This window comes from Puma concolor, chromosome E2 (genome assembly GCF_028749965.1).
Source record: "Puma concolor isolate L17-30 chromosome E2, mPumCon1.1.hap2, whole genome shotgun sequence".
NCBI classification, from domain to species: domain Eukaryota; kingdom Metazoa; phylum Chordata; class Mammalia; order Carnivora; family Felidae; genus Puma; species Puma concolor.
The window spans coordinates 59,027,445-59,136,081 of NC_141681.1; the positions used below are offsets into that span (position 1 = coordinate 59,027,445).

General features: G+C 55.7%; 9 protein-coding genes and 1 long non-coding RNA gene across 27 annotated transcripts; 5 read left to right on the forward strand and 5 right to left on the reverse strand.

Annotated features, from left to right (window-relative positions):
* Nucleotides 1-1,052: 1,052 nt before the first annotated feature.
* Nucleotides 1,053-9,278, reverse strand: OSCAR (osteoclast associated Ig-like receptor). 5 transcript variants are annotated; one of them, XM_086690657.1, is made up of 5 exons: nt 8,403-9,278; nt 7,670-7,702; nt 3,669-4,077; nt 2,452-2,733; nt 1,053-1,630 (listed from the first exon to the last, which is right to left on the reverse strand). In XM_086690657.1, the coding sequence occupies exons 2-5, from the start codon at nt 7,688-7,690 to the stop codon at nt 1,494-1,496; spliced, it is 849 nt and encodes a 282-aa protein (XP_086546783.1). In that variant the 5' UTR covers nt 7,691-7,702; nt 8,403-9,278; the 3' UTR covers nt 1,053-1,493. The 5 variants fall into 5 exon arrangements, with proteins under 5 accessions (XP_086546783.1, XP_086546787.1, XP_086546785.1 ...); XM_086690661.1 differs by having other exon boundaries at nt 3,669-3,968; nt 8,403-9,254; XM_086690659.1 differs by having other exon boundaries at nt 8,289-8,413.
* A 121-nt stretch (nt 9,279-9,399) lies between these two features.
* NDUFA3 (NADH:ubiquinone oxidoreductase subunit A3) lies at nt 9,400-11,764 on the forward strand. Of its 2 annotated transcripts, none has more exons than XM_025914692.2 (4): nt 9,400-9,517; nt 9,713-9,814; nt 11,099-11,176; nt 11,613-11,764. In XM_025914692.2, the coding sequence occupies exons 1-4, from the start codon at nt 9,415-9,417 to the stop codon at nt 11,702-11,704; spliced, it is 375 nt and encodes a 124-aa protein (XP_025770477.2). In that variant the 5' UTR covers nt 9,400-9,414; the 3' UTR covers nt 11,705-11,764. The 2 variants fall into 2 exon arrangements, with proteins under 2 accessions (XP_025770477.2, XP_025770478.1); XM_025914693.2 differs by having other exon boundaries at nt 9,435-9,517; nt 9,740-9,814.
* Nucleotides 11,765-11,814: 50 nt separating this feature from the next.
* TFPT (TCF3 fusion partner) lies at nt 11,815-19,134 on the reverse strand. Of its 2 annotated transcripts, none has more exons than XM_025914679.2 (6): nt 18,719-19,134; nt 18,054-18,312; nt 15,619-15,689; nt 12,720-12,789; nt 12,422-12,640; nt 11,815-11,976 (listed from the first exon to the last, which is right to left on the reverse strand). In XM_025914679.2, exons 1-6 carry the CDS (start codon nt 18,739-18,741, stop codon nt 11,857-11,859), a joined length of 762 nt encoding a protein of 253 aa, XP_025770464.1. In that variant the 5' UTR covers nt 18,742-19,134; the 3' UTR covers nt 11,815-11,856. The 2 variants fall into 2 exon arrangements, with proteins under 2 accessions (XP_025770464.1, XP_025770465.1); XM_025914680.2 differs by lacking the exon at nt 18,719-19,134 and adding an exon at nt 18,431-18,641.
* A 7-nt stretch (nt 19,135-19,141) lies between these two features.
* PRPF31 (pre-mRNA processing factor 31) lies at nt 19,142-34,494 on the forward strand. Its single transcript, XM_086690654.1, has 14 exons — nt 19,142-19,288; nt 20,478-20,662; nt 20,765-20,825; nt 23,338-23,421; nt 24,017-24,114; nt 25,022-25,128; nt 26,846-27,015; nt 28,854-29,011; nt 30,291-30,380; nt 31,717-31,844; nt 31,925-31,997; nt 32,461-32,589; nt 32,685-32,783; nt 34,103-34,494. The coding sequence occupies exons 2-14, from the start codon at nt 20,486-20,488 to the stop codon at nt 34,226-34,228; spliced, it is 1,500 nt and encodes a 499-aa protein (XP_086546780.1). The 5' UTR covers nt 19,142-19,288; nt 20,478-20,485; the 3' UTR covers nt 34,229-34,494.
* Nucleotides 34,495-37,871: 3,377 nt separating this feature from the next.
* CNOT3 (CCR4-NOT transcription complex subunit 3) lies at nt 37,872-52,334 on the forward strand. 8 transcript variants are annotated; one of them, XM_086690646.1, is made up of 18 exons: nt 37,872-38,134; nt 42,094-42,171; nt 42,285-42,352; nt 42,585-42,659; nt 42,783-42,872; nt 42,994-43,122; nt 43,222-43,317; nt 44,285-44,507; nt 44,602-44,735; nt 45,042-45,098; nt 46,187-46,553; nt 46,634-46,757; nt 47,417-47,615; nt 49,122-49,221; nt 49,326-49,524; nt 49,812-49,944; nt 50,521-50,646; nt 51,938-52,334. In XM_086690646.1, the coding sequence occupies exons 2-18, from the start codon at nt 42,147-42,149 to the stop codon at nt 52,085-52,087; spliced, it is 2,295 nt and encodes a 764-aa protein (XP_086546772.1). In that variant the 5' UTR covers nt 37,872-38,134; nt 42,094-42,146; the 3' UTR covers nt 52,088-52,334. The 8 variants fall into 8 exon arrangements, 5 of the variants coding, with proteins under 5 accessions (XP_086546772.1, XP_086546767.1, XP_086546769.1 ...); XR_015245052.1 differs by having other exon boundaries at nt 37,873-38,134; nt 49,812-50,027; nt 51,989-52,334; XR_015245054.1 differs by having other exon boundaries at nt 37,873-38,134; nt 44,288-44,507; nt 49,812-50,027; nt 51,989-52,334.
* Nucleotides 52,292-56,471, reverse strand: LENG1 (leukocyte receptor cluster member 1). 2 transcript variants are annotated; one of them, XM_086690663.1, is made up of 5 exons: nt 56,333-56,471; nt 55,078-55,256; nt 54,077-54,256; nt 53,167-53,426; nt 52,292-52,581 (listed from the first exon to the last, which is right to left on the reverse strand). In XM_086690663.1, exons 2-5 carry the CDS (start codon nt 55,207-55,209, stop codon nt 52,311-52,313), a joined length of 843 nt encoding a protein of 280 aa, XP_086546789.1. In that variant the 5' UTR covers nt 55,210-55,256; nt 56,333-56,471; the 3' UTR covers nt 52,292-52,310. The 2 variants fall into 2 exon arrangements, with proteins under 2 accessions (XP_086546789.1, XP_086546790.1); XM_086690664.1 differs by lacking the exon at nt 56,333-56,471 and adding an exon at nt 55,970-55,988.
* On the reverse strand, nt 55,569-66,741 carry TMC4 (transmembrane channel like 4). 2 transcript variants are annotated; one of them, XM_086690647.1, is made up of 15 exons: nt 66,516-66,741; nt 65,647-65,860; nt 64,203-64,348; nt 63,413-63,645; nt 63,189-63,310; nt 59,231-59,378; nt 58,565-58,732; nt 58,185-58,348; nt 57,791-57,917; nt 57,437-57,534; nt 57,010-57,193; nt 56,591-56,721; nt 56,333-56,488; nt 55,970-56,048; nt 55,569-55,873 (listed from the first exon to the last, which is right to left on the reverse strand). In XM_086690647.1, the coding sequence occupies exons 1-15, from the start codon at nt 66,592-66,594 to the stop codon at nt 55,805-55,807; spliced, it is 2,118 nt and encodes a 705-aa protein (XP_086546773.1). In that variant the 5' UTR covers nt 66,595-66,741; the 3' UTR covers nt 55,569-55,804. The 2 variants fall into 2 exon arrangements, with proteins under 2 accessions (XP_086546773.1, XP_086546774.1); XM_086690648.1 differs by lacking the exons at nt 55,569-55,873; nt 55,970-56,048; nt 56,591-56,721 and having other exon boundaries at nt 56,365-56,488.
* LOC147573839 (uncharacterized) lies at nt 57,367-60,445 on the forward strand. Its single transcript, XR_015245056.1, has 2 exons — nt 57,367-58,518; nt 59,106-60,445. It is a non-coding gene; the product is annotated as an uncharacterized LOC147573839 (long non-coding RNA).
* Nucleotides 66,742-66,841: 100 nt separating the features above from the next.
* Nucleotides 66,842-79,380, reverse strand: MBOAT7 (membrane bound acylglycerophosphatidylinositol O-acyltransferase MBOAT7). Its single transcript, XM_086690655.1, has 8 exons — nt 79,040-79,380; nt 78,228-78,306; nt 77,996-78,125; nt 77,311-77,437; nt 75,285-75,444; nt 72,906-73,266; nt 71,059-71,235; nt 66,842-67,851 (listed from the first exon to the last, which is right to left on the reverse strand). Exons 2-8 carry the CDS (start codon nt 78,301-78,303, stop codon nt 67,464-67,466), a joined length of 1,419 nt encoding a protein of 472 aa, XP_086546781.1. The 5' UTR covers nt 78,304-78,306; nt 79,040-79,380; the 3' UTR covers nt 66,842-67,463.
* A 406-nt stretch (nt 79,381-79,786) lies between these two features.
* TSEN34 (tRNA splicing endonuclease subunit 34) lies at nt 79,787-85,826 on the forward strand. Of its 3 annotated transcripts, none has more exons than XM_025914661.2 (5): nt 79,787-79,941; nt 80,672-80,918; nt 81,169-81,430; nt 81,581-81,838; nt 85,330-85,826. In XM_025914661.2, exons 2-5 carry the CDS (start codon nt 80,676-80,678, stop codon nt 85,515-85,517), a joined length of 951 nt encoding a protein of 316 aa, XP_025770446.1. In that variant the 5' UTR covers nt 79,787-79,941; nt 80,672-80,675; the 3' UTR covers nt 85,518-85,826. The 3 variants fall into 3 exon arrangements, with proteins under 3 accessions (XP_025770446.1, XP_025770447.1, XP_086546782.1); XM_025914662.2 differs by having other exon boundaries at nt 79,846-80,001; XM_086690656.1 differs by lacking the exon at nt 79,787-79,941 and adding an exon at nt 80,253-80,398.
* Nucleotides 85,827-108,637: the final 22,811 nt, after the last annotated feature.

The following is a 108,637-nucleotide window of genomic DNA, read 5'->3' on the forward strand; positions in this document are numbered from 1 at the left end:
GTGTGAGCTGGGCAGGGGCAGAGAGAGAGGGAGACACAGAATCCGAAGCAGGCTCCGGGCTCTGAGCTGTCAGCACAGAGCCTGATGCAGGGCTCGAACCAGCGAACCCTGATATCATGACTTGAGCCGAAGTCGGAGGCTTAACCGACTGAGCCACCCTGGCGCCCCCCAAAATCTTTAAAAAAGAATTAAATGCATCGGTTGGTTGATAGATACTGAATAAGTATAGTAAATAGGTGACTGGATTAATAAGCTGATTAACTGATTAATAAAGGGAGGAATGGGTGTAAGAATGAATGAATGATGGGTAAGGGCAAAAGAAAGGATAGAAAATCCAATGAGAGCAAGTGCAAAGGGGACGGAGGGATGGAAGGAAAGAAGGGTGAGAATCAACGAGCAGGTGGATGGATGACGCGAAATGAGTGAGAGGGTGGTTGAAAAGCAAAGGAACCAGAAATGAGTGGAAGCACAAAGTCAGGGGGAGCCTCCCTGCTGCGCCACTGACTTCCCGTATGACGAGGGGGGAGCTTCAGGCCACCCCTCTATTCCACCATCTTCCATTCCATTTTACAGGAGAAACTTGAATGTAGTCAGGCCTTCCAGAGAGGTAAGAGGGGAGAGCAAGCAGGCTGCGTGAGGAACGGTTTATGTTATTTTGACAACCTCGAAGGCAGCCAAGAGCCAGCGGGGAAACAGGCCAGGTGCAATGTGTTAATGTCCATGTGTGTTAATGTCCACGTCAAAGGTCTGTGCACACCGCCTTTGCTGTTGCCTTGGCAGTGGATGCCTCTTAATCCTGATGACGGCTCAAGAAACCAGTCTGCAGTGCATGCAAATGAAGCTGTAATTAGAGAAGTTCCACTTGATCTGACCTTGGCCCACCTTTGGGGAAGGTCTGAGCAGGGGTTTGAAAGAGGTTTGCTTGGCGACCGGGAATGATGTCACGAAGGAAGTGGCAGCGAATTGCTTACAAGGTGAGCTGGAGCTGGCACCATGGAAAAAAAGACTGTGACTTCATTCCAGCCCTGAGCCTTGAGTAGAAACCACACTCATCCAATAGCTAACATTTATTGAGCGTTTGCTATGGGCCAGTCGCTTTTAAGGGCTTTGTGCGTATTGCCCACTTAATCCTACAATAATCCTAGGAAATGAGTATTATCAGTGAGCCCATTTTACAGTCCAGGCAACTGAGACTTGGCAAAGGTCATCTTCCTAGTATCCCAGCGAGGAGGCAGCAGCACTGGGAATCGAACCCAGGCCTTGTGACTGGGAAGCCTTAACCACGGATAGAGCCTTCCACGGATCTAGGAGATACTGGCCCAGAAGGGAGGGAGAACACACAGTATGAAGCAGATTATTATTCAGCAGCTGGGCTCAGCCCAACTGTGGGGCTCTTGCAAGGGCCGGTCCAACCCCGGGAATCCCTGCTTCTTCTCGCCACCTCTGGAAACTCTTCTCACGCTTCAGGGCGTCTATATCCAGTCCTCCAGGACTCAGGGCCGAACGCTACATGGGATGCGACTCCGGCTGCGCCAGTCCAAAAAGACCAGCGTGCCCAGGGAGAGGAGCACCAGGCCAGCTAGCCCCAGGCGGACGAGGTTGCCCTGTGTGTAGTCCAAGGAGCCTGAGCCTGCAGGGCAGCGAGGAAGAGGGGTCTTCAGCTTCCGAACCCAGTTTCGGCCTGCCCTGCCCTCCTGGTCTCTAACCTCCAGGGTGAGACTGCAGACACAATTCCCAGTCTCAAAGTTGAGGTGGGTCAGTGCGAGCAGGGGTCCTGAACCCTTGGGTTTGGGGAGGAGGGGATAGGGCCTGAACCCCCAGGTTGGGGAGCAGGGAGGAGCCAGGGCCCTAGACCCCCAGGTGGGGAGCAGGGAGGGGCTGGAGGCCCAGACTCCCAGGATGGGGAGCAGGGAGGGGCTAGGGGCCTGGACCCTTGGGCTGGAGAGCAGGGAGGAACCCGGGGTCGGGACCCCCAGGATGGGGAGCAGGGAGGAACCAGGGGCCCAACCGCGGGGTCCGATGAGAAGGGGCTGGGGGCGCAGACCCCCGGGTGAGTAGCAGGAGGGGCTGGGGGCCCAGACTCCCAGGATGCGCGGAGCAGGGAGGGGCTGGGGGGCGGGACCCTTGGGTTGAAGAGCAGGGAGGAGCTGGGAGACCTGACCCCCAGGATGGGGAGCAGGGAGGAACCAGGGGCCCAACCGCGGGGTCAGATGAGAAGGGGCTGAGGGCCCGGACCCCCAGGTGGTAGCAGGAGGGGCTGGGGACCTGGACCCCCAGGATGGGGAGCAGGGAGGGGCTAGGAGCCCGAACCCCCGGGCCCGATGAGAAGGGGCTGGGGACCCGGACCCCCAGGATGGGGAGCAGGGAGGGGCTAGGGGCCCGGACCCCCGGGTCCCATGAGAAGGGGCTGGGGGTCCGGGAGCAGGGGCTGGGGCCGCGCGCAGCCCTCACCGTCGGCGCTGATGACCAGCGGCTCGCTGCGCTGCGAGAGCACGTACGGGGAGGACGGCGTGTGGTAGTAGCAGCTGTAGGTGCCCGGCGCGCGGGCGCCGCGCAGCGGGAAGTCGGCCCAGGGCTGCGCCGAGCGGCGGTACTGCACCGGCGCCGCCTCGCCCACGCGGTACAGCGCGAAGCTCATGCCCCCCAGGCGGCCCGCGCAGCGCAGGCTCACGTTGGCCCCGGGCGCCACCACCGGGCCGGGCAGCGCCACCAGCGACGGGCGCGGCAGCTCGTCTGCGAGGGGCACGGACGGGGGCGAGCGCTGGTGCGGCCCCGCGCCCCCCCCCCCCCCTTCCCCGGCTTTCGCCCCTCTTCGTCCTCCCCCTCCTCCTGCCGCCTCGGCCTCCCTCCCTCCGGTCCCTCCTGGGCTCCCTCTTCTTCTCCCTGGTCCCTTCCCCCTTCCCTCTCCGCCCTCGGCCTCTTCCTCCCTCCGTCCCTCCTCCTCCCCTCCTCACCCACCCTCCCCCTCCCCTCCCTCAGTCTGTCCGTCCCTCTCAATCTCTGCCTGTGTCTCCCTCAGTTTCTCTGCCTCCTGGTGATCTCTGTGCCCTTTGCGTCCTTGTCCCTGTGTTCCCCCTGTGTCTTCGTCCCCAAGTATGCCTTTCTGTGTTTACCGCATTTCCATCTCCCTGGATGTCCCCTTTTCTCTCTCCGCTTGTTGCCTCACCAAAATTCTCTGTGTTTTTCTCTCCTCCCCGTCCCGTGTGTTTTACTGTCCTGAATCTCAGAGGCAGTGTCTCCCCAATATTTTCTCCTTGTGGTTCGGGGTTTCTCCCAAGGTTTCCTAACCTCAGCACTAGTGACATTTTGGATAAATCTGGATAATTCTTTGTTTTACGGGAGGAGGGTGCGGGCTGTCCCGTGCTTTGCAGCATCTCTGGTCTCGCTCTACCCACTGGATGACAGTAGCACACCTTTCCCCAGTCACGGCGACCAAAAATGTCTCGGGATATTGCCAAAGATCACCTGGGGGGCACAGTCCTCCCTGTTAAGAATCACCCCTGCTTCTCTGGTTCTCTTTCTCTCCCCATGTAGCTCTTTTCCTCTGTGTCATTGTACAAGCCTGTCTTTATGTCTCTTTCAGTTCTCTCTCCCTGTATGTCCGTCCTCCTTTTCCCTCCCTCATCCTGCCCCAGTGTCCCTTCTTTTTCCCCGCCCCAGGACCTCACCTGTCACAAGCAGTTCCAGCGTATCACTCGGGTGGGACCAGACACCCAGACCCCAGCCTAGCCTCCGGTAGCAGCAGTGGTAACTGCCCCCCTGGGCTGGGGTCACCTCCTCCAGGAAGAACTCTGCCAGCTCCATGGACACGCCCCGGTACAGCACAGGGATGATCCTTCCAGACTTGAAGAGTGCAAACCTCCAGGCAGGTTGAGGTGCCCGGCAACTCAAGGTCACGTTGACCCCAGGGGTTACAATTGCGGCAGGCTGAGCCCCTAGCCACGGCTTGGGGTATGAGGCTGGGGGGACTGAATAAACAGGGCTGCCTGGGTCCCTGGGCTTCCTGAGAGCCCGAGGAGATGGGGTGGGAAGAGAATCACCTGGGGCAATCACTGCTTCTTTCTCATCCTCGGTTTCCTGCTTGTAAAATAGGACGCACTGACTCCAATCAAGGATTGTCAACACTAGCTACAAGTCAGAGCATCAGGGCAACTCCTAAGCTTTACTCCATGGTTTGTTTGAATGTTTGTTCATTTCTCAGAGAAAGAGACAGAGAGAGACAGAATCAGAAACAGGCTCTAGGCTCCAAGCTGTCAGCACAGAGCCTGATGCGGGGCTCGAACTCATGATCTGTGATGAGATCATGACCTGAGCTGAAGTCAGATGCTTCATTGACTGAGCCACCCAGGCGCCCCCAGAGATCCTATTTCTTGCCCTGCACTATGCCAAGCTCTGAGCCAAGGGTTTTTAATTTTTTTTTAATGTTTATTTATTTTTGAGACAGAGAGAGACAGAGCACGAACAGGGGAGGGTCAGAGAGAGAGGGAGACACAGAATCCGAAGCAGGCTCCAGGCTCCGAGCTGTCAGCACAGAGCCCGATGCGGGGCTCGAACCCACGGACCGCGAGATCGTGACCTGAGCCGAAGTCGGACACTTAACCGACTGAGCCACCCAGGCGCCCCAAGGGTTTTTAAATTAATTTTTAAAATACTCGCTCCAGGCTCTGAGCTGTCAGCAGAGAGCCTGATGCAGGGCTTGAACTCATGAACCATGAGATCATGACCTGAGCCAAAGTCAGATGCTTAACTGACTGAGCCACCCAGGCGCCCCTTACTCCATGGTTTTTAAACATAATGTCAAGGGATTGGGTCCCAGAAATCTGCAATTTTAAATTGCTCTTGACTATTTTTAACATAGTCAACATATTTCAATAGTTGCCAGAACTCGCTATCTATTTGGGTAGAAAAAAAAAAAAAGTTGTATCTGTACCTGAGACCATTCCCCAAAACCAGCTCCAGGTTAATTAAAGACCTGCATTGTTTTATTTTGTTTTGTTTTGTTTTACTGTTAAAGTATGAGAAGAAAATACAGGAAAATATATTTGTCCTGGGGGCAGAGACAGCTATCTTAAAACATAAAACAAGAAACTCAGGAGAGACAAGGTTAATTAATTTGATGACTTCAAATTTTTAAAGTTGTGTATGAGAATAGAAGAAATAAGCTAGAAGACAAGCAGCAGCCCTGACAGAAATGACTTATTCATTAATCACAGAGATTAAGAGTATGGAAAGAGGGGGATCTGGGTAGCTCCGTTGACTGAGTGTCTGACTTCAGCTCAGGTCATGATCTTGCAGTTGGTGAGTTCAAGTCCCACATCAAGCTCACTGCTATCAGTGAAGAGCCCGCTTCAGGTCCTTCGTGCCTTTCTCTCTGTCCCTCTCCCACTTGCATTCCCATCCTCTCTCTCTCTCAAAAATAAATAAACATTTTTTGGGGCGCCTGGGTGGCGCACTCGGTTAAGCGTCCGACTTCAGCCAGGTCACGATCTCGTGGTCCGGGAGTTCGAGCCCCGCGCCGGGCTCTGGGCTGATGGCTCGGAGCCTGGAGCCTGTTTCCGATTCTGTGTCTCCCTCTCTCTCTGCCCCTCCCCCGTTCATGCTCTGTCTCTCTCTGTCCCAAAAATAAATAAATGTTGAAAAAATAAATAAATAAACATTTTTTTAAAAAGGAGTAGAGAAAGAAATCCCAAACCCAGCCAAGTTGAAAATTGGACAAATTATATGAATAAGGCAGTACACAGAAGAGGAAGTCCAATCGATTAAAACACATGGCGGGGGGAGGGGAAGTTGCTTAATGTTAGTAGTAGTTATTAAAAAAAAACTAACAGTTAAGATTTTTTTTTTTTTTTTTTTTTTTTTTGCATATCAGCTTGTCAAAAATTTAAACAATGGTTTATATCCTGTTTGGGTGAAGACAGAGTCAAACGAGTAGTTAGGTCCACTTAAGTGCACCTTTCGAGAAGGCAATTTGTCCATTTCTATCAAAATACACAGAGGAAATGACAAACAACCCAATAATTCCTGTTCTGCCCTACACAAATGTAGCTATCTGGGCATAAAAAGCTCACACTGGAGCACTCGCTGAATTATTGATTGGGGTAGGGCCGGAGGAGGATACTGGAAATAACCTAAATATACATCAATAGGACCAATAAAATAGAATCCTACCATACATCAGCAAATGTTAAACGGTATTTTTTTTTAAAAAAGCAGAGTTAGTTATAATAATATGGAAACATCTGCAACACAGATTGTAAAGTGAAAAATGTGAGAGGCAGAACATTGTAGGTCATGAAATATCAATTTTGCCTCAGCAAGAAAACAAAGAAATATATAAATACATACATGTGTCTGAATGCATGGGGATTTTTTTAGATAAGGATTCAGAGCTTATTTAAGGAAGATGGGGAAGTGAAAGAGGGAGTTTCTAAGTCCTTTGGTAATAATTTTTAAATCATGAATATATGTTAGATTTATCATTAAAAAATAATAATTTAAAATAAATTGATAGCTAAGGTATCAGTTGTTTTCCAGGTGATTCTTGTTTGAAGTTGTCATGTAGTGGGGGAGGTTTCAGAGAAAGAAGAGACCTCACCAATCAGAAAACTTGAAAAGAGGGGTGCCTAGGTGGCTCAGCCATCTGAACATCCAACTTCGGCTCAGGTCATGATCTCACGGTTTGTGGGTTTGAGCCCCGCATTGGGCTTCAAGCTGACAGTGTGGAGCTGCTTGGGATATTCTCTCTCTCTCTCTCTCTCTCTCTCCCTCTCTCTCCCTCTCCCTCTCTCGCTGTGCCCTTCTCCTGACTCGTGCTTTCTCTCTCTCTCAAAATAAATAAGTAAAAAAAGGTAAGAAAGAAAGAAAGAGAAAGGAAAAGAAAAGGAATGAAAAAGAAAAGAAAAGACAAAACCTGTAAAGAAACCCAAGGCTATCTCAGGGTGGAGAATCTTACTCTCGTGGATGTAGGGTTCCAAATGGGGCAATACTCGGCATTGCCAGAGATCCTATTTCTTTTTTTATTTTTTTTATTTTTTAAAATCTTTACATATTTTTGAGAGAGAGAGAGAGACAGAGTGCGAGCAGGGGAGGAACAGAGAGAGAGGGAGACACAGAATCTGACGCAGGCTCCAGGCTCTGAGCTGTCAGCACAGAGCCCGATGCAGGGCTCGAACTCACGAACCGTGAGATCATGACCTGAGCCGAAGTCAGATGCTTCACCGACTGAGCCACCCAGGGGCCCCTTATTTTATTTTTAAAGTAATCTTTACACCCAACATGGAGCTCAAACTCATGACCCCGACATCAAGAGCCCCATGCTCTTCCTGCTGAGCCAGACAGGCGACCCGTACACGTGGGTGATTTTATTACATCCACAGGAAAGCCCATTTCACAGAGAAGGAAACAGCAAGCGGTAATTTGTTCAAAGTTGTCAATGAATAATATGGTGAAGCTTACATCTCTTTAGCTGACTCACCTATCCTGGTCACTAAAGGGAGTGAGGTTAGAAGGAAAGAAAGGAAGGAGAGGGGAGACAAGATGAAAGAAGGGAAGGGAGGGAGGGAGGAAAATGCGGAAATCTGGGGTGAAGCTGGGCACCAAGAGGAAATCTGAGTAGTTGGAAATGGGCTGTCAGCAGCATACAGGTGAACAGATGGAGGGTGTTACTCACCAGTTGGCGTGATGTCTGCATCACTCAGAGGCCCTGCGGAAGGTGGAGGGGCTAAGTCTTTTCAAAGCCCTAGGCTGCTGCCATCCTATCTCATTGTGAACCCAGGAACCTAAGTCCCCAGGCCCTCCTTCCTCTGGGAAACAGGATCTTACCTCTCTCGGTAGCCATAACTGTGGACTTCAGTCCTCACCTACTTCAGAAGCCCGAAGTCTGGCCCCAGCCCCCTCTTGCCTCTACACCCAGTGTTCAGGCCCTTGGACTCCCTTCCCCTTTTCCAGGAGACAGTAATCTGAGCCCACAGGGTCTCCTCCCTGGGGGTCAGGAGTCTGGGCCCCCAGCTCCCTTCTCCCCAGAGACCCAAGTGGTCTGGCTTCATCCCCTCCCACATCAGAATCTAGGATTCTACACTTGCTATCCCCAGGAGTTCAGGTACCCTAGCATCCTCCTGCCTCCACACCCAGCGAATCCTGTCCCCACTCCCTCCTCTTCCCTTCCAGGAACAGGAATTCAGGGTCCATGTGTCCTCCTGCTTTAGGACCCAAGGATCTGGGCCCCCTGCCCTGTCCCCTTATTCTGGCCTAGAATTCGGGACCCTCAGCTAGTGCTGCCTATCCTGTACCTGCCCTCAGGGAGACTCAGTAGCCCTCTTCCTTGCCCCACACCTGCTCCACACAGCCTATCTCCCTGCACCCCAGCCAGCCTGGGACCCAGGGAGAAGGGGGGAGCAGCTCACAGAGGGCCAGCAGCAGCAGGATCAGCACCAGGATCATGGTGGGCAGATCTCGGCTGGAGCAGAAGTAGGAGCCAGGGCTCAGCCGTGCCCTCTAACGTCTCAGGAAATGCAATATCAGAAAGTCAGAGCTCTGTTTAAGGAAGAGAGGAGGGAAGTGGGGGCCTCTGGGTGACAGAGTCACAGCCCCATGGTGCTGTGGAAAAAGCTGGGAGAATGGGCAGTTCACTAATTAAAAAAAAAAAAAAAAAAAAAAGACAACTAGCACTTATTACGTGCCAGACCCTGTGCTGCACTATTCTGGGGGCACAGAGAGGAGTCAGACCCTATTACTGCCCTAGAGCAGCTCCCAGGCTGATGTAAAGAGAGAGGCCGACCGTGTGAGTTGAAAGAAAGAAAGAAAGAAAGAAAGAAAGAAAGAAAGAAAGAAAGAAAGAAAGAAAGAAAGAAAGAAAGAAAGAAAGAAAGAAAGAAGGAAAGGAAGGAAAGGAAAGGAAAGGAAAGGAAAGGAAAGGAAAGGAAAGGAAAGGAAAGGAAAGGAAAGGAAAGGAAAGGAAAAAGAAAAAGGTGAGCGACTATGGAGGACACATATGGCGCTGAGAGAATCCACAGAAGGCCCTCAACCCTTCTGGGATGAGAGTTAAAGCTTCCAGGACGAACTGATGTTGAGCTGCGACCCCAAATGATGGTTCAGTCATTTGTCCTCTCCCAGCCTCCGCTTCTCCATCTATAAAATGGGCTTTCCTGAGCAAACTCTAAACTGAGGACTATTGCATTCCGCCTTAGATGGGTCGCAGCTGGAGGACTGGGAGTACAGCTCCGGAGTGACTCCTAGGCGAAAGAGACAGGTTTGCACTTACATCTGCAGCGGCGCCCCCTTTCTTGCCACCGCTTTGGACAGCTGTTCTGCGGCAGTGCGCACGCGCGGGCTCAGACTGCGGAGACGCGCGCGGGGACCACAAGTTCCGGAGTCCTCCGCGTCCTCGCCGCGGCCCAGGACAGCTGCTCTTTGCCAATGCGCACGCGCAGATTCAGCGAAGCCTCCGGCGCAGGGACCACAACTCCCAGAGTGCTCCGCGCTCTTGCCGCCGCCGCCGACGCGACCAAGATGGCCGGGAGTAAGTGCTGGCGCTGCAGGCGCGCGGGGCCGGGTGGTTCGGGGAGCCCCGAGCAGTGTCGGGGGTAGGGCAGGGCCGAGTCCCGGTAGAGGCGGAGGGGTCGGGGTTAGCGGGGGACGCGGAGATCACGAGAGGGCTCCTTCAGGGTGGGGGTGGCGCGAGAGGGTTAGAGGTCATCAGGGGCATCCCCTGCAGGGGTGACCCTCCTCGCCCCCGCTCCAGGACTCATCGCCTTCCTCAAGGATGTCTGGGCCAAGGAGCCGGTGCTGGTCGCGTCCTTCACCATCGCGGGCCTCGGTGCGTGAGCGTGCATCGCCCCCACCTGGCGTCCCAGCTTTACCCCCATTCCCCGCCCTCGCCAAAGGTCCCATCGCTCCCCACCTGCGTCCATCCTGGAGCTCCGAGGCCCCGTCGCCGCCCTCAACGTTCTGTTGCTCTGCTCGTGTGTCAGCGCCCCCACGCCGACCCCTTGCCTACCCCCCTCGCCAATATTATGACCCCTTCCCACCCGTACACACCTACCCAAGAGGCCGTGATCCCTCTAAGGGACAGGTTCTCAGCCCTGGGTGTCCATTAAAAGCACCGGAGCGGTAAAAATGTCCGAATCGTACCCACTTTCCACACTCGCTATCAACCAGATTCAGTGTGGAGTTGAGTGGAGTGGAGGTGGAGCAGGGGAATCTGTATCCTTTGCAAATCCTCAGTGCTGCCTTGATTGATAACCTCCGTTCTAGAACAAGGCTACTCATACTTCAACGTGTACTGGGGGTCACTCGCAGGCTGTCATTGCATAGGTCTGGGATGCAGCGTTTATATCAGGGTCCCAGGCCTTGTCAGCACGGCTTATCTGTGGGCCACACACTGGGTAAGGTTCTAGAGCCCCTGTCCCATACGGCCGCCACCGGCCACACTAGCCACTGAGCACCTGAGAAGAAGCACTTTTACGCTCGTGGAAAGTACACACCAGATTGCAAGGAACAGGACGAGTATATAAAATATCTCAAGCTTTTTGCATGTTGACTATATGCTGAGTTGTTTGGGATGTACCAGGTTAAAAAATTTTTTAATTCATTTGTATCCTTTATTTTTAATGTGAGTGTTAGAAGGTGGGAAATTAAAGATGTGGCCCTTACATTTGTTTTGGACAGTGCTGGCCTAGAACATTGTTTTATACTCCATCTGGGACTCCTGGCTCCCACCCTAGGTGAACTGCAATTTCTCAGAGACTAATCCTTTCTCAATGACAACCCCCCTTTCCCTGATTTTGTTACAGTTCATGATTTCTTTGGAACATTCCCAAAATGCTCCCCTCCTCTACCACCCCTGCTGCTTCATGACCACCTCTATGGTCCTGCACTCATTCGGTGACCACCCCTATTTCTTCCCTCCACCCCCTCTCCTGATGATAAATGGGGATCCCAGAGTGCCAAGGGGCCTCCTGGAGGGGCCAGGACCTCCCTGCTCCCCTCCTCCCATGCATTTGACTCCTACTTTGCCAAGATTCAGCCTCTGCCCCTGACCCCCCCCAACCCCCCGCCCCAGAGCCACTGTCCCCTGGGCCTCACTCCTGTCTCTCCACAGCTGTAATTCTGCCCACCATCAGCCCCTTCACCAAATATGCCACCATGATCAACCAGGCCACGCCCTACAACTATCCAGGTGAGCTGGAAGGAGGGCTGCCCAGAAGGGGTGGGGGTGTGGGTAGACTTCCCTGTGCTGGGGGAGGAGTAAGAATGGGTGGGTCTTTCCTCGGCAGGGACAGATTCTGCAGTGCAGGCTGGACTTTGTTTTTTTCTTTTGAGATCCAAACCACGTGCCATAAAACTTATTTCCTGTCTGTGTTTACACTTCTGTCATTGCAGATTTGTATTCCTCTCTGGGTTTCCTTCTCTGTTGCTTTCTGGATTTTTGTCATTCTGGGTCTCTGCCCTCTCTGCTCTCCCATCCCTCTGGGTCTCTGTACGCCTGCTTCTCTGTGTCCCCTCTCTCCCCTGGGGTCCCGTTTCCCTCTCTGGGTATAAACTGCCAGTCTAGCCTTTCTCTATGGGCCTCCCGAGATCTGCTGGTCTCAGTGGGCCACCTTTCTGCCCCACAGTGCCCCTCCGAGATGATGGGAACATGCCTGACGTGCCCAGCCACCCCCAGGACCCTGAGGGTCCAAGCTTGGAGTGGCTGAAGAAACTGTGAGCACCTCCGGTGACATGGAGGAGGCCCCCTCCCCTGTGGCCAATAAAATGTGAAAAGCGACCCCAGAATCTGACCTTGTGTGTGATCAGAGGTGGAAACAGTAGACGGTGGCCAAGGCAAGTCTGTGGGTCAGTTTATTGGAGGCAGGGGGGTCAGTCAAAGGCGGGGCTGGCTAGAGTGGGGTAGGGCAGCAGTTTGTCTGGCCCCCGAGAAACCCAGCTGGAGTCCAGGGCCTCATCTGCTTCGAAGCCGAAGTCTTCCTCCACCTTAATCTTGGGGAGAGAGGGGCAGGCATGAGCAGGCCTGGGACCTAGAGAAAGGCCGCTGGCCTCACCATTCTGCCTCCTCAGACAACCTCAGGCACCTCGGGGAGAACCCCAACAGCCCTGCCTTCCCTTCCACCCCTGTTCTCTGATCCTCCTCCTCTGTCCCCGCCTGCCCCAGTCCTCCGACCTGCCCCCTACCCAGCCTCCTCCAGGTCTCTCCCAACCTTCTCCATCCTCCTTCCTGCCCCCCTCCTACCCCTCCCTTCTCCAGGTCTCTCTCCTTCCTTTTCCACCCAAGTCCCCACCTGGCTTTGTCCAGCTTTCTCCTTCCCTGCCCAGCCCAGCCCCTGCAGCCCAACCTGCTTCCTCCAGCTGCCCCAGCCCTGAGCCTGCATGGGCTGCAGGGCCCGGCTCCCACAGCACTGTCACAAAGCAGGAGCCCTGGTCCCACCTGCACTGGGGCCAGTTCTGGAGTCAGCACAGCTCCGGCTCGGCGTCCATCCCGGGGCCCTCGCCGCCTCTTGCGCCCGCTGGGCCCCTCACCAGGGGTCGGGCTGCTGGGTTCCGGGGGTGCGGGTGTCCTTCGGGGCGGGGACAGCCCCTCCTTCTCTGGGGGCTCGTTCTCCGCGTTGCCAGGGGTGGGAGCATCTGTGCCCTGGCTGCCCTCGTCCTGGTGGGGGGAAGGGGCAGCAGATGAAGGCTGCATCCCATCGCCCAGCCCGCCCGGCCCGCCAGGAGGCCGCGCTCACCTCCAGCACGATGGTGAGCTGGCTGGCACGGTAGTCATCGCCGTAGGCATCCAGCACTCTCATGAGGAACCTGCTCCGGAGAGAGGCCCCCAGGGGCACAGCGTCAGCGTCCGGTGGGTCGGGAAAGGGGTTCGGAGCTCCCAAATCTGAGACCTGAGTGCCTGATACCTGCCCAGCCAGCGGGACCCTGGGCCGCACTAGGTGACCTCTCTTCACTGTTAACTGTCGACAGGATGCGACAACCCTGTGTGGGTGGGTGGCCGTGAGGGTGACCCTGCAGCTAGACAGTGGCGTCTCCTAGTGCTCAGTGTGTGGGCTCAGAGAACATTCCGGCGTCGGCTGAGTTCTTTACCAGGAACCAGAGGGCTAGAGAAAGGTGCAGGGCACTCCTGCTGATGCCGCCTTCTCCGCTTCCGTCTCGGCTTCCAGGCCTTTGGGGTTCTTCTGTTTGTTTAAGCTCTGAATGCTACCTGTGGGCCGGCGCCCGGAGGAGTGTTTATCATGCCGTCTCATGGTGTGTCCACACCAGCTCTGCGCCCGTGTTCTCAGTGCTAGGGACACATCGGGGAACCAAACGAAACCCCTGTGCACACTGAGCTCAGTTTTGCAGGGGGACCATCAGCCAATCAACAGAGCAGAGTCAGCTGTGGGGCGCCTGGGCGGCTCAGGCCGCTAAGCGTCTCTTTTGATTTCGGCTCCAGTCATGATCTCAGAGTCATGGGATCAAGCCTTGCGTCAGGCTCCGTGCTGACAGTGTAGAGAGCCTTCCTGGGATTCTCACTCTTCCTCTCCTCTCCCCCTGGCCCCCTCCACCCCCACCCCCCCACCAGCACACACGTGCTCGCTCTAAAATAAGAAAAAAAGTAAGCTGGAAAAGTAGGGAGGAGAATACAAGGATACTTGGAAGAGGGCTTGAACCTCAAATGGACGGTGGGGGCCGCCTCACGGAGGCCAGGGAATGGCAGGAAAGCCTTTCTGGCTGAACGCACAGCGAGTACAGCAGCCCTGAGGCAGGAGCAGGGGGTGTGCTGGGGACTCAGCTGGGAGCCTCTGCAGGGTTTTGAGCAGAGAAGTGACTTGGTCCGTCTTACTTTTTATCTTTTTCTAACTTCTAAAAAAAGTGTTTTTTAAGAATTATGCTAAGACATTCATAACATACGGTTTGCCCGCGGAACCGTTTTTAAGCGTGCAGCTTCGCGGCATTAAGTACATTCACACTGCTGTGCGACCGTCCCACCATCCGACTCCGGGGCTCTCTTCCTCTTCCCAGAAAGAAACCCTGCCCCATTAAACCACCACCATTCTCCTTTCTGCCCCTGTGACCTTGACTGAGTGCCTCATATATGTGGTATCTTGTCCTTCTGGGACAGGCTTGCTTCCCTAAGCACAATGTCCTCGTGCACGGTGTAGCCTGTGGTGGGATTTCCTTCCTTTTTAAGACTGAATCATACTCTCACGTGCAGACATTTTGTTCCTCCGCTCACCCATACCCAGATGCTTGGGGCCTTCCACATTTAGGCTCTTGTCAATACGGTTAGGATCCTGGGTGTGCACACCTCTGCAAGTGACCTGCTTCCGATTCTTCTGGGGACACGTCTAGAAACGGAATTGCTAGATCTCATGGTAATTCTGTTCTTAAATTTGGGGGAACTGCCTTACCGTTTTTACATAGTGGCACTTTTTTTTTTTTTTTTTTTTTAAGAGAGCGAGTGCACACAGGGGAGGGGCAGAGAGAGAGAGGGGGAGAGAGAATCCCAAGCAGGCTCTGCACTGTCAGCACAGAGCCTGATGCAGGGGGTTGATCCCCTGACCCTGGGATCATGACCTGAGCCAAGAGCAAGTTCCCACACTGCTGGTCCAGGGACCACACTGTGAGAACCACAGGGCTGAGCTCCAGATAGATGGTTCAGACGGTGAACCGTCCTGACTGATGTGTATTGTTGAGGGGAGTTTACCAGCTACAGATACCTTCCCAACCTTGTGATGTTTCAGCCACGCAGGCCACCGCTGGCTTTGTAAACTCTCTTGGTTCTACTGTAAAGAGGATGTTGGCTGCTGGTGCAGATAGGAAAAGTGGTTCACCCAGGGTGTTGGGACAGGGGACCTGGGAGAGGTTAAGAGGCCAGGGAGAGGGTGGCAGGAATTGGACAAGGAGCCATGTCCCTGGGCCCAGGGTGCTGGCATCCTGGGTCTGTTCTGAGGTTGCAGTAGATGAGGGGGAGGACAGAAAGCAGCAGCTGGGAAGGTTCAGTCTCCGACGCGAGCAGACGGGGGGGCTAGGGGGGTGAGATCAGGGTTAGTTCTGGATGCCTGTGAGGTGACCAGAAGTCACTGTCCAGCGGGTGGACACTGTCCAGAGCTGCAGACAGGATCGAGGGTTGGCAGCGCTTAGGTGGCCTTGCCACGGTGTTACAAGTGTTCCGGAAGTGCACCCAGAAACTTCCCGCACCTGCACCATCCACTGTAGTCACCACTGCCCACCTGCTGCTGTTGGGGAGCACCTGGCATGTGGTGACAGTGACACAGGAACGGACTTTTTGATGTTGCGAATTTTCTATTTCATTTCAACGAACTAAGTGTGTCCTGACAGATGTTAAATTTCAACTTTAATGAAGTTTCAGGTGAAGTCGCCACCTGTGGGTATTCAACTGAGACAGGAAGCAGGCTCAGAGTCCCCCAGCAACACTGCCCGTAGCCAAGCCCGTGGCTTCACGCCACGCCCCTTCGTTCTCGCCCCGCCTCTCCTCGCCCCCCGCCCCACCTCTCCCCGCCAGGCCGACTCCACTCCCGGCCGGCCGCGGCAAGCGGCAAGCGCTGGGGGCAAGCGCAGCCCGAGAGGTGGCGGAAGCAACAGCGGGGAGCGGAGGCAGGGGGCCCGGCCTGACATGCAATGGGTTACCTCCGCTCCTGCTGAAGCCTCCGGGTTATCCTCTGCACCTGGTGGAGCCTGTTCAGGACCCGCTCGTTCACCTGCAGGGAGGCAGCAGAGCGCACGGGTCACCGGGACTCCCGTCGCTTACTCCACACGTGCCGTGCCGTGACCCCGGGAGCGGCCACACAGCCTCTCCTGCCCCTCTCCCTGCCCCCCAGAACCTGGGCGCCCAGCCCCTCCTCTCCGCTCGTTTCCTTCCCACACTCCTCACTGCCTTCTCGCCCACCCACTTTTCTTCTTGCTCACCGTCTGTCTCCCCCACCGGGACATTAGCTCCGAAGGACAGGGACTTGCGCCTGTGTCACCGTGCCTTGAGCAGAGCCTGGCAGAGGCGGTGCTCCACGCATACTTGCTAATAAATGCGTGACTTTCTGTCATGTCAAGTGTCGCGCAACACCAAACAGGAGTTGGCTACCTCGGTGCCATCAGAGAGACACAGATGAGCAGGTTCCGCCCCTGGGTCAGAAGATGTGGGCTCCGACCCCAGCCTGCCACTTTGCTGGGTGACTTGGGCCAGTTCCTTAGAACCTCCCTGAGCCTCAGGTGTTTGCATTTGTAAAAACAGGAATAACACCACCACCTATTCCTAATGGGGAGTGGGGCGGGGAGGTGGGGCTAAGAGCAGAAGCTCAAATGCCAGCTCCATTTGAGCAGATGATTGAGTCCCTGTGGACCCCAGCATGACGTGTTAAACAGGGCTGGGGTCCCCACTGCCAGCTGGGGCAGTGCAGGGGTGGGGCGTGGAGTGGGTGGAGACAGAGGGGAGCCCGGAGATGCCCTGTGCGGAAAGCCTTGGGCGAGCCTGGCACACGGTGGGTGGTCCCCTATGACAGCAGTCGCTCTGATGGCACCACCCGGGTACTGAAAAGCCCTGTGAACGCAGGATTCCCAGGATGAAATGTTACTGTTGTCACTGCTGTTGTGGAATCCCGGAGAGGAGTCCCCAGGGGTAAGAGTAAGAAAGCAGCGGTGGAGGAGGGAGGAAGGTCGGGGTGAGCTGAAGGACGGTGTGGAGGCAACCGCGGTCTAGTTCGAGATGTATGCTGTCTGGTTCGTGTACGTTACACCTGATCTGTCCACAAACCATCTAGTGCACTCCTGCGCGCACACACATACATAAAACCAAATGGCTCTTCGCGTCCTGTGCACACCCTAGCTGCCATTGGGCGTACACAGCTTGGGCTTTAGTGCAGCTTCAGGGGGGACGTTTTAGTACACGGGGCTGACTGCTCCCTCCCACTTGCCCTGTGGTCCTCCAACACCTCCTGTGAGAGCACACATCCAGCCAGCCCTGGGTGAACCGAGGTCCTGCTCCAGGCAGCCTGACACACTCCTCATCCTAAGACGGCTTGAACGCCCACCCGCGGTCTCCATCTGCCGCCTCCTGACCCCCCGCTCCAGCTCAGACCTCGTCCCGTCCTGCCCGGGCCACTATACCAGCCGCCCCTCTTCCAGCGCTCCCCATCACCACTGTGAGGGGTTGGATGGTGTGGGTGGAGTCCTAACTCTCCCAGTACCGCAGAACATGACCTTCTTGGCACATAGGGTCTTCACAGAGGTGTTGGAGTCAAAGGTCACTAAGTGGGCCCTAATCCAACATGACTGTGTCCTTCCAAACGGAAGAAGCTGGGGCACAGAGAGGCACACACAGGAAGAACACCACATGAAGGCAGAGATCCACCGGTCAGGGAACACCATGATTGCCAGCAAGCAAGCCCGCCGCTGCCCTGACCTTGCCCTTCCAGCCTCCATAACTACAGGAGGGTGCATTGCCGTTACTTAGTACCTGGTGACAGGAGGCCTGTGACACTAACACAACCCAGCTCAGTCTTTCAAACACCCAGATCTGACCCTGTTCCTCCCTCCGTTTGAAAACTTTCAGGAGCTCCTCCTCCCTTCAAAACAAAACCAAACCCAAACTTCATGCCCTGGTGTTCCTGGCCTTTCTAGATCTGGTCCCTGCCAAAGGTGCGTTCCTCATTCTCACCAAGGAAGCTGATGCTGTGATGCTGCGTATAGAACCTGTGTCTGGGGCAGGAGCCATGGGGATGGACAGGAGAAGGATCCAAGTGGGATTGAAGAGGCAGGATGGACAGGACGTGAGAGCCTGACGTGAGGGGTAAGGGGGACTTGAAAAGCTTGATCAGCGGGAGCACCAGAGGCACGTAGGAAACATCAGTGAGCTGATCTGGGTGGTCAGGGTCGCTGGTGAGCACACCGCTCTCCAGGTGCTTTGCATGTGCCCGACAGGTAACAGGCGCAGAGCAAACGAACCATGAATGAATAAATGAATGAAAGGTTCATTCAGCTAGGTAAGGAAAGCTGGCATATGGGCAGAGACGGGGAAGGGGTGCTGATTTAGGCCAAGGGGCCCCCAAGCCGGGGAATCCGCACTCACCTACCTGCTCGATCTCCCGGCAGCGCCGACCTAGCGCCTGGTACTTCCTTCGATTTAGTTCTCGCTGGCGCCGCCGCTGTCCCCGGGCGGCCTCTTCCTCTTCATCTCGCTCCCGGAGCCCAGAGCCGCCCAGACCCCCAGACACGAACTCCACTTCTGTCTCCAGCTCGCTCTCCAAGATGTGACCACCGAACAGCGGAGGCAGCGCCAACTCTGAGCCTGGCGGCGCTGAGAACTCCTCAAAGCCCACGGCTGCCATGGTCCTGCAAGGTCAGGGGGCTCAGGGACCCTGAACTCCCGGCCCCCAGCCCCCTCCGGATCCTTCAGATCCTAGAGTCCCACAGGAGTCCGAGCCCCATCCCTTCGTCCCAGGATCCAGACCTCCAGACTCTTGCTCCCCGAGGATCCGAAGGAGTTCAAGCCCCCAGCCCTTCGTCCCAGGATCCAGGAGCCCAGGCTCCCGACCCCTGGGCCTAGGATCCAAAACTCCGGACCGTAGCTTTCTCCCCGCGGATGGCCCAGCACAGACCCTGGTCCCTTAAGAGCGCTAAGCGAAAGCAGTTGCATGAACTACAATACCCATCCACCCTCAGCTAAAAGCGCAGACGGCTGCACGTGCTGCAACCGCAATGTCTCTTGGGAGTCGTAGTTTTATGCAAAGCCACTCACCCCTCTCTCTGTTCCAGTTCCATGTCTGTCTCCCTCTCCGGACGCCGCGGGTCTCAGAACTTCCAACCTCGCAAACCTCCAGGTTAAGTCTTTCGCAAAACTACTTGTCCCATCAGGCTTTACGGCCAAGGCATCCGGGACTTAGCCGCTAGGCCTTCTGGGGGTTGTAGTTCCCTATTTTCGGCTTCACTCCCCACCCCCTCCACCTCCACCCCGAGTCCCGGCTTAAAGGCCTTGCTTTCTCGTCGCACTCCTCTCCTAGTCGTCCGAGTTACCCCGGTCTTTATTCTTGTCTCGGCACCTTCTCGCCCGGCTACGGCGATTCTCCGCTTAGCAGCCTCAGTCCTCGGCAGGCCGTAAACCGGACAGATCCGTCTCCTCTCGGACTCACCGCTTCTCCGCCTAGCGGCAGGAGCTAATAAAGTTGTTGTTCCAAAGGCAGCCCGGGGCGGGAGCCAATCAGAGCGCAGCTTTGCCGCGACGACGGCGCGAAGCTGAGACGTAATCGGTGAGCGTCAACCGCTGTCTGGAAGCGACTCGCCTAGAAACCGTCTTGCCGGCTGGGAAGAGGTGTGTGCGCTGCAGACGCGGGGAGGGCGGGAGCCCTGATTCCTGGGGCCAGGGGCCGACGTGCGCAGGGAGGCAGGAGGGTCTCATACGCGCAACTGGACTTCTGAGGCTTGTCCCCATCTGCCGCCTCAGGGGCCAAATCTGTCCCGTGATCCGTTGGGTTTGGCCTGTATTGCGGGGATTTCGGGGGTTATAGTTTTAAATTATCCACTTAAATGATCGCATGGAAACTTTGAAACAGAGATTCTGCGTCAAAGTTCTGAATCTCTTTTGTTGAAGAAAGAGCACCTGACAACATGTTTGGCCGCTTGGCCAGGCGTGTCTGCAGCTGCGCCTCGGCTGCGCGTTTACATTGGCCGTGAGGCCCCCTGTGTCCGAGTCCCGCTGCTCCCGGGGGCCCAGCCCCCAGCGTGCTTCACTCGACACATTACCCATGCAGCCTCTGTTTTTATACTTCCTTCCAGGGACGGCAGTGTAGAAGAGAAGGAAATGAGGAAGGGGAGTTGTTTTATGGAAAGGAAGGAGGAACGGGAAGGAGGAGAGGTGTTTTACGTTAAAAAAACAAACAAACAGTGGGATTGTATCTTGATGAGTAGTGTTTCCCATTCTTTTCCACCCTCTGGGACTCAAAGAAAATACTAATTTTGTCCAGCGCTTGGAGTACCTGAGGAGGCTGCTCATGGCCAGAGGGGACCGGCCTGGGGGCTCTAGACACCTTAGGCCCCACCTGGTTGCCCTGTTGTCTAGGGAGATCAATATTTTAGGATATCTGTCACTCTTTTGGGGCCCTACAGTTTTGGGGAGGGGTCTCTGTTATACGAGAAAAAAGGATCCTAGGAGACGTCCAATCTCAAAGAGAGGATGTGAATTTTTTTAAGCCTTAGGTGGTGGCATGAGGGGCGTGCTGTGTCTTGCCCAGTGACGTGAGTGTGAGAAGGGTAGGTGGTGGGAGCTATGACCGGAGACCACCTGGTTCTGGGAGGTTTGTTCATGGAGTGATTCACTGGGTATTTATTGAGCATCTATTACATGCCAGGCACAGTTAGAAGCTGAAGAACAAAGCAGATGAAAACACCTGTCCTTATGGAGCTTGCTTGCTCGTGGGGTCGATCCAATAAGGACCAGGGCCTTCTTGGGGAGAAGCCCGCTCTCGTTAATGAAGGGGGGACCTCACTCTCCCTTCCCATAGGTCTCGGCATGTCTCTGGCAGATGAGCTTCTGGCTGACCTTGAGGAAGCAGCGGAAGAGGAGGAAGGAGGAAGCTATGGGGAGGAAGAAGAGGAGCCGGCGATCGAGGATGTGCAGGAGGAGACACAGCTGGATCTTTCCGGGGATTCGGTCAAGAGCATCGCCAAGCTGTGGGACAGCAAGATGGTGAGCGGGCTGTAAATAGGGGCTCCCCGCAGGGGTGATGTGCACAGTAGCTCTTTTTCCTGAAGAGTTCCGAGTTTCGACTCTCCTGTCTTCCCTGAGCAGTTTGCTGAGATCATGATGAAGATCGAGGAGTATATCAGCAAGCAAGCCAAAGCTTCAGAAGGTAACTTCCCCCTCCCACGTCCCTCCCCTGCCCCGCCCCTTGGTTCCTCTGCTGCTTGTAGCTTTGAAAGTTCGGCTTGCCTCCTTCTCAGACTTTTTGAGAGCCCTCTTTTCTTTTCTTTTCTTTTCTTTCTTTTCTTTTCTTTTTTTTAAAATATTTATTCATTTACTTTTGAGAGAGCGCACAAGCAGGGGAGGGACAGAGAGAGAGAGAAAGAGAGAATCCCAAGCAGGCTCCACACTGTCAGCACAGAGCCTGACACGGGGCTCAATCTCACAAAACTGGGAGATCGTGATCTGAGCCAAAACCAAGAGCCGGACGCTTACCTGACTAAGCCATCCAGGCGCCCCTTTCTTTTTATTTTGCATCCCAACCCGGTTCCCTTCTCTCCTGAGAACACGTTGCATCATGAAGCTGACATTTCTTAAGTTCTTGCCAAGCGCTTACTTGCTGCAGAAGGACTCCCCTCAAGGCTTCTCAAGTGTCAGTGATTCATGTGTCCGGTTAAGGGTTTTGCCACCTCTGTAAACCACTCGTTTCGTTATTTACTTTACATTTTTCTCTAAACCAGCGTGCTTTTTTCCTTCAGTTTACTTAAGAAGGTGAGGTGCCTGGGTGGCTCAGTCGGTTAAGCGTCCGACTTTGGCTCAGGTCATGATCTTGCGGTCTGTGAGTTTGAGCCCTGCATCAGGCTTTGTACTGACAGCTCAGAGCCTGGAGACCGCCTCGGATTCTGTGTCTCCTTCTCTCTCTGCCCCTCCCCCACTTGTGCTGTCTCTCTCTGTCTTTCAAAAATAAATAAATGTAAAAAAAATTTTTTTTAAAAAGAAAGAGAAGGAACATTACTGCTATTGTGTGTGGAAGACTGGTATCATTTGGTAAGTTGTGAGTGACCCTGTAGCGGGCAGTTATCGGAGCACCAGCTTCTGGGAGTGCTGGGGTGTCTCGAGCGCTCAGCTCAGCTCTGACAGGTTGCTCATGTTGCCGCACGGTCTTCTTGCCAAGGGGGAACTCTGGGATGGAACTTACTGCTGAAGCGGCCACGGGACGCTGTCAGGCACAGCAGCGGTGTGGTCAGACCCGCTCCCCGCTCTTTGCTTCTTTCCTTTAAAGTCTTCCTGAGGCACTCAGTGGCGGGCCCCTGGAGGCACTGGGTGCCCTGGGGAACCGGCCCAGCTCTCCGCTCTGAGCTCAGGCTCTGGCGGAGCTGACAGGCAGGTCCAGGCAGCTGCTGGTGGGCAGCACCTGCTGGGATGGAGGGGGCTCCAGACTCTGGAGCCGCTGGAGGGGCGGGCTGACCCCAGCTCTGGGGCCAGGGAAGAGCCAGTACCTGAAACGGACTTTGAAGTGTGAATACACACACCAGATGGAGAACAGCAGCCACGTGCTCTGGGGAGGAGCTGTGTGTGTAGAGCCTCGCTTGTCTGCCGTGCTCATGGCGGCAGAAGAAGGTGCCAGATCCTGCAGGGTTTTGAACACCAGGCTAGGGGGCTTCTCCATCTGACGAGCTGTGGGGAGCAGTGAAAGTGACGTGTCGGGTCAGGCTCAGGGTTAAGTCAGACCTGATGTCACCGGGCGTCTAGAGTGGGAGGCGGGCACGGGACATCTCAGCACTGGGTGGCGGTTGTGTCTAATGGATACGCGGGGGTGCCGAGGGAGCAGAGAGGATTCCGGGGTGCCTTCCGAGTCCTAGGGACGTAGAGACACTTGAGCCATCAGGGTTAAGAATGTGGATCCTGGAGCCGGATCTCAGCTCTGCCATCTGCTGGTTCTGTGACATCAGGCCATGTCCCTCCGTTTCTTTCTGTGCAACACTGGTCTAGTTTGACGCCCACACCTCTGGCTGGTTGTGGGTAAGAGGTTAATGCCTGCAAGATGCTTGGGACGGTGGGAGACACACGGTAAGTCCTGTGTGTGTCAGCCGCTGCTCCTGCTGCTGATGGTGATACCTTCACCATCGTTGTTGTGATCGTTGTTGAAACCTGGAGAGGAACGTTTCAGAAACCGATGTGAGGAAGGGATGTACCAGGGGGAGGGAACAGCATATGCAGAGGCCCAGAGGAGAGCAAAGCAGCCCTGGGTGCTCAGGCACTGCAGTCAGCCCTTTGGGGCGTCATGAGAGGGTGGGGCTGGGATGGTGCAGAGGCCGGCGGATACCCCTGAGTGGCACCAGTGTGCCAGGCGCTGTTGTGGGCACAGGGAGGGGGCAGCCCTGGGAAACAGACACAGTTCTTGTTCTCCCAGGGCTTCCTGTCTTTTGGGAGCCTCAGACGGCAGTCTGGGGAGCTAGGCCCGTGGCCTCGTGGTGTGGGGAGCTGCCATAGGGTTAGTTCCAGGGCAAGATGGGGTCGTGACGCCTGGAGGGCGCACTGGAGGGGGAGAGATGGGAGGTTTGCAGACATGCACACCCACCTCCAGGCTTACTCCTCCAGCCCCTCCAGCCACACCCCGTCTCCCCCCAGCTGCGGGAGCCTAGACACACACACACCCAGGCTGTTTTTCCCCCTCACAGTGATGGGACCAGTCGAGGCGGCCCCTGAATACCGGGTCATCGTGGACGCTAACAACCTGACCGTGGAGATCGAGAACGAACTGAGTGAGTGCCCTGAGGGGCGGGCAGAGATGGCCCTGCCTGGCGTCCCTCACGGCCCCCTCCAGTCCCCAAGGAGGGCAGAGGCAGGATCCTGGTCGCCTTCCCCACTGGCCTCCCCAGGGTCCTGCCCCCAGACTCCTCATTTAGTTCAAGGCCAGGTTCGGCTGCTGTAGCAGAGTGGCTTATTTGAGAAGGAAGTGTGTTTTCCTGTGATGTGAGAGTCTGGGTGAGGACCCCAGGCCTAAAGTCGCGGCATCTGGTGTCAGGCCCTTTCTGTCTTGTTGATATGCCACCTGTGTCAGGGGCCAAGGTGACTGCCCACCTCCACATCCCACCAGCAAAAGAGGAAGGAGGAGGAGGGCACAGTTCTTTAAGGGGTATCCTGGAAAGTGCATGTCACTTCAGATCACGTGTCGTAAACCAGAACTAACTCACGTGGCTGCGTGCAGCAGGGAAACGGTGTTTTTGCTGGGTGGCCATGAGCCCCGCTAAATTCAGGGCTTCAGTCACTAAGGGAAGAGGGGCAGTGGATGTTGGGGACAGCCAGCAGAGTCCGCCTGCCCCCTCATCAGACACCTCGCCTCTCTGTCCACTTCAGACATCATCCACAAGTTCATCCGGGATAAGTACTCAAAGCGATTCCCCGAACTGGAGTCCCTGGTCCCCAACGCACTGGATTACATCCGCACGGTCAAGGTGAGTGCACCAAAGTGGGGACTCAGGAAGAACTGAGTGATGGGGGGCAGGGCCCTGCCCTTGGACCCCTGGGTCTAAAGGGAAAGGCTCCCCTCAGTCAGCCTTCGGCCACTGGGAACAGAGAGCAGGTGAGCGGCCTGGAGCCATGGCTCCTGAGGGCTCATCTGCCCTCCCTGTTCTCTTGAGGCCAGGAGCTGCTCTAGGCTTCCCAGCAAGAAAGGGGTGGAGCCTGGAAGGAATGTTCTCAAGGCTGCTCTGCCCACCTCCAGGCCCACTCCTTCCCTGGGTGGGCCTCCCAAGAAGGGCCGGAGCTGGTTGAGGCCGAGGAAGCAGGGAGGGAGATGAGGGGGTGCCCCGTGTCGGCCAGTGCTTCTCTGGCCGTGCTTGGAGCAGGTGGCACTTGAGTGGAAATCTGAAGGTTGATGCAGGGGAAGCCGTGCAGAGACTTGGGGGAACTTATGAGCGCCAAGACCCCAAGGCGGTCGGCGGTGGGGAGACAAAGTTGGTGAGGCCGGATGCCATCTGACCTCCAAGGCTTTGGGCCTTACGGGAAAGCCGTGGGAGGGTCAGGCCTAGGTGGAGGCAGGGACACGGGCGAGGAGGCTCCCTCGTGAGTCCAGGGGAGGAGGATGGTAGGGGGCCGTCCGTGCAGGGAAGCAGCATGGCTGTGTTTGCGCTCCGAGTTGATGTGGGTGGCGGGGCCTCCCTGGGTGGCCGGTTCTGGATCAGCACTGTGGTGCTGATGCCTTCAGCAGGGAAGTTCTTGGAACTGGTAGGAGGTCCTCTGTGTACAGAGCCCAGTTTTGCCAGTGTCCCCAGAAGAGACCCAGATGGCTGCATGAGCAAGAGAGGTTCTCGGGCCTCCCTGAGTCTCCGGGCCTCCCCTGTCTTGCCCTCTCGCCCCCAGGAGCTGGGCAACAGCCTGGACAAGTGCAAGAACAACGAGAACCTGCAGCAGATCCTGACCAACGCCACCATCATGGTCGTCAGCGTCACCGCCTCCACCACCCAGGGGTGCGTGCTCAGGGGCAAGGAGTCACCGGGGCCCCCGCAGGCCCATCTAATGGCAGAGGAGGATCGCAGGGTCCCAGTGGGCGGGTGTCTGTCTCAGGAGGACAGCTCGTTTCTGTCCCACGTGTGTGGAGTGAGTGTGGGGTCTGGGGGTCCTGAGTGGTGAGGCAGAGGGCCAGCCTGGGTTACAAGCGTTTGTCGCGGGCACGTTCCCCCTCGCTGGGACGAAGGTGTCCGTTAAGGCAGGGACCTGGTTTGGGGCCCTTGGTGTCTGCCTGCCCCTGTGGCATCCGTGCCGCGTCTAAGAGAAGAACATGTCCTTAGCTCCAGAACAGCCCTGTGGCGTGGAGACCTCCCTCGGGCTGCACTTCTGTTGACTGAATAAATGCTGACTGAGCGCCAGGCACTGTTCTGAGGACAGAGATAGAGAACTCAGCAAAGCAGCTCCTGTCTGGGGAGAGGCAGGTGTACACGCAGGTCACAGGCTGGAGGGCGAGTGTCAGAGTGCAGACAGGTGCCGAGTGGCCTGGGGCGCAAGAGGAGGGGCGTCTCTCCAGACTGGGGCAGGTGGCTTCCTGGAGGAGGTGACGTCTCAGCCTCATGCAGGGGCCAGGGTCTCTAGTGGGAGAATACTGGGCTCTTAGCTCGCCACTGGGGGGAGCAGCCTTGAGCCTCAGCCCACTGGGCTTTGGTTGTAGGGGCCTACGGCGGGCTCCACGGTCCCTCGTCTGTGCGCCATAAGCGCGACGGGGCAACTGAGGGAGGGAGGGGCATGGCCCGGTTTGGTTGCCGGCTCGCAGCTCTGTGGCCGCCGGGTCCCTTAGCCGTCCTGCCCTCGGGTCCCCTCTGTAAAGTGACAGTGATGACAGCCCACCTTTGTGGTTTCCTTCAGCAAGTACTAGCCCGGCACCTTCCGTGTGCCAGGGTGTGCTGGGCACGCTGCTGAGAATCTGGGGTGGGGTCCCCTTGGGGGGCTGGTGTCTAGCGCCAGAGGTGGACGGGAGGTTCGGTGGATCGCAGCTGGTGATGGTGCCCGAGGGAAGCAGCAGGGCAGGAACCTTGGTGCTCGGCGAGGCTGAGGCCTGGAGGATGAGGAGGGGCCGGCAGGGGCACGTGGGCAAGGGCCCGGCCCGGGCTGACAAGCGGTGCTGACTGAAAACCTATGATTCCCAGCAACCCTCGCTTCCGGGCTAATAGCACTTACAGTAGCCGTGAGGCCGCACACCTGCATCCACACATATATGTTGTGCCTACACGTGTATATGTGCACACACGTATATGTACACATGTGTGCATGCACGTGTATGTGCTGTGCCTACATGTGTATATGTGCACGTGTGTGTGCACATACATATGCTGCACCTACACGTGTATATGTGCACAATGTGCATGCATGCATATATGCTGTGTGTACATGTGCACACACGTGCGTGCGCGTGTATATGCCGTGCCTACACGTGTATGCGCGCACACGTGCGTGCATGCATACACGTCATACCTACGCATGTATGTGTGCACCCCTATATGCTTGCGCGCATGTATATATGTGCACACGTGCGTGCATGCACATACGCTATGCGTACATGTGCACGTGTGCGCACACGTGCGTGTGCGCATGAGCACACAGCCAGAAGGACAGGGCTCCCGTGCCCGTCAGGTAGGGTACCCAGGAGGGGCCGGGTCTGTCCCAGCCATATCCCTAAGTCCCGAACCACCGCAGGCAGCAGCTGTCGGAGGAGGAGCTGGAGCGGCTGGAGGAGGCCTGTGACATGGCACTGGAGCTAAACGCCTCCAAGCACCGCATCTACGAGTACGTGGAGTCTCGGATGTCCTTCATCGCGCCCAACCTCTCCATCATCATCGGGGCGTCCACAGCCGCAAAGATCATGGGTGAGGTCCTGGGGCAGAGTGGGGTCAGAGGGCTGACCTTGGGCAGTGTGATCGTGGAGAAGCCACACCCCTCACGTATGAAACGGGGCATCTGGCCCAGGGCCCCAGTGCCCTGTTCTCTCCCTGTCATCCCTCCTGGAGATCACAGAGGTCGGCCAGCCTGCTTGTCCTGCAGACCCGCAGAAAGAATGGTGGCCCTGAGGAGGGCTGGCCTGACCAGCCCAGAGGAGGTGGTGCGGCTGCTGGGGACCCCGGCACTGCTCGGCCAGCACGTCCCAGCAGCTCCCGGCTCTGCACAGACCCCTGGGCTGCCCAGCATAGGCGGTGTGAGCCATCGGGACCATGGTTTCATCCATGAGATGGGGACAGCAGTCCTGATGATGGGTTGGGACTGAAGGGTGGGCCTCCTCAGACTCCCTGCCGTCTCCGAGCAGGCGCCCCCTCGGGCTCCTAGCCCCTTCAGCTGAGGGGCTCTTCGGGGACCTGGGTGGAGCAGCTGTGTGCTAGGTTGCTCGGCTGCCATAACAAAGTAGCACAGGCGGGTGCAGCAGGCAGTGGGGGTCTTAAAAACCAAGGTCCGTTGTCACGGGGTCCTGGAGGCTGGGAGGCCAGAAGGCAGGAGCAGCGTGTCGGCAGGCTGGGTTCTCAGCTTGCAGGGGGCTGTCTGCCCAACTGGCCTCTCCTCTGCGCGTCTGTGTTGTCCTCTCTTCTTGTGGGGACACCGGTCGTGCTGGGTCAGGGCCCATCCAGTGATGTCATTCCCCCTGAATCCCCTGTTTCGTGGCCTCGTCTCCAAACACAGCCACATTCTGAGGTCGTGGGCGTAGGGCTTCGACACAGGAATTTGGGGAGACACGGTTCAGCTCCTAGCGCAGCCTGGAGTGGCAGGTGTGTGCGGGGCTGCGGTGGTTTCGGGGCGAGATCACCTCAGGTGTGGATCCTGCCTCCCCCTCACTGACCTCCCATCTTCACGTGCCTCAGTTTCCCCAGTGGTGATTGACGGTGTGCTACTTGCCTGTGACTTCCGGGCTGAAATCAAGGTGTCGGCCGGCTTCTGCATTGCTTTATGGAGGTTCTAGGAGAAAGGAGCGGAAGGAGTCTGCTTCCGGGCCTTTCCTGGCCTCCAGAGGCTGCCTGCACCCTTGGCTCCGGGTTTTCCCCACCTTAAAGTCTCCTGTCTCACATCCCTGTGACTCTCTGCCTCTCCCTTCAGCTTACAAGGACCCTTGTGCTTCATAGAATCCTCCCCTCCCTCCCGCCCCTCTCAAAGTCCTTAACTGTGTCTGCAAAGTCCCTTAGGTCCTATAAGGCAGCACCAAGGTTCTGGGGACTCTGATGTCAGCTTCTGGGCGGGGGGCGCTCTGCTCACTTGGGAGTTATCATGCCTTGATCACTTACCTAATCCTTAAAGACGCCTAGTGCGGAGCCTGGCACACAGCAGTCCCCCGTGAAAGGTAAACGTTTTTATCTGCAGCTTCTCTGCGCTGGGCCTGGAGACAACCCCACGGGAACCCAGGGGTGACTGACACCAGGCCCCGTCATCAGAGCGTCCCCAGCCTGGTGGCCGCTGTTCTAACACAGAGCAGGGGCTGTGCAGCTCTGTAGACTCTGGGGGCTCCCGTTGGGCCGCCTCCGCACTGTGCACCCTCAGGCAGGTGGTTTCACCTTTCTGGTCCTCCTCTGAGTCCTCCCTCCGAAGCGGGACCCATCAGCCCTCCCTAGCAGGGCCAGCTCGGGAACTCAACCAGACGCTCAGGTTAAGGCACTAAGTGTGCGGTGAGCCCCCAAACAAGTGCTGTGTTTCCTTTGACCTCCTCCCTCCCTCTCTCCTGCCGCAGGGGTGGCTGGGGGCCTGACCAACCTCTCCAAGATGCCCGCCTGCAACATCATGCTGCTTGGGGCCCAGCGCAAGACGCTGTCTGGCTTCTCGTCCACCTCTGTGCTGCCCCACACTGGCTACATCTACCACAGCGACATCGTGCAGTCTCTGCCCCCGGTGAGCCACCCTGACACGTGGTCCCCGTGGAACCTTCTGCTGTGGCAGAAGCAGCCTTGTCTGGGGGGCAGTGTGAGCCTCAGCAACTTGCCCCTCTGCTCCCCGGTTCCCACTGGTCACAGCTGACAACAGTGGTCAGGAGCTCGGACGACAGGGTCACATGGAGCGTAAGAACAAGGACCCTGGAGCAGATGTGCTGGGCTTGGGATTAACAACGGGGCAAGAGATGTGAGCTCTGTGTCTCAGTCTCCCTGTCTGTAAAATGGGGGGGATAGAACCTGCTTCCCAGGGTTGTGATTAGGACTCTTATGTATGCAACACCTTCAGGTCACGCTTGCACATAAGAAACAACATAAGCATTAGCTTGTGAGGTGCAGGGGTCCCCAAACCACCCCCAGCTTCAATAACCCACTAGAGGGAGGTGCAGACTCACTGAGCTGACGCACTTGAATTGTGGTTTGTCACGAAAGGACAGACTCCCAGCAGCCAAGGGAGGAAGTGAGTGGGGTCGGAGCCAGAAGTAGCAGCCACGGCACTTCCAGACCTCCTCTCCCCGTTGCCCACGTCACTCCCGGCCTCCACACGTGACAGCGTGCGGGGGAACTGCCACCAGGGAAGCCCCACTGGGCCTCCAAGTTGGGAGTCTTCTCTGGGGTTGAGTTGTGTAGACCTGACTGGGTAGCCCAGGTGGCTGATCTGGGTTCCAGGTTGACTGAGATCCTGTAACCCAGACACCCCCCTGAGTGTCTCACATGGTTGGTCTCTGCCTTGTCCAAGGTCCCAGGCCAACAAAGGTTACCTCCCAGAGCTGAGGGCCAGGCCGGAACTCTTAGGGCAAGGCTGCTTTTCGCCACGCGAAGCCACTGCCAACTTTATTGTCGTTATTTATCGAGACATGGCTGTGGGTTTACGTGTGCCATCTTGGTGCATCTCAGATCATGGGCCACCTGCCTTTCGTGGCACAGGACACGATTTTCTGATGCACAGATGGATGTGTTCTATTTTAATCACTTTCTTTTTAGTATGTGACAGTCTTCCACTGCAGTAATATAGATGTCTGTGCAAAGGGGCTCAAGGTTTTGAAAAGTGGGCTGAAAGAAAACAGCAATGATGATAGTTTGTTGCGGTAACACGTTATTACAGGTTTTCACGGTAACGCGTGGCAGGGACGGTGAAGTGCTTGTGGGCAGAGGGTGAGCCCTGGTGCCTGTGGTTTCTGAAATGCTCAGGGCTCTCAAACGAATTCTCTCACTGACTCTGCCCCTTCCTGCTGCTCCAGGATCTCCGACGGAAAGCGGCCCGGCTGGTGGCGGCTAAGTGCACGCTGGCAGCCCGCGTGGACAGTTTCCACGAGAGCACAGAGGGGAAGGTGAGGCACGGGCGGGCGTCTGTGTGGGTCTGTGGTGTGTCCTGTGTCCTGGGGGGAGGCACCATCAGGGGACCCAGCACACACGAGCACTGTTCTAAGTGTGTGGAGGGGGGTGTGTCGTGTATTAGTGTCGTCGTCCAGCCCTGTGGGTCAGAAGTCCGCCGAGGGTCCCGCTGTGCTGAGATCCAGGTGCTGGCACAGCGTTCCCTCTGGAGGCTCTTGGGGAGGATCCGCCCCCTGCCTTTCCCAGCTTCTGGAGGCGCCTGCTGCCCGGGGCTCGCAGCCCTCCTCCGTCCACACTGCTGGCAGCGTGGCGTCTTCTGTCTCTCCCTGACTCGAGGCCTGTCTCCACGGGTCCTCCTCTGACTCCTTTAAGGACGCGGTGATGACGTGGGGCCCACGCTGGCCATCTAGATCATCTCCCGTCTTCACATTTCTCACCTGATCACACCCACAAAGTTCCATCCCGAGCGGAGACGAGGATGTGGACACCCTGGTGGGGCGGTTTTGCCTGCTGCACCGGGACCTGTCACCATCCAGACCGTCATTCAGTTCGCCTCTGTGTTCCTCAGCAGACCCGCTCTGTGAAAGGGGATGTGTTTTGTGTCTTGTGCACTGGCGTCCAGACACCCAGCCTGGCACAGCGTTCAGGGTTGTGATCTCCCTCCTTTCTCTCTTCCTCTCAACCGCTGGTCGAGATGCTGGGGGTACCGCAGTGAGCCGCTCAGACCAAAGCCCTGTGTGCGCATGCACGTTCTGGTTGGGGGCAGGGCGAGGGGGCCAGGGACATCTGTGCTGTGTCCAGGGGCGCCGTGTCACTGCTGAGTAGGGGTCAAAGGGTGCCGGGCTGGTGGGGGAGGTGGGCGCTGTTTAACCAGGATGTCGGGGGCGGGGGGGCTTCTCTGAAGAGGTGAAGGTGTAACGCACGTACACCTGGGTCACGCTAGCAAGCAGCTCCCGTGAGTGCCTGGGGGAAGAGACCCAGGAGGAGGGAGCAGCCAGTGCGCACGCCCCAGCCTGGCGGTGGGGCGGGGTGGGTCCTGCAGAGACCTCGCTGCAACAGAGGTGCTGGAGGGGGGTGGCATTTGGGGTCTCTCTGAAGGAAGAGCTTGCTGGGAGAGAAAGCATAGAGGTGAGGCTCCCGGGTGACCCCACTTGCAGAGGCTGGGGCCAAAGGCTGGGGAGGAGGCGCGGGCCTGGGGTTGGCTGTGTTGCATTTGAGGGGCTGCCTGCACCTGCATCGAGGAGACAGTTGTGTGTGTAGTGCAGTGAGGAGTCTGGGCCCGAGAGCGGGTGGGTCCCCCAGGCCCTGATGGGACCCTCGCGCCCTCCCCAGGTGGGCTACGAGCTGAAGGACGAGATCGAGCGGAAGTTTGACAAGTGGCAGGAGCCACCCCCTGTGAAGCAGGTAAAGCCGCTGCCCGCGCCCCTGGACGGGCAGCGCAAGAAGCGAGGCGGCCGCAGGTGGGTCCCGAGGCCCGGGGTCAGGGGGAGGGAAAGGGAAGGGGCTCACCCCCCAGCTGATCCCCAGTGCCCATCCCCAGGTACCGCAAGATGAAGGAGCGGCTGGGGCTGACTGAGATCCGGAAGCAGGCCAACCGTATGAGCTTTGGAGAGGTCAGAACCCCGACCCAGATACTTCGCCCTTTCCCACTGCGGGGCCTCAGGGGTCTTCTTTGTCACAAGCGCTGTCCCTCTGTCCCCTGCCACGTTTCTCCTCTCTGCTGGGGCACTACGCCCACCTCCGGTCTCTCCCCGACATCCATGCACCCCTACACAGCACTCTGTGCCGGCCCTATCCCCCCTGCCCCCCGCCCTTCCCGTACATGTCCTTCCCCTGGCTTCACCTCCGCCACTCTCCTCTCTGAGCATCACCCTGCTGGTCCTGCAAGAACTAGCTCGAGTGTCCTTTGGTGTGCGAGCCCGGCTTCGGTTGTTGACGCCGTGCACGCGCGTATGCGTGCACGCACGGCCCCTCTCGGGGGTCATCTTGGCCCCGCAGGCACCTGAATCAGTTGAACGGCCGGGTGTCTAGCTGATGGAGGGTGGCTAACTCCGGGATGCCTTCTCCTCCCACCAGATCGAGGAGGACGCCTACCAGGAGGACCTGGGCTTCAGCCTGGGCCATCTGGGCAAATCAGGCAGCGGGCGGGTACGGCAGACACAGGTGAACGAGGCCACCAAAGCCAGGATCTCCAAGACACTGCAGGTACAGACCAGGCCTGGGCGGGTCCAGGGGTGAGGGGGCACCGGTGGGCAAGCCCGGGGCAAGCCCAGACGTCCCCTGCCCCCACCTCCCCACAGCGGACACTGCAGAAGCAGAGTGTGGTGTACGGAGGGAAGTCCACCATCCGCGACCGTTCCTCAGGGACAGCCTCCAGTGTGGCCTTCACCCCACTCCAGGTACTGGACGCCGGAGTCAGGCGGCTCCACTCCCAGCTTTCGCAGCAGCCCTGGGCTTCAGCCTCTTCTCCTGCGAGACAGCCACATGATCGAGCTCCTCACGGGGCTGGTGCGGACGGGGCATCAGTGAAGCCCCTGGAGGGCATGGCCCCCCGGTGCTCAAGTTAGCAGGGACAGAAGGGACACGGTCCTGCCAGCAAGCCCAGGCTGGCTTTAGACTCAGGCTGTGGGCGACCCTGTGACCTCAAGCGGGCTCAGCCCCTCCCTGAGGTGCTGGGTGGTTGGGACAACCGCAGGCCCTCCTAAGAAGGTTCATAGCTGGCTGGGAGGGTGAGGTCCCAGCCCGGCCAGTGCACAGGATGGAGCCACTGCGTCCGTCCCTTCCTTGGCTTACGTGCCCACAAAAGAGGGCTGGTGTGTGCCACGGCATCAAACAGAACAGCTTTCCTCTGTCAGCAAGGGTCTACTGAGCACCTAAGTCCCCTGCACCGTTGGAAGGGCCGGGGGTAAAACCACAGACACCAGGCAGTAAGCCTTGCCTTTGTGGACCTTATGGGGTGGCAGGTCAGGTAGGTAAGATACACAGCCTGTCGGAAAGTGGAAAGTGCACGGAGAAGAGGGGGTGAGGGGTCAGGTTGGAGGCCCCCAGGGAGGCCTCAGCCGCAAGGTGAGGATTACCGTGTGGAGGATACTGGGAAAGGTGCCAGCCACTGTGGGGCCCCCAGCGCGGGTCACTGTCCCTACCGGGGTTGGTGTGATTCGCACCACGGCGGCAGGGGAGCCACTTCACTGTGACTCAGTTTCCTTACTCAGGAACCAAACCGGGTTGGCTGTTCTTTTTTTTTTTAATTTTTTTTTTTCAACGTTTTTTATTTATTTTTGGGACAGAGAGAGACAGAGCATGAACGGGGGAGGGGCAGAGAGAGAGGGAGACACAGAATCGGAAACAGGCTCCAGGCTCCGAGCCATCAGCCCAGAGCCTGACGCGGGGCTCGAACTCACGGACCGCGAGATCGTGACCTGGCTGAAGTCGGACGCTTAACCGACTGCGCCACCCAGGCGCCCCCCGGGTTGGCTGTTCTGATACTATGTTTTTAAAATCACCTGGAGGACCTGTTAAATATTCAGATGCCCAGGTCCTCCTTTGGGGCGGGGGCAGTTTGGTGACTGGCAAACTGTCCTCATCACCTGGAGCCCCAGGACCATTGAGAAGGGCTCCCTGACATTTCATGATCCTCTCACTTGGGGGGGGGGTGGTGGGGACCTGTCAGCGGCCAGCCCAGCTCCCCACCCCATCGTCACCTCCCCCGCCTGCCCAGGGCCTGGAGATTGTGAACCCGCAAGCAGCCGAGAAGAAGGTGGCCGAGGCCAACCAGAAGTATTTCTCCAGCATGGCCGAGTTCCTCAAGGTCAAGGGTGAGAAGAGCGGCATCATGTCCACCTGAGGGACTGTGCCCAGGTGGCTGCCCCTGAAGCTACGGGCCCTGCCCTTCTGAAGGGACCCGGGTCAGGATCGCGCTGGGAGTGTCCCTCAGCAGCCCCGCGCCAGGACTGTCCGAGGAGGCATGGGAGGAGCCGGCCCCCTGAGCGCCAAGACGGCCTCCCCATCTTGGGGGATAGAGCCAGTCTTCATCACGCTTCATCTTTTTTACCTAGAAAGGGAGATACTTTTGGAAAAAGTGCAATTAAAAGCACATTATCAGGTTCTGTTCCTGGGGAGTGATCATTTGTCAAACACCTGCACGACTGGAGGAGTCCGCTGTGGGGCTTGGGGGACAAAGCTGGGGCTCCCGATCCAGGTGGTGTCTGGGCCCCACCCTGGCCCTTTGCTTCCCTGTCCTGGATTCCAGGAAGAGCAGAGCCCTCTCTGTCTCCAGACCACTTGGAGAATGTCCATTGTTTTGATGCTCCCAAGTGATATGGCTGCCCAAAGCCCCAGCCCTGAAAACAGGCCAGCCGGGGTGGCTGTGGGGTCTCAGGTGTGCAAGCCTCCATGCCACAGGTCCCTCGTGAGGACGTGAAGGACGCCCAGGACCTGCTCGGTGTTGGGCTTCCTGTCGGTCCAGTGTGTGGAGTGGTGAGCCAAGCCCCGATGGGGCCGAGCACACAGGCTCCCTGCTGGCAGGGACTCAGTGCTGTCAGAGTTCCTGCCAGCTCAGCAAGTGGAGCCCCCAGGCTGTCTTGGAACCGGGGCTCAGCCAAGGTCTCCTTCACTTTGGCTGAGGGGCACGTGGCCTATAGGCAGGTGGGGACAACGCTGGCAGCAGAAGCAGTCCCAGCAGCTACCCTGCAAGAGATAATTCAGGAAGAGCCCCACACGGGGGCCGTTTGCTGTGCTCTGGAGCCGGGTTTCACAGAGTGCCGGAGCCTGGTCACTGACCCGTGAGGGCAGTGCCCCTCTTAGTTACCCAGGAGGTGGGTGCACAGCCCGCCCCGCACCTGTGCCCGCCTTCCCCCCTCCATCTCTCGCTCTCTCCCTGGGGCTCTAGCCGGCTGGGTCCTAGCTGAGATCTCCCTTCCTGTTCCTCTCTCTGGGCCGCCCCCCATCACACTTGTTCTAAGTGTGTCTCAGTTCAGGGCTCAGTCTGTGGACCTTAGCAGCTCTCTTGAGTCTCCTCTCTCACATCAGAGTCTACATCACCCTGGGGGATCCTTCTAGTGGCCGGCCAAATTACCTAGATCGCTTAGCTGTGTCCCCATGTTTATCCTGGAGTCTTTAAATTTTTTTTTTAACGTTTTTTATTTATTTTTGAGACAGAGACAGAGCATGAACAGGGGAGGGGCAGAGAGAGAGGGAGACACAGAATCGGAAGCAGTCTTCAGGCTCTGAGCCATCTGGCCAGAGCCCGACGCGGGGCTCGAACCCACGGACGCGAGATCGTGACCTGAGCTGAAGTCGGACGCTTAACCGACTGAGCCACCCAGGTGCCCCTATCCTGGAGTCTTTAGATGAGCCCTGTTTGGAAGTGACAGCCTTTGCTGATCTCTGCTGATGGGTCTGCCCGGGGGAGGGCGCTCTGCCCGCCCTCTTCAGAGCCTCCACCTCCATGGCCAGAGTCAAGAAAGAATCGGAGTCACCTGGTGCTGCAGTCCTGCATAGTCTTGGAACAGAGATGCCCAAAACTGAACATGCTTGAGAATTACCTGGATGGCTTGTTAAAACCAGGGTTTCAGGGCCCAGAGTTTCTGATTCAGTTGGTCTATGGGGGAGCTAAAAAATGTGCATTTCTAATAAGTTCCCAGGTGATGTTTATGCTGCTGGTCCAGGTACGTCACTGAGAACCCACTGCTCCATAAAATTCTGTTAGATTAGCTGCATGTTGGAATCATCTAAGCAGATTTAAAAATTACTATCTGGTTCATATCCTCGAAAATTCAGATTTCATTCATTTAGGGTAAGCCCTGAGTGTCTGGCTTTTTTTTCCAAGCCACCCAGGTGATTCTAATTGCAGCCGAGTTTGAGAACCACTGATCTGAATCCTTGCTACTCAAAAGTGCGAAGTGTGGACCATCAGCATCACCTAGAAACTTGTCAAAAACCAGAATCTGGGACCTCCTGAACCAGAATCTGCATTTTAGCAAGTCTTCAAATGGTTCCCAAGACCTCTGAGAGGCCCTGCTCCATCCAAGGGCCACACTTTGAAGAGCGAAGCTCTTGATGAATGACTCTCAAACCCCAGTAAGCATGGGAATCACCCAGGGAAGTGTGTAAAAGCGCAGATCTCTAGGCTTCACTCCTCAGGTCCGTGTGGGCCTAAGAACACTGCATTTTTAGTCATCTCGCCTTGTCAGATGATTCAGATGCGGCTCTTAATTGCATCTTCCTTGGGTTTATCTTTTTTATGTATTGACTATGTGACCCGGAGCAAATACCTCGTGGGTGGTTCGGGTACCACCGCCTACCGAGTCGTCAACCACACTTCATCCCAAGTATTCATTCAGCAAACAAGTCACTGTACTTCTGCGAACGCAAACCCCAGAAAGGCAAACTGGAATTATCGTGGAAACGACGGTAGAAGTGCAAAAGTGGATCCTGCACACGAGGTCGACAAGTCTTCGCCGCTGGAGCGCAGAGCAGAGAGCGGGAGAGGACGGGGTAGCCCCCTCTGTCCCTTCTGCAGCGTACCCACAACACCGAGGAAGCGGGCTGCGGAGGACAGTGCCCCACAGTAACCGCACAACTAGGCCGAGGCAGGACAGAAACGCCATGCCCTTGCCATGGGTATGCGAGGTGCCAGTGACTTGGGGCACTGGCCACTGCTTCCTTCCCTCCGTTCACCGTACAGAGACTCAGAGATATGCCCAACAGACACTTGCAGGAAGACGACGCAGCTGGGACACAAGGGATGCGGAAGGATGTGTCCAGGAGACGACGCTGCCTGCTACGCCCCGTTTCACACGCTTCAGGGGCGGGTACCAACCCCCTCGCGGCGTTGCAGGATACGCTGGGGCGAATGGCAACGGCCAGGGCCAACGAGGGGAAGGGGGTGGGCCCTCTTGCCCAGCTCCTCCCCGGTGGCCCCAGGGCTGTTTTGAGTGGCAGACGACTCCAGCTCGGCCCCTGCTTGAAGGTACCTGTCTCGCTCTCATTAGGTGCTCTGCCTTTAACGCCCACGCTCCATGCCTTCCTCCGCTTTCCCCACCCACTTCCGGAGCCAACCAATGGCTGCGGGGCAGAATATCCCCTCAGAACCAATTAAAAATGGCTCTAAACTTGACGGACGACTTCCCGCCCCTGATCAGCCTAGCTCCTCCCCCCGACCAATTAGTTTAGGAGAGGGGGGCGGGTGTATCCAATCAGCACGCCAATGGTCTCTTGATTGACGCACGGGCCCTCGCGCTGGCGTGTTGTGCCCTGAGGCGGGGAGGAGGAGGAGCGGGGAAGAAAACCAGAGCCAATCCTAGCAGTCTGCGCGGGAGGCCAATCGAACGCCGCGCCTTGGAGCGATTGCCCATTCGGCAAGAGGGGGCCGGCTGCATCCCTGCCAAGAGCCAATAGAGCGCGTCCGAGGGGCAAGAGCGACGTGCCGCAGGAGCAATCATAGGCCTCCGTTCGGGGCTCGGGGGCGGGTCGGCGCCAGAGACGAGAAGAGAGGAGGGAGGCCTCCTCCGCCGCCGCCATCTTGGACCGGCCCGGTCAGCTTCCGCGGAGCCATCGGCAGACGCCGCGGCCTCCCTTGAGCCCCGACCCCGTCGTCAGAACAACCCCGGGCCCACTTCCCCCCACCCCACTTCCGCTTCGCGCCGCTATCGCGATAGCGCCCGGGCCCGGGGCGCGAGAAAAAGGCGGCGGGCGCTCGCCTCCCCCGCCTGTCGCGATACGCTCCTCAGCGGCGGCGCCAGCTCCTGTGGTGAGAGCGTCAGGCTCGACTGGGCCGGACCCCTTCCCCTCCTCCCCCGGCGCCACCACCGCCCTCCCCGCCGCCTCCCGCCCCGGCGCCACCGCCGCCTGTCGCGACATGGCCGACCCCCCACCGGCCCCCGGCCCCGGCGCGGGCTCCCGACCGGGGCGGCCCCGGTGACCGCCGGTGCTCGCGCCCCCTCCGCGCCCCGCGGCGGCGCCGGGCTCCTCCGCGGGGGTGCGGGTGCGCGGGGCCGCCCCCTCCGCGTCGGCCTCGGCCCCTCGCCGCGGGGACGGGCGCTCCCCGGCCGCGGGTGCCCGCCCCCTTCGGCCGCAGCCCCTCCTGGGCGAGGCGGCCGCCCTCACGTGGGGGTCGGGCCCCCCCACCCCGAGCCAGGCCCGCGGGCGGGGCGGGGGGCTCCGTTCCCGGGGCCCGGCCCCCTGCGCGCCCCCAAAGTTTCCCCTGCGGCGAGAAGTCTACGGGGGTCAGGGCTGTCCTGAGCGGTACCTGCTCGGGGCCGGCTGCGTGTCCGCCGCTGGTGCTGTGGCCCCGAGCCCCCGGCCTGTGGTGTCACTCCCACTTAGCCTCCTCGCGGCTTGGTGACACCTTCCAAAGCTCCTGCCTTCGCCGGGTTGCAGACGGTGTCCTGCCCCTGGCAGTGCAAGCACCCCTGATTCTAAGCAGTGCCAGCTTCTCCGAGCAGGGCTGTCCCCTCCCCCAGCATTGACGCCCCCACTGTTTGGGGACTGCCCCCAGCGTGTCTCTTTGCTGCTGCTGCTACGTCTGACTCTTCTGTCCCCCGTTCACATAAGTCCTTCCAGAAGGCTGGGGTCCCGCCCCCCTTGGTGCTTGTGTTGGGTCCCCTGGCCGCGAGTGTGTGAACTTGATGGGATCCGGGGTTTGCCCTCCCCGCTCCCACACTCGGAGGAATAGCTTCCTAGATGTGAGGTTCCCGTGCTGTAACACGTGGGCTGTGCTGGCTGGGGTTGTGTTCTGTCCTCCAGGGGCTCCAGGGGCAGGAAACTTTCTCAGCGCTGCCCCCGCCCACCCCCCAGGTTCGAGGTTCCTGCCTCTCAGGTGTTGGTGCACTTGTCGTGGGGTCTCGCTATGGGGGACCAAGGTTTCTGTTCTCGGCTGAGACGTGATTCCGTGTGGTGGGGGAGAGACCTGGCTTGGGCAGCTTTCCACAGTGGGGTTCCCAGGCCCCCCCATCCTTGGTGTTGGGCCTCCCAGTGGGCAGATAAGTACCTCCACCCCAGGGCCTAACACGTCCTTCCTCCACAGTGTCAGGTGCTCGGTGAGGATGGCCCTCCAGCATCACCTCCCAGTGGCTGAGCTCCTGGCTCAGTGGGAAGCCTCTGCTTGGGGGCACATGACAGCCCCCAGGGTTAGGGATCCCCCCCACTTCCCCCGGTGTCAGCTCCCAGGACTAGGCCTTCCACCCCTCCTGTGTGGTCCCTGCCAGGCCTGTGTGTGACTGCATCCTCTTCCCTGAGGTCAGATCTCGCAGGCTCTCCTTCATCAGTTGTGTCCCTCATTTACATGGCTGCTGGCCCCCCTGGGCGTCTGGCACACTCCTCCTCGAGGGGATCTGCTGTCATGGACAGAGACTGGTTCCCAGGTTCCCTCGTCTTGTTGGAGACCCCTCGCCATGAGCATGCAGGCTCTTCGGTGCCTGAGCTGCCCCCTGTCTCGGCCACCTTTTGCTGCGGGGTCTTGCTGGGTCCCCCCAAGAGCAGTGGGGCTCCCAGCCCTTTAAGAATGGAACTTCTCCATGGTGGCACCTCCGCTTCAGGGCCCAGGCTTTCTTTCTCTCTGGTCCTTTGCTGGGGGATCGAAGGTGTCTTGAAGTGGGGTCTCTCTTTAGAGGGAGGGGCTCCTGCCCCCGTTGTATCTGCCCTGTCTAGGGGGTGCAGGTACCCTGGGCCCGTGGTGCCTCCCCCAGACCTGGTGTTGTCTTCTCTGGACCTCAGCTGTTCCCCGCTTGAGGATCTGAGACCTCACCTCCCCAGGCTGGGGCTCTTGTCCCCCTGGCACCTTGCTTCTGACTCCTGCAGGACTTCTTGCTGCCAGTCTGTTCCTCTTTTAGGGGTATCCCCTCCCCATTGAGCCAGGTGTCCCAGCCCCTCGGTGTGGAGTGCCTCGTGTAGGGATAGAAGGTAGGCGGTCCCTCCCTCTGGACCGGAGGCAGGGGTGCAAACTCCTGTGTTAACGTCCCTGTCCCCGATCCCAGGCGGGAAGAGGCATTTCTGTGTTGGGAGTCCTGGCTCTGTCCTGAGCTCCCAGATCAAAGGCTTTGAGTCCCCTCTGTGCAACTGTCTCCTCCGTCCTTTCTCTGGCTGCCTTGCCCTGGAGCTGGCATTTCTCTGTGTGGGGACTGGGCCCCCCCTCAGTGTGGCAGCTGGGCCTGGGCCCGGGGTGTTGTTCTTCTCTTGGTGGGCCCTTTCAGGAGACTGATGCTCCCTCAGGTCTAAGGTGTCACAGCCCCCGCTGTCCACAGTGGGCCCCTGTGGACCATTCTGGTACCAGCTCAGGGCCTCTGGTTCCAGAGCGTGCTCTCTGGTACACCATCCCACCGGGAGCTACCAGCTGTGTGTGATTGAAACAGTTGAAATACAAATGAAAGATTCCACTTGTTCGGTGCACGAGCCACGTTCTTCGTGTCCAGTGGCACGGGCAGCACAGATCCACTGCAGGAAGTGCTGTTGGCCGGGAAGTACTGTTCCTGAGACAAGTCCTTCCCGGTGGGCAGGGACCCTCCTGGTATGGCCTCCCCGTGGTTTGAGGCTCAGTCCTGGGTTTAGTCCAGGCTGCTCTGGGGCCCCCTGCCCTGGGCCTGTAGAGTGGGAGGCCCCCTATCTCAGGGAGCCTTGCTTTTCAGTCAGGCCCCGTTTCTAGGGGGTGATCTCGGGCAGTGCAGGAGACCCCCTGGATCTCCGTTGGTCTTGGTGTCGGGCTCTCAGCTCTGGTTTCCCCCTGGGCCAGAGTTCCTGGTGACGACTCTTTGAGCTCTGTCTTCCGCATGCTGTGTACTTTGAGGGTGAAGATAGCCCTATCTCTAGGTACTGGGCACACGTCCTAGAGGTTTGTGTTTCCCTGTGTCTGCGTTACCAGCGCATCCAAGATGTACTTCGCGTGCACAGATCGCTGCCTCACAGCGGAGGCCCCTCACCCTCGTCTCTGAGACCTCACTCATTTCTGGGCACTCTTGTGGCCTTGTGGTCTGCTCCCATACGACTAAGTCTCGGCATTGGCGTTGGGTCAGGAGCATCGTCTCCTGCTCTGGAGTAAACTTGGTGCCGTGAGGCCCTCTTCTGCTTGGTCCCAGCCCTGTCACGATGGGGGTAGGGGGGGAGCGGGGAAGGTAGCTCTTCCTAATGGGGGGGAAGTAGTTCTTCCTAATGGCAGGCATTTCCCACCCCTGGTGCTTCCCCTCCATCCCTTACAGTTCATGCACAGACGGCATCAGGCTCTTCTTCCTGCAGACTCTCTTCTGACCTGTCTGAGGGGCAGCTTCTCTGGTGTCAGGACTCTAGTCACCTGTGTGCCCTGCCCCGCTGTGGGAGTGTGGCCTCCAGGCCCCGTGCCTTCATCCCCAGCACTCAGCGATGTGCTGCTTGACTTTTTTCCTGCCCTAAAACATCTTCTGGAGTGTCACCTGGGGAGAAGGTGTTCTGTGCTCCAGCAGTTTTTCACTGCCTGGGTGAGAGTTACACAAAAAGTATGTCTCCTTCCTTGTTTCCACAAACTTCCAGAGTGTTCTGGTAGAACGTTTCTTCCAGAACGTTCATTCAGCCCCCCATGCTGGGCTGTTGAGGCTGCATAAGTGGAACTTGGCCTGGTCTCTGTCGTTACACTGTAAACGCGTCTTCCCTTTACCATCCCCCACGCCCTGCTGTTCCCAGTGTCGTTCGTGTCTCTCTGATGGACCAGCCAGAGAATACCTGTGTTCCTTCCTTATCTCTCAGCAGCGTCCGTCTCCGGGAGAGTATGAAGAGAGTGCGTCTGTAGGGCAGGGAAGATGGCGGACAAGCGCAAACTCCAAGGTACTGGGTCGACTGCCCACTGCCTGCGTGGCCACGTGCTCGCTGTCCTCACAGCTCCTTGGATGCCTGCTGCCCGGGCGGGATGCTAACAGCCTTCCTTCCTCCCCTGCCAGGTGAGATTGATCGCTGCCTCAAGAAGGTGTCCGAGGGCGTGGAGCAGTTCGAAGACATTTGGCAGAAGGTACAAATCTGGGTCTCCAGGGAGGAGAGCACGGGAAAAGGTTCTGGATCTCTAGGCATGGGCCAGGGAGAGGGATTGTGGGTCCAGGTGCTGAGGACCTAAGAAGCAGCTCTGAGATGGCTTAGGGGGTGTCCCCACAGTCCCCAGCCCTCAGAGACTGGAGCTTTGCCGCTGGAGTGGGCATGAGGACAGCAAGTCCCACACTGACACCTGTGTTCTCTTCATCCCTCAGCTCCACAATGCAGCCAACGCAAACCAGAAAGAGAAGTATGAGGCTGACCTAAAAAAGGAGATTAAGAAGCTTCAGGTGAGGGGACTGGGGACCTGGATTTCTGTGTCCTAAGGGCAGAGGGAACAGGGAGGAGGGGCTGGCAGCCTCAGTAACCACGTCCTGAGGCAGTGTGACCATCGTGATTTTTCCCACCTGCAGCGGCTGAGGGACCAGATCAAGACATGGGTAGCGTCCAACGAGATCAAGGACAAGAGGCAGCTCATAGACAACCGCAAGCTCATCGAGACGGTAGGAGCCCAAAGCTGGGTACCTGAGGTTGGGGCGGGGGAGGTGGCTGGATTCCTGGGTCCCTAGGGGTCCTGGGAAGAGGAGGGTTTCTTGGAACCCCTGCCAACCATGCTCTCCACAGCAAATGGAACGGTTCAAAGTTGTGGAGCGAGAGACCAAGACCAAAGCCTACAGCAAGGAGGGCCTGGGCCTGGCACAGAAGGTGGACCCCGCCCAGAAGGAGAAAGAGGAGGTTGGCCAGTGGCTCACGGTGAGTCCGGGTGGAGAAGTGGCTGCAGGGCCCTGGTCACCGGGCAACTGTGGGGTCTCTGGCTGACCACCTGCCTTTCCACTCCCTCCCCCCATGCAGAATACCATCGACACCCTAAACATGCAGGTGGACCAGTTTGAGAGTGAAGTGGAGTCCCTGTCGGTGCAGACACGCAAAAAGAAGGGTGACAAGGATGTGAGTGGGGGGACCCTGCGTCCAGAGGGCAGAGAGGGGCTGGCGAATTGGGGAGAGTGGCATGTGGAGGGGAGGCAGCCTCAGGGGTCCCGCCTCCGCAAACAGTGGTGCCATGAAAAGGAGGAGTGGTTTGAGGGAGCACGCGCTGGGTTCTGGGGTCGCAGACCAGGCGAGAGAGTGGATGGACATGCAGGGTGCCGAGGGCCGAGATGGTAGGCGGAGGCAAGGTGGGACGCGGGAGCCGCCCCTTTGGCCCGAGGAGAGCAGTCGAGGACAAAGCCAGATCTAGGGGCCCATATTCACAGACTCCAGATTGTGGGGTGTGGGTTCAGGGGGATGCAAACCATGTGTACTTGTTGGCACATGAAGTACAGGGAACGGAGAGCTGGGTCCGGGGGTGGGGGGCAGTGGGAGGTGCACCAGATTTGGGTGTCTGAGACTGAGCTGTTTAGGAAGCTGGAGCTTAGAGGGGTGACACAGTAGGTCTTTGTGGAGGTGCTGGGGGATAGAGACCAGAAGCCTGAGGAGGAACTGAACTGCCAACTCTGGATTCCCTTGGGTGTATGCATAGGGTGGGCAGGTGTGATGACGGACCGTTACAAAGGTGATCACGGTCGCATTTGGCAAGTCCCCCCCTAATTGGGCATTGTTATTATCCTTAGGGCGAGATGGGGGGTGTGGGGTATGCTGCATTTGAGAGATCTGGGCTGTCAGGGCCGCATTGTAGGGAAGCACAGGCCTGCCTGGTCTTCTAGAGGTTTCCAGGGATGTTTGGGTGGGAGCTGGGGGTCCCTGCGCCTCTCATACGTCAGAGGGTGGGTGGACTTCACACTACCTGTGTCAGGAGGGGCTGGAGCAGAGCCTCTGGGTCTCTCCGGGGGTCGGGGACTGAGGACAGGTTCTGTGGGGGCAGGAGGGGCCTGGGCAGGAGCCGTGCAGCCCCTGAGCCTGGCCCTGGGCTCGCCAGCAGAAGCAGGACCGGATCGAGGGCCTGAAGCGGCACATCGAGAAACATCGCTACCACGTGCGCATGCTGGAGACCATCCTGCGCATGCTGGACAATGACTCCATCCTCGTGGATGCCATCCGCAAGATCAAGGACGACGTCGAGTACTATGTTGACTCGTCCCAGGACCCCGACTTCGAGGAGAACGAGTTTCTCTATGACGACCTGGACCTCGAGGACATTCGTGAGGCCCGGGGCCGGCCCGTGGGCACAGGGCAGTGAGGGCCGGGTGGGGGGGCGTCCCAGCTTGTTAAGCACGCCCCTCCCTGCCCCCACAGCACAGGCGCTGGTCGCCACCTCCCCCCCCAGCCACAGTCACATGGAGGATGAGATCTTCAACCAGTCCAGCAGCACACCCACCTCCACCACCTCCAGCTCTCCCATCCCACCCAGCCCGGCCAACTGCACCACAGTGAGGACGCGGGAACACGGCGTGCGGGAGGGGGTGGGGTCCAGATGTCCTGGATCCAGGCCGTAGGGCTGGGTGTCAGTGGGGTCCCTGGCCAGCAGTGGAGGCCTGGCAGCAGGGCAGCTTAGGCAGGGATCCAGGGCTGGATTCCCTAAGGAGAGGGGCTCCTGGGTCTGGAAGAGGCTCCCGGGAGACTAGGACCCTGGGTTCCCCAGTGAGGTTAAGGGCACAGGTGCTGGAACGGCCCTGGGAGGGTTGGTTGGGGCCTAGAGGTGACACGGGTTTCCAAGGGCGCCTCCCCTCCTTCAGGAAAACTCTGAGGATGACAAGAAGAGGGGGCGCTCCACGGACAGTGAAGTCAGCCAGGTGGGTGTGACTCTGTCATTGATCCTCAAGCCCTGAGGAGGGCCAGCGTGAATGTGGACTGAGGGGATGGCATGTGGCACCCGCCCTGTGCGTTAGAGGAGGATGTAGGTTTGTCTGGTGTGGGAAGGGGCAGGTGACACGGGTGAGTCAACACCAAAAGCTTGCAGGTGGCTAGAGGTGGTCCAGCTGGGTCAGGCTGAGGGACCCCCACCTTGTAGAGCCAACAGGCTGGAGAGGCGATAGGTCTGAAATCGAACAGGTTTCCGTGGGCCTCGTCACAAGCCTTGGCTGTGCTATTGACGGGATTTCTGTCCTCCCCAAGTGAGCCCCTCCCCATCCCCCACCCCCCACCCCCCACCCCGCCAGCACGGGGCCAGAGCACACACTGTAGGAAGCACCGCTGTCATCAGGAGGCAGTCAGGCAGGAGCCTGGTGGCTTGTCACTGATGAGGCTTGTGTAGGACTCGGGGGACCAGGAGGGAGTTGGCCTCAAGACCCCTTGATGTGTGGCATGCGAGGTGCCAGGGCGGTCCCCACCTGAGGACAGGAGTGCTGGTTGGCCAGTAGCACTTGCCTGGCAAATAGCTTGGCTGCGGGGTGTGCCCTGGGCACTTCATTCCTCTACTTTCTGGGGTGGGGGTCAGCGGTGGCCCCTCAAGTTGCTTTTCTGACCCTTTGGGTGACATTCAGAATTACTGGCCAGTTCTAGGCTGTTTTTCCTCCTTCTCTTGGACTTGTAGTTGGGTCCAGCTGGTCTCATACGGAGTGCATTCGTTAGTTTCTCCCCTGTCATCAGACTTAGTCTGTCAGCGGGTTCGTCTCCCTGATGCGCAGGCCGTGGCAGCCCTGTGGGATGTTGTGCAGAGGCGTCCACACGGGGTGTGGGACGCTGGTGTGGGCTAGAATGCCAGTGTTCTCGGCACGAAGGTGGTGATTGCAGCCTGGAGCGTCAGGTCACAGGAGGGGACAGCTGGGGGCAGCAGGCCCAGCGAGGACCGTGGAGCCCAGCTTGGGGGAGGGCTGTGTGCGGGAGGCCTGGTGGACCTGCCGGCCCACTGGGTCCTGATCCTCTTCTCCCCCACCCACAGTCTCCAGCCAAAAATGGCTCCAAGCCCGTCCACAGCAGCCAGCACCCTCAATCCCCAGCTGTGCCGCCCAGCTACCCGTCTGGCCCCCCGCCCGCCGCCTCCGCCCTGAGCACCGCCCCTGGCAACAACGGGGCCTCCACGCCAGCAGCGCCCTCAAGTGCCCTGGGTCCCAAGGCCAGCCCAGCTCCCAGCCACAATTCAGGCACCCCCGCCCCCTATGCCCAGGCTGTGGCCCCACCGGCCTCCAGTGGGTCCAGCACCACTCAGCCCCGGCCCCCCAGCGTCCAGCCCGGTGGGGGAGGGGGCGGCGGAGGCAGCAGCAACAGCAGCGGAGGGGCAGGCACCGGCAAGCAGAACGGTGCCACCAGTAAGCAGGGGGGCTGTGGGGGGTGGGGTGGCCCTGGGGTGGCCCGTTGTCACTCCCCCTTCCTTCCTTCCTTCCCCCAGGTTACAGCTCGGTGGTGGCAGACAGCCCGGCCGAGGTGGCTCTCGGCAGCAGTGGGGGCAACAGTGCCAGCAGCCAGGCCCTGGGTCCCCCGTCTGGCCCCCACAACCCCCCTCCCAGTACCACGTGAGTGTCTAGCTTCTATCCTTGCCCCGGCCTGCCGGGACCTCTTCCACCTACTTGGGTGCTGGTCCCCACGTCCCTCCAACATCAGTCCCCGGGCTGTGCCCTGTGCAGCGTTCCAGGCACGCCTTGGGTATTTAGGATTGTTCCTGGAGTCCCCACACAGTCCCTTCTCTGTGACCCGCACTGGGCCTTCCCGACTCCCCGGAGGGGGCTGTGGCTCCAGTTGTCAGGCCAAACCTTTGCTGTGCGTCCCTGTCTCAGAAGATTGCCCCAGAAAGATTCTGATCTTCGAGGGACGCAGGCAAAATCTGCTCCCCGGGTCTGCTTGACTGCCAGGCTCTAGGCGGGCAGCCCCAAGTGGGGGGCATTCTGTTCTGTGGGTGGAACGCTCCCTGCCCACACCCCCCTCTTCCATGGACCACTGCACAAGACTGTGTGTTTGCTGGTGAACCCTCAGCCACACGGCCTGTGTTAGGGCCCCCAAGAATCCAGGCTCCCCCAGCTCTGTGGCTCTTAGAGGGGAACTGACCCCCAGGACTGGACGCCCTTATGGGTCCCCACCTTCTGGGCTTTCTCCCCCCTTTTTTTTTTTTTGACTCCCTCCCCTGACCATCAGTCACTCCTATCCCCTGAGTCCTCTCCCCTTGTCCCCTTCCCAGGAAGGAACCCAGTGCGGCAGCCCCAACAGGGGCTGGGGGTGTGGCCCCAGGCTCAGGGAACAACACAGGGGGTCCCAGCCTCCTGGTGCCGCTTCCTGTGAACCCCCCCAGTTCTCCGACACCCAGCTTCAGCGAGGCCAAGGCAGCTGGTGCCCTGCTCAACGGACCCCCACAGTTCAGCACTGCCCCGGAGATCAAGGTGAGCCCCAAGCTTCTGTGTCCTGACGCCGTTGTCTTCCCTGTAGGTGTTCACTGTCCCCTTCCTGCAGGTCTCCCTGCCCTGTCCCTCACTCTGTGTAGCTCTGGCTTTCTTTCCCCTTCGCCTGCTTGCTTTTTCTCCGGGTCTTTCCCTGCCCCCTGCACCTTCCCCTTTTCTCGGGTTTCTTCCACCGTCCTGCCCTCAGGGCCTCCTAACTCTCTCTTCTGCTCCGGGTTGTACTTGTGCTTGTGCTCTCTGGGTTCCCCCCCCCCACCATCTCTGTCCCCAGTCCTCACTCCTTCACACACCCCACCATCTAGCTCACTACCCTCCTTTACTGACATCCGCTCTGGGCCATGCTTCATGCTGGTTGAATGCACCCAGGTCCCACCTTCTGTGCCGGAAGCCTCATGTGACTGTAAGGGGGTTGGGGGGGCAGAGGGTGCTGTGGCCCCACATAGGTGCCTCTGACTTGACCTGGGGAAGATACCCCAGCCAGGCCTCGGGGGGCACATCTCTAAGGGGGACAGATCTCCAGGGACCCAGAATGGGAAAGGTTAATGGAGGAAGGAGGGGTTCTCCTGTGCCGGAGTTCTAGGAGGGGCTGCCATCAGCACAAAGGCTCCGCAGTAGTGGGGAAAGGAGGCTGGCTGCAAGGCTGTGGTGGCGGGGTGTCCATGGGCAGGGCAGTGGGGTCCTGAGCCCCTAGGTCTGAAATGGGAGCAAGGTACAGAAGTGACCTCCTGGGCTGGTGCATTTAATTAATCTCAGTTCCACAAAGAGTCCAAATCCCACACTGCCTTGTGCACTTTCATCTGGAGAAACCCCCAAATACGAGGGGGCTCTGAAAGGCTCGGTACCCTGCTGAAGCTCTTGGGATGGCTTGTGGCCCAGAGCAAGCACTCTCGCTTCAGACGTACTCTGGCTGGGACATTCACGGAGGGAGCATCTTTTTGGAGAAGACGGAGCAGTAAGCAGTAGCTTTTAGGGGTTGAAAAAACACACTGGGTTCTGACGAGAGAAGGGACAAAAAAGGATGTGGCTGGGAAGGTCCCTGTGGGGCTACTGAGAACAGGACGGAGGGAGGGGGTGGGAGAGGACAGGGACGTTCAGGGCCCGCACCCCAGGCCTGGTGACCGGGCAGTGGGGAGGAGCAGGCGGACTGCGGGTCAGAACCTGCCCCAGTGTGGCATTGGGCCAGCCTGTTAACCAGCAAGTGAGGAGTGGAGTTTCCAGAGGCGGCAGGAGACTGACCCTGGTCCTACACTGGCCAGAGGCAGGGCGGGTGGGTGCAGACCCCGCCCCTCAGCAGCGCCACTTGGGAGTGGGCACACTTGGAGAAGGGCGTGCTGCCGGGTGTCCCTGTGCATAGCAGAGGCCACACTCACTGGGCACTTCTATTGGTGGATCCCCACCTCAGGGCTAGGGGCGGCGGGGGGCCTTTGCTCGGTGAGCGAGCCTCCTGCAGAGTCGGCAAGTGGCGTACCAGCTCTCCCCTCTCCCCAGGCTCCCGAGCCTCTGAGCTCTCTCAAGTCCATGGCAGAGCGGGCAGCCATCAGCTCCGGCATCGAGGACCCCGTGCCAACGCTGCACCTAACTGAGCGAGGTGAGGGTCTGGGCGAGGTAGGGGTGGTGTGGTGAGGAAGGGCAGGCCCCACACCGGCCTCACCCTGCCCTCCCCTCCTAACCCTAACCCTCCCCTCCCCACAGACATCATCTTGAGCAGCACGTCCGCGCCTCCAGCCTCAGCCCAACCACCCCTCCAGCTGTCGGAAGTGAACATCCCACTGTCACTGGGGGTGTGTCCACTGGGGCCCGTACCCCTCACCAAGGAGCAGCTGTACCAGCAGGCCATGGAGGAGGCCGCCTGGCATCACATGCCCCACCCCTCAGACTCCGAGCGCATCCGGTGAGGGGCTGGCACCCAGCACCGAGTGTGAGGGCGGCGGCCATGGTGGGGATCAGGTTCCCCAGTCCTGAGAGGTCAAGTAAAGCTTGCTGGTGGTCCTCCTCACTACTGGGCACCCAACTTGGGGCTGTCCACTGTTGGGGGGCGGGGCTGAGTTCACTGTTGGGGTGACCAGGTGCCCAAGAAGCTCCCATTCACCTGAGGTGGGGGGGGGTCTGGGTTTGCACCCGCCCCTGAGACGGCAGGGACTGCTGGGCACTGCAACTAGTCCTCCTGCTCCTCCACAGGCAGTACCTCCCTCGGAACCCCTGCCCGACGCCCCCCTACCACCACCAGATGCCACCCCCACATTCGGACACCGTGGAGTTCTACCAGCGCCTGTCCACCGAGACCCTCTTCTTCATCTTCTACTATCTGGAGGTACAGCAGGGCCCCCGGGGCAGCCTCGGGCCCCCCGGCTTCGCCGCCACCGCCGCCGTCCCCCCTCGGGCTGGAGGGGTGAGGTGGGTGCCCCTCTGCGGCCCCTGGGACCGCACCCCCTCCCCATCCCTCAGTCCTGTCCTTCCCCGAGGCAAACCTGTCCCCGCTCCCACTGCAGCACAGATATGTCCGCCTTGGGGTGGGGGGCTAGGTTGGGCCACTGCAGGGGGGCCCCCAGTTCAGTCTCCCGGCCTCACACTGCTCCCTGGAGGCCACTTTGCATGACCCCAGGGAGTTGCCATAACCCCCCCTGCATCCCTCCTGGGGGACCTTTCCAGAACGCCTCCTCTCAGCTCCTCACGCATTAGTTTCTCTTCCTTCTCAAAGCCTCTCTGAAAGCCATTTCCTCCTCCTGACCAGCATTGGTATGTTCCGTGCCCCAGCCCATCCCCGTCCGCCCCATCCAGCCCAGCTTCGGTCTTCGGCGGGGCCCGGGGTCAGCCCCGATGCTCTGTGCCCCTCGCCCCCACCGGCTTGGGGGCCCCCTGATCCCCGGCTGCACCCTTCCTCCCCCAGGGCACGAAGGCACAGTACCTGGCAGCCAAGGCCCTGAAGAAGCAGTCCTGGCGATTCCACACCAAGTACATGATGTGGTTCCAGAGGCACGAGGAGCCCAAGACCATCACTGATGAGTTTGAGCAGGTGAGGGCCCCTCCCTGTGCCCCGCCCTGCCTGCGGGCCGGCCCCCCTCCCACACCCTCACCTGCAGCCAGCTCTGTCCCGGGGGCCCTCACCTCCACCTGGACCACTGTCCTCTTCATCCTGCCTGCCACTGGCTCGTCACCCCTCAGGGCCCAGCCTAACCGTCTGCCCCGAGGGGAGCCTTTTCCAGCCCCAAGGTCCATGCCTCTGCCGGGCACCTGCTCAGGCACGGTGGCACATGTGGCTTCTCCCAACTCCGAGCACAGGTCGCTTCACACAGGGCGCTCGACGGTCGGTCTCCTTCCCCTCCTGTCCCCCCACACCAGGCAGAGCGGGGGGCTCACTAGCAAACACGGATGGGGAAACCGTTTTATTTAACGACTTTCCTATGTTCTGATAACTGGAAACCCCCACTTGCACACCACTGGGGCCAGACTACATGGTTCTAGCTAGGTGACCTTGGGCAAGTCATTTGAACCAGTCTCCATTTCCTTACGTGTAAAAATGGGGTTAACACACCCACGTTACACAGTTGTTTCAAGGATTAAATGAGTTAATGACCTGTACCTAATGGTGCCTGCTCCCTAGTAAGTATCACTGGTGTACTTTGTTTCAAATAACTTAAAGGCCATGTTCCAGTGCTTTCTTCCAAATCTTTGCCTGATGCCAAGTATTGACAGGGTCCTTGTCCTCAGAACTCGGTTCCCCTCCCTCCCTCCCCCCCTCCCCCGGTTCTTTCAGGTTCTTTGAGCAGTTCAGACCTTCATTCAGAACCAGTCCCCCGCTTCCCCCCCCACCCCCAACTGCGTCTCTGACACTGACCAGACTTACTGTCCCATCCTGGTTTGGTCCCAAGTAACCTTCCAAGTACCTTTCAAGGCATCGATCCTTCAGCAATACCCACCCCAGCACTGTCACCAATAAAACGTCTGTCCCGACGGCGTGCCTGGATATGGACTCAGCCTGTTCCATTCTCTAGGACGGGGGAACGGTCGCAGGGTTTTGCGAAGACTAGAGGCTAGGCCAGACTTCGAGCACCAGGCACCAGCTCAGTGCTCAAGCTGCAGCCGTCGTGAGAAGTCCTAGTTCACTTTGTAAACGAGGCCGAGCCTCTAGCGCACGTCCTCTCTGTGCCTCCATTTCTTCTAAAGTGGGCAGGATGACCTTTCCTGCCCAAGAAGAGGTTGGTGAGGGTGGAGGGAGTCAGCTGGTGCATGCAGGGCCCTGGGCCCCGTGCCTGGCCCCTCCTTGGCCCTGAGAGCTGTCCCCTAGGTCTATCGGTCCAACCCAGGTCCCCAGCCACCTCTGCGTCCACTCACTGACCACCTTCTCCCCTGGCCAGGGCACCTACATCTACTTTGACTACGAGAAGTGGGGCCAGCGGAAGAAGGAAGGCTTCACCTTTGAGTACCGCTACCTGGAGGACCGGGACCTCCAGTGACACCGGCCCCCCCCCCTCCACCTTCCCCTCCCCCCCGCATGCTGATCCCCCTGCCCAGGTGAGGGCCTTGCCCTGGGAGACTGGGGGAGGCCCCAGGCCATGGGGCAGCCCTCATCCCCAGGAAGCAGCCCCACCCTGGGGGCCCGGGGGCGAGGGCTGCCCCCTCCTCCCCTCCCCAGTGAGGGACATTTTTTGGTAAACCTATTTTCATTTTGGAAAATATTTATGAATAAATAGTTTTATATGACGGCTGGCAGCTGCGGCCTCTCCTGTCCCCCCAGGAGTCCGTAAGCGCTGGGGTCTGGTGGGCAGGGCGCCGGGCCCACTGGGGGTTGAACTGGCAGTTGTACCGCGCCCGCCGTTCGTCCATCTCCACAGGCTGTTCCTCCGGGGGGGCCGTGCCCCTCACTCGGGCCAGCAGGGCCTCTGCCCGAGCACGCTCTGTTGCTTCCCGCCGGAGACGTTCAGCTCGAAGCTGGTCCAGGGATGGGCGTCTGGGGGCACAGGAGTCTGGTTAAAAAGCTCATAGGCCCCAGAGTGCCCGCCCCCCCCCCCACCAAGGAGGAGCTGCCCCCTGGACCCCGTGCCTGCGGGCCGGAAGCTGGCTTCATGCAGTGCGTTAAGACCTCAGCCTCCCCCTGTGTGGGCTCCTACCACCCCCATCTTTAAGAGCAGCGCTCTCGATCTGGAGGGGCACCCAGCAGCAATCAGCTGTGACAATGAGCTCAGCTGGGGCCTCAGTTTCCCCTTCTGTAGAAGACAGGAGACTGTACGCCAGTTCTGCTCAGGGCTTTGTCCTCCTAGGGACACAAACCTGCTCTTAGTGACCCCGTAGTTCTCAAACTGGTCTCAAGGACCCCCGAGAGCTTTGTGTGCCTGTGGGTTTTATCTGTTACTATTTAGCATGGAAGGAGCAAAATCTTGAGAACGAGGCAACATCCCTCGATTTACCACAGCAGTGTCTGGAAGCCACTGCACACTCAAGACAAAGTTCACTGCTCTGCAGACCCCCAGACACGGTGCCCAGGCCACCTCTCTGCCCAGCCAGCCCCCAACACCGCCCGCCCCAGCTTCCTTACGCTTCCGGCCGCTGCTTGTCCGGCCCCTCCTTTCCCTTTCTGCTGTGACCACCATCACCACTGTGCCGCCTCTTCTTCTTCAAGTGCTTCTGCATCTCCCGCAGGGGGTCCAGGCGCTGCTTGATCTTTTCATCTGGACCTGGGCCAGGTGGGGGCGCCCCCCGCCCTGGGGGGAGCTGGTACCAAGGCGGTTGAGTCTGGGCTTCCGCAGCACTCTGGCCCAGGTATGTGAGGATCCCCAGAGCTTTCTCCTGCCTCTCCTGAGAGGACAGAAAATAGGAAGGTGCGGATGTGAAGAATGGCTCCCGCAGGGAGGCCTACAGGGGCTACCAGGACGCCCAAGGCTCCCGGGCGAGGCAGAACCAGTTTAGCCAACAGGTGCTGGAGAGAGGTCACGAGCCAGCTCTGCTGTGTTCTAGGGACACAAAAGACCAGCACAGGTGAGCCTCCAGCCCTGGGCACAAGTGCAGGTTCAGTAACAAAAAGCACAGAAGGGAAGGACAGGTGGTGCTCCTGTAGGGTTCAAAGGCAGGCATCTTTGAGGATATAATTTGAAGACCAAGCAGCAAGCAAGGCGCAAAGGAGGGAGGCAAGTTCAGAGTTGGGTGGGAATCCCCGAGTAGGCGAGTGACAGGATCCGCTTTATGCCAACAAAGCTCCTGGACACTTCCCAAACCCCAACAGGGCCTGGACGCCAGGCCAATGGGTCTGCAACTAGCAGCCACTTCCAAGTGGCTGCAGGCTTGGATGGCAATAAACAGCACTTCTGAGTGCTAGGTGCCGGGACCCCTCTGGGTCCTCTTTATCAGCTCACTTAATCCCCACCCTCACTCCATACTCCTGTTAGTCACACGGGAGGACAGACGCCCCCAGCCCCACCCATCACTCATGAGGTGGGAACCCAACTTACTTTCTCCTGTCGCTTTTCTTCCTCGTACTCTTTGTTGCCTCTGGTCACCCCTTTCCCTTCCTCTAGCAGCTCCCGGAATAGGTCCACAGGGCCGGGAGTCGGGGCTCCTGCCTCTGCTGCTTCCAGCTCAGGTAGTGAGTTCTGACGCCTGGCTTTCTTCCGTAGGAATTCTGTGCGGGCCTGGGGAAGAGTCAGTCACAGGCTCAGCATTGAGAACCTCGATGTGATTCACATAGGTGTGACGCTGGACCACAGAAAACGCGGTCCTTAGTGCTGGGGGTTCAGAAGAGGCACCTGTCCCAGCCCGCGGAGGGCGTGGGGGAATGCGGGACACCTGGTTTGTAAGCTGCCTCCTTCCCCAACAGTCAACCAGCAGGGTTCCCAATCTCGGGTGGAGACAAACAGCCCAAAGTATGCCAACAGGCGATGTGGATTACAGGCAGGGCTCCATCCACCACGGCGTGCAATCTCTACCAATAGGTTAATTTTAAAAGCCCAGCCCATCTCGAGGTGCAGTCAGCTTTGAGATCAGATTCACTAAAGAACAAAACTACGTATAAGCAGGAGGTTAGGAGTTACACGGAAAGCCCCTGGAGCGGGGAGGGCAGGGAGAGGGCTCGCCCCACAGCTTGAGAGACTGCAGGTCAAATACTGTGCACCGGGCGAGCATACAGTAGACGCTCAACAGGGAGGTTGTGCAGGCAAACTAGTCCGAGTTTCCTTGAACTGCTCAGGGGTTCACTTTTCACAGGCCGCTACTCTGTACCAGGCACTCTTCAGCCTCGCGAAAGACACAGGTGGGGGACACCAAGACAAAGCGGAGGCCTAGGCGGGCCCCGCACGGTGGACACAGGCACAGGTGGACACGCGCCTCCAGCGGCGCCCAACCCCTCCTACCTCACGGGATGCACCGCGCCTGGGCGCCACCCCCACTTCCGGCCAATCCCAAAGCGCCTGCGCGATCGGCCCGGGACTCCCCTCCGGCCGCGCTCGGGGCTTACCTCCTGCTGAGCGAGCAGCACTCTCCGCTCACGCTCTTTCTCCTCCTCCCGGGCCTGAGCCTCGTCACGCCGCACACGGGCGACATTGTCTTTGTTCCGGACGTGCCAGCTCTTCTTGGGCAAGATATTCATGGCGTCGTAGCCGGTCACCCACTGGCAGGCCCGCCTCCAACCACTTCCTATTGGCGAGAGAGTGCCCCTCCCTGTTGTTCCTGTTTCAGCTACGGATTGGGCCTGGGCTGATTGCCACGCCCCCAAGTCCGTAAGGAGAGCTGACTAGCTGAGATGCCCGAATTTGGGTTGGTGTAGCCTAGCGACCGCCTCCTGCCAGGGTTCTGAGCCAATCACGTGTCCCCGCGCTGAAGCATACCGGACGCGGCCGCTAATTGGCTGGCACGTCTGTCAAGTCTTATCGAGGCCAATTCACTTGATTGGCTTGTGCCCGACTCCTCCCCCGCCCCGCTGCAGGATGCAATTTACAAACAACTCTCTGCAAGCTGGGCCATCTTTATTGATAAAAGAGAGACGTTCACTGGAGTCCAAGGGTGGGGGAGCTTCAGAGTCCTGGGAATCCCCGAATCCCAAGGCTGTTAAGGGCATGGATTTTCTCCACTTCCTCCATTTTACAGATGACGTGCCGGAGGCTTACAAAGGGTCTGGGGGGGGGGGGGGGGGGGCAGGTCTGGGTCAGAAAGTGGGACATCGTCCTGAGCAAGGGTAGGGGAGGTCAAAGAGCCCCGCTGGCCGAGCTCAGTGCCACAGCGCGCTGTGCCAGGAAGACCTTATTCTGCGCCTCCTACGTAAAGGGTAAAGGGAGGTAGAGGTGAGACGCCTCTCCCCACTGTTTCTTTCCATATCCAGGACCCATTCACAGGAACCCGATATGGCTCACCGTCTCTATCTGGCGTTTGAGCTCAGAGATGAGACGTCCATATGAGTTAGCCAAGACCAAGGTATACACCATCAGGATGCTGGAGGAGACAGCAATGGAAGCCACACCCGAAACGCTCTTAGACTATCTTCAATGCATGGCCCCTTAGAAACCAGAGACCTGGACCCCCCAGCCTCCTCCTTCCTCAGACCCAGGAGTCCGGGACCCCAGCCGCCTCCTCCTCCCTCAGACCCACAAGTCCACGCCCCATCCTCTCCTCCTGAGACTCAGGAATTTGGGTCCCCAGCCCCTTCCTCTCTTAGAAACAGGCAGCGGGGGCCCCAGAATACACAAACTCAGACCTAGGAGTCTGGGCCCGCTCACCTGGAGATTAGCAGAAGAGGCACAGCAAAAGCCTGGGTCCCCAGGAAAAAGAGAAAGTTCTGGGCGATCCGAGGGAGACTGGAAATTGACTCAGGGATCTTGGCCCAGATGGACGACTGACCTCGGAAGGGGCCACACAGCTTAGAAGGTGGGATCCTGAAGAAGTCAGAGACAGTGCTCAAGGATGGTCAAGATGCAGAATCCTGGATGACAGCGAAGGGATGGAGGGAGGAAGAGGCAGGCGCCTCTCACACTTACAAGAAGATGCTATAAAGGACGGGAACAGCAGAGATGGTCAGACCCAGAAGAAGGACCAAGGGGAAAAAGAAGTTCACTGTGGAGGCCCGAAAGGTGCGGGAGGCCGGAGAGCAGGTGGAGAAAAGGGTGAACTGGGGGGAGAAGGGGGAAATCTGAGACACAAGAATCTGAGCTCTAGCCTGTCCTATTCTCACCATCCAGGAGTCTGGGTCCCTGGTGCCCCCATAAGTCCCTAGACCTTTGCTGCTATCAGACCCAGGATTCCGCGCCCTTCTTTCCTCGGACCGAAAAGACGCCCTAGACCCCTCCTCCCACATCCAGAAGTCTGTCCTCCAGACCCCTCCTCTCTCAGGATCTAGTGGTTGGGGACCCTCGCAACCCGCCTCCCCCAGGACTCAGAAGTCCATCACACTCCTCACCTTCTTCAAATAGAAAAGTAGCAGGAACTTGACCGTGTTGAGCATAGGTAGTAAAGGGCAGAAAAAACTCCCTACCCAGACCACCGTCTGCGCGTAGATGAGTCCCAGCACCTCGTCGGGCACCTGGAACTCCTGGGTTCCCACCGTGCGTCCCAGCGGCCCGGGACAGAGGCCACAGAGCAGCCTGAGGGGTGGGGCCGGGCCGAGTCAGAGGCGCCTCCACCGCCCCACCCACCAATCAGAAGGGAGCAAGTCTGAGGAGGGGAGGAGCTTTCAAAGTCCCGGAGGGGGTGTGCCCAGAGGCGGGGGCCCAGGGCGGGATAGGGGCGGGGCCAGGAGAAGGAACTAGGTAACAAGGGGGCGGGGTCTGCGTGTCTGGGCGGGATTGTGAAAGGGGCGGAGCTATCGCGAGGGGCGGGGCTCTCACTTCCGAGGAAACTGGATGAGCAGCATGACAGCCAGTCCAGTCAGCAGATCAAAGATCAGGAGTTTGTACATCTCCTGCCCCAGCCGAGTCTCCCAGCACTGAGGAAAGAAGTCACGGGTCAGAAAGACCTCAGGACCCAGGAAGCTAAGGGCCAAGCATCCAAGTCTCCAAATCGCAAGCCTAGGAGATCCCTGCAATCCTTTCTCTGGGGATCCTCAGTTTTCTCGAACATCCCTACCCATGTCCTCAAGAGGAGGGGTGTTCTAGCACTTTAAACCTGGAGTCTGGACCCACCCAGCTCCTCCTCTCCTTCAGGGGGGCCCAGGGTTTGGGGCCCCTCTCTTTCCTTCTCACCGGTAGCTCTTTGTACTTGTAGCCACAGGTTTTGCACTCCTCAGCCTCAGCATTGCCCCCGCAAGTGATCTGATTCCAAAGAGAGAAGAGCAACACCAGCAGGGAGGCCAGGCGGAGAAACACGGTCCTGGCGGAGCCGATGGAGGGAAGGGAGAGGAAGGGGAATCAGCACTGGCTAGTGCTCACCATGTGCTGAGCCCCTCCTGTGCAGGACACACTCACCATTCTCCCCATTTCACAGATGAAGAAATTGAGGCTCTGTAAGAGTCAGGATCTGAATACAGAGCTCACTGGACCCCATATCCTGGGGACTTCCGTGCCTTATGAACTACAGCCAGCGCCCTTCAGACCAGCCCTGCCATCATCCCCCCACCCACCCTGCAAAGGCTAGAACCTGAGCAGGATAAAAACAATCTGGCGGCTCCTGGTATAGCCCTCCAGCGGGGCGATGAGCTTGAACACAGGTGGCAGCAAGAAGTTGACCCCAGAGATGAAGATGGACGGAAGGTAATCCACCCCAAGCTTCACCAGTGGCATCTGCTGGACAAGGGGCATCTCCTGCGAGAGAAGGTGGACCAAGCAGAGAGGCTCTGGGGTTCTGGAGGAACGCCCTCCCCCAGCCTCTTCTTCCTTCAGCGCCCCGAAGGCCGAGGTCCGAACATACACCCCCCTCCCTCCTCTCCAAGATCGCAGGAACTCTAGACTTCAGGCCCTGCAACCTTGGATAGGTGAGCCCAGGCCCGCAGGACTCCCCTCCCCCAGGACCCTCCGCACCTGCAGCTTCACAGTGGCCCCTGTAGCCCAGTAGACCCCGTAGAAGGCTGCTCCCAGGAGCGCAATCACCAGCAGATTGAGCAGAACCCGCACCGACCACACCTTGGCTTGCTGGCTCAGGGTCCGCACTGCTGCCTGGCGCCGTACCACGGCCTCCTCCAGCTCCACCTGAAGCCGAGAAAGACGGGCATTTGGGCTCGGTCCCCCCCAGGCCCGGCCGGTGGTCCAGAGCCCCTGCTCAACTTGAACTGATACAGCACCGTCCCTCTGAGGACTGCTGTAATCCCTGTCCCAGCCCCTCCATGGTCCTCTAGGTCACCATTTAGATCTCCCGGCCCCGCCCCTCCAGAGACCCACCCAGCACCACGGGCCACGCCCCCAGACCCGCACGCCCCGCCCCTCCGAGGCCCCGCCCCGCGCCCAGTTCCCGGTTGCTGGCCTGGATCTTACCCCGAGGAGCTTCAGGCCCCGCAGCCTTCTTGCTGCTGGCTTTTCCCTGTGCCCTTTGACCTCAGGCATTACTATTGCGGCCTCTTCCCAGCCCCCTCCTTTCCCAAGGCCCGCCTCCTTAGAAGAAAGCTCCACCCGGCATCTCTGCGAGCCGCATCCCTGGGCGAAGCCCCGCCCCCTTCGGTCCCTGTGTGAGCGTAGACCCCCCACGCGCACCTGCAGCTCGTACAGGATGATGCGATGACGCAGCCGCACGTGGACATCCCCACGGAGCCCGAAGTCCCAGGCGCTGAACACGCGGTGGCTGTAGCTGGTCAGGGCCCCGGACTCAGCCAACAACGTCTGTTTCAGTCCTGACACGGAGCTAAGGGAGGGCCAGGAGACAGGATGTGGAAGGTCAGCCCCCTCCTATGGGACAAACGGAAGACGAACCCTAGGGCCTCGGGCATGTGGCGAGCTGCTACCTAGCAGAGAAGGAGTCAGAGACCAAGAGAGAGATTCAGGGGCAGACTCGGGAACACAGACACCGGAGAGACAGAGAAAGACAGAAACCCAGTAGAGAGGGACAGAGCTCCAGAGAGAAGGGGACAGGACCCAGAGTGAGACAGAAAAAGACCCTGGGGAGAGACAAATTTAGAGGGGACAATGAGACCCCAAAGGGGACAGATTCAGAGGAAGGGGGACAAACAGTGAAACAAGGAAAAGGAAATCTAGAGAAAGGAGTCAGAGACTCAGAAGGACAGATGTCCAGAGAAAGGGGTTGGGGGAGAAAGACCCAGAGAAAGGAGGACAGAGACTCGGAGAAGTGGGGCAAAGACCCGGGGGGGGACAGACACGCAGAGAAAAGCGGACCAGGGGGCTCCGTCTCCACATTCACCGGCCTGGCGTGAGCCCCCAGCTCCCCTTCCGTGGACACCTATGGAAGGACTGACACCTGGTCTCTGCCTCCACCCGTGCCCTTTTGAATCCATTCTGTTGTTGTGCCCGTGGAACCCTCTTTTTATGCAGATGAGACATTACTGCCCTTTAAAACCTATTCCACAGCTTCTCCTTGTTCTGACGTTTAGGCCCCTTCATCGCACAGCCAGCCAGCGCGCACCTGACCCAGCCCCCACCTACTTGTTGAAGCTCAAATCCTGTCCTTCCCCCTCCACTCCCCCCCACCCCTGCCTTTGGAGTCTCAGAACACTCCAAACCTCTTCTCACCACAGGGCCTTTGCCCTTGCAGTTTCCAGTGCCCGGAATGTCCAGGTCTTAGCCGCTCACCTGGCCCATTCCTTCTCATCTTTCTGGGCTCTCTGTACGGGTCGCCTCCTCAGATAGTCCTTAACTGACCGCTCCATTTAACGAGGGTCCCCGCGCATTCTCTATCACGGGGTGGTGGCGAACTACGGGGCCAGTTTTTGTAAATAAAGCTTTATTGGAACACGGCCACGTGCACTCATTTACTTACTGTCGACAGCTGCTTTAGCCGGACAACAGCGGAGTTTAATTCACACGGAGACTAGCCGGAAAAGATGAAACTATTTCCTATCTGGCCTTTATCGAGAAAAAAATGCAGCTCCCTGTCCTATCACCTTGATCATAGCATCCCATCTGGTTTCTAGATGGGGCTCCCAAACTGAAATAGCTGATTGGCTTTTTAAAATTTTTTTAAATATTTATTTTTGAAAGTGAGAGAGACAGAGTGTGAGCAGGAGAGAGGCAGAGAGAGAGAGGGAGACACAGAATCCGAAGCAGGCTCCAGGCTCTGAGCTGTCAGCACAGAGCCCGACACGGGGCTTGAACTTACCGTGAGATCGTGACCTGAGCCAAAGTCAGACGCTGCACCGAACCACCCAGGTGCCCCTAGCTGATTTGCTTTTCAGCAGAAAATTGGCTTTTTATTTATCTCGCAGTTTATCTCCCCTCCTGAACTGTGAGCTGCACAAAGGTGGGGGACCTTCATCTGGTATCCCTGGGCCCTGGCACGGTGCCTGGAGTTTAGACGGCACTCCACTTTATTTTCTCCTCCCCTGAGAGAACCCCCAGGCTTGCCTGAATGCCAGCGAGTCCCACGTTTGCGTCTCCAGCGCAGACCGGACTCCAGAGCCCACGTGTGACTGCCTAGTCATCATTCCCCTCGTGTGTCCAAAGCCATCTCAGAATCAGCCGGCCGAAACCACACCCCCCGCGGGTGCTGCCCTTTCCACAGCTCTCCCCGTCCGACCACAGGGCTGCCCCTTCCAGAGGCTCAACACCTGGAGTCATTCCTGACTTCCCACCTCCCCCCCGCCCCCAACCCACCAGTCGTTGGGAATCCTCTGGGCCCTGCTCAACAGGCATGGAGAACCTCCCTCTTCTATGCTGAACAGGTGAAAGCAGTCCACGGTGTTGACATAAAGCGTGGGGGGGGGGGAGTTGGGGGAGAAACGTGAGAGCTTGAAGAGATCTTGAGGGGCTTCTGGAGGCTGGTCAGGTTCCATTTCTTTTCTTTTTTTTTCAAGTTAAAAAAACTTTTAATGTTTATTTTTGAGAGAAAGAGAGAGAGTGAGCAGGGGAGGGGCAGAGGGAGAAGGAGACACAGAATCCAAAACAGGCTCCAGGCTCGAACCCGACGCGGGGCTCGAACCCACGAACCATGAGACTGTGTGACCTGAGCCGAAGCCGGACGCCGGACTGAGCCACCCGGGCACCCCATGTTCCATTTCTTGATATTCATGGGAACATACCAAGCCCTACCCTCTGGTTTCTGCATGTTTCTGGATATGTGTGATATTTTTAAAGTGAAAAATGTAGAGGGGTGCCTGGGTGGCTCAGTCGTTTGATCCCCCGACTCTTGATTTTGGCTCAGGTCATGATCTCACGGTCCGTGGGTTCGAGCCCCACGTTTTCTGTGCTGACAGCTCAGAGCCCCCTTCAGATCCTCCGCCCCCCACCGTCTCTCTGCCCCTGGCCCACTGCGGCCTGCGCGCGCGCACTCTCTCTCAAGATAAATAAAGACATGATAATGTAAAGACGTGCAGGCGTCACCTAATGCCAGGGTGGGAATCACGTTGCAACACATAAATGTATCAAATCAGCACCTTGAACACCTTAAACTTACGCAGTGTGATTTAGGTCAATGATATCTCAAGAAAGCTGAGGGGGGAGGCTAGAAATTCAATAGGAAGGAAGGGAGGGAGGAAGGGAGGAAGGAAGGGGAGAAAGAGATCCAAAATTGACCCCTGCCACCACCCCGGAGCAAACCACCACTGTCTCTTGCCTGGATTATCGCCACAGCCCCGTCACTGTTGCACCTGCTGCTTGCGCATCCCCGACTCTCCTCCCTTCTCTCCTTCTTGCCCCCCTTCTCCCTCCTCCGTCCACCACAGAGCCAGAGAGGAAGCCTTTTGAAACCTAAATCAGATGGGGTGATCTGCTCAAGAGCCTGCAGTGAGTCCCCTGGCGCTTGGAGAGCAGCCACATCGTTTACGGAGTGGGGCGCATCCCCCGTGGCTCTCCCCAGCTCCCCGTGCACCCTCCGCCACGCATCCCTGCTCCTGCCTTGCTCTGGCTGTGCTCTCTGCCTGCAGTGCTCATTCCCCGGGTATTTCTCTGACCAGACCCCTCACCCCCTCAACGCCTTTATTTAAACATCTCGCCTCATCCAGGCATCCCTGGGGGACCCCTAAATGCAGCAGCCTGGCGCATTCTCACCGACGGCCCGCCTCACCTGCTGCATCTGTGTCCGGAGCCCCCGTCACCTTCTAACGCACCGTGTCGTTGACTCACTTACGGCTTATTACTTATCACCTGTCTCCCCCTGGTAAACTGTCAGCTCCCCCAGGACAGGACTCTGTCTGGTTTCTGTTTGTGTCTAGAACCACGGCAGCCGACACGTAGTAGGTGCTTAATAAACAGCTGTTGCCGGAACGAGTGAATCACCCGTTTGTTTCCTACAAAGCATGCTCCCCTCCAGAAAAGATGTCGTTAAATTTGTGTGGTTAAGATCTTACCTTCCCGCTCTGGACTCTGAAGCCATGGGAAGGAGAAGCTTCCCAATTTGTCACTGGTCTTTAGCACGAATGAAACGTTTTTAAGTGTGATTTCAACTCCAACTGAGAGAAAAGGATCACGGAGGGAGACTCCGGATTCTTGGGGAGGGGTCTGCTAGCACCACGACTCCCTCCCCGGGGTCCCAGGTGTCACTGACCGGTGGAGGATGAGCACCAGGTGCAGAAGGCCAATGACAAAGACGGAGCACAGGTAGGCGACCGCTAGGTGTCGGCGGGGTGGGTAGAACCCATAGAAGAGAGGAGACCATTCTAGAAAACCCTGCCAAAAGAAAGGTCACCGTGGGGCTAGGCAATGGAGGGTGGGGCACCCAGGCTCGGGGGGGTGGTGGTGGTGGGGTCTCCCAGGGACCCAGGCACTCACCACTCCTGAGAGCAAGCTGAAGAGGTGGGTGGGGAAGGTGACCAGGCCTTGGGGGTCGGGGTTGTAGAAGCCGCAGGGTGAGGAGGTGTCAGGGCCAGGGGGACCCGGGGGCGTCCCCTCCAGCCAGGTGGGCAGCAGTGTCATGCAGGCCTTCAGCACGGACGCCAGCACGTTGAGAAGCAGCAGGAAGCGGAGTAGCGAGAAGTAGGACTCGGTGCCGGCGCCAAACTGGCCTGCAGGGGGCGCCACAGAGGCGGGGGGCTGCTTTCTGAGTCTGGAGTCCCGGCCCTCCTCCCTCAGAACCGGGAGTCCTGCTCCCCAGCCCCTCCTCCCTCAGACCCAGGGGTCCTGACCCCCAGCCCCCTCCTCTCTCAGACCCAGAAGTCGTGGTCCCCCAGAACCTCCTTCCTCAGACCTAGGAGTCCTGGCCCCCAGCCACTCCTCCCTGAGACCCAGGAGTCCTGGCCCCCAGCCCCTGCCCCACACCCAGGGGTCCAGGCCCTTAGCCCCCTCCTTCCTCAGACCCAGAAGTCATGGTCCTCTAAGACCTCCTCCCTCAGACCCAGGAGTCCAGGCCCCAGCCCCTCCTCCTTCAGGCCCAGGAGTCCAGACCCCTCAGCCCCTCCTCCCTCAGACCCAGGAGTCCTGAACCCCAGCCCCCTCCTCCCTCAGACCCAGGAGTCCTGGTCCCCAGCCCCTCCTCCCTCAGACCCAGGAGTCCAGACCCCTCAGCCCCTCTTCCCTCAGACCCAGGAGTGGGCCCGCCCCAGCAGCCTCAGCCCTGCCGCACCCCCGATCCTTTTCAGCGTCCACGCCCAGGGCTGCAAGGTGTGCAGGCGTTCCTGGGTCTTCTCCTTGGACCGCCGAAGCCGCAGGGCCCACTGGGCCACCCTGGAACCCGATCCCTGGGCCACTTTGTCCCTGGCATGGCTCTGCCTGGTACAGAAACAGATTCAGAGACAGAAAATGAAGGGCCTGGCAGCCCCGAGTGGACACCCCCAAACGGCGAAGCACCCCGCCAGTGGGACCGGGCTGGGATGCTCTCCAGCGATAGGAGCAGACACGTAAGAAGCCAGGCGGAAATCAGAGGGTGCAGGGGTCTACTGGGAGTTCCAGAACAAGCACGCTCACTCCGTGCTCTTTAGGGATGCGCCCCCGGGTGGAAGGCAGGGAAGTGATCGTCACACAGGTCTGGGAGATCATCACACAGGACCTGTGTGGGGAGAGGGGGGTGACAGGGGCACGTGGGGGTGCTCCCCAGGGCAGAGTCTCCTGCCCCAGGTGCAGCCTGCCCGGGCGCTCGCCGTGGGAGTACTCCCGGGCTGCGCAGGGTGCCTCCTGCACTTGTCTGGAGGCAGGTATCATAAAGGAAAAGTGAAAAGGAAAGAAGGTTTGGTTTGGCGTTTGTCCCTGTTCCTGGCGCGGAGCGATAAAAACCCTTGGGAGACCAAGTGAAGAGATCCTGGTGTCGTCTGCAGCGGAAACGAGGTGACTTTTGGACTCCAGGTAAGAGTGGGGGGGGGGCTTGCCAGGGAAACCACCCGCAGGTGTGGAGGGGGGAGGGGCTTGGAACCTGCAGCCCCACCCCCGACCTCCCGGGGGAGCAACGGGGCTGGAGGCGGGGTTCGATGGCCCTTGGCCCAAGATTTAATCAAGCCCGCCCGTGTAGGGGAACCTCCATAAACACCCGAAAGGAAGGGGTTCAGAGAACAATTTCAGGACGCGGGGCCCCGTCCTCAGACGGCCCTGGCACTTGCTTCTGACGTCGTGCAGCTCGGGGCTAGGAATGCACGACGCTCTCGCGCCTTCCGAAAGTTCCAGCGCCGCACTTTGCTTTGAGGAAAGAGCCACATGGTCTGAGCTTTACGCCAAGCGGGCTTAGGAAAGGTTTCCTGGGAAGGCTGTACTCCGGACAGCGCCGGGAGCCCCTTGTTGACCAGGCATCGTCCCCCAGCCCGGCCAGCTCTGTGGCGGCAGGGAAAGGAGGAGCAGTGACAAGCGTCAGTAGGCAGGAGACAGACACAGAGACACACATCAAGCAGAGAGGAACACACAGAGAGAAAGAGCGAGAGCGGAGACAGAGAACGTGAGCCCGGAGGCTAGAGAAGGGAGTCCCAGGGTCGGGGAGGCAGGACTCCCCGGAGTCAGAGAAGCAGGGACACAGGCAGGGGGAGACAGAGGACACCGCGTAGACTCGGCCCACAGCTGGGTAGGAAGCGGGAGGTGAGCTTCACCTGTGGGTCCGGCGGGCCTGCATGGGCCAGGGGAGTTCCCTGGAGGGGATGGGTTCTCCCAGCTCCTTTTGGGCGGCTTCGGCCATGGCCTGGATGTTGCTCTCTCCATCTTCTTCCTCCTCCCCCGATGCCCCCCAGGGGAGAACCCCGGGTCCTCGGTACCGAAGGGTGGCGGCACTGGGGAGCTCATTCAGCACAGAGGAGAGCGAGGGGCCTGGGGCAGGGGAGCGGGGGCTGGGAGGGTGCAGGACTCGCAGCCCCCAGCCCCTCCTTCCTCAGACCCAGGAGTCCTGACCGCCGCCCCCCCCCCCCCCCCCCGCCCAGCCTCTCCTCCCTCAGACCCAGGAGTCCTGACCCCCCCCGCCCCTCCTCCCTCAGACCCAGGAGCCCTGAACCCCATGCCCTCCTCCCTCAGACCCAGGAATCCTGAACTGTCACACCCTCCTCCCTCAGACCCTGAAGTCCAGGCCCCCAGCCCCTCCTCCCTCAGACCCAGGAGTCTTGAACCACAGGGCCTCCTCCCTCAGGCCTTGGAGTCTGGGCCCCCAGCCCCTCCTCCCTCAGATCTGGGAGTGCAGGACCCAGGGCCCCTCTGCAAGCACCCAAATGTGGGCCCCCCAGGGCTGAGGAGCCCATTCTTCTACTTCCTTTTCTCTTATTCAGGAGTTTGCAACCCTCATCCCCCCTCCCCCGAGACTGGAATCTGGACCTCCAGACCCCTCCCCAGGACGCAGGAGTCCCACGCCCTGGTTCCCTTCCTCCACCCAGAAAGCCAGGAATCGAAACCATCCCCCTTCTGCCCTCTGGACCCTGGAGTCCAGGCCTCCATTCCTTGCTTCCCTCAGGACGCCCCCCCCCACTCCCCCCACCTGCTCTGGCCCCCCGGGGTGCCGGCCAGCCTCCAGAGGAGCCCCAGGCCTCCGGTTCCCACGTCGGGCCCGCTTCCATGGCCCCAGGTGCGACAGTTTCCGTCTCTAGCGGCCGGCTGGGCGGGGACTGCCCCAGGTAAGGAAGGGACCCCGGGCGGGTCCGCACCTGGCCACCAGGTGGCGGTGGTGGGAGGACAGCAAGCACTTCAGCGTCAGGGCGGCTGCTGGGAAACGTCCTGGGAACAAGCCCACGGACGCCAGCGTGGTCCCTGGAAGTGCGGCGTCACGAGCCCCACGCCCGTCGATCACCCACAGGCACACGTACGGTCTTTGCGAAACACTTTATTGGCGGAGGCTCACACGTTCTGACCGTGTCTCAGGCCAGAGAATGACAGGAGGGTGACAGGTGCGCTGGGACCCTGAGGTGGCTCAGATGGAAGCTGCAAGAACCATGTCCGCAGGCCTGCTCCTCGGTGCCTCAGTTTCCCCCTTATGAAACGGGAGGGTTACGTTCCCTTCCGGGTCTGAAATCCTGGTACAAGTGGGACGAAAGCCCCAGGGAGGATGCTCCCCACTCCCAGAACCTGCCCCGAAGCTCCTACCCCACACCATGTGCCAGGAAAAGGACGTGTGCCCAAGAAGCCGTGTGCCTGGCGGCCCCTGCTGGCAGGGTCGGGGAGTGCGGCTCTCTCCGGAAGCTGGGGCAGGGACACCTGGGTGATCGAGGGTTGTCCTGAGCCCTCGGGGCAGAGGGCAGAGGGCGGGGAAGCAGCGAGAGCTGCAGCCCGGCTCCGTCGGACGCAGGGTACGGAGCGGAGACGGGAATCCTCGCCAGGCTCCTGGCCGCTCCAGCAATCTTTCTGGGAAAGGAGACGGCGGCCGGGGTCACAGGATTCCCAAGCAAGAAGCTTGGTGGGCGGGCCGACTGGCAAAGGGCGCCGCGGCAGCCTATTCCTCCCGGAGCTTTTCTGGGGCCAGGCTGGCGGCCGAGGGCGCGGTCTTCCTCCGGCCCGGACCGCCCCCGCCCAAAGCCAGCCCCAGCAGCAGGGCGGCCAAGGCCAGGATGTGGACGCAGAAGTAGACGGAGGCCCAGTACCGGACGGTGTCTCCCAGGGACAGCAGCACGAAGCCCATACACATGTAGTCGTAGGCGCGCATCTTCAGGAACCAGTGCACCCAGTCCCAGGCCTTCTGGCCCCCGGGACTGAGCCGCCCCCGCAGGGCCGACTCCAGTCGACCCTCCGCCGCCAGGCACAGCGGGATGGTCAGGAAGCTTAGGTAGTAGCCAGGGTGGAGGCCGTGCCAGTAGGCGCTCAGCAACATGGTCCAGGCGCTCCTGGGGGAGGGGCTCGGATTCAGGACCCTGGAGCCCAGACCCCCAGCCCAGGAGTCCAGGCCCCCATCTCCTTCCTCCTTCAGACCCAGGACCACAGACCCCTGAGACCCAAGAGTCCTGACTCCCCAGGCCCTCCTCCCTCAGATCCAGGAGTCCAGACCCCAGACTTTCCTCCCTAAGACCCAGGAGTCCTGAACCCCAGCCCCTCCTCCCTCAGGCCAGGAGTCCTGACCCCCCCCACCCCACCCCTCCTCCCTCAGACCCGGGAGTCCAGACCCCCAGCCCCTCCTCCCTCAGACCCAGGAGTCCTGAACTCCACTCTCCTCCCTCAGACCCAGGAGTCCAGGCCCCCAGCCCCCTCCTCCCTGAGACTCAGGAATCACTATTCTGTTTTCAGGAACTCAGTTAATGCCCTCTTATCACAGCTTCCCTCAAAACCCATGAACCTGAGCCCCTAGCCACTTCGTCTTGGGGATCTAAGAGTGGAATTCCTGATTCATGAAGACTCAGTCATCTCTAGCCATGGTCTCCTCTCTCTCTGGACCCCAAAATGCTATAAATTCAGGCTCCGGTCCCTCCTTCCTCAGAGACACAGAAATCACCACAGAGGACTCCGCCTGGAATGGAGATGTGGGTTCTTCCTTGTCTGTGGGCATCAGCCTTTCCCTGGGGCACATCAGGGTGCTTGAACCTAAGGACACAATAATGTTGCCCCCCATCCTTGGAGGCATAGAGTCCGTAAAAAGGCTGAATTTTCACTCTTGCCCAAAAGGGAGACCTTTTCCCCTCTCTCTCTTCTTCAGCCACTTCCACGAAAAAAACATAGTGCTTCAAAAACTTTTCTCCGTCCTTCGGATATGGATGGAAACGTTCGGAAAGGCTTGGAAATAAGCCTTAAGAAAACACAGTCCATGAATGTTTTTCTGGAGGGTGGTGGTACCCAGTCTTTGAACTATAAATGTCATGGGAGCTGGAGCCCCTGTCTCCCCGCCACTGTGGGGGTACATCCTAGGCACCTGGCATCACGCTACCGCCTGCTGGACACCTAGTTGCATTCTTCCTTCAGGTAGAGACGATCAGCACAGGTGGCTACCCCACTGCCAACTGAACTGGGGCAGAACAGGAGACCGTGCATCACGGCAAACAGTCGGTGGCTCCTCTTACTTGAGGACAGGTTATCGTTTCTCTTGGGAGCATGCTGTGCAGGGGACTGTGACAGGTGGCTCCGACGACAAGAGGAGCTTTCTTTTCGTTTTGGTAATCTCGTTAGCGGGTTACGTGGTGCACAGCCTGGCTCAATGCTAGCTCTTTAATAACAAAACCGTGTTCTTTCTTTTCTGCCAATGGTGGAGACAGAATTCCCGGGTCGGGAGCATTTCAAGAGACGTTCTCCGACAGGGAGAAACAGGGTGGAAGGGACGCACATAAACGGCCCACCAGGCACCTTGAACTCCACACAGGCACCTGAACTCTGAGCTGTGGTCCCTACCTGCTCTCCCCACCTGCACACTCTCCCAAGAACAGTCCGTGCTCCCCCTCGGCCTTTCCCCACTTCCGTCCTCCCTGGAACCCACTCCAGCTGGCTTTCACTTCCACCCTCCAAACTGCTCCCGTCAAGGTTGCTGGAGACCCCCCCGCACCCTCCCGTCGCACCCAAGCCCGAGCCTTTGTTGTACTGAGGCTCCTGACATCGCCCGACACAAATGACCCCTCTCTGCTTTCCTGACTGTCCTCCTAGCTCACCGGCTCCGTCTAGGCCGGCTCCTCCTCGCCCCTCGTCTACACCGGGGTTTCTCAATCTCAGCGCTACGGACGTTTGGGGCCAGATCACTGTGTGCTGGAGCGGGGGCCGTCCCGTGCCGCGCAGGGTGTTGAAGAGCGTCTGGGCCTGTAACCACTGGCTGCCAGTAGCATCTCCCACTTATGGCACAAAGGGCTCCCAGGCGTTGCCGAATGCCCCCAGGGAGTGTGGCACGGCTGCCCCCAGCCGAGAACCTCTAACCGAAACACTGGAGCGCCCGCTGCTTTGACCTGCTGCTCAGCCCGAGTGTTAGGTACCGCTACCTGAAGGCACCTGAGCGCCCGCTTCTCACACCGTCTCCTCCTTCTGCGCCAGAGTCCCGTAACTGACCGCCTACCCAGTAACCCCAACCGAAACCTGACAGTCACCTGGGAGTCCGTGGGACTCCACCCAAGTTTCACTCCCTCACCCGAGCCACTCCGGAAACTTCCTCCTGCCCAGTCTTCCCATCTCAGTCACTCACAGCCATCACCCGGCATCACGCTTCACTTCCTCACGTTCTCATCCCCACATCCAGGCCGTGCCCAGTCCGGACACCCAGGTAGGTTTAGCTCCTAGCTCTGCAGCTGCGTCCTGATCTCATCTGGTGGCTCTGGGAAGGCGGAGTGACACTTGGCAGGTTACCTAACCTCTCTGAGCCTCAGTTCCCTCATCTTTAAAATGAGGGTGGGGAGCCTGGGTGGCTCAGTCGGTTAAGTGTCTGACTTCGGCTCAGGTCATCATCTCACAAGTTCGAGCCCTGCATCGGGCTCTGTGTGGACAGCTTGGAGCCCGGAGCCTGCTTCGGATTCTGTGTCTTCCTCTCTCTCTGCCCCTCCCCTACTCACACTCTCTCTTTCTCAAAACAAATAAACATTAAAAAAATTTTTTTTGAAACCAGGGTAGTAAGCTCTACGTCCTAAGGTTGTAAACATAACAATGTCTGGCACACTCGAGTTTCCACTCAAGAAGTATTGGATGAATAATGAATAAAAGCTACTATACGGTGACTACTCACCTGGCGGGCCTCACGTTAGGTATGTTCACATCGCTTAAACCTCTCATCAATCTCTGAAGTAAGTTAACAGCATCACCCCCATTTAAGAGTTGAGGAAACACAGCTCAACTAGCTACTTAAGGTTTCTCTGTGTCTGGCTGGGCCAGGATCCCAGAAAGTCTGGCCAGAGTCCACAGGATTCAGTACACTGCTTCTGTCCAAAGATGTTGACTTTACACAAGTAGAAACTGAGGCCCAGAGAAAGGGAACGATTTACCCCAGAGCAATGCAAATCAGGGGCTGGGAACCGGCTCAAGAAACTACAACTCCCATGACCCTCTGGGGCGGAGGCCCGGCCGGGAGCCCACAAGCAGCCCCAGGCGCTACTGGGAGGTGTAGTTCCGTGTTTTCCCAGGGCAGGCGCGCTCACCTTAGCACATAGGAGCGAGCAGGTGCGCTCTTGTAGACGTACTGCGCCAGCCACCACTGCACCGTCATGTTCCAGTACCGCATGCCATCCCGCACCCGCACGCAGAAGTCAGTGCCGTAGCAGTCGATGTTGCGGATGGTCTCATAGTCGTACTCCAGGGAGGCCGCCTTCTCCGGACTGGGGGGGGGTGGAGGATGAGGGTGGGGGACAGACATGCAGCTCAGCCAGGCCCCCTCCCGACGCTGGCTACTGTCCCAGCCCCGGATGCTAAGGAGGGGATCGCGGCCAGGCCAGAGCTCTGGCTGTCACATTTGCTAGGGCAACCGGGGAGGGTAGCCCAGAGGGAGCCTTTTCCCGGACGAAGACTGGGGGCGGGGGCACAACAGTTCACTGACAAGGGGTCCTCCTTCTCTTGGTCTCAGGGCTACAACAGCAACGAAAAGCCTTGAGGGGCTACAGTTGCTAAGCTACGAGTCCTCAGCAACCTGACCCTTCAGGGGTCTCAGATGCTAGGGAAGGGCAAACAAGCTCACTGTATTCAGAGCAGCCGCCCAGTGTGGTCCTAAGTTGTCAAGACACTGCGGTTGCTAGGGAAGTAGCATCCCTAACAACGCGGTGGTCTACGATTGCTAGGGAGATGTTTGAGGCCCACGTGACACCTGATGGTCTCTGTTGCTAGGGAAAGGGTATTCCTTAGGAACAAGGCCTAGGATGTTTAGAAACACTTCCAGAAAGGGCCCCTCCTGGTCTTTATGATTATTCAGTTAAGTGTCATCTCCAGCACTACAGTGGCTCCTGGATCACTGGTGCCAACAGTCCCAGTGGCGGCGAACATCTTTCACCCACCCCAGGGTAGGTGGCTTCTGAGAATGGGAGGGGAGCCATCTATTACAAAAGCCTTCAATTCCTGCTTGCCATTTTCTGGCGGACACCCTCACTAGTAACCGGAGGTCTACCGTTGGTTGCTAGGAACCGGGGATGGGGGAGGGGGGAAGTGGGGGTGGGGTGGGGAGGTGGAGTCCAGTCCCAGTGGTTAGAAGCATCATTTCCCTAGCAACCTGAGAGCAACACTTCCTTAGCAACAAGATAGCCCCTAGTTCCAGGCTAGCAATTCAAGAACGAGGAGGGGGGTGGCACTAGGAACAAGGTCAGTCCACAGTTACTGGGGTACTTCCTCAGCAGTGGTAGGAAAGCCACCCGCGGTTGCCGGGAGCGGTGTCCTCTCTGCCAGAGGACAGCATGGTCAGGGGCGCCATGTCCTCAGAAAGCGCAGGCTGTTACGTGAGGACATCACATGGTTGGGGGCCTGTGCGCTGGCGTCTAGTAACCAAGGGCAGGTTAGGGGGCGCCATTTACATAGCAATGAAAAGCGAGTCTTATAGCAGGAAGGGACAGGTCCTGGTTGCTAGGGAAGCGCCCCCCTAACAAAGAGGGGCAGTCCAGTTGCTAGGTAACCATCTCCCTAGCGACAAAGGGTGGGCCCCATCACAGCCAAAAGATGGTATCCCAAGTAACCAGGAACAGCCAGGTTACCGGGGTGACACTTCCATGGCAACAGAGGGGAGGCACATGGTTGCTAAGATACCACCTTTTCCTAGCAACAGAGAGCAATTCACCATCCCACGAGGTGACAAGCGCTAGCAACAGGGGGCAGTGGCAGGTATGAAGAGTACTGCTCCCTAGGGCAGGGGTAGGTGGGCGGTGGTGGCCAAGGGGCGACATTCCACTGACAGCAGGGGGCGAAGCTGCACCCCCTGCTCCCCCGCTCTCCTCCCTGCTAGGGGCAGGGCCAGCCTGTGCTGACGGGGCCTGCCGGGTCTTGGGAAGCCTCCCTCCCGCCGCCTGACCTGCTGGGGGGTGGGCATTGGAGGGTGGGGCCGCCCCCGGCCCGGGCTTTGGCGGCCACGGGGTAGGCCCCGAAGCCGGCAGCAATGCAGCCGCACTCGGCGGCAATCCAGGCCACGTAGAAGCGCATGCGGAAGGCGAAGAAGACGGGGATCATGTAGAAGAGGCGGGCAGGCAGCGGGCGGGCGTAGAAGGCGTCCTCACGCACGGCCTCCAGCGGGAAGAGGTGTGAGGACAGCAGGAAGAGCAGGCCAAAGAGCGGGGCCGGCCAGGCTCGGCGCAGGAGGGGCCGCAGGCTGGGCACGGCCCCCGGGAAGGGCTGCTCCAGCCAGTCCAGGTACGTGCGGTAGCGGAAGAACGGGCCTGTGGCGGGAGGGAGGGGCAGCCGTCAGAGACTGGTCTGGAGGTGGGGGGGTTGGGGGGGTGGGGGCTGAGACTGGGCGCTGAGGAGTGGGGGAGGGGGTGGGGCTAGGTAACCGGGAACAAGAGGAGGGAGACTCTGAGAGAAAGGGACAAGAAACCAGCGAGTCTTAGACTCTTGATCTTGGGGGTCGTGGTTCAAGCCCCACGTGGGGCTTTGGGTGTAGAGATTACTTAAAAATAAAGTAGGGGCGCCTGGGTGGTTCAGTCCTTAAAGTGTTCGACTTCGGCTCAGGTCACCATCCCACAGTTTGTGAGTTCAAGCCCCTCTGTGCTGACAGCTCAGAGCCTGGAGCCTGCTTTGGATTCTGTGTCTCCCTTTCCCTCTGCCCCTCCTCCGCTTGCGCTCTCTTTCTCAAAAATAAATAAACATTAAAAATAAAAGAAAGAAAGAAAGCAAAGAAAGAAACCAGAGAGGGGGAGTTCAAGGACTCAGAGAAAAAGATAAAGGACAGACCGCTAAGTAGCGAGGAACAAAGAGCTGGAGAGTGGGGGGTATGGAGACAAGTCCCCAAGAAACACAGGGGCAGATAGGCGGGACCCGAGGGGTGGCGGGGGGGGGGGGGGGTGACCTCTGCATGAAGGAGGAAGTAGGGCAGTGCAACTGGAGAGGAACAGAGTGGTTTGAGAAAAGGTCAGAGGGCTGCAGGCAGGGAGGACTCAGGGTTTTGTTCTAAGAGCCAGGAAACCGCTGTAGGCTCTTCCAACAGAGAGGTGCTGGGATGCCATTTACCCTGGCCCCTGAGCAGGGCGGGGGCTGCAGAGGGTCACCGGTGGAAAACAGGAAGACAGTGGTAGCGCTGGAGATAAACTGGCGGCCTGGCCCAGGGAGGGAGCAGGTGCGGATTAACGGAAGTGACAGCCTTACGTGTCACAAAGAACAGAGAGAAGAGAGTAGGATTCCATTCATAAATGACCAGCACCGGGATATCTATAGAGACAGAGAGTCAGTCAGTGGTTCCCAGGGATTGGGGGCAGATGCGGTTTGAGGGACGATGGCTACAGGATCCAGAGTTTCCTTCTGGGGCGATGCAATGTCTACAATGACATGGTGGTGATGGCCGCACAAGTCTGTAACTATGCTAACAGCTACTGAGCTGCATGTAGCTTTAAGTGGGTGAACATATCAGTTACGGTTCCATAAAGCTGTCATAAAAAAGAAAACCTCCTAGGGGCACCCGGGTGGCTCAGTCGGTTGAGCGTCCGACTTCATTTCAGCTCAGGTCACAATCTCACTTTGTGAGTTTGAGCCCCGCATCAGGCTCTGCGCTGACTACTTGGGATTCTTTCTCTCTCTCTCTCTGCCTTTCCTCTGCTTGTGCTCTTTTTCTCTCTCAAAATAAATAAATAAATAAAAACTTAGGGAAAAAAAGACAGAAAACCTCCTAGGACATCAACATTAATGGAAAATATTTTCGGACGCTAAAAATGGGAGCATAATGTGAATGTATTTGTTCCTTGGGTGATAGAAACATCAGGGTTGCATAGACCTTGCTCCTTTGTCTCCTGATTGCTCCCAAGAAGCCACAAGGAACCACTGAGGCCAAGAACAGTCTGTCTCTGCTCTGGAGGGCCAGCGGGAGAGTCTGATGTAGACCCAGGCAGAGATGCTCGCCCTCAAGAGGAGCACATGCTGGGGCACCTGCATGGCATCTGACTTTGGCTCAGGTCATGATCTCACAGTTCGTGAGTTTGAGCCCCACCTCGAGCTCTGTGCTGACAGCTCGGAGCCCGGAGCCTGCTTCAGATTCTGTGCCTCCCTCTCTCTCTGCCCCTCTCCCACTGGCACTCAGTCTCTCTCTCTCAAAAATAAATAAATATTAAAAAAAAAAAAAAAAAAGGAGCAGATGTTGGAACAGAGGCAGGATCACAGAACAGGCACCAAAGTCCGGGTGGAGAATGGGGACAGGCAGTGGTGACGAGATGCAGGGAGGCAGGGCTGGGTGCGCAGCCACACTCACCTGTCATGATTCCCACGTAGCAGTAGCTGTAGCTGAGCGTCTCCATCAGAGAGGGGACATCAGGCAGAAGCCCCAGGCTGGGCCCCTTGCTGAAGCCCGTGGCCATTTCCTTCCTCTGGGCCAAGTGCAGGTCCTGAACTTCACTGGCGAGACTCACCAGCTGGGAGGAAGGGGCACGGGTGGGGGACAGATCAGACCCTGGGCCTTCCTCACCCTCGCCTTCCTGCAGCCAAGGGAAGCCACTGGGAGCTGAGGTTCTAGTCCATGGGCGGCTCTCGGCATCCAGAGTCATGAGTCGCAGGGTGGCGGCTTCTGGCCACAGGTGCTCCCTAGCACTGCCTCCTGGGCCTTTCTGTCTCTTCGTTCCCCCTTCTGTGTTCTCCCGCGGGCTGTGGCTTCATACCACACACGCTCTCATGATCTCCAAGCCGTACCCTGTCTGGGCTCCTTCCTCCATCCCCAAAACCATTCAAAGTGCCTCTTGTCAGTAATACAAGCCTACCGCGTTCCTCAAACTCACGGCCTCGAGCGCGGAACACGTTACCGTTCCCCAGAGGCGGCGCTCTCCCCTCGGCAAATGCCACCATCAGGCAATTAACTGCTCAGGCGGGGAACCTTCCTTACTCCCCAAATCTACCGTAGGTCTCTGAGTCTGTAGCTTTTGGCCTCCGTTCTGCTGCCCAGCCCCCGGGCTGAACGTGACGGGCCTGCCCCTGCAGGCCTGTTCTCCACCTTCTCTGCAGGCCCAAGGCTGACACGGCAGCCACAGGCCTCAGCCGGCCTTCCGGCTTCCCCCTGGGTTCTGCCAGAAGGGAGCCCCAGGACCAGAGGGGGGAAGGCAGGTGTGAGGGCTGGGCCGTGTCCCTTGGTCCATCCTCTCAAGGCAGAGGGAGGACTTCACACAACACTCTCCTTTCTGTTCGACTACCGGCCCCGCTCTCGTCCCCAGGGTTGGTACCGGCTTCCCGTGGCTGGCCCAGGATCCTCACTGTCCCTTCTGGCTCCTCCGCCCCCCGCCCACCCACACTGTTGTCAAGAAGGACTCCTCAAAGCATCCCCAACGCGGCACTTGCTCCTGGGGCTCTGACTGGCCTACCGATGGCCTGGGTCAGGCCACCACTGCAGGTCAGCGGGACTCTGATCAAGGAGGCTGCCCTCATCCCTTCTTGCGCTCCCCCTGGCAACTCCGTGGGCATCCAGGGCGCAGTTCCAAACATGTCAGTGTGGTCACCTTACCTCTTCTGGCGACAAACCCCAAGACCGCTTCCGGTGGATCCTGGGCCCCCTGGGAAGCCTAAACCCCTCACCTTGGCCCCACTCCCCTTCCCCTTCCGTCTCTCGATGAACACTCGCCGTGGCTGGCGCCCAGTCACCGGGCTCAGCCTGCTCCCTTCCACGTTCTGTTCCTACATGCCGAAAGGCTCTTCCTCCAACTCTCAGCCAACCAACTCCGGCCTGCCCTTGCATCCCGGGCCACCGAGAACACCAGATGCTCGGGAGACCTGGTTCGCTACCTCACGTGACTGTCCTGTGTCCTGTGTGACATGTCGCTGGAGCCCAGCACACAGGAACTCAGGACTTTTCGGTCTGGGGTGGGGCCTGGGAACCTGCTTTCACCCATCTCCCCAGGTGGTTTCGAGCCAGACACGGGTGCCCTGTTTTTGTGCCCTCAGAGAAGCGCCTTCTCTCCAAAGCCGTTTCCCCCTCCTTGGCTAAATGGCTTGCTACCAAGATGTACTCCTCGAGAACTGGTCCGTAAAGCACTTAGCTCAACCTTTGGCACACGGCAAAGACCAAATGACACCTGCACTACTTGGCCGCGGTTACCCTGCTTGGCCCGGGGAAAGGAGGGACTACTTCTCCCCCCCCCCCCCCCCGGAACAGTTGAGAGGTGAAGTCCTGCCCCTGGGGGTGCTCCGGAGATAAGAATCCCACCTCCCCTACTGCCCCCCGAGAGTGGGTGTGGAGGACGACGAGAAGATGGGCCGTTCCCTGGCACCAAGAGAGGGGTGGAGGGGCGTCTGACCTTCAGTGTCAGCAGCAGCTGGACGGCATTGGTGAAGGGCGTGGGAGTGGGCAGGCCCAGCAGGCTGAGTGCGCGGAAGAACAGGAGGTAGGAGAAGGTCCAGGCGAGGGCCAGGGCGTGGCAGGAGCTGGGGCAGAGCAGGAGGACGAGCGTGCTGGGTACAGGGCCCTCGACTCCGCCTCCCCCAGATTCTAGCTACAAGCCCTCCCTCACCCCCCCCAACAGATAAGGGGGGGAAGGACGGGAGGAGCCAGACTGAACCAGTGCAAGAGGGGGCTCAGCCCCACAGAAATGCGCCACAACGGAGAAGAGAATGAGGAGGGGTTAAGATAAGCTTTAGGGTGAACACCCTTCAGGCCTCCATTTTTTTCCGAGGGAGGCGAGAAACACGGAGAAAGAAAGGGAGACGTAATACAAATATGAATGGTGGCAGGGCCGGCCCACCGGTCCCCCGTTCTCCCGAATACATGATACGGATATTAAGAACCAGGACAAACACGCAGGGACAAGACCCAGAAAAAAAGGCCGGACAGGAAGAAACACAGACCAAAGCACACGGAGAATCCAGAGATAAAAAGAGACACCCAGAGACAAAGGCAGAAAGGGAGATAGACCCAAAAAGGAAACAGGTTGCTTCCTCCCCCTCTGTTCTCCCTCCACACCAACCCCCCCCCCAAATCCTCACCAGGGCTGCGCCTGAATGAGGGCCCAGGTCCCAAGGATGGTGATCAGAGAATGCAAAGTGTGGGGGCCACAGGTGAACAAGGTGAGCCCCAGGCCCACAGCTGCTGCCCCCCATCTCTTCAGCCCAGGACCTGCGGGGAGAAGGGACAGCATAAGCCTGGACCCTTCCAGGGAGTCCCCTGCCCGGTGCCCCCCACCCCCCAATTTTCCACTAGGGAGGGAACCTGACTCACCAGCTTTCTTAAAGAGGAAGCCGATGGGGATGGAGATAAGGAGAACCACTAGATAGGTCCATTCTTCAGGCGACATGGTCTGGGGGAGGGGCAGAGGGTTTGTGAGAACCCAGGGATCCGGGCCATCAGCCCCTCACCCTTACAGGATTCAGGAACCCACCCCCTCTAGTCCCCAGTGTGGAGGATCGTGGAGCCCTACCCTCAGCCCCTCTCCTCTGAGAACAGAGGAATCCGGACCTCCAGGACCTTCCTCCTTCAAGGATAAAGCAATACACCCCCAGCCCCGCTTTTTGGAGAACCCAGGCCTCCAGTCCTCCTCTGAGAACCCAAGAATCCAGACCTCTCAGCCCCTCCCCCGAGGATCCAGGAATCCGGCCCCTCCCCCTGCGATCGCAGAAATCGAAGCTAATCCCCCAACCCCTATTGGGGACCCACGGGTTCAGTCATCGCTCGCTGAGAACCCAGCAACAACCCTTGTCCCAGGCCTTTCCCCTGCAGAGCCCAGGATTCCAGAGCTCCCAGCCCCTTCCTCCTGGAAGGATCCAGGGACTCGGGCCCTCCCTCTCTGAGAACCCAGACTCCAGCCTCCACCTCCATCCAAGGTGCAGACGTTTCTTCCACCTAAAGCTTGGAGGGCGCCCCCCACCCCGTACGTCCCCACTCCCCCCAGCGCAGGTCAGACCGGCTCCGGCAGAGCCACAGGCGGTTACACCACCCCCTGCTCGGCCGCGCTCCCGGCGCCGAGTCCGCCCCCGTCCGCCGGCCGGTCCGCAGCCCCCGCCTCACCCCAGGTCGCCCGTGCCCCCGCCCACCTGGGCCTGGCTCCGCGCCGCCCGCCGGGCGGGAGGCGGCCAAGCGGTCCGGGCCCACGGGCGCCCCGGCTGTGGCCACGCCTCCCCGGCCCAGCGCGCGCTGCTCTGTCGCGGTCCCGGGCCGGATGTGCTGCCCCGTCAGGCTGCGGGCCGGGCAGGGAAGCGGCCGGCAACCGGCACCCGACAGCTCCAGCCCGTGACTGCACCTTTACCCCTCGGCAGCCGAGCCCAGTGCACGTAAAGAGGCGGGGCCCGGAGCTTCGGGCTCGGACGGACGCTTCGGAGCCGGGAGAAGCCGGGGTCTCCGCTTCGGGTTCCTTCGGGCAGAATCGGCGGCAGTTTGGAGGCGGGGCCACAAGCTTCGGTCTCCGTTCGGAGGTCTCCGTTCGGATGTAGGCGGGGCCAAGAGCCTCGGCCGGATGTGGGCGGGGTCATATCGTTGGTGTCCGAGCATAGTTGGGTACCAGTGACCCAGGTTAGGAGATAGGCGAAGTCTCGTTCTTGGAGAAGGAGGCGGGGCCACAGACTTAGGCAACACGAAGGAGGCAGCGATCTGGAACATTTCAAGGGGCGGAACGAACAGCATCTCGGCCGGAGGGGGCGGGGCCCTGGGATGACGTCACTATAGGGCGGGGCCATGGTAATAAGCCTCACTTTCTCTAGTGGCGGAACCCTAGCAGCGGGGACGTTCCCTTCGCGAGGGCGGGGCCAAGGTGTTCCACTCTACGAGGAAGGCGGGGCTACGGCGCCGCTGGGGGCGGATCCCAGACTTCCCGCTTCGCTGAGGTGGCGGTGTGACGAAATTGACGCAGGGGGTCGGGATGCGGAGGGGTGGAGGAAGCAGCGCGTGGCGCGCTACGTAGGGGGTGGCTCCGCCGGGACTGCGAGTTGGTGTTTACGAGGTGACTAACTGGTTCTGTCAGAGGACGGTGCCGCATTCTGAGGGGAGCGCTCACGAGGGGGTGAGCCCGCCCGGACGGAGAACGGACCGTGGTGCCCAGGGGGAGGGGCTTCCGGCCGCGGGGTTCGCTCAGTGGGGCGGGTACTCCCCAACTGGGAGTGCTTGAGGCCGGAGGGGGCGGGGCCTGGCCGCGGGGTTGACGGGAGCCGAGGATGCCCGATCGCAGGACCGCTGCGTTCGGGAGGGGGCGGGGCTGCGAGTTCGGCCGCGTCGAGGCGGTCCGAATGCCCGAAATCTGGCGCCGGGCGGGGGCGGGCCTTCTGTCGTGGGCGTCCGACCCAGTGCGAGGAGGCCCGGAGGCCGCGCCTCGGGGCTTCGGAAGGGGGCGGGCCCGAGTTCCGAGCCACCCGGAGGGGGCGTGGCCCTGCACTAGCGGAGGCTTGTCTCGGAGCCAGAAGGCGAGATGGCCGGGACGCCGACCACGGGGTCCTGGGGGCCCCAGCGACTCGGCGGAGGGCGGGGTCTTGTCTCGGCGGCCCCGGGGCCTGGCGGGATCGCTGAGGGGGCGGGGCTCGGCCTGGAGACTCAGCAGGTGGCAAAGGCTGCCTTGACGAGGCCCCACCCCCGGGGCTCAGGGGCGGGGCCCCGCTGAACCCCCGCCCCCTCACTCCCCACCCCTAAGCGGTGGGAGCGCTAAGTCGGTGACCTTTGTGTCCCCCTGGCTCCCGCAGGAGGATGCTGGTGGTGGAGGTGGCGAACGGCCGCTCCCTGGTATGGGGGGCCGAAGCGGTGCAGGCACTGCGGGAGCGTCTGGGAGTGGGGGGCCGCACGGTGGGCGCCCTGCCCCGCGGGCCCCGCCAGAACTCGCGCCTGGGCCTCCCGCTGCTGCTGATGCCCGAGGAGGCGCGGCTCCTGGCCGAGATCGGTGCCGTGACCCTGGTCAGCGCCCCGCGCCCGGATCCACGCCAACACAGCCTGGTAAGGGGCGGGCCGGGGGCGCGAACGCCCTGGACCTGCGGAAGTACAGGCAGGACACCTGGACTCCGCGGGTTCGGTCCCTAAGGTGGGAGGGGTCAGGGCGTCCTCGATTCTGGAACAATGTGGGTGCAGGAGATTGGCATCCCCGAGTTCGGGCTTTGAGGTTGGGAGGGGTCAGGGGGTCAGGATACCTGGCTTTCTAAAGCGGGATATACTTGGATCCTGGGATTCTCGCTGATTTACTTGTCAGGCTCTGGCATCCTTCAAACGCCAGCAAGAGCAAGACTTCCAGGAGCAAAGCGCCCTGGCAGCCGAGGCCCGTGAGACTCGTCGTCAGGAGCTCCTAGAGAAGATTGCGGAGGGCCAGGCTGCGAAGAAGCAGAGGCTGGAACAGGAATCAGGGAGCAGCGGGAGCCAGGAGGCCGGTGGGAGCCAGGAGGCGGGTGGGAACCAGGCTCCCGCGGAGAATGAGGCCAGTGCCAGCCAGGCTTCTGGAGAGCACGAGGAAGCAGGTGAGGCTGAGACTTGGAGTCCAGGGACCAGGGGAAGGGAGGGAGAGGTCTTTTGGGAATCCTGGCTGGAATCCTGGCCTGGGACTCCCTGGAGGATGAAAAGACGTCGTCCTTGAATTCACCCAGTTCTCTTGGATTCACCTCCCCCAGGTTCCTCTTCTCCCCAGCCAGGGCCTTCAGATGGGGTGGCCCCCTTGCCCAGGTCCGCCCTGCTGGTCCAGTTGGCCACTGCTAGGCCCCGACCCATCAAGGCTAGACCCCTGGATTGGCGCGTCCAGTCCAAAGACTGGCCCCATGCTGGCCGTCCTCTCCATGAACTTCGCTACAGCATCTACAGAGACCTGTGGGAGAGAGGCTTCTTCCTCAGTGCTGCTGGCAAGTTTGGGGGTGACTTCCTGGTCTATCCTGGTGAGTTTGGGTGGGGACCTCCAGTTGTGGCCCCTTTTTTCACAACCCCTCCACAGTCCGCATGTTTCCTTTTTGCCTTTTCTCCGCGTCTGAAACCTGTGGAAGGACAGGAGACACTTGGGAACCCAAGCTCATTTGGAGGGCAGTTTAGTAAATTTCATTAAGCACTTACTTTGACACCCAAATTTCACTTAGAGACACTTAGATATGTGCACAGAACATACAAGAAATCATCATCACAGGATCCTTTAAAGTAGTGAAATATTAGAAAACAAGCAGAATTAAAAAAAATTGTTTCTAATGTTCATTTTTGAGAGACTGTGCGCAAGCGGGGGCGGGGCAGAGAGGGAGACACGGAGTCTGAAGCAGGCTCCAGGCTCTGAGCTGTCAGTACAGAGCTCGACGTGGGGCTGGAACCCACGAACCTCGAGATCATGACCTGAGCTGAAGTTGGACGCGTAACTGACTGAGCCACCCAGGTGCCCCCAGAATGATTATGAATGGGTTAGCAGTTAAACACTGGTGCTAGTTGTCAGAGTAATGTAGGTCCATGTACATTTATGAAAAGATGACCAAAGGGGGAGAAAAAGAACCACTTGTCAAAAACGTGTATGGTAAAATACTCTATAGTTTATGTTACTGTGCAGTCTTATGCACGTTATTTAAGTAGCATTAAAAATTACGGCTCCAGTGAAAGAATGTGGACAGAACTTAAGATAAAACGGTGTGAGTAGATGAAGAGAATCCTATCAAACAAGTGGAAAAAGGTGTGCAGACACGGACTCCAGCCCAAGTACAGTGGTTTCCTCTGGGAGGGAATTTGCATCAGGCGTAGGAACACGAGCCTTTTGCTGTATCAGTTAATTTTTGAATTTGTAGTAAGAGTGCCTTTATTGTGTAACTGAAAGGTTAAGAAAAATAAGTCTGCAGGAAAATCAACCTCTTTGTTCCTCCTGAGAATGTAGAAAGATAGAAGCACCTGATAAGTAGTCAGGTCTTAGCTCTTCACTGGAGACCGACTGGGGTGTCTGAGGTGAGGCGAGGGCCTGCGTCTCTTCTGAGACTGAACACGTAACTAAGGGACTGGCTTAGGAACCCAGGACAGTGTGCCTGCCCTGTGCTCTGCAGATAACCACACTTTGATTACTTTGCTGCTGCTGCTGCTGCTGTGTGTGTGTGTGTGTGTGTGTGTGTGTGTGTGTGTGAGAGAGAGACTCCCGTATGTAAGAGATTATTTTGGTTTTGAAAATGAATAGTCAGTTTACTAATCATATGAATGCTAATATCCAGTTCTTTTTGAAGCTTCCAGTTCAATTTATAAATCTTTTCAGTCTAGCAGATTTTTTTTTTTTTTTTAATTTTTTTTTTTTCAACGTTTATTTATTTTTGGGACAGAGACAGACAGAGCATGAACGGGGGAGGGGCAGAGAGAGAGGGAGACACAGAATCGGAAACAGGCTCCAGGCTCTGAGCCATCAGCCCAGAGCCCGACGCGGGGCTCGAACTCACGGACCGCGAGATCGTGACCTGGCTGAAGTCGGACGCTTAACCGACTGCGCCACCCAGGCGCCCCAGTCTAGCAGATTTTAAGGGGACTCTTAGTCTAAGTTTGATCCCACTTGCAAAAGGAGTTAAGTAATTTTCAATGTGATAAGCTGCATTTTAAATTTTAATATATTTTCCTTTTTAAGGAAAATGGTTTTCCTGGTTATAGAACTTGCTGCTAATTCAGATCTAAAAAACTACAAATGGGGTGCTTTTTAAGTTTATATGTTCTAATGCTGTTAATACACTTACAAAATTTCAGGTTAAAAAAAGTTTGACTCCACCAATAACTCAATCACACATTTGAAACTGAATCACAAGACTGGCCTGTTAGCTCTAGTGGATCAATATTTCTAAAATGATACATACTCAGTGTATGAAATATACGTGGAATCCTTGTCCCCTGAAGATTAATAGTCAAGGTCTGGGGGCGCCTGGGTGGCGCAGTCGGTTAAGCGTCCGACTTCAGCCAGGTCACGATCTCGCGGTCCGGGAGTTCGAGCCCCGCGTCAGGCTCTGGGATGATGGCTCAGAGCCTGGAGCCTGTTTCAGATTCTGTGTCTCCCTCTCTCTCTGCCCCTCCCCCATTCATGCTCTGTCTCTCTCTGTCCCAAAAATAAATAAACGTTGAAAAAAAAAAAAAAAAATAGTCAAGGTCTGGATCCCTTAAATATATTTAAACATTTATTTATCTTGAGAGAGACAGAGCACGAGCAGATGAGGGGTAGAGAGAGACACACAGAATCTGAAGCAGGCTCCCAGCTCTGAGCACAGAGCCTGACGTGGGGCTCAAACCCACGAACCGCGAGATTGTGACCTGAGGCGAAGTTGGACGTTTGCCCAACTGAGCCACCGAGGTGCCCCTTAAATATTTCTAACAGTAAATCCTCCTGAACTTTAAAGACAGTAAGCCTCTAAGAACAGTTTTGGGGTAACTTCTCAAGTCTTTGATGCTTCCTTCTCAGCAGGTATCATACCAGCCAGAGAGATGCCTGGCTCCTGGCCGGGTTCTTGCTGGAGGCCCAGCTGCCAGCCTGGGCCTTGTTTTCCTGTTGCCATGACACTCCCCTGTCAGATGGGATGTCTCGTAGCCTTGCTCTTGGAGACTTCCATTACCTACCACTTAATCTTCTGTGTCGTGCCCTACTGGTTCCTACTCTGCTCGATCACATTTATCTAATCCAGGGGCACACTGCAGCCCCCATCAAATGCGGCCCATCAGTTTTTAAAGAGAAAGTTACTGGGACGCAGGCCAATGCACTTATTTACGTATGGTCTGTGGCTTCTGTGCTACAGGAGTGAGGTGTGTACTTGTAACATGACCCACAAAACAATATTTACTGTGTGGCCCTTTGCTGTATTAACTCTGTTATCCCATCTATTCATTACTCCGTCCTGTTGTAAATTCTTTTTTTCTTTTCGTCTCTTGGAGTCACTTCTCCCTGGACATTGATGTGATGTCCTATTTGTTCCTCACGGCTTTCCCTGACTTTGTGATCCTGGTTCTTACATCACGACAGTGACATATTCAGTTACTTGTTCGGTTTGTCGTTTAAGGACGATTATGCTGTTGGTGTGTGGCAGCTTCCTGCCCCTGTCCCACTGTATCATTGGCTTTTCCAAGTTGGTACACCATTTCGATTTTAAAGGCTGTATGCTGTCCAGTCTTACTGAGAGACCCTGAATTTAACAAGTCTGTGGCTTGGTTATTTCTCTTTCTTAGCGGTTGTAAATGATAACAGGGTGAAGAGCTTTAGTCTGCATTTTAGGGGTGCTATCCTTGTAAGAAAAAAATTCCACGAGTGGAATTGCTGTGTCCAAGAATAGCTATTTTTAAATATTCATAGAGATTATGAAGATGGTTCCCATGTCCTACCTATGGACATTCCAGCGTCTTCCGGCCCTCTGCCCCTGGAAATTGCCACATGTCTCTCTCTCTCACCCAGGTGACCCACTTCGTTTCCACGCCCATTACATTGCTCAGTGCTGGGCTCCTGGGGACCCCATTCCACTCCAGGACCTGGTTTCTGCCGGCCGCCTGGGAACCAGCGTCAAAAAGACGCTGCTCCTGTGTTCTCCTCAGCCTGACGGTAAGGTGGTCTACACCTCCCTGCAGTGGGCCAGCCTGCAGTGAACTCCAGAGACCTAGGGGGACGTGGCTGCATCTGTGGAAAGAGCCTTTCTAGATGGTCCCATGCTCACATCTGCGCGGGAGGCCTCAACGCCCTCCTCCCTCTCTCTGCGGTTAAGTTTTGAGTCCGGATTTATAAACACTACACCTTCTTACTTCCCTCCCTGTTTCAAAGCACTTATTGGCTGCGATGTTTTTGTAGTTACCTGTTTCCAAACTGTGAGCTTCTTGAGGGTGAAGACTGGGTTTGATTCATGTCTGTTTTCTACCGGGCACAGGTCCCAACAGGTCCCAGTAAACTTGTTGAATAAACATGGAGTCTGTGATTTCAATCCCGACGGCAATCCTGGGAAGCGTGGGCCTTTGCATTTGTTTAAGCCGGCGAGGGAAAGGCCTGAAGGAGGTCACACATCTAGGAGGTATCCAGCAGGCTGACATTTAAAACTTGGTCCTGCTGATTGCAGAGTCTGAAATCTGTCCACCGCACTGAACCTCCTTTTGAAAAGATTGTCACGGAACATTACAGATGCGTACAAAGGCATAAATGAAATAATGTCTATACACCTGCAGAAAAGAAGGACGTGAGTTTGCAATTTCATGACAGGAGTTAGGGGAAGGAAGGGGAGTGTCCAGAAGGGCACTTGAGGCTTGGGGAATGCTGGAGGTGGTCTTTTTCTTGACCTGGGTGGTGTTTATTCAGGTGTATAGAATTATTTTTAGAATTATTTTTACCCTACACCTATACTTTTTTTTTAATTAAAAAAAATTTTTTGGGGGCGCCTGGGTGGCGCAGTAGGTTAAGCGTCTGACTTCAGCCAGGTCACGATCTCGCGGTCCGTGAGTTCGAGCCCCGCATCAGGCTCTGGGCTGATGGCTCAGAGCCTGGAGCCTGTTTCCGATTCTGTGTCTCCCTCTCTCTCTGCTCCTCCCCCGTTCATGCTCTGTCTCTCTCTGTCCCAAAAATAAATAAACGTTGAAAAAAAAATAAAAAAAAAATTTTTTTTAAATACTTATTTTTAAGAGAGACAGATCGTGAGCCAGGGAGGGGCAGAGAAAGAGGGAGACACAGAATCCGAAACAGCTCCAGGTTCTGAGCTGTCAGTACAGAGCCCAAGGTGGGGTTCAAACCCAGAAGCCATGAGATCATGGTCTGAGCTGAAGTCGGATGCTTAACCCACTGAGCCACTCAGGGACCCCCCCTCTTTTTTTCCCCTAATTTTAACGTTTATTTATTATTGAGAAACAGAGAGAGACAGAGCATGAGCATGGGAGGGACAGAGAGAAGGGGAGACGTAGAATCTGAAGCAGGCTCCGAGTCGTCAGCACAGAGCCGGACATGGGGCTTGAACTCACAAACCGCGAGATCGTGACCTGAGTCGAAGCTGGACACTTAACCAACTGAGCCACCCAGGTGCCTGTTTTCTTCTAATTTTAGAGAGAGTGTGTGTGCAATTGTTGGGGGAGGAGAAGCAGAGAGAGACAGAGAATCCTAAGCAGGCTCCACACTCGGTGCAGAGCCTGACATGGGGCTTGACTCCACGACCCTGGGACCATGAGTTGAGCCAAATTCAAGAGTCAGATGCCCAACTGACTAAGCCACCCAGGTGCTCCCAAATTCTTTTTTATTTTTTTTATTAAAAAAAATTTTGTTTTGGGGCGCCTGGGTGGCGCAGTCGGTTAAGCGTCCGACTTCAGCCAGGTCACGATCTCGCGGTCCGTGAGTTTGAGCCCCGCGTCAGGCTCTGGGCTGATGGCTCAGAGCCTGGAGCCTGTTTCCGATTCTGTGTCCCCCTCTCTCTCTGCCTCTCCCCCGTTCATGCTCTGTCTCTCTCTGTCCCAAAAATAAATAAACGTTGAAAAAAAAAAAATTTAAAAAAAAAATTTGTTTTTAATCTTTATTTTTGAGAGAGACAGAGACAGAATGTAAGTGGGTTGGGGCAGAGAGAGAGGGAGGCACAGAATTTGAAGCAGGCTCCAGGCTCTGAGCTGTCAGCACAGAGCCTGACACGGGGCTTGAACTCACAGACCGTGAGATCATGACCTGAGCCGAAGTTGGTCACTCAACCAACTGAGCCATCCCAGGTGCCCCTAGGTATATTTTAAGTGTATAGGTTTGTCAAATAGATTTCGTTACTGAAGTCTAGTCACATGGTTAATGATTTTGGGGCTGAAAGTCTGTTTCTCTAGTTTCTCAGTCTGTTCCCCCAGTTTCTTCTTTCTCTCCTACCCTTCACAGTAAACACATTTGCTAGAACCACAACTGCCAGTAATCTTAGATTAATTTAAAACAGGACACTAACCCCAGCCTGGTTAACACTTTGTTCTTTGTGCCTCTTTGGTGACTGGCTTGTAAATATCTTCTCCAGGCTCTCTCTTCTCTCCAACAAAGTACTTAGTTGACTCAGTACTCAGTACCTATGTCTTCTCTCAAAAATTCCTCACTAAAAAACATGTGGATGCCTGGCTGGCCCATTCGGTAGACTCTTGATCTCAGGGTCGTGAGTTTGAGCCCCAGGTTGGGCCTAGAGCTTGCTTAAACAAAATTTGTAAGGACATCCACATGCAAAAACCAAACAAACAAAAAATCCAGATATGGACCTCATACCCTTTATAGACATTAACTCAAAATAGATCATAGACCTCAATATAAAATGCAGAGCTAGACCACTTGTGGGAGGTAATGAGAAAACGTAGATGACCGTGGGTGTGGCAGTGATATTCCAGACACAACACCAAAGGTGTGCCCGATGAAAGAATTGGTAAGCTGGACTTCATTACAATGAAAAACGGAGAAAGTCCTGTCCAAGACAGCTGATAAAGGACTGTCGTCCAAAATATTTTGTAGCTCTTACAAGTCAACAATGAGAAACTATCTGCCCAAAAAACAAATCGATCGGAGGCCCTAACGGACACCTCGCTGAAGGCGTCCCGCAGCTGGCAAGCAAGCACGTGAGAAGGTGCCCCACGCCCTGTGCCATCAGAGCCGTGCAGAGTCAAGCAACAATGAGATACCGCTACATGCCTGCGTGAAGGGCGGAAATCCAGAACAGCGACACCACCGAGTGCTGACGAGGCGTGGAGCGCCAGGACCTCTGGTTCACGGCTGGCTGGTAGGGAACAGGGTGGCACAGCCACTTGGGAGGATGGTGTGGAGAGTTTTCACAAAACTTGAGTGTACCCTCACCATCCGCAGTGGGTGCCACTGTCCCCAGCAGTGATGCTCCTTGGATTTACCTAGAGGAGTCCGACATTTATGACCCCACAAAACCTGCATGCGCATGTTTTTAGTGCGGCGTTATTCACAATTGCCGACACTCGGGCGCAACCAAGGTCCTTTGTAGATGAATGAAAAATACACTGTGGTCCCTCCAGATGATGGAATGCTATTCAGTGCTAAAGAGAGCCGAAATGTCAAGCCACAAAAATACATAGAGGATCCTTTTTTTTTTTTTTAAGTTTATTTATTTTGGGAGAGGGAGAGAGAGACAGAAAGAGACCCAAAGTAGGCTCTGTGCTCTCAGCGAGCTCACAAACTGTGAGATCACGACCTGAGCTGAAATCAAGAATTGGAGGCTTAAGTGACTGAGCCCCCCAAGGCGCTCCCATGGAGGACCCTTAAATGCACACTCCTAAGTGAGAGAAGCCAGCCTGAAAAGGCTGCATGCCATACGATTCCAACTGTATGACTTTGTGGAGAAGACAAAACTGGAGACTGAAGAGATGAGTGGCTGATGGGTTGGGGAGGAGGGATGAACAGGGGAAGCAAAGAGAAGTTTTAGGCCCGTGAAACTACTCTGTGCGACCAAAATGTTGGATATATATCATTATCTGTCCAAACCCACAGAAGGCACGGCACCACGAGTGACCCCTGATGTTTACGGCCTCGGTGCTGATGACGTGTTGTGTGGGCTCATCGGTGGTGACAAATGTACCCTCTGGCAGGGGATGTTGAGGATGGGAGAGGCAGGCTGTGCATGAGTGGGGGCAGGGGGCACACTCCTCTGTACCTTTGCTTCAAACCTAAAACTGGTCTAAGAAAAACCTATAGGTGCTACCTTCCAAACACTGTAGACCCAATCTGACCACTTCACTCCACCTTCACGGTCAACACGTTGGCAAAGGCAACGACATTACGCACGTGGATGATTGTAGTGGCTTCCTGACTCCTTTCCCTGGACTCCACGCTTGCCCCTCTGTCATGGGTTTTCTTTTTTTTTTTTTTTTTTTTTAAATTTTTTTTTTTTTTTTCAACGTTTATTTATTTTTGGGACAGAGAGAGACAGAGCATGAACGGGGGAGGGGCAGAGAGAGAGGGAGACACAGAATCGGAAACAGGCTCCAGGCTCTGAGCCATCAGCCCGGAGCCCGACGCGGGGCTCGAACTCACAGACCGCGAGATCGTGACCTGGCTGAAGTCGGCCGCTTAACCGACTGCGCCACCCAGGCGCCCCATTTTTTTTAACATTTATTTATTTTTGAGACAGAGAGAGACAGAGCATGAACGGGGGAGGGGCAGAGAGAAAGGGAGACACAGAATCGGAAGTAGGCTCCAGGCTCTGAGCCATCAGCCCAGAGCCCGACGTGGGGCTCAAACTCACGGACCGCGAGATTGTGACCTGAGCTGAAGTCAGATGCTCAACCGACTGAGCCACCCAAGCGCCCCTGTCATCGGTTTTCAACAGCATGGCTGGCGGCTGGTGTAATTGGGTAAATAGGTGGGTCTGATGTGTCCCTCCCCTTTAGAACTCTCCAGTAATTTCCATCGCAAAGTCAAAGCAAAGGCCCTACGGTGCACGTTCTCCGTCCCCATCCGTGCCCCCCTCCTTGCTTATGCTGCTCCCTCCACGCAGGCTCCCATGACTCTACCGGGGATGCTCTTCTTCTGGTAGCCACATGGTCTTGTCCGCCACTGCCTGCTGGCCTTTCCTTCCATGTCACCTTCTCAGGCCTTCCATGGTAACCTGACCCGAAAATTGAACACCCCTCCTGTATGCCCCTTCTTTCTTGATTTATTTGCCTCACCATGATCACTGGTGTGATTTATAATGAGAAATACACATTTGGTCTTCAGCCCCATTCCTGGCACAGTCCCCCTAAAACCCTTGCAGTTTCTTAAGAGCAACAAAGGTGTCTTGATATTTCTAACACAGCCCTTTCAACCACACCTGGGTTTATATTGATGAAGTGGCCTCCAGGGAAGAGAGAGTGGCTGAAAGTTGGGTTGCTCATAAATTGCCAGCAATTTAATTAATCGTGCCCATGTAATGAAGCCACCATAAAAATGCCAAAGGATGGGATCGGAGAGGTTCCAAGAGAGCAGCGTACCTGGAGGGTGCACGGAGGCCCCACGTCCTGTCCCCACACCTGGCCGACGCGTCTCCATTACATTACATTCTTCTGTAATGAAACAGTGATCGGGTAAGTAACATGTTCCTCTGAGTTCTGTGAGCCGCTCTAGCAAATTAATGAACTGGAGGAGGGGGTTGTGAGAAACGTCAATCATTGATGACGCATAGAGTTATTCATATATTTAACTTTTTGTAAGTTAACGTTTTTAAATTATTTATTTAACTTTATTTATTTTGAGAGAGAGAGAGAGAGCACACGTGCAAGCAGGGGACGGGCAGAGAGAGAGGGAGAGGGAGAATCTCAAATCCCAAGCCGGCTTCTCACTGCCAGTGGGAAGCCCAATGTGTGGCCCGATCCCACGAACCACAAGGTCATGACCTGAGCCAAGAGTCAGACGCTGGACCTCTGAACCACCCAGGCACCCCACCCCCGTTATTCATACATTTAACAATTTAGTGACTATTAACTATAGTTGAGCCTCTCCTAAGACACTGATCACTAGGAAAGATGAGGCCTCTGCCCTCCTACAGCTTTTTCGTCTGGGAGCTACTCTTTAAACAAGAAAATAAAAATGAACAAGGGAGCCTGAAAGACAGCAATACATGGTGAGGGTAACAACAATGATGCTGACAGTGCTTTCCTGTGCGGCCATTGCCTTCACCACTCTGTGTGGACTGTCTCATCAGTCCTCACCGCGACCCCATGAGGTAGGCCCCGCCAACACCCCCATTTCACAGGGGAGGAAGCTGAGGCAGGGAACGGTTGCAAAACTTGTCCAGGGGATTTTAGCGAGCAAGGGGTTGCAGGACTTTCGTCCACGGGTCTGGCTAGAGTGGAGCCGCCTCTCAGAGGGGGCACTGCCCGCTGGGAGCATAGGGCCGGACCGTCTCAGCTCCAGCCTTGCCTGACCTCCTTTGTTGAGAGACTGCACAACAAACGGATGGCCAGACCATACACGAGATAGAATTCTGACCCACAGCCTGTGGCCACCTGCCCAGAAGGCCTGCCTGCAAGCTCTAGTAGCCGTGCAGGAAGCCAGACGATAACCCTGTAACAATCGCTCCAAAATGGCCAGGGCCTGAGGAGTGACCGCCAGCTCCCCTAATCTGTGTCCCCGACTCTAATTTAGGACCGACAAGAGACAGGCAAATATGCTCCCGTAACCACTAAGGTAAGACAGCGACTTGCAGTGAGCCTGCCTCAGCTCCCCTGGTCCCACAGGCTCCGGGCAGGGGGCACCTGCTTTCCTCAGTCTGCACTTTGAGATTTCCCACTCCTCCTCCTGCCTTTGTGTTTTGGCCACAGTGGCCGTTGTTTCTTCTCCTTTGCCTGGTCTTCTCTGGTTTCCACATCGTGTAATCTTGGGCAAGCTTGGTGCCTCAGATCTGCCTCCGCACAACAGGTCTAATGACTGTATGAGTGACTCCTTGTCATGAGGGAGGGCAGCTTTCCTGGAGGGGCTCCTGAAGCAGTGCTGGAGACTAAGTACGTGAACACTTGTGGGGACTAAGTACGTGAATGTATGTGGGGACTAAATACGTCAACGCATGTGGGGACCAAGTACGTCAACGCATGTGGAGACTAAGTACGTCAATGCATGCATACTTCTAATGGTGATCAGTGCACCACTGGCGTGAATGGCGTTTCTCCAGGCGGGAAGGGGCTGGAGGAAAGACAGGCACTCTCCCTTCATGGCGCTCCACACATGGCGCTCTGAGTTTTCTACAGACTGAAGGTTTGGGCAACCCTGCGTCAAACAAATATACTGGTGCCATTTTCCCAACAGCATTTGCTCACTTCATGTCTCTGGCTCACATTTTGGTAATTATCCCAGTATTTCAAGCTTTATCATGATTATTATATTTGTGATGGTGATGGGTGAGCAGTGATCTTTGATGTTCCCATTGTCATTGTTTTGGGGTGCCACGAACCACACTCTCATAAGAGGGAAAACTTAATAAATGTTGTGTGTGTTCCAACTGCTCCACTGGCCAGCCGTTCCCCATCTCTCTCCCTCTCCATGGGCCTCCCTGTTTCCAAAGACACAACAGTGGTGAGATTGGGCCCATTAATACCCCTACAGTGGCTCCAAGTGTTCAAGTGAGAGGAAGAGTCATACGTCTCTCCCTTTAAATCAGAAGAAACGAGAAGTGCTTAAGCTCAATGGGGAAGGCAGGTTGAAGGCCAAGACGGCCAGAAGCTAGGCCTGTGGTGCCAGACAGCCCCGCTGTAAACGTAAAGGAGAAATTCGTGAAGGATGTTGGAAGTGCTACTCCAGAGCAAGGCCCTGACTCCTTTCAATGCTGTGAATGCTGAGAGAGGCGGGGAGGCGGCAGAAGACCAGTCTGAAGCTGGCAGAGGTGCTTCAGGAGGCTGAAGGAAAGAAGGCATCTCCAGAACATCAGGTGCAAGGTGAGGCAGCAAGTGCTGATGGAGAAGCTGCAACAGGTTCTCCAGAGCTCGCTGAGATCACTTGTGAAGGTGGTTACACCAAACAACAGATTTCCAGTGTAGACGAAACAGCCTCCTACTGGAAGAAGATGCCACATAGGACTCTCATCGCCAGACAGGGCAAGTCAAGGCCTGGCTTCAAAGCTTCAGAGGACAGCGCAACTCCTGTTAGGGGCTAACGCAGCTGCTGACTTTAAGTGGAAGTCAGAGCTCAGTGACCACTCTGAAAATCCCAGGGCCCTTAAGAATGTTGCTCCATAAACAGAGCAGCAAAGCCTGGATGACAGCACATCTCTTTACAACGGGGTTACTGAATATTTTAAGCCCACTGTGGAGACCTACCGCTCAGGGAAAAAAAATCCTTTAAAATATGACTGTTCCCTGACAATGTACCCGGTCACCCAAGAGCTCTGATGGGGATGCACAATGAGAGGAACGCTGTTTTCATGCCTGCAGACACAGCACGCATCCTGCCGCCCGTGGATCAAGGAGGAATTTCAACTTTCAAGTCTTAGCAATAAAGACATACATTTCGTAAGCATATAGCTGCCATAGACGGTGATTCCTCTGATGGATCTGGGCGAAGTCAGTTGAAAACCTTCTGGAAAAGACTCAGCATTCTAGATGCCACGAGGGACATTTGTGATTCGTGGGAAGAGGTCAACATATCCTCATCAACAGGAGTTTGGAAGAAGTTGATTACGACCCTCACGGGTGACGTTGAGGGGTTCAAGACTTCGGTGGAGGACATAACTGCAGATGTGGTGGAAACAGCAAGAGAAGCTCAATTAGAAGTGGCGCCTGAAGAAGAGATTACATTGCTCTGCTCTCATGACAAAACTTTAATGGATGAGGACTCACTCCTGAAGGATGAACAAAGAAAGCGGTTTCCTCAGATGGAACTGACTCCTGGAGAAGACGCTGTGAATACTGTAGAAATGACAACAAAGGATTTAGAACCTCACGCAAACTTAGTAAAGCAGCGGGATTTGAAAGAATGGACTCCCATTTCGGAAGAAGTCTACTGTGGGTAAAATGGTATGAAACCTGCTACAGAGAACTGTGACAGGAAGAGTCAACTGTTGTGGAAAACTTCCCTGTTGTCATCTTGAAGAGATTGGCACAGCCAGCCCGTCTCCAGCAACCACCACCCTGACCAGTCAGAAGCCACCAACATGGAGGCAAGACCCTCCGTCAGCAGAAGGGTTATGACTCGCTATAAGTTCAGCTGATGGTTAACATTTGTTAGCAACAAAGCATTTTAAATTTTTTTAATGTTTATTATTTTTGAGAGAGAGAGAGAGACAGAGCACGACTGGGGGAGGGGTAGAGAGAGAGGGAGAGACAGTATCCAAAGCAGGCTCCAGGCTCCGAGCTGTCAGCACGGAGCCCGATGTGGGGCTTGAACTCACGAACCGCGAGATCATGACCTGAGCCGAAGTCAGATACTTAACCGACTGAGCCACCCAGGTGCCCCAGCAATAAAGTATTTTTAAATTAAGGTATGTACATTGGTTTTTTAGACATAATGCACACCTGATAGGCTAGAGTCTATCATAAGCACAACTTTTTCATATCCACCAGGACCCCCGTGGCCATGTCCATGACCTGCCCGATCTTGCTGCTAGGAGTAGGCATGTGTGTCAGGATGCTGTGTGACCCTTCTGCCGAGCCCGAATGGGCTTTGGGCTCATGTCAACACATCACCCACACAAGGCAGCTAGGCACCATTTAAAAAGCTGCTTCTGGTGTCCACCACACAGTTTTGTACAAGAAAAATAAAGTGAATTAAAGCTTCTTAAAAAAATAATAAAAAAATACAAAAATAAAAAGCTGCCCCTGATCCCAATAGAAACTGTATGACTGACGAGAGACACGTGTGTGTACACAACTGGAAGTGTCCACGATGAGCTAGCTGTGGCCATTTCCACCCTTTCGTAAGTTTGCAACCCACTGTTGGGTGAGTGGTAGGCCTGTGGCCATGAAAAGGTCCAGAGGACACACCTAGGCTCTCACAATGACGCCTCTCTTCGGGGGTCATCAACAGCTGCGTGGCCTGGCTTGTGTTGGGGCGGTGTCAGGTTTTGGAGTAGTGTTGCTCTACAGCTAAACTGGTGGGACTCTGAAAAATGTCAGTGAGGGAAAATGCCCTTAGTGAGCGGGTATGTGAGTAATAAGCAGGATGAAACAATAATACACTTTTTGTGGAAAGAGATCTGTCTAGATGTGATGTACACAGACTCCTGGATAGTAGCAAATGCCTCACCTCCATGGTCAGGGGACTGGAAGGAGCAGAATCAGGTAGGGAGGAGATAGGGATATCCAGGAAGGAGGCATGTGTATGCATAGATGTATAGGGGTGGGCACAAAGCACTTGGGTCTTTGAATCAGATATAAATGTCCCCAAGAGAGCCCCCTGTACACATGGTCTTTAATGGCCAAGAGGACAACGTGGCTTATTGGGCAGATGTCAGCCAGCCTCTGTTTTTCCTTTCCCAGTGTTTGTGCAGGGGCCTATGGACAGGTGGCAGAAGACAGAGGGCACTTGGGAGTCTCATATTATGGTATGCCTTTCACCAAGAGTGACTGAACTACACACACTGCTCAACGTCCATCGCTTCAGCAGCGGAGACCGACACCAAGTCCTTAGTAGTGTTTCATTCCTATGGAAGCAAATCAGACAAGTGGTTGCAAGAGAATTTCATCCCCGGTGGAATGGACACTGATGGAGCCTAACTAGTATGCGTGTGTGTGTGCACTGAGTTGTAAGATGTACCCCTTTAGGTGTGCAGTGTGTTCACCTTTGGCAAATGCAGAACTCATTTAAAAACCACCACCACAATCAATACTAAAACATTGCCATCACTCCTTAAAATTCCATGCTGAGTTTGTCGGTCAACCTGATGGAAGTAAACAGCAACCAGCTTTCCTTCTCTACGGGTTAGTCCTGCTCATTGTAGAACTTCGCAGGAATGAAATCATAAACATGTGCTCTGTCACATCTGCACTCTTTTGTGCAGTATGTTCTGAAAAACTCATCCATTTTATTGATATCTTTTAAATTTTCATTCCTCTAATAATTATAGATGTTGAGCATTTTTCATGTCTTCATTGTTATTTATGTATCTTCTTTGAGAAATGTCTGTTCAAATTGTTTTGCTCATATGGGGGGGTTTGTTATTATTTGTAAAAGTCCTTATTTGTTCTATATATAATCCTTTATCAGACATGCACACATACACACAGACTTTTCTTAGTCTTGGCTTGCTGTTTCCATTACCAATTCTGTCTTTTGAAGAGCATACATCTTTAGTTTTATGCAGTCCAAGAATCTTTTTTGGTTATTGTTTGTGCTTTTTGTTCCTCACTAAGAAATCTTTGTCTAATCCAAAGTTGTAAAGATTTTTAAAAATGTTTTCTTTTTTTCATTCTGATAACTTTCTTTTTTTAATTGTATTTATTTATATATTTTTAAAATTTACATCCAAATTAGTTAGCATATAGTGAAACAATGATTTCAGGAGTAGATTCCTTAATGCCCCTTGCCCATTTAGCCCACCCCCCCTCCCACAACCCCTCCAGCAACCCTTAGTATGTTCTCCATATTTATGAGTCTCCTCTGTTTTGTCCCCCTCCCTGTTTTTATATTATTTTTGTTTCCCTTCCCTTATGTTCATCTGTTTTGTTTCTTAAAGTCCTCATATGAGTGAACTCATATGATTTTTGTCTTTCTCTGACTGACTAATTTCACTTAGCATAATACCCTCCAGTTCCATCCACATAGTTGCAAATGGCAAGATTTCATTCTTTTTGATTGCCAAGTAATACTCCACTGTATACATCTATATCTATATCTATATCTATATCTATATCTATATCTATATATCACATCTTCTTTATCCATTCATCCATCGATGGACATTTGGGCTCTTTCCATACTTTGGCTATTGTTGATAGTGCTGCTATAAACATTGGGGTGCACATGTCCCTTCGAAACAGCACACCTGTATCCCGTGGATAAATGCCTAGTAGTGCAATTGCTGGGTCATAGGGTAGTTCTATTTTTAGTTTTTTGAGGAACCTCCATACTGTTTTCCACAGTGGCTGCACCAGCTTGCATTCCCAAAAATATTTTCTTTTAGATGCCTTATGGTTTTGACTTTTGCTATTAGGTCTTAGATCCACTTCATGTGAATTATTGTGTATGATGTGAGGTAAAGGTCTAGGTTTTTTTTTTTTTTTTTTTTTTTCCAAAAAGGTATCTGGTTGTTCCAGCAACATTTGTTGAAGCTATTATCTTTTCCTCAATTTCCTCCTTTTTGTCACTTTGTTAAAAGTCAACCAATCATACATGTTTACCTCTAGCATCTCTATTGTTTCTTTTTTCCACCTTCCTATCTCTATGCAAATACCACACCATCCATTACATTTGTTCCTTTCACAGAAAATCTTGGAGTAAGAAGATGTCCAATTTTATTCCTTTTCGGAATTGTTGTGCTATTATTGCTCTTTTTTTTTTTTTAAGTTTATTTGTTTTGAGAGAGAGAAAGAGTGCATGAATGGGGGAGGGGCAGAGAGAGGGAGAGAGAGAGAAACCCAAGCAGGCTCCAAACTGTCAGCACAAAGCCCGATGAGGGGCTTGATCCCACGACCCTGGGATCACAATGTGAGCCAAAATCAAGTTGGACACTCAACCAACTGAGCCACCCAGGTGCCCCTATTATTGCTTTCATATTTCCACATACATGTTAGTATCAGCCTGTCAGCTGCTAAAACAGCTAGTTGGGATTTTTTTTTAATTATTTATTTAATTAAGTAATCCAACATGGGGCTGTAGTACATGACCCCGAGATCAAGAGTCACTTGCTCTTCCGACTGAGTCAGCCAGGTGCCCCAGCTAGTTGGGGTTTTGATTTGGCTTGCATATCAGTTTAGAGAGACCTGATATCTTGACTATGTTGAGTCTTTTTTTTTTTATTTTAATTTCAGTTAGTTAACATACAGTGTAATATTAGTTTGTGTACAACATAGTGATTCAACAATTCCATACATCACCCAGTGCTCATCACAATAAGTGCACTCTTTAATCCCCATCCCTTATTTAACCCGTACCCCCCCCCCCCACCTCCCCTCTGGTGACCATCAGTGTGTTCTCTATAGTTAAGAGTCTGTTTCTTGGTTTTCTTTTTTTTTCTCTTTGCTCTTTCATTTTGCTTCTTAAATTCCACATGAGTGAAATCAATTCTGACTTATTTTGCTTACCATTATACTCTGACTTATTTTGCTTAGCATTATACTCTTTAGTTCCATCAATGTCATTGCAAATGACAAGATTTCATTCTTTTTATGACAGTGTTGAGTCTTTTGTTTGTTTATTTATATTTTAAGTAGGCTCCATACCCAACATGGGACTTGAACTCACAATCCCAAGATCAAGAGTTGTGTGCTCCACCAACTGAGCCAGCCAGGTACCCCCAATGTTGAGTCTTTCAATCAATAAATGTGGTATCTGTCTTTTTTTAGTTCTTTAATTTCTTTTAGCCAAGTATTATAGTTTTCAGTCTTCATATCTGACACATCTATACTTATGCCTACATGTGTATGCTTTTTGGAGCTATTATAATATTTTAATTTTGATTTCCAATTGTTCCTTGTTGATTTACAGAATAAAATTCAATTGATATTCCTTCCCCTTTAATCTGTATGCCTTTATTTCTTTCAGTTGTCTTACTGCTAGCCAGTTCTGAATAGAAGTTGTGAGACTATCAGTAATTTGTTTCACAGGGTAAAAGCATTCAGAATATTAGTTAAAGGCTTTTCATAGAACTTCTTCTTTTTTTTAAGTTTACTTATTTATTTTGAGAGAGAGTGAGTGGGTGCGAGCAGGGGAAGGGCAGAAAGAGAGGGAGAGAGAGAATCCCAAGCAGGCTCCGTGCTGTTAGTACAGAGCCTGATGTGGGGCTCAAACTCGCAAACTGTGAGATCATGACCTGAGCCTAAACCAAGAGTTGGACACTTAACCAACTGAGCCATCCAGGCATCCTGATTCTCTTCTTTTTTAAAAAAAACTTTTATTTACTTGTTTTGAAAGAGAAAGAGAGAGCACCAGCGGGGGAGTGACAGAGAGAGAGGAAGAGAAAGAATCCCAAGCAGGCCCCATGCTGTCAGTGCAGAGCCCAATGTGGGGCTCTATCTCACTGTGAGATCAGATCTGGGCCAAAATCAAGAGTTGGACACTAACCAACTGAGCCACCCAGGTGCCCCCGTTGATGCTCTTTATCTGATTAAGGAAGTTCCCTCATAAGTGCATACAGCTGAGCGTTTTATTTATCAATTCTTTGTGCATGCATTTATCATGATGTTGTTTTTGTTGTTAGTCTATTAATGCGATGGATTACCTTTATTGATTTTCAGATGTTCAACTAGCCTGTCATCTGAGAATACATCACACTTCGTTGTGATGCTAGGATCCTTTTCATATACTGTTGGCTTTTATTTATCAATATTTTGGTGAGGGTTTTAGCACTTATGTTTTTGAGGACTCCTGGTCTGCAGCTTTATTTCCTTGTACTGTCTTTTTCTAATTTGAGTTTGGAATAATGCTTGCTCACAATATTGTTCAAAGTTTTCCTTTCTCTTCTACTTCCTGGAAGAGATTGTGTAGAATTGTATTTTTCCCCCAAATGTTTGGTGGTGCATGCCAGTGAGAACATTGTGGCTGAGAGTTTTCCTTGTTGGAAAGTTGTTTTTTGTTTTTTGTTTTTTTTTCAAAATTAATGCCTATATTCTTTTTTTTTAATTTTTTTTTCAACGTTTATTTATTTTTGGGACAGAGAGAGACAGAGCATGAACAGGGGAGGGGCAGAGAGAGAGGGAGACACAGAATCGGAAACAGGCTCCAGGCTCTGAGCCATCAGCCCAGAGCCCGACGCGGGGCTCGAACTCACGGACCGCGAGATCGTGACCTGGCTGAAGTCGGTCGCTCAACCGACTGCGCCACCCAGGCGCCCCTGGAAAGTTGTTTTAACTACATATGCAATTTAATATTTTAAAGAATATTAAGTTTATCTCTTCTTGAACGAGTCTTGGTAGTTTCTGTCTTTCAGGAGTTGGTCCATTCAAGGACTTAGAGGTTGTTATGCCAAGTGAAATAAGTCAGACTGAGAGAGACAAATACCATATGACTCCACTCATAAGTAGAATCTAATAAACAAACAAACAAAAAGGAGAATTAGACCTACAAATACAGAGAACAAACTCATGGTTGCCAGAGGGAAGAAGGGTGGAGGAATGAGCAAAATGGGTGAAGGGGAGTGGGAGATACAGGATTCCAGTTGTGGAGTGAGTCACAGGAATAAAATGCACAGCACAAGGACTATGGCCAACGATATTGTAATAGCAATGTGATGGGACAGAGGGTAGCTATAATTTGGTGAACATAGCATAATGTATAAAGCTGTCAAATCACTAAGTTGTAAACCTAAAATTAATGTAACATTGTATGTCAACTATACTGAAAAAAGAAAAAGAGAGAGTTGAACCATTCAAGTTGCCAAATTTTGGGGCACAGAGTTTGCAGTGCTCTCTTATATTCTATTAATGTCAGTGTGGTTTGTAGTGATGTCCTGTCATTCATTCCAGATTTTGGCAAGTTGTGTCTTCCATTTTTCATGATTAGCCTGGCCAGGCATTGTCAATTTATTGGTCTTTTTAAAGAATCAGCAGTGGGTTTCATTGGCTTTTGTTACTGTTTTTCTATTTTTGGTTTCACCAACTTCTGCCCTTTATCATGCTCACTTTGGGGTGAGTTGTTTTTTCTTGTGTCTTAAGATGGAAGCTTAGGTTAGTGACTAGAAACTACCCTTGTCTCTCTCTGTCCCAAAAATAAATAAACGTTGAAAAAAAAAAAATTTTAAAATATGAACACTCATTGCTCATACTTTCCTCTTAAACGCGTGTTAGCTGCATCCCACAAAGTTTAGTATGCTGATTTCATTTTCATTCAGTTCAAAATATTTTCCAATTTTCCTTGAGCTCCTCTTTGCCCCATGAATTATTTAAAAGTGTGTTGTTTAATTTCCAAATAGCTGAAGATTTTCCAGATTATCTTGTTTTTATTTAAAAAATTTTTTTTATTTTAGAGAGAGAGAGCATGAGTGGGGAAGAGGGGCAGAGAGAGAGAGAGACAGAGAGACACAGAGAGAGAGAAAGAGAGAGAGAGAGAATCTCAAGCAGGCTCCACACTCAGCACTGAGCCCAACATGGGGCTCGATCCCACAACCCTGGGATCACATGGTGAGCTGAATCAAAGAGTCAGGAATTTGACCGACTGAGCCACTGTGGTGCCCTGAGATTATCTTTATAGTAATAGATTTTAACTTAAATTCCATTAGAGTCTGAAAAGAAGTGATGTAAGATATTGCTTCTTTTAAATCAGTTGAGCTTTGTTTTGTATCCAAGGATATGAACTATCTTGGCCAATACTCCATGTGCACTTGAAAGGACTGTGTATTGTGCTGTTGAGTGCTGTGTCAATTAGGTCAAGTTGGTTGACAGTGTAGCTAAGGTTTTCTATATCCTTGCTGATTTGCTCTTTGCTCTATCAATTACCAAGGGAATCCCTGACCATAACTGTTGAGTAACCATACTTACTGACAAGTAACTATTACTTACTTGTCCTCTCATTTCTGAGTTTTTGCTTTCTGTGTTTGAAGCTCTGTGGTTTTGTGCATACATGATTAGGATTACTATGTCTTCTTGGTGAATTGACCTTTTTATCCCTAATAACTTTCTTGTTCCAAAGCCTACTTCACCTGGTATCTTTTACTGTACTGTTCTGGAGAGTATGGCCACTTTGGTGGATAGAAAGTTGCTGCTTCCTCCCAATTCCCGAAGACATCCATGCCCTAGTCCCTGAAACCTGTGAGGATGTTACCTTACAGGCCAAAGAGACTTTGGAAGTGTGACTAAATAAAGTACCTGATTATCTGGATGACCCCAATGTATTCACAGGCTTTTTATTAGAGGGAGGCGAAAGGTCAGAGCCAATGGTGGGGGATGTGAGGACAGAATCAAGAGGCTGCAGTGATGGAAGGAAGGGGTCAGGAGCCACATGCTGCAGGCTGCCTCTGGAAGCTGAAAAGGCATGGGGACAGATTCTCACTGCGGAGCTACCAAAAGCAAGTGGCACTGTTGACACCTTGGCATTAGCCCAGTGATTTTGTACCTGTGACCTGCAGAACTGTAAGACAAATCTTTGTTGTTGGAAGTCACTAAGTGTGTGGCTATTTGTTATAGCAATCATAGGAAACTAATAAATCTACTTAAGCTTAACTTCCGATTAATGTTTGCAAAATGTATTCTTTTTCCTTTTACCTCCTGTAGACTGCACATAGTTGGGTCATGGTGGTGTTAATCCAGTCCTACAGTCTCTGCCATTTAATTGTGCTTTCACCGTTTACATTTAATGTAATTATTGATAAGGTTGATTTTAGGTTTATCATTTTACTCTTTTTTTTTTTTAATTTTTTTTTTTCAACGTTTTTATTTATTTTTGGGACAGAGAGAGACAGAGCATGAACGGGGGAGGGGCAGAGAGAGAGGGAGACACAGAATCGGAAACAGGCTCCAGGCTCTGAGCCATCAGCCCAGAGCCCGACGCGGGGCTCGAACCCACGGACCGCGAGATCGTGACCTGGATGAAGTCGGACGCTTAACCGACTGCGCCACCCAGGCGCCCCTATCATTTTACTCTTTGCTTTCTGTCCCCCTCTTATTGTTTGTTCTTCAGTTTTCCCTCTCCTGCTTTCTTTTGGCTTTTTGGTATATTTTTAAGTATTCCACTTTTTAAATTAATTACTTTTTAAGGAGGCTCCACACCCAAGGTGGAGCCCAATGTGGGGCTTGAACTCAAGACCCTGAGATCAAGACCTGAGCTGAGATTGAGTCAGGTGCTTAACCAACTGAGCCACCCAGGTGCCCCTAAGCATTCCATTTTACCTATTGGTAACTATAACTCTGTATCTCCATATGTTGTTTTTAAAGTAGCTGTTGTAGGTATTATACACACCTAATTTCACAGACTCTACATAGAGTTAATATTTTACTTCTTTCAGAGAAACACAGAAGCCTTACAAGTGTCTAGGGCCTTCACCCTCCCATATTGTATGTGTTGTATGTATTACACCTACATATATTCAAAGCTTCCGAGACAACATTATTGGCTTTGCTTTCAACAGCCATACGTATGGTAATGAATGTAAGAGGAAAGAAGTATGCTATTTGCCTAGTTATCTACCTTTTTTTCTCATCTCTTTTTCTTGAACTTCCCGGCTTCCTTCTAGAATTAATTCCTTTCTGTCTGAAGAACTTACCATTTCTTGTGGAGCAGACCTGCTGGTCACAAACTCTTCCCATGTTCCTTCCTCTAAGAATGACTTTATTTTGCTCTCATTCCTTTAAAAAAAAAATTTAGAGAGGGAGAGAGGGAGAGAGAGAGAATGAGTTGGGGAGGGCCATGTGGGAGAGAATCCCAAGTAGGACCTGCACTGCCAGTGCAGAGCCCAACGTGGGGCTTGATCCCATAAACCATGAGATTTTGACCTGAGTCAAAATCAAGGGTCAGACAACTGACTGAGCCACCCAGGAATCCCATTCCTGAAGAATATATTCAGAATTTTAGGTTGGCTCTGTCTCTCAGAACTTTAAAATCTTCTGACCGTGATGGTTTCTGATATGAAATCTGTAATCATTCTAATTGTTTTCCCTCTTTATGTAAAATGGCATCTCTCTTTCTTTCTCTCTCTCTCTTTTTTTTTTTTTTTTTTTGGTTTTGACTAGTTGAATTATGATTATGATATGCATGGGCACGGTTCTTAAAGCTCATCCTATTTTGCATTTGCTGATCATCTTGGACATTGTACATGTCAATGTATGACTTTCAACAAATCTGTAAAATGGACAGCTATTTATTTCTTCAAACTTTTTTTCTTCATTAGTATCATTCTCCTTTTGCTGGAAGATTGACTATATACATTGACTCACAAATCCCTGAATCTGTGTTCAATTTTAATTTTTTATCTTTATTTTTTAAAGAAAAATATTTTTTGATAGATTTTTATTTTGTTTGAGGAAGAGAACACGAGAAAGTGGGGGAGGGAAGAGACAGAGGGAGAGAGAGAGAATCCCAAGCAGGCTAAGCTAAGAGTGGGGTCTGACTTGGCTTCATCCCACAGCAGCAAGACCACCACCTGAGCCGATATCAAGAGTCAGGCGCTTAACCCACTGAACCACCCAGGCACCCCACAAATTAAAAAAAAAATTATTTTAGAGAGAGAGAGAGAGAGAGTGGCGCCTGGGTGGCTCAGTCAGCTGAGCGTCCGACTTCGGCTCAGGTCATGATCTCACGGTCCGTGAGTTCGAGCCCCGTTGTCGGGCTCTGTGCTGACAGCTCGGAGCCTGGAGCCTGGAGCCTGCTTCGGATTCTGCGTCTCTGTCTCTCTCTGCCCCTCCCCCACTCATGCTCTGTCTGTCTGTGTCTGTCTCTCTCTCTCTGTCAAAAACAAATAAACATTAGTGAGAGAGAGTGCAAGCGGGAGAGAGAGGCAGAAAGAGAGAGAAATTCCAAGTAGGCTTCACGCTCGGCACAGAGTCCGACTCAGGGCTTGATCCCATGACCCTAGTATCTTGACCTGAGCTGAAATCAAGACTTGGACGCTCAATGGACTGAGCCACTCAGGCACCCCGCATTCATTTTTTATATCTTTTTTTCCTCTACTGTTCAGATTGCACTTCCCTTGTTCTGTCTTCAAGTTCACGGACCCCTGCCTCTGTCATCATCCTGCCACTAGACACAATGAATTATTTCAGTTACTTAATTTTTTTCTAAAATTTCCTCTTTCCCCCTTATAATTCCTATGCTGGGAGAAGTCTATTTTTTTCCATTTATTGTACAAGTGTTTGCCCCTATTTCATGAAGCTTGATTATAAAACTGGCTTTTGACGGTTGGTCAGCTCAGGGTTGGTGTCTGTTGATTATTTTTTCCTTTGAGTGTTACCGAGACTTGCCTGTTTCTTTGAATTTTACATCAGGAGGCACTGGGTTCTGACAGAATCTTCTGGGCAAGGTGGATGTTTGTTTGAGCAGGTTATCACCCTGCTTGGGTACTGACAGTGTGACATGCTTTCGAGGATGTAGCTCCCAGTCACAGTTCAGCTTTGACAGCCCGTGCTGCCCACTTCTCTGGTTTCACTTCCAAAATGACACCTGCTTACCGCCACTTCACCATTCTCTTGTTTCCTCCTAAAACGAAGGACAGATGTGTCTTGGGACCTGGTTATTCTGTTCTCCATGTCTCAGATCTTATCCTTTGGGTTTCCATTTTTATGATGTTCCGCTGCATTCTGGAATACCTCCTGAGTTCTGTTTCCTAGTTCTCCAATTTTCTGATCAGCTATCTTCTATCCGTTAGAGAATAGATCTTTTGAGTTCCTTCATTCAATTAATGAGTTTTGACCTATGAAATTTCCTTAGGGAGCACCTCTTTGTTTCCACTGAACAACTCTTCTTATATCATGCATGTCTCATCTTCCTCTGAGGACCTAAAGCATGCTTAGTTTTAAGTCTCCTTCCAGTTTTCAAGTTCTCTCCCTTGCCTTGGTTGGGAATTCCCTCAGTGACCAGGTCTGTGCTCTATTTTTCACGGCACAGTTGATTGTGTACACTCGGTCATTTTGCCACTGAGCTGACCCCTTCCTAGCAGTTATCACCCCCATTTTCCTGCATTGTGAAGGCCTCAACAAGTGACCAGCTTGCAACTGCTTCAGACTTATGATCTGGAGGTGTTCCAAACTCAGTGTTCTGCTTAGGGTTCCAGCAGGTGCGCGGATCACTCAAAACTGAGCTCATGCTACATGTGGGTATACGTTGGTACCTGCCCGTCCTGTCGTGTCTGGGCATGACCTCTGATCAGTGAGTGGGGTACTGCAGCCCCCATTCAGACAGGCAGCAGGCTCAGAGCTCCTGGCCTCACACCAGGAACCCGTATCTCCTTTGGGGCTTTGCCACCTATCAGCATGTGGACACAGCAAACCAGGTCCTGGGGCCCGTCCCTGAGATGCATCACCAAGCCCACTCAGCGTTGGTCTCTGCTTACGTCTAGGGATTCACGCTGCATTTCTGGCTCTGATTTGTTTTCACTGTGGCTACACATCTTACAAATCTTTATCTAGCATTTCGGTGTGTTTGGAGTGTGGCCTTCAAGTGGCCCCACGATATGAACTCTGACACTGCAGTCACCTGAATGCCGACAAGCCACACATGAAATCGCCCCTGTGTGTCTCAGGCATGACAGCACTCCTGAGGGGAGAGGCCCCTATCTCATCACCATGAGTAACAGAAGACTCAGGAAGGGGAAGTATGTGCTGAATAGTGACAGTGTTTCAGCTTCAATTAAATCTCTGAATTGCCTCCAGCGCCTGCTCTTACCCAGTGCCTGCAAGAGGGACGCACAGATTGGGACGGAGAGGCTATCCCATGGAGGGGACGGGGCCCTGAGGCGGCAGAAAGGACTCAGATGTTCTGAAGGGAGGTGATGAAAAGAAGATGGTGATGACTTACAGGAACAAGGAAGTCAGTGAAGGGAAGTGTTGGGGGTAAAGAAAATCCACAATACCAGGGCAGGAGGCAGGGCTGTGCTGCCTTGGGAGAAATGACCATCTGTCTTCAATGACCTCCCGACACCCTCCTCTCCCTGGATCATCCTCCTGGGGCGGCCTCACTGGCTCCTCCAGGCACAAGACAGAAGGCGAAGAGCCTTCTCCACCGTGCTCTTGCGCTCACGTCCAGTCACCGGATACACACCACCATGCCCCTCGGCACCCTCTTAACAACGGCCAACCCATCGCAAGACTCAAGAAGCGTGTGTGCATCACCACACTGGCCTCCCTCCTCCTCCTCCCACCAGGCCCCCCTTCCCCTGTTCCTCCCTCCCACCATCTCCAAGGGACCCTTCCAATCACCCTGCCTGGTCCGGTCCCGTGTGAGGCTCCAAACGCTCCCACCCTCTCCTTTACGAAGCTCTACGTTGCACCATCTCATCTGCGAGGCTGTGACCATCTGGCCGGAGCTAAACCCACCAGCCCCACAAAGAAAACCCACCCTCCAAACCGAACACCTCCCCGAGCGCACACAAACCGAGCTAACTTAACGATTCTGTGCCTTCTGTCTGGCTGTCCCATCAGCCAGTCTGAACCTGGCCAGCTCCTCTCCCACCTGCCAGACTGGGAGGCCACCCTGGCTCGTTTCACTCAACTCTAAATGTGTTTTGTGTCGTAGGTTCCTGTAAGGCTTCAATGAAAAAACCCCATCAACAACTTAAAATACTGATCAATACGGGATCTCACAGCCAGATGAGTGCTGGGGTTTCACTACTGATTATCAATACAACTAATTACCAACAGAGCCCTCCCACATTTTATTTCCTACAGTGTCTTTTCCAAACAGAAACCCGTTCATACTGTCTGCTGGCTAAAATCTTCCCACTGCTTTAAAGATGAAATCTCTAAGGCTGGCGTGATTATCAGACTCCTGTGTGACAAGGCCCTGGCCTCCTCCTGATTGCTCTCAATTCTGAGAACAGCTCAAGATCTTTCTAGTTGAGGATGCCCTTCACTCCCATTTCTGCTACCCCTGGTTCCTGCCTTCTGTCCCTCCATACCCCAGAGGGACCACAGGTTGTATGACATCTACCTGTTATCGAATCTCATGGTTCCCTGTTTTTTCTTTTTTCTTTATTTAATGTTTATTTGAGGGAGAGAGAAAGACAGAGCACAAGTGGGACAGGGGCAGAGAGAGAGGGAGACACAAAATCCAAAGCAGGTTCCAGGCTCTAAGCTGTCAGCACAGAGCCTGACGAGGGGCTCAAACTCACGAACTGTGAGATACTGACCTGAGCCGAAGTTGGATGCCCAACCTACTGAGTCACCCAAGCACCACCCCCCCCAATCTGTTTTCTTTTTAGTTCCAACCTGGAACAGTCCTGTAAGACCGAAAACAGAATTGTTTCCTTCCTACCTAAATATTTGTATTGTCTGTTGTCACTAATCAGAGCCCCATGAGTCCAGGGAAGGAAGGACTCTGTCAGCCTCATCAATGATTCTCCAATGCCTGGTGCCATGACTGGACATGGTAACTACTCAGTAAACACTGAATGATTGACAGACAGGGTGGTGGAAGGAAGGAAGAAAATTTGCATTTACGGAACTCAGGAAAGGGAAGTGTCTCACCCAGATCACACAGCCTCTGTAATAGGCACAGGCAGAAC

Bases quoted from the DNA above. Each gene is read 5' to 3' on its own strand.
- OSCAR (XM_086690657.1), bottom strand. From the start codon at position 7,690: ATGCAGACATCACGCCAACTG. The intron at 4,078-7,669 runs GTGAGTAACACC...TTTTACAAGCAG, and splicing joins TGCAGACATCACGCCAACTG to GAAACCGAGGATGAGAAAGA. The intron at 2,734-3,668 runs GTGAGGTCCTGG...TGCCCCTCGCAG, and splicing joins GCTGGAACTGCTTGTGACAG to ACGAGCTGCCGCGCCCGTCG.
- NDUFA3 (XM_025914692.2), top strand. From the start codon at position 9,415: ATGCGCACGCGCAGATTCAGCGAAGCCTCCGGCGCAGGGACCACAACT. The intron at 9,815-11,098 runs GTGCGTGAGCGT...GTCTCTCCACAG, and splicing joins CTTCACCATCGCGGGCCTCG to CTGTAATTCTGCCCACCATC. The intron at 11,177-11,612 runs GTGAGCTGGAAG...TCTGCCCCACAG, and splicing joins CACGCCCTACAACTATCCAG to TGCCCCTCCGAGATGATGGG.
- TFPT (XM_025914679.2), bottom strand. From the start codon at position 18,741: ATGGAACTGGAACAGAGAGAGGG. The intron at 18,313-18,718 runs GTGAGTGGCTTT...CTGACCTTGCAG, and splicing joins GAACTGGAACAGAGAGAGGG to GACCATGGCAGCCGTGGGCT. The intron at 12,641-12,719 runs GTGAGCGCGGCC...TCCCCCCACCAG, and splicing joins AGCTCACCATCGTGCTGGAG to GACGAGGGCAGCCAGGGCAC.
- PRPF31 (XM_086690654.1), top strand. From the start codon at position 20,486: ATGTCTCTGGCAGATGAGCTTCTGGCTGACCTTGAGGAAGCAGCGGAA. The intron at 20,663-20,764 runs GTGAGCGGGCTG...TTCCCTGAGCAG, and splicing joins AGCTGTGGGACAGCAAGATG to TTTGCTGAGATCATGATGAA. The intron at 24,115-25,021 runs GTGAGTGCACCA...TCTCGCCCCCAG, and splicing joins ATTACATCCGCACGGTCAAG to GAGCTGGGCAACAGCCTGGA.
- CNOT3 (XM_086690646.1), top strand. From the start codon at position 42,147: ATGGCGGACAAGCGCAAACTCCAAG. The intron at 42,873-42,993 runs GTAGGAGCCCAA...TGCTCTCCACAG, and splicing joins ACCGCAAGCTCATCGAGACG to CAAATGGAACGGTTCAAAGT. The intron at 50,647-51,937 runs GTGAGGGCCCCT...GGTCCAACCCAG, and splicing joins TCACTGATGAGTTTGAGCAG to GTCCCCAGCCACCTCTGCGT.
- LENG1 (XM_086690663.1), bottom strand. From the start codon at position 55,209: ATGAATATCTTGCCCAAGAAGAGCTGGCACGTCCGGAACAAAGACAAT. The intron at 54,257-55,077 runs GTAAGCCCCGAG...ACTCTTCCCCAG, and splicing joins TGCTGCTCGCTCAGCAGGAG to GCCCGCACAGAATTCCTACG. The intron at 53,427-54,076 runs GTAAGTTGGGTT...CTGTCCTCTCAG, and splicing joins AAGAAAAGCGACAGGAGAAA to GAGAGGCAGGAGAAAGCTCT.
- TMC4 (XM_086690647.1), bottom strand. From the start codon at position 66,594: ATGGAAGCGGGCCCGACGTGGGAACCGGAGGCCTGGGGCTCCTCTGGA. The intron at 58,733-59,230 runs GTGCGCGTGGGG...TCTCGGCTTCAG, and splicing joins TCATCCTGTACGAGCTGCAG to GTGGAGCTGGAGGAGGCCGT. The intron at 58,349-58,564 runs GTGCGGAGGGTC...CTTCTCTCGCAG, and splicing joins GGGCCACTGTGAAGCTGCAG to GAGATGCCCCTTGTCCAGCA.
- MBOAT7 (XM_086690655.1), bottom strand. From the start codon at position 78,303: ATGTCGCCTGAAGAATGGACCTATCTAGTGGTTCTCCTTATCTCCATC. The intron at 75,445-77,310 runs GTCAGACGCCCC...CCTTCCTCCCAG, and splicing joins AGCTGCTGCTGACACTGAAG to CTGGTGAGTCTCGCCAGTGA. The intron at 71,236-72,905 runs GTCAGGCGGCGG...ACCCCCCCCCAG, and splicing joins CAATGCCCACCCCCCAGCAG to TCCGGAGAAGGCGGCCTCCC.
- TSEN34 (XM_025914661.2), top strand. From the start codon at position 80,676: ATGCTGGTGGTGGAGGTGGCGAACGGCCGCTCCCTGGTATGGGGGGCC. The intron at 80,919-81,168 runs GTAAGGGGCGGG...TTTACTTGTCAG, and splicing joins ATCCACGCCAACACAGCCTG to GCTCTGGCATCCTTCAAACG. The intron at 81,431-81,580 runs GTGAGGCTGAGA...CACCTCCCCCAG, and splicing joins TGGAGAGCACGAGGAAGCAG to GTTCCTCTTCTCCCCAGCCA.